This window comes from Lissotriton helveticus, chromosome 6, assembly GCF_964261635.1.
Source record: "Lissotriton helveticus chromosome 6, aLisHel1.1, whole genome shotgun sequence".
In the NCBI taxonomy this organism is placed as follows: domain Eukaryota; kingdom Metazoa; phylum Chordata; class Amphibia; order Caudata; family Salamandridae; genus Lissotriton; species Lissotriton helveticus.
In genome coordinates this window covers 1,783,814,717-1,783,958,895 of record NC_136067.1, presented here as the reverse complement: position 1 = coordinate 1,783,958,895, position 144,179 = coordinate 1,783,814,717, and positions in this window count along the sequence as shown.

The window sequence follows — 144,179 nt, the reverse complement described above, 5'->3', positions numbered from 1 at the left end:
GAAGCTCTTTTGGGAAAACTGTAATGCCAGCCATCCAACATGTATAAGTGTTTCCCAAGAATTTTTTAGCTTTGCAGAACCTCTCCCCCTTAAAAGCGTGGTTTATTTCTGCAACACCAAAAATCTAAGTCCCCGACACACAGGGAATTTTTTGTTTTCCTGTGTGCAGCCCTGTTCTGTCATGGAAATCGAGAACAGGAAAAAAGGGCATTGGTAGGACCTTCTTTGGCAGGGTGGGCATTCAGATGTTGTGTAACCAGTGGCCCTGTTATGAATGGGCTACCGCAAAGGCTTTCCTGTGATGGAGCTGACTGGAGCTCCACTATGGTAAACCCACTGGTTACCCAACAACTTAATGAGGTGGGATATGTGCACAATTTGATGGTGTGAGAACTGCCAATTTACGTTGTTTCTCCCATCCCACTAATCTCTAATGACCCCCTTTGTGTATGCTAATTTCATGGCTAATTTAATGTCAGCTACATGTGCATGTCACCCACTGTACTAAGTGGTATAACAAACTTTACAGCTAAATGTGGAGATTAAACTTTGACAAAAAGGTTTTTTTATATACAGGTTTTTCACCAGGATGATATTATTGATCTTGTTTTTTTATCACCATGCCATACTCCTGTGGCACACATGTCCCACTCTCCATCTCTGAAAATGAAACAATAGCTAGAAAATGCGGCAGCTCTAACTACAGCTCAGAGGTTGGCACATGCAATACTACAAATGCAGAATATAATATAAAATAAATCAAAAACAGCGTGTTGACAGCACAGTGTAACACCCGCCCCCCCCCTTTTTGAGGCTAAGTTTCTCTGATACTGAATCTTGCTCATTCTGAACCAAAAGAGCTGGTTTCAACTACATTTAGGATACATCTCTACTCTACAAGTTTTATGCATATATACTTTAATATATTTTCTATTTTCAGTAGATGATTTCTCCCTTGTTTCATGAGTGCATTGTTTTGACAACGCCGGTGTTATTTCAAGTGTTACAGATATGCTAGTTTACAGCAGTTAATACTTGTGATGTGTGTCATTCACAGCCTCATAATAAATCGAGGAGTGGTGCCACGGCGGAACAATGACTCTACTGGATAGATTTTGGAGTTTCAGGTAAAATATTTAAGCATACTTTGCAATACAATGTTCCCACGTATATTTCTCAGTTCATTTACAACCAGGCTTTTTTTCTGGTGGTTAATCCTGACATAATTATCCTTTCATGTCGCAGCATGACTGAGGCACAAAGAAGTGTAAATAGAAAAAATATACGGTAAGCCAAATTCCACACATTTCTACCATGCCCACATTCACGCCCATGCACATCCGCATGCAAATACCCACACTCAAACGAGGAGCGTAAAGAATAAGGCAAGATGCTCACGTTTTATAGTTCAACGGTCAAGTACCAACGCACAGCAAAGCATCCTTCATCACTCTTCGAGGCTGGCCCAGCCAACCACACCGGTAAATGCGATTTATTAGGGGCAAATCTCTTTTGGGACTTTGCTGGTGTCCAAGTGTGTGCATTTGACCTCTCTTTAAATGCTGAGATAGTTCTTGAATGATGCAGACCTTCAGTCATGATTTATATATCAATTGTTGACTGAGTCTTTCTCTCCCTTCCTTTGCAGAATGATATGATTCAATGTGTCTTGTGTGAAAAATACGTGGATGCTTCACTTCTCCTGTGGATGGCGGCTTGGATTGAAGACATGACCAGGAGGCTGCACGTTTGATTGATTCAACCGTGATTGGCACTGGACATACTGTTAGCCCTCACCCTTTTAAAGTGTTGGTCTGTCAGTGTGTCGAGAACGCATCCTCCTGAATCCTACTCTCACCTAAAATAAATGACACACGACAGGACAGATGCTCTGAAGCCTTCAAGCTGTCAGCAGGGAGACTATTAGCTTTTCTAAGGTCGAGTAAAACATATTAGACTTATTTAGCAATGGCTCTGCTTGAAAAATTTAGAAATGATAACTTATACCCACCAAAGCATAAATAGTGGACACCTTCACTATGGAAGCAGTGTGTGTCTTATACATGTCAATGTTCATTTACTCATTCATTCCACACCAGAAACATTTATCAGAATAAACTGGATCGACCAAATAGTGCATGGTGCTACAGCTGATCTTCCTATGCCTATGCATATGCATTTATTTTAATCCAAAAGTCTAATTATTTACTCATGTACATTAAGGGGCAGATTTACTAAGATTTTACGCCATGTTTGTATCACTGGAAATAAAGTAAAAGTAGCACAAAGCAGCGCATAGCGGTGCTTTGCATTACTTAGCACCAAGGGAATGTACCATGAGGGGTCCATGGGCGTTCCTCTGCAAAAAGCCAAGATTTCTGATGCTAAACCCAATTTCCCCCCCCAAAAAAACAGTAGACAAGTTTTAGCGTCAGAAAATAGCGCACACTTGAACAAAGGAGAAATTCCTTTGTTCTCCAATATTTTCTGACTGCATGTGTGCTGCACCGTACAACACACATAAAAAGTGGGAAAATATTTAAAATTAGTCTAAGCATAGAATTTTGTACTGGAAGGATATCCTTCCAGTACAAAACCTGTGCTTGACTCTCGGAGACAACCTTGCACTATGGCGCAAAGGTGTCTCTGCGGCGCATGGCAGCTCATTTAAGCGCCAGCGCCAGGAAAAGGGGAGGACAGTGCCATATTGCTGTAAGCATGGCTCTCTCCTGCTCTCTCCTCCTCATGCAACACACACCAGCATTTGCGGCTGCTGCGCTGCACTGCTCTGCGCGAGATACTGGTAAATCTGGCCCTAAAATTGTCTTTAAAAATGATCAGCTGTTGAGCCTCTTTGTAGCTCCTCATATTAACCTGCAGAAAGAGCAGATCTATTTGTCCATGATTTTGTAATTACACTATTATTACAAGTGAGGTAATAGAGGAGGTGGACAAACCTCTATGACGTCAAGCCACAAACAAATATGATATCAAGCCACAAACAAACATGTGCGGCTGGTGCACCAAGCGTAGAAAAGTAGTGGCAGTGTAGTAAATTGCACTCAATCAAAAACAATAGTGGCAATCAGAAGAAAACCCTCACGTTAAAGCGGTGAGAATAAGGGTTTCTGAAAATTTAGATTAACCTCCTTAATAAGTTAGGAAGAACTTGCATCATGAAAATTACATTTAAGAATACTCCACTCGAACAGTGTATACTGCAAAGGCATGTGAGATAAAGTGTCATGACAAAGTGAAAGAGTGAACATGAGAGTATAGCTTTTCAAAATAATTAATTAATCAATTAACAATTAACCAATAATGTTTCCCCATTTCTGTTTTTTCTTTCAGATGGTTTATTAGTTCTTGGGTATTTCTTTCGTACTCGAGGGTATGGAAGACTTTGCTTCTGTCAATAGGACGACCACCTCACTACACTGTGTCCAGTCCTGAACAGATCATCTATAAATCATTGATTTTAGGTGTGTTAGTTTAATTAGTTCAATGGAAGCAAAACATGGTACAACACCCAGAAAGCATTAGGCTATCACACAAAAATCCAGGGCTGGAAACAAAGTCCGTAATGACCTGGAGAGAAATGGTCACCCTAGATGTGAAGCAGAGTTTCATTAAGGCATGTACATCCACAATGGCTTTCAGGATGTTGTTAAGTAAGTCTAGAAACACTTTGATTTTAGCTTCAGTTTGAGTGATGGTTCAAAGAATGACGAGTTTTTTCTATAAAACTGTTGATAGGGTGCTATTTCTCCAGTTGTAGGTAAACTATGATATGGGTGTGATGTGTGATGTAAGACAATAGAGTAGCAAGTTGTCTGTAAACTCCTGGTGTCTCAAGAAATTACAGTGACATTTAAAACATATTTGTCAAGATTAAATTGAGGGTGTCACATTTGGTTAGGATTTGTTTGAATTGTCTGATGTTCAGAGTGTTTGACATGTCAAAGAGTTTTTTTTAAATTTTCTTTGTAGATGTTTCTCCAGAGATGTTGAAACGTCGTTATAAAAAAGTCTGAAGAAGCTTAAGTTACTGTGCAAATTACAGACCCTAAAATATCCAAGACAAAGGTGTGTTCTAAATTCATCTAAAAACTCTAGTCAATACAATCCAACCTCACTTGAGCATGCAAGAAATTATAAATGCAGCATGATACTCCCATTTTTCTCTCATGGAAACTACATTTCCGTGCCTAATGCATTGTTTGTACTGCTTCCAGCCATTTACTAACAAATGTGCAATGCACATAGCACCAATTAATCCTCAAATGCACCAGGTAAGCTCATGACTTCCTTAACATGTCAACCCCACAACTCTATTGTCCTTTAATGGAGCCCCAATCCATCTTTGACTAAATTGAACACTGGAGTTTCTTTTGAAGATATGTGTTCAAAGGTATTCACAAACCCTAAGCTTCCTGTTGTGGTTGTTATGTCATTTTGGAATGTGGAATGGATTCCTGTGCAAAGATTGTAATTCTATTCCAGACAGTTGCTAGGAGAACACAGGCAGAAAAGGAGAGGCTGCTTTATGCTCCACAGGTTAAATAAATACTCACTAATCTTACGTTGCAAGTGAGTATTTTCCACATAAGTGGCAATGAGGATACCTTTGGAACAGGAACCCTTGCGTGTGACTGAAGACTGTACTAATTTGTGCAGAGTCTAGAAGTTTACAACTATTCTGTGGATCTTCATATCTGTTAAGATTGCCTTGCTCATGTGTGGCTGCCTTTGCTTGGGAGATCCCCTACCACGCTGGACGTGTGGATCTTCTCCAGGTGAGTGTACTGCTGAATTTAGGAAATGATAAGCTCTCTCAACCACTTAAATACAGCTCATGTGTGAAGCGTATTGCCTTTTGAAGGGCCGTGTTCTGTTTTCTCCTCTTCATAGCCTGTAGGACACACGAGCCCAGTTTTACTTACTGTTGGACATGCAATCTCCTTTCCTCTGCGTCACAGCTTATGCACGCCACTGTTGTCATTGCGCAGTGTCAAGCAACATGACCTTGCATGTCGGCAATCCCTAGGAGGATTGATTTAGAGCATTGGCTGTGGCATAGTCAAATTGGAGTAGCAGTTATTCCTGTCAGAGCAGGCAGAGAAGTGTGAGGAGTTCATTTTATTTACCCAGAAATGATGATTCCTCACCAGCAACAGCATTTCTGAGCTTATTTTATTTACCTTGAAACAGTGATTTTTACCAGGGACTGCATTTGGATAGTGTACTTTTTCAGTGCACTGGTTAGGGTGAGATTTTTAATGGAGCTGCACAAGTTGATTTCTTCACAATTTATTGAATGGATTGAGGCTTCAAATTGGATTTCGCCTCTCGTTGTGGTGAGACAAAGTAACAGTAAGATCAGGTGGTGCGTTGATTTACGCCATTCAAGCCGCAACATGGTTATCAACAGGTTTCCTTTGCCTAGGATAAATGAAATGGTCACTTGTTTTAAGAATGCACTGTGGTTTTCAACCATCAATGTTTTTGATCCATTCCATCAGATTTCATTATCGCATGAATCAATGGGACTGACAACCTTTATCATTCCCTTTTGGCTGTTTTCAATTCAAGCACATGCCATTTGGATTGGTATTGGCTGCAGCTGCCTTTCATTGTCCTATATTTAACTTATTCAGCAAGAAGCCAGGCAGTTTTTCAGAACGGTATTCTAGTCTTTGGAACAGACAAAAAATAGCAATTTCTAGATTTTTGAAAGTCTTGTGAATTTTGGACCAGAAAGAACTTACAATTGAGTATTCTAAAAGTACGTTTCCATAGAATAATGTTACTTTGTTTGGGTGACCTAATTGATGAACATAGTGTTAGACATAAACCTGTGTTAGTGAGTGTTATTGAAACTGCAACTACTCCAACAAATAAGGATGATATTTGGTCATTTTCAGACATGGCAGAGGTTTGCAAAAAGAATTTGCTAATTTTGCGGAAATAAACAAATATTCAACAGTTACTTAAAAAAAAAAACATGTTCGATTGGATCCTAAATGTGAATATGATTTCTGTGTCATTATATCTGCAATTGCTAGTGCTACTTCTTTTACATTTTTGAATCCTAGTGCTGATGTATCATCACTATGGATGCGGGTAACAAAGAACTTGAAGTTATTTTAACTTAGTGGCAAATAAAAGGAGAGAGCATAATATCGTTTACATTTCAAGATCCTTCTGTCCTAGTGAGGAGAAGTACCCAATTATTGAGACAGGGACTTTATTTTGTGCATGGGCTTTAGAACATTTTAGATCCTTTGTCTGGGGAAAACCTTCTACAATGCATTGTAATCATAAACCTTTGGTCAAAATCTTACTGACAGGAGGTTCTATTAATGCACCTTCTAGACTTGCAAGGATTTCTATGCACATGCAAGAGTTTGTTTACAAAATGGTTTATACACCAAGAAAGAATAATGTAATTGCTGTGTTCCTCTCAAGAATTCCTGTTACATTAGAAGAATGTGAGGATGAGGTGTGGAATGTATGTCAAGTAGGTTTGGTACATAGTAATGATTCTTCGATGATCAACAACAAAAATTGGGAACTGGAATACAAGAGTGACATGGTATTGGAAGAGGTTAAGTTGTACATTATGGATGGCTGGCCTAAAAAAGTGATTTTAAGTAGCCATGTTAGACCTATTTGGAAAGTGAGGTCTGGGTTAACTATGGATAATGTAACTCTTCTAAGTGGCGTCATAATTATTACTCTAAATGCATTAAGTAACATGGTTGTGGATTTATGTCGTGAGGGTCATTTTGGAAAAAACAAAACTAAACATTTATTGAAAAAGTTATTTTGCTGGCCTGGAGTTGATTTAGCTGTGCGGAGATTTGTAAAAGATTGTTTGGCCTGTTCCCCGGCAGGTAAATCAACACACACTTCCTGACCTCATTTGAGTGGGATTTTATTCCAAATAATCAGTGGGAGTGTATTGCTATAGACATAATGGCTTCAAAGGATTATCCACTAAAGTATATAATTTTCTTAAATGATTTATTTTCAAGGTGGCCACTGGTCAGAAGTAGTTGACTTTTTACATCAAACTTTTATTTCTGAAGGTTGTCTGGCATCTAATGAGATTGGCATTGGTGTTCAATTTTTGTCTACTAAAGCTAAACGCCTATTCTCAGTAGGTGGAGAAAAGGCATAGAACTATGTCACTATATAATGCCAGTGAAAATGGCACTGTGGAAAGATTTAAGCATATTGTTAAGGGAGCAATTCAGTTGGCCATAAGGAATAATTAGGATTGGATCACTTATGTGACACCTAACAAGGCTACTTAAATGAGAGGTAGAAAGCCAAGATCCAAGTATAACCCTGGATAGTTATTTTGTACTAGTGTGAAACATTGGTCTTTGGAAGAGGTTCAGGGCAGGATGGTAGTCTGTTGTGACACGACTAAAGTCTACATTGATGAAAACCATGGGGCGAAACCTGTAAGGACGTAAACTGGTAACTGGGTTCATCTTAAGAAACCAGGATTGGTTTGCAAAGGGAAGAGTCAGTTCTTTAGTCCAGATGAGTTTGTGGAGGTTTTACATTATACAGTTAAATTGAGAAGTGGTAAGGTATGGAATTTAATCAGGGTTGCAGTATGGGTGAAGAATATGTGGAGGAAATACGTTGAGATGTGTGTGAAAGAGGATTGTGAATGGTTGCAGGATGAAGAGACTGTGGATGTCCCAGACACTTTGATGTGTGAAGACAATGGTTGCACAGCACTTGAAAATGCACCTGGTAGTATGATGTATGGAGATAAGGGTGGTGTAAAATGGTTATTAGTTATAATAATTATAATAATGAATAGCTTGTTGGTTCAGGAGTAGATTTATTTGCCTCATCCATGAACAGCCAAGATACCAACTGACTCCTAAGCACATTCTATATTCTACAAGCATGACAGAGTAGAATTCTACATTCCATGAGGAAACATGTGTTAACAAATAAAGCAGGACATTACACATCTCCCTCCTACATAATAATAATAACAAAAACTGTAATAAAAGGAATCAGGAGGCAAGATATAAACAAGTAAACTAATACTATTGACAGATAAAGCAAAAGAAAGATCAAATATAATCTTTCATATAAGCAGGAGCTCTGCGTAATCTCTGACTCCTCACATGAAGAGAGGAAGAATTGCTAGAACTGGATACAGGTAGTTGGAATGTTGGAGAAGATTCATAACCAGGATTTGATGCAAATTGAGTAACATTTCTTGATTTAATCACAACAACCCTACTTTTATTCCAAATTCTTCCATCTTGTGTCTTGATGGCATTCCTAAACACCTTGATAACGGGTCTGACATTTGTATATTTCGACCAGGAACTCCTCCCAACAGGTGCTTTTATTTTAACAAAATCACCTACTTTAATATCCTGAAAACGAACACATTTCTTATTATCAAAATAAGCTTTTCTACAAGCTTGTTTTTCTAACTCCCTTTCCCTCCAACCACCAATATGATTATCAACAAACCCTTTATTCAGATTCATCCAACCAGGACACAACATGGTTTTGGGTACCCTTCCTTTGAACAATTCGAAGAGGGATTTACCAGTGGTGGAGTGAGGAGAATATCTGTAAGCTTCAATTCTTTCTTTAAGCTCCACTTTCCAATTCAAACCATTAGCCCTGGCAAGTTGAATGCATTCTTTTAACGTTGTGTTAACTCTCTCAACTGCACCATTGGTTTCTGGATGGTACAGAGAGGACCGTTTGTGCAATATACCACTTTTAGTAAGAAAGTCACCAAACAGCGCTGAGCAGAATTGAGGGCCATTGTCTGATAAAATACTGTTTGGAAAATTTTCCCTCATAAAAATTTCAGATAGAAATTTAATGACGGACTCAGAAGTAATTTCACTAACAGCACTCACCTCAATCCAACGAGAATAAAGGTCTATTAAAACAATTAGATATGGAGTGTCAGAAACTCCAGTAAGGGGACCTAAAATGTCGATGGCTAATTCATCCCAAGGATGATTAGGCAAAGTTCGGCAAACCATGGGCATCTGTCTGGTTTTTAAGATTTTGTCACTCGCACAACACTCTACACAATCTCTGACCATTCGCTCTATCTCCAAATCCATTCCAGGCCACCAAAATTGAGTGCGTAACATTTCCTTAGTCTTTACTATACCCTGATGACCAGAATGTGCATGCAACAATAATCTCTTCCTTAAAATATAGGGAGGTATCAGTCTCACACCTCGCGTAAGCAATTCATCAGTTATCGACAATTCTTCTGAAACGAGTGACCAGGGTTTATCCAATCGTTTATTATCTCTTAGAGAGGACATGACCTTTCTTAGCTCCTCATCTTTTAACAGTTCCTCTTTCCACTCATCTTTCCCAACAACACCCTCGGTAACTTCACAAACATCAAGAAACTCATCTTCATCTTGCATTATTTCATCACTGTGAAGATCACACCTTTTAACCAGTCTAGAAAAGCAATCCGCTGCCTTATTTGAAACACCATGTAAATATTGCACCTCAAAGTCATATTCCTGTAACGCTATTATCCATCTCCGGATCCTTGAAGATATCGAATCTAACCCTTTCTTACTAAAAACTTCCTTCAAAGGTTTATGGTCAGACTTTACAACAAATCTAGTACCCCAGACTAAATTCTTACATTTTTTTTAAGGCCCAAAAAATTGCTAACGAAGACATCTTGAAGCACAGGCAATGAGAAAATCATTACCACCTTTATTTTGTACCAACACAGCACCTAGTCCTTTGTCACTAGCATCAGTATACACAAATGTTGGTAAGCCAGGAACAAATGCCTGAAGGCAGGGAGCTTCTTTCAACTCTCTCTTAATCCCTTCAAATTCTTTTTTACAGTCATTTGACCACACAAATGTCACATTCTTTGCAGTGAGTCTTCTCATATTTTTAGTTTTATCCGCAAAGTGTAAAATAAACTTCCCATAGAACTCAACCATTCCAAGGAATGACAATAATTCATCCCTGTTTACAGGTTCAACCATATTGTCAATCGAAGTGACCAACTCTAATTTGGGAAACACACCTTCACTCCTGATACAGTGACCAAGGTAATTTACTTCCTTCAACCCAAACTTACACTTTTCTTTCTTGAGAGATAGACCAGCTTCAGACAACCTCTTTAACACCTCACACACCCGATCATTGTGTTCTTGTACGTTAGCACCATAAATTAATAAATCATCCTGATAGCACTTTACCCCTAGAAGACCTTTCAATATATGAGTCATGATATGTTGAAACACTGAGGACGCTGAGATTAACCCAAAAGGCATCCTTTTAAATATAAAAGTACCCATAGGGGTAATAAAAGCAGTAAGATCTTGACAAGTGCTATCCAGTTCCACCTGATGGTAAGCAGAAGCTAGATCTAAAGTGATAAAATACTTTGCCCCTTCCAGAGTCCCCACAATCTCATCAATGTTTGGCAATGGAAATCTGTCCACAATTACTTCCTTATTAAGCGCCCTCAAATCAATACAAAGGCGAATCTCCCCCGTAGGCTTCTTAGCTATTACAATTGGGGCCAACCATTCGGTAGCTTCTACTGGTTCTATAATCTTATTATCAATCAATTTTTCAATTTCCTTTTGTACTTTACTTTGTTCTGCTAAAGGAATCCTTCTTACTTTCGCTATGACAGGTATGGCATTCTTTTTTAATTTTATGCAGTGCTTGTATCCCTTTAAACATCCTAACTGTTCTTTGAACACCCCTGGAAACTTTCCTGCAAACATTTCAGCTAAATTTTCCACCTCTTGTATTTGTACCTGAGGTGATGCATTTGGATCAAGTTTTACACCCAAGTCTCGCTGATCCCTCCAACTAATCAAAGCATCTCCAAAATTGGTTACATAAATTTTTCCAGGTATGATGCGACTTCCCAACTCAAGAGTAGTCATGAAATAACCTAATATTTTGATTGGTTTTTTTCCATAGCCTAAAGGTAATATGTCGCTTTTGAAGAGTTTAACCTTTTCTCCAAAAGTCTTGTGTAACAATTCCTCATCAATCATGGTGATTTGGGAACATGAATCAAATTTAAATTCTATCATGGCATCATCCACTTTTACCAAGTGCGAAGGATGTTCTAACAAACCACTATTGACTTTGAAAGTCACAGTCTTTACCTGAGGTTGATTCCATCTTTTATATACATTATCTCTCTTACTATTTCTAGTCCTGCAACACTTTGAGAAATGCCCTTTTCTACCACAGTTGTTACAAATCGATTTCATAGCAGGACAATTCGGTGAATTAGCTAAGTGCCCATTATTTCCGCATCTGAAACATGAAAATTTACTAGTAACATTAAAATTAGGATTGAAATTATTCACTCCATTTTCATTTTTATCAACAGATGACTTTTCTTCTTTCTTCACTTGACATACTACTTCTTCAACTTTAGGTTCATTTTTCTTTTCAGGTTCATTCATCTTCTCTTTTTCTACTTTTAACTCATCTACACATTTCGTCATGTGTTCAACTTGCTTTGCTATTCCCAGAACTTCATCCAATGGCGGTTCATCTTTTAGCCAGAGTTCCTTGCGAATACTGTCATGGGCACATCTCAATACAAATTGGTCCCTTATTCTCTCATCTAAAGTCTGTCCAAATTTGCACGATGAGGCTAACTTCCTTAGTGCAGAAACATATTCCTCAACTGACTCATCCTTCTTTTGTCCTCTTAAGCCAAAATTATACCTTTCCATTATTGTGCTCAATCTAGGAAGATAGTGTCGATCCAACTGCTCAATAGCTATTTCATATTCGTTCAAATTCCTTTGTTCCGAAGCAGTAAGTTCAGGTAAATGTTCTAGGACGTCTTGACCTTCTCCCCCTAGACAGTGTAGTAGTAATGAATGCTTTCTTTCTGCACTTAAATTCGTGCCACATACTCTTGCGTAATTTGCAAAAATCTTCTTCCATTTTTGCCATTTCACATTTGGTTCACCTGGACTTATTAAAAAAATGCAGGTTGTGTTACATTTTGCATGTTTAAAATCTTGTTGTACAAAAAAAAGTATAATTTTTAAAAAAAAATTTTTATGTTCCTTGTAATATTTAAATGCTCCTTGTAATATATAAATGCTCTTTGTAATATTTAAATGCTCCTTGTTATTTTGTATTAGAGCTATTAGAAACACAATAAAGAATTGTTGATGTCACAATCCATAAGATGTGCAAGATGCACTCTCCAAGTTCCTTGTTTAAGAGTTCTGCCCTTGCAAAAGTTCTATTATGCTTCACAATGCCTCTCTCAGCTCACTTAGAATCTGAGCGTGTCACAATGCCCTTTATTCCACTGACGCGTGCTCCCTTTCAAGCCGGTATTGCGCGTCAATTCCCTTTCTTCGAAAACGAGGCTGAGATTTTTTTTTTTTTTAAGCAAATGCATAAATAGTGTAAGTAGAAAAGTAGTAGAAATTTTCAATTGGAATGAAGATATCATTTTATCTGAAAATAAAGAAGAAAAATAGAAATTGATTTTTGTTGAAAAGTTAGAAGTTGAAGTTAAAAATCTAGATCAGTATATATAAATAAATATCTCCATATCAAAGTATTTAACATCTTTCTCCATATATACATCATTATTTTTATCACATATATCAAACCTAAAAAAATAGGAAAAACGCCCATTTTAGAGTATAAAGAGTATACAAATGTATAGCAACTGATAATAATGTCACACACAATAATAGGGATCCTAACTATTGAGTGTAAAGTTGCTGTCCATATATGGATGACATAAAAGAGAGCAGAATGTATAAAATATACAGTGAATTAAATATAGTGATGCATCTCTTCCGTGGTGTTTAGTCCATTGGGCCATCTACTATCGAATTCTAGAATCATTTTTGATTCCAACTGTCTGAGCATAAGATCTCGATCACCTCCTCTTCTCAGTAAAGGAATTGCACCCACCACAAAGTACTTAAGGCATGACACATCCTTATTATGGACAGTCTTGAAGTGGCGGGCAACCGGATAAGCCGGATCACTATGGATGATGGCTCTCAAATGCTGCAATATCCTGACGTGCACCTGCAGCCTAGTGCTACCAACGTAGTTTAAGCCGCAGGTGCAGGTCAGGACATATACAGCATGGTCAGTTTTGCAATTGTAACTGCCATTAATAGGCTTACCTTCAGGACAGAAAGGGGTCGAGTAGCGAGAGGCATTTATTCCAAATTTGCAGGCTCAACAGCTTGAGCATTTTCGAAAACCTTTGGCTGTCTGAAGCCATATTTTATTCTGCTTGAGTTCGGGTGCTGCCTTATCCAAGGCAGATCCCATATTTTGAGCCCTTCTGAAAGTGATTACAGGGGACTGCGAAAGCATAGGCCCTAGAATGTTGTCATTTAATATTATGGGCCAATTCTTTTTCATGATGGCTTTTAGTTGTCTATCCTCTTTGCTAAAGGTAGTTATCAAGCGTGGACAGTTGGAATTTGAATTATGTTTAACAGAGATAACTTGAATATCACTTTCCTGTTCATTTTGTTTGAATAAACTTTCTCTGGTTCTAAGTTTGGACTTATCAATGGCCAATTTAAGCATGTCATCAGTGTATCCTCGTGCTTTGAAACGGACAATCATATCACTAAGGCAAGATTCAAAATCAATATTGGTGCTACATATCCTTTTTAGTCTTAAGATTTCCCCATAAGCGAAACTGGAAATAGTGTGTCTTGGATGCATGCTGCTCGCGTGTCAAGTAGAATTACCGGCTGTAGATTTTCTGTGTAGTGTAGTATGGATAGATGAATTAGATACATACATCTCTACATCCAAGAATTGCATGTTTGGTAGCATGAATATGAGCTGTAAAGTTCAAATTTAAAGAGTTAGCATTTATCTCTTTAATGAAATCATGTGCTTGCTCACTACTTCCTTCCCAGAGAATAAAGATGTCGTCAATATATCTTAAGTAACATCTGATATGCTCCTGCATCCATTTATTGTGTTTTATTGCGAGGACCTGTTCCTCCCAACAGCCGACGTGTAAACACGCGTAGCTGGGGGAGAAACAGGCCCCCATAGCAACTCCCCGCAATTGTTTGAAAACATCTTTGCCAAAAAGAAAGAAATTGTTATATGGACACCATTCAATTAGTTTTAAAATGACTTTGTTGTGTTCATAATACACAATGGGGCGCTTGGCTAACAAATGACCAACAGCTGACAATCCTTGGGTATGGAGAGGTGTGGCTCACTGGTTAGAGGCGGCAGACCTGTAAGCAGAGAACGGCCCGGGACCCTGGTTCAATTCCCGACGCGGCAGGGTCTTGAACCAGGGTCAACGGACCTGATAATTCTCGCCTCAGTGCCTACTCTAACCAGGGAACACACTCGGTAACTCTGGGCATTAAGCTTGCCTCATCTCTACAACGGCCCCCCAGACGCCGGGGATGCCTGGTTTCACCCTGGAGATACCCAGAAAGGGACCATCTCACAGGGAAAACCAGGACGGGTTCCCCAGAGGTCTACAGCGCCAGGACAGTCGGGTAGAGTAACAGTGCGCTTTACAAGTATCCCACATTATGGTCAATGCTGGTGTAGAGCGACTCTACATCAAGAGTGATAAGCAGCATATTGGGATTACAATTTAAATTAGCAATTTTAGTTAAAAAATGACCGGTGTCCCTAACAAAGCTAGGTAGTTGTTTGACTGTGTTCTGCAAGAAAAAATCAACATATTCTCCAACTTTTTCGCCCATACTTTTAATCGCTGATATAATAGGGCGACCTGGAATTGGGCTTACTTTTTTGTGCACTTTGGGGATTAGATATAGAGATTCTCATATTTACTGCTGAAAGCTATTACACCTCTGATTACTTGAGTGCAGGGTTTAGTGGAGACATTCTTTTTCTTACGCATTGCTCAGGGAAGAGTAAATCTAACAAGTAGCCATGATATCACTGTGCCCTAAGGTACACATAAAAGGTGCCAAGTGTCTGTTTGACAGAGCCACAAATGGAGGGAAAGCTCTAAGGCAGACTAAAACTCATTGGGATTGAAAGTCTATCTTGATAAATGATGGAGCAAGGCAGCAACATGAACAGGCAAGTTGCCACCGCACCCTGAGTCAAGTTAGGAACCAGTCAAGTAGCAGAAAAAATCAGGAGAAATCCGCTCGAGACCATAGAAAACAAGAATTGGCAGGCTATAGAGGTTTGGCACAGGCCACCATTCTTTCGGCTTTGGCAACTTTAGTTTTGTTCTGTTGTATTTCTAGTAAAAACTTTTTGTTGGGGAAGTTGATGCAAACATAATTTTTGTTCCACAAAAAGCACACATTACCATAGTAGTCCCTGGCACCGAAGAGTACTACTTTGTGCGTGGATGTAGTCCTTGAGAAAGGGAAGCATGCTGTAACTCACAGTGAAGTCAGCCACTGATTGAAGGTCCTAGCTCATTGGCCCATGATGCATGGTGGAGTGGGTGCAAGTAAAATGTCAATGACACAACAACAGACTAATGGATGAAGTTTCGCTGAAAAACCCTATAACTAATTATGTTACACACATGATTTTAGTAAAATCAAAAGGCTTGGATAACATAAGACCTAAAAAAGCCAAATGATCTGCCCTTGGCCTATTTGCTAATGCTTTTTTGTAATTTGTTATCACAAATCAATAAGAAACGTTAAAAAGATAGGTAAAAAAGTAGGCTTGCAAAGACAGATAGAGAGAGCTGGTTTTATAAATAGGTGGGTAGGTAGGCAGATAGATAGATAGATAGATAGATAGATGGATAGATAGATAGATAGATAGATAGATAGATAGATAGATAGATAGATAGATAGATAGATAGATAGATAGATAGATAGATAGATAGATAGATAGATAGATAGATAGATAGATAGATAGATAGATAGATAGATAGATAGATAGATAGATAGATAGATAGATAGATAGATAGATAGATAGATAGATAGATAGATAGATAGATAGATAGATAGATAGATAGATAGACAGATAGATAAAGGCAGCTAGATTGGCATATAGTCAGCCATAGGTAGACAGACAAAGAGTTAGACAAGTAGATATAGATAGATAGATAGACAGACAGATATATAGATAGATAGATAGATAGATAGATAGATAGATAGATAGATAGATAGATAGATACATAGATAGATACATAGATACATAGATAGATAGATAGTGTTGCATGCACAGAGAGGATTGACAGATGGAGAGGCTTGCTTACACAGATAGATAGTTAAAGACGGACGGCCATGTAGATAGATAGCCAGATAGATAGGCAGGTTGGCAGGTATAGAGATAAACAGGTACAGACAAGCAGGTAGATAGCACACAGCAAGACAGAGAGATAGATAGATAGATAGATAGACATAAGATAGATATATAGATAGATATGATACCATACATAGACAATATAGACACAGAGACAGGTTTGCATAGAAAAGCACAGAAAATAAACTGGAAGGTCATACAAGATTGACATACAGTGTAAATTGGTTTAAAATTGTAACTCAAATAAAATACATGAAAGCATGGCATGCATGGGTGCAGTAAGAAATGCATGTTATTGTGTGCACATTAAAATAAAATTACAAACTCAAGAAGTACAGTTTTAAAGGAACATAGTTCTGGTATACTGTGAAATAGCAGCAGTCAGATATATAATAAAACAGTCACAACAAAACGAGTTTACACCACCATCAGCAGGGAACAGGAACTGATGAAGCTAGAATGTGCCCTCTGCTTAACGTGGAGAGCTCGTAGAAAGAGTCCTGCTAACTCAGATTCTAAACACAAAGGAGACACCAAATTAATAAAATTAAAATAAACCCTGGCACTCCAGGGAACTACATAGTGTGTGAATGGGCTTCTTATGAAAAAGTAAAATGCAGTCACTCAAAGTTAAGTTATCCACGGGCTGAAATGGGATGACCCCTCCTGCCCTATGATGTATGCCATAGTGGACGAAACCAAAATGTGAATGACAACCAACAGACCAATGGATGAAGACAGACCACTGAAAGTACCTTTAAATATGTATATTATGTATGTAATAAAAAAAATCTAAAGGTTTTGCCCAGGCATAAAAAGGAAAACAAATCAGAGACGAAAGACACTTAAGAAAGGGCGAGGAACCTGATGTAAAATCAAACTTTCAATGCGTTGCTATGAGAAAGTGGATTATTAGATAGGGTGAAACGTAGTCAACCACAAGGGATATTGCCACTATTCCTGTTAGGTCTAGTAAAGTTTTCAGAAATGTAAACCCTCTTCTTAACTCCTGATACCACTGGTGCAGAACAGATAGACTTAAGTTACGAAAATGAATAAAGCATTTAGGAGTACCAAAACAATAAACAATAAACATCCCACTCAAATCTTTAAAAATAGAGAATATTTTAATGAATGAAATTACACTAAAATTACACAAAACCAATTAAGGGAAAAACAGATATGCATTTTTAAACATTTGAATAAAAATAGCACCAAAAAGCAGAAAGCACTAACTATGGATATTTGGCAGTGCTAGACACGTTCAAAGTCAAAAGTTAAATTAAGGTCAATGGTTTGCGGCATGGTTACAGGGACCAGGTTTGCTACAATGGAAAATGTACCTTCTCACTTAGAGACTTTTTGGGAGAAAAAGTTGTCATCTGCAAATCGTCAGCAGGGCATGCTGCAAGCTGGATCTGAAGCTGGGCTTGTTGACGGTCGGTGGCTGAAGATTGGGGTTCTGGTGTGGTCTTCAACGCAGGCATGAACGCTCTGAGGGGGTAACTTCGAAAGCTCATGCTCAGGAAGGCCTCAACTTCGATCGGATGCTGTTCGGCATCAGTCTTATTGACATTTTCTACGTTCAGACTAAAAACGTTTTTGGAAGTAAGATATCCTTCAGTGGGGCAAGCTGGCAAGTTGAGGCTGACCAGAGATTCAATATTGATGGCTGCTGCTTCAACAGTCACTTTAGTCTCTATTAGTTCTCCATACAGAAAGTTGGCAAAAATATTTTACGCCCCACTTCTTGCAGTTTGGGGCATTCTAGCAGAAGCCAAGGGTCCATGGCCTGGGGGCACCATTCAACATACTCGAGGCAAGTACTCACTACAGCATGAACAACCAGCAAGGTCCAGGGCAGGTCCAGTTGAAAGTGGTCCCCTGGAGTCCATCAGGAAAGTGGGCTTCTTTTCAGCGTTTGTGTCCTGTAGCTTAACAGGAGTCAGCCAACTGGCCTTTGGAGTCCACCTCTTTGTCCTGGGTACAAGTGGAAGCAGGCCCAGCCCTTAAGGTTCTTCTAACTTGGTCTAACCGCAGAAGCAGTACTTATTTTGTCTTTCACAGGTCCAGTAGTGTTTTGTAGACGGTATCCAAGTGTGTCCCATTATGCCAGGCACTAGCCTGTGGGTGGGGGTGACTTCTGGCTCTTCCATAACCAATAAGGAAAATGTTTCCAGGGCTACCCTACCCACTTTTTCAGCAGTTATGTGTGCCCTACTGTAAACAATGCAAGAGTCCCCCTCTCCCCCTAAATCCAACAAGGCAGAAGCATTCGTTCCCAGTTTAGAGCCTCTGTGCACACCCTAGAGGCCAGGTAAAGAATACAAGAGCGGTCACTCAAAACCTGTTCTGGAGGGCAGCTCCTCTCCCACTCGGATTGGAGTCTGGATGGCTAGGAAAACAAAAGAGAGGCAGGCCCAGATGTGAGCTACATTCTCTCGTAACAGGGTAGACATCCTTGGAGATATGAAAATGGTTGGACACAGAACCCAGGCCAGTCTTTCAAGTGAAGGTCAACCTCTCCCCATGCCCAAGACTTTTGTTTAAGCTCTGAAAGCCAATTCACACCTCATCAAGGTGGTATTCAGCTCCTGAGTGAGAGTTGGAACCTCAGGCAAATGGGCTTCTAGACTCTTTAGGCAGGTGAAAGCTGACCTTTTCAAAGAACCTTTCGTAGAATGTTTAGCACAAATCCAACTTTAGAAATAAATTGGATTTATGATAAATATTTTAAAAAGTACAAGAATTAACTTTTTATCTAATTCCTAGGTGGAGCTAACGATAACATTCTTTAGTTCCAATAATGTATCCCAGTGGTTTCCTACAAAACTGCTAACCCTGGTACAGTGAAAATAACTGTTAGAACTGGGATTTCCGGTTGGCTAGGGTATGCACCTAAGCCAGGTAGAACCCACCACTCTAGTCAGGGCAAGGCAGTTACATTCCCAAGATAACCCCTGCTCACTCTCTTCATAGCTTTTTAGAGTAGTCAGGCTAATCACAGAGGCACTGTGTAAAGCATATGTGCAACACACACACACACACACACCAGTGACACACCAGGCTCACCACAAAAGAGACACCGCACAAAGTTAAATAAAAACATCCTTTTTATTGTTCATAAAACACTTTAGACCATAATCAAACAAATCACTGGGCCACTAGACAATTTTCATGAGGTCACATAGGTCATAAATCAGTTTGTCAACTATGCAATTCTCATGAAATCATAGGTAGTGCATTCCAGTAAATGCCTGTAGGGTGCACACATCACAAAACATCATGCCAACATTAAACATAACACCATCACTCTGCACATAATGAAATGTCTGAAATAATTTGTGCTATCCTGATAAATGCAAGGTATACATGACAGGAATTCTGACATCAGGGCATGGGCACCAAGTGGCTAGGGAATGCACCACACAGCAGAATTACTCCTGCATATCCACATTGCCAAACATTACAATAAACATTAAGAGCGACACCTACACTCCTAATATTTGGTACGTGGTGTCTCTGTGCCCTTACAGTAGGCTCCTGGGCCACCTGCCCACCTACAACAAGGAATGTGGTAGTTACTGGGTATTTCTTTCAATCCAGGAGTCAGAGGGCCGCCGTCGAGGTCTCCTTACGTATCTATGCCCCGCTCCATCATGTATACCCCGGGAAATGATCGAGGGCCAACCAACGCTCTCACGGGACACAATGTGGGACATAACATGCACCCCGTCTATGCCTGACACATCGCAGGCAACTGCCAGGTTGGTACAAATATCCTGCCACTTCCTCCCAGAAACACTACAGGCGTTGGAGCCCACCCGGAGCCCCTCCCCGGGCTGCACAGATGGCAGTAAGGAATGTGCACGAGGGCGGCTTCACCGTCAAAATCCTGGTGAAGTGCCACAAATGTGCAGCACACACGGCTGCACCACTCAGGCACTGGGAACACGAGTCTCTGTTGCAGGGAGGGCTGTCAGCACTCCAGGGCCTGCCCCAATCAGGAAATCCTCTCGGTTGATGCGCAGTCCTCACCCCTCCAACGCCGTGAAGAGGGAGGATGTCTTCGTGCAACGACAGCAGCCTCTGTGGCACTCTGCTGTTGGAGCATGTGGGCGGACCCTCAATCTCCACAGGAGCACCCTGCACCACCTCACACCAGAGGCCACTTTTCGGCGCGCTGGCTGATGAGTGGGTCCACTTGCAGAGGTTTCCCTTGGCTTATGTCTGGCCATGAATGAAGCGCTCACAACATGCACGGCTGCAGTGGAACCTCGGAAGCACTTCCAAATGCTGAGAGGTACTCCAGACACACACCTTAGTAGCAGGGCACAGAGCCAGTGGACTACAGTGCTCCTCATGCGCTGAGTAAATAAAACCATAAAGCGCTCACCCTGTGCTAAATACTTACAACTGAAAACGCTCCCTCTTGACCTATAAATACATTTGTCATTGGAATTATCTCTCAAACACAGGGCATATACCAACAATGTCTACACAAAATGTGAATTGTTTCTTATTTTATTTCATTTTTCAGTAAAAAAGTCCTTTTTTTTTCATTTTTATCATAATTCTCAAGTATAATACGTATAAAAATATATACATTCTACAAAGAGGCTTCCGAAAAAATTATTTTTCACCACAACGAAGCTATGCATATATGTCCATAGTTATTTAAATTCATGTAAACACCATTAAATATGCACAAAAAGGTAAAGAGCCACACACGCAAAACACATGCATACTTCCTAAACATCCATCCCATCACAAAAACAACAAAAAATGTATCCTATAGCGTTGAATCTGGTGTCCAATACATGACCAGAGTCATGAGGTTTTAAAAGGAGGGAGAAGGTCGACGCGTTGCGGTGGAAAAGACAGGAGTATGGACCACCTTCTTCAGGACCAAACAGATACAGTGCGATATAGGATCTCTAAACCTGGAATGCAAATCTGAAACAATATACACAAAAAATAGTAGTTTATAATTATGCCCTATAATACATAGTACATTCTTATTTACATTTGGGACAACAGAATGGACCAAAACCCACACTCAAAATTCTCACAACTTAACACCACCTGGTGAACCTTATAGCCCATAAGATAAAGTGTGATCCCCAGTTGCTGGAAGGAGAAAGAAGGGTCTTTTAAATTCCACAAATGGTACTGAGGTTGAATGGCAAGATCTAAAGGCCTGTTTGATAAATACCTTTCCAAAGAGACGAACGTATATGGTGAGGTGTTTCTAAAGGATGGCAACGCCCTGTCACGCGATCTGAATTAAGGAGGACGTAGATATTACTCATCCTTGCTATGTTTAGAATTACCCTAAACATTTACTAGTAATGCGATAAAAAATAGTCATCATTTATTACCTGGAGGTTTGCCGAAATCAGTGGGACCAGATTTACATTACTTTTTATCAGGGTAAATAGGACAGCTAGCTGCTGAAAGATATAACAACAACAAAATAATTTTTGCTGTAAGACCCTACTCAGACTATAGTACTATAAAAAGTATCGGCCTGCAAAAAATACTTTTTACCTGTAGGGTATACAAGATAGCAGAGCGAGACAGGGAGCGGCTATTTGTAGTCTATAAATTTGGCTTTTTTCTTCATTAAAGGTGTAGAGGGGACGCCACCTCTACAGATAAACAATTAGAGGTACATGTCATAGACATCCTTTCAGAATTGGATGTGAAAAACCATTATGTAAAACACACATATATGCCTACTTACTTTTCAGTGTTGTTCACTTGCAGTATGAATATCGCAATCGTCACCAAAGTACGATGTATGTTGATGCCTAAGAGAAGAGCATTCGTGCAATAGAAAGGAGAGAACCATCTCCTATGCGACTGCGACCCCACAGTCAAAGAAGATCTTGATGTCACGAGTGCGGCAGTTAACTACGGTTCAAGTACAGTTGTTCATGAAAACATATTACCCGCGTATTGCAAATATAGCGGAATGTAAGTGGACCCGCCAACGCATCCTCAAGTGTATACTTAGATGCAACTTAACCAGCAACCTCCTATCACTAACCTATAGCACCAGAACATGCCGAGAAGTCTCATAATTCTTCTCTTAGGCGTCAACATACATCGTACTTTTTTGCAGGCCGATACTTTTTATAGTACTATAGTCTGAGTAGGGTCTTACAGCAAAAATTCTTTTGTTGTTGTTATATTTTTCAGCAGCTAGCTGTCCTATTTACCCTGATAAAAAGTAATGTAAATCTGGTCCCACTGATTTCGGCAAACCTCCAGGTAATAAATGATGACTATTTTTTATCGCATTACTAGTAAATGTTTAGGGTAATTCTAAACATAGCAAGGATGAGTAATATCTACGTCCTCCTTAATTCAGATCGCGTGACAGGGCGTTGCCATCCTTTAGAAACACCTCACCATATACGTTCGTCTCTTGGGAAAGGTATTTATCAAACAGGCCTTTAGATCTTGCCATTGAACCTCAGTACCATTTGTGGCATTTAAAAGACCCTTCTTTCTCCTTCCAGCAACTGGGGATCACACTTTATCTTATGGGCTATAAGGTTCACCAGGTGGTGTTAAGTTGTGAGAATTTTCAGTGTGGGTTTTGGTCCATTCTGTTGTCCCAAATGTAAATAAGAATGTACTATGTATTATAGGGCATAATTATAAACTACTATTTTTTGTGTATATTGTTTCAGGTTTGCATTCCACGTTTAGAGATCCTATATCGCACTGTATCTGTTTGGTCCTGAAGAAGGTGGTCCATACTCCTGTCTTTTCCACCGAAACGTGTCGACCTTCTCCCTCCTTTTAAAACCTCATGACTCTGGTCATGTATTGGACACCAGATTCAACGCTATAGGATACATTTTTTGTTGTTTTTATGATGGGATGGATGTTTAGGAAGGATGCATGTGTTGTGCGTGTGTGGCTCTTTACCTGTTTTGTGCATATTTAATGGTGTTTACATGAATTTAAATAACTATAGACATATATGCATAGCTTCGTTGTGGTGAAAAATAATTTTTTCTGAAGCCTCTTTGTAGAATGTATATATTTTTATAAGTATTATACTTGAGAATTATTATAAAAATGAAAAAAAAAGGACTTTTTTACTGAAAAATGAAATAAAATAAGAAACAATTCACATTTTGTGTAGACATTGTTGGTATATGCCCTGTGTTTGAGAGATAATTCCAATGACAAATGTATTTATAGGTCAAGAGGGAGCGTTTTCAGCTGTCTTGATATTTCTTCTCCCCTCTACTCCCTGACCTGAAAGTAATTCCCAGAGGGGGTCCCCCTTCCTTCACTAATTTCTTACAACTACAGGGAAGGCCACCAGCCCTGGGAGATCACTGGGGTACCCAGCAAGGGTAGATACAGCAGGCCAGCACATGGTCCTTGCAAAGAAGCTGTCAGTCCTTCTTGCAGCCCAATAGGCCTCTGGTCAGCAAAACAGACAAGGGAGTGCAATGGCCGTTCCTCTTGGCAGCATAACATTTTTTCTGGCCGGGTGCAGTCTCTAGAGCCAGCAGTGGCTTGTTAGAAGTCCCACGCAGTGTCTAAAATCATGGTGCCACAGTCCCTGCACTTATATTGCAAAGTCTTTGTTCTGGGGGCACTTCAAACACTTTTTAGAAGTGCACAACACCTCTTTTCAAATCCCAACCCCTAGCCCCAGACACAATACAGGGGGGCGGAGACAGCATTGTGAAAGGCAGGCAAGTCCTATTTAGGTGCAGGTGCAACTCCTCCCAGCACTCTAAATGCAGACCATACCTGTTCAGGTGCAAGGGAAACTCCTCCCGGCACTCTAAATGCAGCCAAGGCCTATTCATCCGAGCGCTGAGTCATCCAGTCTCCTGTCAGTCTAAACCAGAAATTGAATACACATCCAGGCAGGGCATAAAGAGTCACAAGCACACAGTAATGCTTACTTCTATAAGTGACATTTCTAAAATACGAATAACAAATCAGCGTTCACCAATAAGCAGGATTTATTACTACTTTTCCAAACATTCCAAACATGGTCACGCTACCCCTTTCATATTTCTAAAATACTAATAACTAATCAGCGTTCACCAATAAGCAGGTTTTATTACTATTTTTCCAAACATACCAAACATGGTCATGCTACCCCTTTCATTTTAGAAATTACTACTGAAATGCAAATCAGGGAATTCCCAATGCAAACTTATGCGAGTGCAGCCTCACAACAGTGAGAAACCAAATAGGATGTTTCTCACTACAAGGACATGTCTCACAGTTGAGGCACATGTTGTACCTCTTACCTCCACCACACCCTGCTCATAAGGATACCTACTGCCAACCTTAGGGGTGACTTATATGTCGCAAAAGGGGAGTTTCAGACGTGCCAAAGACTTTACATGCCACATCATGGCAGCAGTAAACTCAGCATGAAAGTCCTGCAGTAGCAGAGGCCTGAGACAAGTTTGAAAGGCTACTTCAGTGGGTGGTGCAAGCAGCGCTGCAAGCCCACTAGTAGCATTTAATTTGCAGGCCCTGGGTATACGGGATACCACTGTTCAAGGGACTTACATGTAAATTAAATATGCCAAACATGTGTAGAACAAACTTAACAAGTTTACAGGAGAGAGTGGGGGTGTGGCTAAGCAAGCGGCTGTGTCCGGCTGAGGCTCCGCGATCGGGCCAGCCTGTTGCCTGTTTCCAGGGGTCATCAGAAGCCTGCAACGCAACACCCTGCATCGGAACTCGCCCTGAGCACGCGGCGATTCCCACAACCCTGAAAATCACCGCCCAGCCTGAATTTTTGGTGCATCTAGACTCCGGCGCCGCATGGCAAGATGGCGGCCGCATACCTTCATTAGTGCGATCCCGGAGCTGGCCGGCTCGCCTGTGACTGGCGCCCAACACCAGGTGCTGCCCACGACGAGAGGAGATATAGCAGGGCGCGATTACACTGTGGCCCACTTCTTGCTGCCGGAGGCGACGATTGATAAGCGAGGACCTGTCACCGTGCCTCACGAAGACCGTCATCGCTAAAGGGGCCGCCCCGCACCAGCTGTCTATAACGTGTGGTGCCCGGGCGGTGGCCCCACAATCCCGTCCACTGATACCTGGGGGCTGGAAAACCCCATAGATCTCCGGACCGGTCCCCCCTCCTGGGAGGAACCTCCCTGACCGGGCCGCCTGACTCCAAGATGGCGCCCGAAGATTGCCGAGCAAGACGGAGCTGACACAGACAACCTCCGGGGGGTGCCCACTGGCCCGACAATGAAGGTGGGCGGAGCTGCCCCGTCCCATCCGCGGAGAGCCCTCCTCCCCCGCTGTGCACCCTATTGGCCTGTAATCACCGTGTGGAGTGCTCGCCTGGCCTCAGCGAGGAGGCACAACCACCTCCCCTATCCCTGCACCGGGGTGCCTCAAGCCCCTTCATAGAGCTGCAAGACCTGGCCCCTGAACTATCCGCGGCCTCTATGCTTCTTGCCTCCTGGGACAGTGCGCAACGCCCTGGCTGAGCGACGCCCAACTCTGAACAGCTTAAATTCTTCAGAGCGGACCCTGTCCCCGCTCATGTAGGTGTGTGAGGGAGCCTGCTTCGACTTCGTCCCCCGGTGTGTCTGGGCCCATTCCACGGATCGCTTGTCTGGGGGGGGCTTCCCAGCGACGCAACCCTCGCTGCGCCCTGCACTTTGGGGCTGCTTCACACTCAACAACATGGGGAAACCGAGGGCAACGCAGCAAACGTCGGTGCCAGAGACAGCCCCAGAGAATATGCCGAATACCCGTGGATGGACACATGCTGCCACATCCCAGGCTGACCAATCAGTGTCTGACAAATTGGACCAGGTATTGGCAGACATCGAACTCTCCAGGCTATCTATTGGGGAGCGACTGGGCACTTTGGCTACCGACATCAGCCTAATCGGCGACGACCATCGCAAATTGGCCGATAAAGTGAAAAGACGGAGAGAAAACGCTAGCCGACCTACAACCCACAGTCAAGGAGCACCAAAAGACGCTCCAGGAGGTCCTCCACCGTCTAACCGTCACGGAAGAGCGCACAGTCGATTTGGAGGGGCGCTCCAGACGCTGTAACATCAGCGTGCTGGGTCTGCCAGAGGGCATCGAGGGATCAGACCCGCTAGACTACATGGAACAATGGGTGAAATCGTTTACCCGGTGACAGACAGAACTGCCTTCTGTTCCATTGAACATGCCCACAGGGTCCCGGCCCGCAAGCCACCACCAAGAGCCACCTCAAAACCGATGCTGGCAAAGTTTTTACACTTTCGTGACAGAGACGCTGTGTTGCGTACGGCCCGTCAGGCTAGCCCCTTGCAAGTGGAAAACAAACAAATAATGATCTTTCCTGACTATGCACGTGCAGTGCAACAACAAAGGTCCTCCTTTCTGGATGTGAAATGAGGGCTGCAGGCGAACAATGTCCAATATTCCTTGCTCTACCCAGCCAGCCTAAAGGTCCTGTATAAAGGCTCCACCGTCTTCTTTGCCACTGCCGAAGAAGCTCACGACTGGGCGGACCAACACTGTCCACTGCAAACTAGAACGGAGATTACGCATACTCCCAGCCCCAAACCGGTGAGATCCAGACGACGCGGGCCGAAAAATCCACGTAGGGAGGCGGCTCGGGGGACTGGATCAATCTCTCAAGATTCTCCGGACCTGGCGAAAATTGTGAAAGAATGACAGGCAGTGATCGACCTCCATGCATCCACCTTATCGCAGGACATTGATGGGCCCGCCCACGTATTTTCATCGGAAGGAGAGAACGACAGTGAGGGAACACTATCTGGCAGGGACTCTGTCACACCTCCCCGGGTCACCCCTCAGACGGCCGACGCAATCCTGGACGGGCAGATGAACACCCTTTTGACATGAGAAGATCTCACTGAAACCGCCCTGTGGACTGGCGTAATCTGGACTCACTTGCTACGCCAATGCAACACGGTCATACTATAAAAGCTCTTACATGACCCCCCCCAGATCCTACAAAGGCCCGATCAGCGCTATGCCTCGTGCGCACGCACTGCCACCCCCGCAGTAAAATTGTTACACTTTCCCCCTTTGTGGAGGAATCGGTTTGGACGATGGGTCCTTGGTATTGGGACTGTTTCCCGACCCCTGTTTCACAGATTACTACCCAGGTTCAGTTCTGTTCTGTCCCACTCCCCTCATGGTATGGTACATGGCAGGGAACTCGTTACACCACAGTGCACACAAGGATGGGTCACGTGAGCACCTCACCCAACTGGGGAAGCACAGGTTCAGCGGCTCCGACAGCTACACACCCCTCCCGAGTATATTGATCACTTTCAATGACAATGGCAGCGCAGCACACTGACATTTGTATTCTTACACTCAATTTCAGAGGCCTCCATACGCCGAGTAGACGCTATGCTGTATACTCATATACAAAACGACATAATGCCAAGATCGCATTTCTTCAGGAATCGCACCTCACCGCCACGGAGGTAGGCAAACTTCAAACTAAATGGCGCGGCACCATATGCACCACGACATACTCCGCATATGCACGCGGTGCCCGGATCTGGGTTCCGCCGGGGACTCAATTTCAGGAACTCAGGCGGGTGGTGGACAAAGAAGGCAGATACGCCCTACGAGAAGGGCTCCTAGACGGACAAGCAGTGCTCTTCGGCAGCATATATGCCCCGAATGTAGAGCAGGACAAATTCTGGGACAGTCTCACTGGGATCCTAGCACAATTCACTTCCATTCTGTCGTGTGGTGGCTTTCCGCTGTCCCGGGCGCCACAGGACGCATGCAGGCATCGGGATACTCACTTCCGACCGGAAGTGGTGTCCCGGTCTAGTCCTCCACCACAACGTCTTCACCAAGCACTTCCGGGGGAACACGCTTAAAATGCGTGAAGGCAGCCGGATCGGTGCTTCTGATACTTCCCAGCAGCCGCGCTTCAGCCCAGCAGACGTCGGAGGTCCGGTCTTCTGCTGCTCTACCGGAGGGGCGGCTACTTCGAGTCACGGTAAAGCTTCCTTTCCTCACGCGTTACGTGACTGCTTGCCGTGTTTTATTTTCGGGAGTCAGCTGCGCAGGAGCGCTGCTGATAGTACCTTTAGGAAGCAGCTGCCTTTGTTCTTTTGGTTGGCAATGGCGCTGGAGCGCTACTGCCTGTTTGCAGTAGGAAGCGCAGGTGCGCTTTACCTTTCAGCACTTTGGTTCCTCAGTTGTTTTGACCGTAGCGCAGGAGCGCTTTGACTTTGTACTTTGGTTATTCCTTTGTTTTGGCGGTTGCGCAGGAGCGCTACTGCTTGTTTTCTACACAGCGTGGGAGCATTGTACATTTGGGCCGCGCTATAGCGCTTACCCTGGAGTTCTTGTTTGTGACTTCCTTTCAGCGCAGAAGCACCTTCCTTTGGTTCTTTTGGTTTTTTGGTGGTCCTGGCGCGGGAGCGCCTCATTTTCGTTTTCCTTGCCAAGGACGTAAGGCTCCTGGACGACACTTCACAGACCTCTTCATTGAGTCAACCCGAACAACGAGTTGTGGTGAGTGTCAGAAACAGGGGCTCCTGTCTGCATGTGTTTTGTGGGGTGTTTTCAGCACGAGCGTAGTACCTAGTCCTAATCAGGCATTTCTTGTTCCCTCAGCCGTGCCAAGACCCTTCCCAACGTCCCTACCACCAAAAGCCACTTCCCTGGTTCCTTTGGCCCCCATCCCTGGATCCATCTCATCCTTGTCGGGTGTTACTCCCCGCGGGGGTTTGTTGGGACCAGGGGCGGTGGTTTGTGTCGTCTCTGCAGGATTGCTTCACTAGCCCAGGTGAGTCTTGTGGGGTACCTGACAGAATCAGAAGCCCACGTTCATACATTCTGCCCAGACGACATGGGAGAACCGGAGGTAACCCTGCAGGACATAGCAGCCTTGCTGGCTCCCATGCAGGCAGAGAACCTCAGCTTACGCCAAGATATGACGGCCCTACAGGGCCAAGTGGCGGCTGGCTTCACCAACCCTTGGGGAACCACTCCTAGTCCCAGAGCCCGACAAGAGGGGTTGCTTAGACCGCCTACGTTCTCCTTTGGAGGGTCCTCCTCTGCCACCGGTCAGGACACGGCTATCCAGGTCATCACGCCTCACCCGGTGCAACTGGCTCCACCCGAACGCTTCTATGGCGACAGCACCAAGTATGGTGTCTTTATCCACCAATGCCATCTGCATTTCATGGCCAGAACAGCTGCCTTCCCTGACGATGCATCAAAGGTGGCATTCATACTGCCCTACATGGGCGGGGACGCCGCGCAGTGGTCCATCTCGCTGGTAGAAAACGACGACCCCATGCTAAACCACTTGCCAACCTTCAAAGAGACCATGCGACGGATGTTCGCTCGCCATACGTTTGTACAAGCCGCAGACAACCAGCTGCTTGGGTTAAGGCAAGGAGGATGCTCCCTCGCCTAGCGACACCCAGGAACCAATGCAGATAGGCAGCACTAGAGGGGCCCTAACCAGCCAAGAGAGAGAAAGAAGGAGGAAACAGACCCAGTGCCTCTATTGCGGTAAGAGCGGTCACTTCGTCAGGGAGTGCCCGGTGAAACCCAGCCGCACACGGAACAAACAGCCTTTCGCCTTGCCCATCGACAAAGGAAACAAGGCGGGAAACGAGACAACCCAGTAGACATGGGGGTCCGTCCTCTGGGTTTTTCTTCCTGCACTACAGCGATCCCTGCAGTCATCGATGGCAACCATCACATAGGCATGGAAGTGACCTTGCGGAACCAAACAGGCGCCTCTTGGAATGTCATCGCGATGCTTGATTCCGGAGCCACCGGCAACTTTATCGACACCGTCTATTCACAAACCCTGGGAATGAGCACGGTGCCTAATAAACAACCAGAAACGGTTAAGGCCATCGATGGTACGGATCTGACCTCCGGTCTCATCAGGCATCAGACCGAAGCCATGACAATGTGCTTCACGAACAATCATGCCGAATCCATCAGCTTTGACGTCATAGACGCACCTCAGTTTAAGGTCATCCTGGGACTGCCATGGCTGGTAAACCACAATCCCCGAGTCGACTGGCTATCTCGGGTAATCAGTCTGGATTCTGAACACTGCTGTAGCACCTGCTACGAAGAGGACAACATGCATGGTATCCGTTCCATACAAGCTCGGTCGTTACCAGGACAAGGCATGGGAATGGTGTCTCAGGCCGAAGTACCAGATGACTATCAGGATCTGGCAGAAGTGTTCGATAAAAAGGGAGCCAACACCTTACCACCGCATCGTTCCTTCGATTGTCGGATAGATCTAATACCCGGCTCTACGTTGCCCTGTAGCAGGATCTATTCCCTTACTGAAAAGGAGAACGGCCATCTACGTTCCTATCTGGATGAGTACTTGGAAAACGGGTTCATCCGCCATTCCAAGTCTCTGGTGTCATCTCCCCTTTTCTTCGTGTCGAAGAAGGAAGGGGACCTGAGGACCTGCATCGACTTCAGGGCAATGAACACAATTACGGTCAAAAACCGATACCCGCTTCCGCTCATCTCCAACCTCCTGGTCCAAGTCAAGAACGCCTCAGTTTATACCAAACTGGATCTGCGGGGTGCCTACCATCTGGTCAGGGTCCGGAAGGGTGACGAATGGAAGACCGCCTTCCGGACCAAATTCGGCCTGTTTGAGTACCAGGTCATGCCATTCAGACTCTGCAACGCCCCCGCAGCGTTCCAGTACTTCATAGATGGAGTATTGAGGGAGTTCCTCGACATCTTCTGTATCGTGTACATAGACGATATCTTGATCTTCTCACAGACCATCACCGAACACGTACAGCACGTACGTTCGGTTCTACGACAACTAGGGAAACACCTACTATACGTGAAACTGGAGAAAAGCGTATTCCACGTTACCTCCGTGGAGTTCCTGGGACATGTCATCACCCCAGCTGGCATATAGATGGATAACAAGAAAGTAGAGGCCATCCTTCTTTGGCCCACGCCGGACTCCGTGAAAGGGGTGCAGCAGTTCTTGGGGTTTGCCAACTACTACCGCCGTTTTATCACTGGGTTCTCCGGTATGGTGGCGCCTATCTCGCGCTTATTGCACAAAGGACAGCGCTTTTGTTGGGACCAGAAAGCAGACTACGTGTTCCAGGAACTAAAGAGGCGGTTCACTACAGCCCCAGTGCTGATACATCCAGACGCCGAACAGCCTTTCGTGGTAGAGGCAGACGCCTTGAAGGACGCCTTGGGAGGGGTGTTGTCACAGAGGGATGCCAACACCGGACAGCTACATCCGGTGGCCTTTTATTCCAAGAAACTACAACCGGCAGAAAAGAACTACACGGTGTCAGACAGGGAGCTCCTGGCAATCAAGACGGCGTTCGAGGAATGGCGTCATTACCTGAAGGACGCAAAACACACGGTCACCATCTACACGGACCACAGGAACTTGCAGTTCTTACGCTCAGCACGCGCCCTTACCGCCCGACAGTTACGATGGACCCTGTTCTTTAATGAATACAACTTCACCATCACCTACCGACCCGGTAAGGACAACGCCAAGGCGGATGCTCTCTCAAGATTGGACGGAAAAAAAAAAAAAGAAAGGAAAAGATAGGGGGAAAAAAAAAAAGAAAAAAAAAGAATATATAAATGTGAATATTCTCACTTAATAATTAAACACTATTGCACCAGGTAATTCATGCTTGTTATTGGTATAACAACGCGAGCTACCACACCATAACAAATAGAGAGACACGAGGTGGGATCGGGGGAGAGCTAGGAGCACTTACTTCCGGAATCTTCCGGGTAGTGAGTTCTGGGGGTTCCCATGGGAGGGGGGGTCACGGGGGGGAAGGGGGTCGTAGTATAAAAAAAAGAAAAATATCCATTATCGATAATGCTCCAGTCGACACACTTTGTAGTTATTTTCTTCCAATTGTTCATTTTTACCATAGGCAGATTTGTTTGCTAAGCTTGATAATCAATTCTCACTTTAAGAAACATGAGCAGGCCTAGGATTCTGTCCTGGAATGTTAATGGTCTCCGCACCAAACCTCGTGCTAACAAAATCATACAGTACCTGCGGGATGCGGATGCTGAGATCATTATACTCCAGGAGACACATTTAACCGAAAGTGAGATATCTGAGTTAGTGAAGAAAAATAGGTGGATAAATTCCTCTATCTCAACGTCTCAATCACTAAACACGCGGGGGGTTTCTATCTTTTAAAAAAAATCTTCCACCTTAAATTTAAAAATCCTTCAACAAAAAGTGGATAAGGGAGGGAGATGGGTCATTACAGCTGTAGAGATAGGAGGGGCGGCTATAACATTGGCTGGTTATTACGGGCCCAATTGCGATGATCCTTCTGCGCTAGAATCCTTATTCCAACACCTCTTGAACTTCCCAGAGCCGGTGATCATAACTGGTGACTTTAATATTACTATCAACCCTTTATTGGATAAGTCTACAAATAGCAGACAACAAGTTCCCTCCAAATCAAGAAATCGTTTATTGGGTTTAATAAAACAATATGGTTATGTTGATATTTGGAGGCTGAGAGAGGGCCAAAAACAGTGTTTTTCTTTTAAAAATCTAAAATACAGACACAGCTCAAGAATAGACTTTATCCTAACAAGTAGATCTTTGGTTGACTCCATCATTTCAGTAGATTACATTCCATCTCATCTATCGGACCACTCAGCGATGAAGCTGGAAATGGAGTGGGGAACTAAGTCTTCTTCCCCGAAACTTTGGTCATTTGACAGGTCATTTCTTACATCAGTAGAAGATATTGAATTCCTCCAATCCGAGACTCACGAATTCTTCACTTTCAACACGGGTTCAGCCTCAGTAGGCATAGTATGGGACGCCTTTAAATGTTCACTAAGAGGAACAGTCAAGAACAGGGTAGCTCATAGAAGAAGGCAGTATAGGGAAGACATTTCCTCTATTGAGAATAGTATGTCAGCTATCCAGTCTTGTATAGATATTGACAGATCTATAGACAATCATAATCTGTCCCTGAAACTAGCAGAGCTAAACAAGCTTAAAAACAACTTGTCCTCGATAATGGAGAAGCGAGTATTGCAGAAATGGGAGGCAAGCAAACTCTCTCATTTCCAGTATGGGGAGGGTGCGGGAAGGCTGTTGGCCTGGAAAACTAAATCAGACCGGGTCCGTAATAACATCGCCTCAATTACATCAGATAAGGGTACTTCTACCAGTGACGCTGAAATTAGAGAGACCTTTAAAACATTCTTCCAGCTAATATATCAGGATGATCTCAATATCAGTACTAACGATATTGGCAACTGGTTAGAGGGCATTCCCCTTCCCTCTTTGTCATCAGAACAGAGCAAACTTTTGGAAGAGGAAATAAGTGTTGCTGAGGTAGAGCAGGCTATAAGAGGTTCGAAAGGGGGTAAGGCGGCAGGAACCGACGGTTTACCGAGCGAGGTATACAAACATTTGATCTCTGAGATATCCCCAATCTTAACAGTCTTGTTTAACCAAATATTGAGGGAAGGGGTAGCACCGCCTTCCTCTTGGGATAAAGCCTCTATAACGCTTATCTTAAAGCCAGGGAAGCCCCCTTCCGACTGTGGCTCATATCGGCCTATTTCAATCTTAAATGCCGACTATAAAATCTTTGCCACAATATTAGCTAAACGGCTTGGTCAGGTCGCTCCTGATATACTTCATTCGAATCAAAAAGGGTTCATAAGAGGGAGGCAACTAAATGAGCTAACTTACGAGCTAATAGGATCCATTGATGTGGCCATAAAGGAGATTCTCCCTTTGTCTGTTCTGACGTTGGACGCTACCAAGGCCTTCGACAGGGTTAATTGGTTGTACCTGTCGGAGGCCTTGAGGAAGTTTAACGTTGGAGATAGATTTCGTAGGGCAATAGATCTCTTATATCGAAGTCCTTCTGCTTCAATTTTGATTAATGGGGGTCTTACAGCTTCATTTAATGTAACCAGAGGAACCCGGCAGGGTTGTCCCCTATCTCCTCTCCTCTTCGATTTGTATATAGAACCTTTTGCACAAACATTAAGAGATAGCGCACTTATTAAACCTTTTATTTTTGGTGATTGGGAAAAAAAGGTGGCACTTTATGCCGACGATATAATGATCTTCACGTCAGACATAAATACAGCTTATCCAGAAGCGATAGATCTTGCTCTTAAATTTGGGAAAGTTTCTGGATACGAAGTAAATGCTTCCAAAACAGAGTCATTGACCTGGAACACAGTCTTAACTACTTTTAACAAGTCATCTAGACCTCAATTACGTTACTTGGGGGTAAATATAGTTAAAGACATTGATCGGATCGCCTCCTTAAACTTTTCTTCAATAGCAGCACAGTGTCGTAAAAATATGAGGGATTGGTCACATCTTCCACTCACTATCCTAGGTAAGGTTAATTTAGTAAAAATGTGTATTCTGCCTAAGGTTTCCTTCTTATTTAATTCAATCCCACTCTTTTTTGATCCCAAACCAATTTCTAAACTTCAAAGCGCGATTTCAACCTTCATTTGGAACAGTAAAAATCCAAGAATTTCTTGGAAGAAAATACGACGCCGCAGAGAGAAGGGAGGGTTAGCGGGGCCGGATCTTCAGATTTATGCATGGGCTTTTCAGCTCTCACACACCCGAATGTTGCTAAAAGTACCAGCGGCAACAGGGGTAGGCCAAATGTTCTCTATGTTATTGAACTGCGAGGGAATTGGACAGAGCAGTTTTTTGTTCAAATTCGGAGACCCAAAATTTAAAAAATAAATAAAACTAAAGACCTTAAAGGGGATAGCTTCCACATGGTATAGAATGAGGCAGGCAATTAAATTAGGTTACTATCCAGAGAGAGCTCCAATATGGGACTTGCCATCTCCCCCAGCTTGGGCAGAAGATACATTAACCCAACCATTAAGAGCGGCCGGCATTAACACTTGGGGTGATCTGTTTATGGACGGTTCACTACTTCCTTGGGACTACTTAAAAAACAAGGTGGGGCCAAGTTTGTCTAGATTCAAATTTATACAAATTTCAAGCTGGTCCCACGCATACAACACACAGACATCCCGAAGCAGTAGTCTACCTATAGGAGCCAGTAGCGATTTAGTAACGTGTCTGCTAGATAGTCCCCTTGCAAAAAAAGAAATATCTTTGTGGTATAAGAAGATTATAGAGGAATTAGATGGTCAATTTTGCCTCCCAGCTACATTATGGGCTGACGCATTGCCAGATATAGATTTGGAGGAGCTTTGGTTAGCTTCGTGTGAGGTTCTGTGGGATCTGGTGAAGCCAGTTTGGCTGCGTCGGAACCATATCTTCACAATTCACAGGGCCTATTATTCCCCGTTGAGACTGTCAAAATTTTCATCGACAGGCCCGGTCTCGTGCCCGAGATGCCAAATGGTTGCCGCATCTGATATCCATATGTTCTATGAATGCCCAGAAATAACAACATATTGGAAGTTAATAGGAAGTGATTTATCTTTGGCATTGGGCTCTCACCTTTCTATAGATCTTGCTCTTGTCATTTTTGGCCTGAAGAATAAAGTACGTAATGCAGCTTCCAACCTCATATTCTACTCCATTTTGGCAGCTCGCAGAGAGATCTGTAGACATTGGAAGGATGCTCAGCCTCCCACAATTCATGAATGGCGAACCTCGGTACTCCAAATCTCCAAACTCGATCTAGCTAGAGGTGGAAATCCAAGTAGAAGAGCTTTTTGGACACAGTTGGCACGGTCATATTGAGCCTGGGTTTTTTTTTTTTTTTTTTTTTCTAGGAGTCCTATGATTAATGCGATCATTGCCAACCATTGTTTTTTAACAAGGAACAAATGGGGCTACGGTTTCACGGGCACTATCTTCCAACGAACAGCCCTAAATGGGAATCTCCAGGTCTGTGCGAATGTACTGATGGGATTTTGCTTCCACTCTCTCCAACTAAGATCTCCCTCCCAGCTAACGCTGAGTTGGTACTGAAACACAGCCGGTTTTTCTTATCTCTGTGGCATATTCCGGATTGGATAGATTGGAGCTATGCATGTGGTGGAGCTTCCACTGACCAAAACCGGCCATACCACAGTGCTAACCGTGGTGGACCACCTCACCAAGATGGCTCATTTCGTACCTCTGCCCAAAGTCCCCACCGCGGCAGAACTGGCATTGGTGTTCGTGAACAACGTGGTTCGCCTCCATGGCGTTCCTGAGGTGGTGATAACGGACCGGGGTCGCAATTCGTGTCCCGTTTCTGGAGGGCAGTGTGCAGACCCATGGAGATGGACGTTCGTCTCTCTTCTGTCTACCATCCCCAGACAGACGGGCAAGCGGAAAGAACCAACCACACCATGGAGCAATACCTGCGCTGTTTGTTGCTCACGGTCGAGAAGGAATGGTCCGATGTGCTATGGATGGCAGAGTACGCTTACAACAACAGCAAACACTCCGCCATTGGGATGTCCCCCTTTTTCTGCCTACAAAGGAAACACCCCCGCACCTCGGCGTGGGACGTTCCAGCGGAGAGTCCTTTGCCCACGGTTCGGGCTTATCACAAGTCACTGTGTCAGCTCTGGCAACAAGCCAGGTTCGAGCTAGCCAAAGCAAAGGACACCTACAATGCACACGCAGACGCTCACAGGCAGAAAGAACCCGAGTACCGCACCGGCGACAAGGTGTGGCTCTCCATTCGACATCTCAACGTGCATGGTCCCAAGAAGTTGCTGCCGCGGTTCGTAGGTCCTTTTGTCGTTGAGAAGGTGATCAACCCCGTGGCCATGAGACTGTCGCTCCCAGCTCACATGAAGATGCACCCGGTCTTCCATGTCTCTCTTTTGCGTGCGGTCCATCCTGACTGCACCATCTCCTCTCCTCCTTCTCCGGTGGTAGTGGAGGACCATGTGGAGTATGAGGTCAGGGCCATTCTGGGTTCCCGTCGTACCAGGGGGCGGTTGTTCTACCTTATAGACTGGAAGGGTTACGGTCCTGAGGAACGGTCCTGGGAACCTCGGTCCCATGTTCGTCATGCCCCTGTTCTGGTCCGAGCCTTCCATCTGAGCCACCCTCTGAGCCCACGCCCTGCTTCCTTTCTCTGACTCCCGGGTGGGGGGTTCTGTTTTGAGGGGGGGGTACTGTCGTGTGGCGGCTTTCCGCTGTCCCGGGCGCCACAGGACGCATGCAGGCATCGGGATACTCACTTCCGGCCGGAAGTGGTGTCCCGGTCTAGTCCTCCACCACAACGTCTTCACCAAGCACTTCCGGGGGAACACGCTTAAAATGCGTGAAGCCCGCCGGATCGGTGCTTCTGATACTTCCCAGCAGCCGCGCTTCAGCCCAGCAGATGTCGGAGGTCCGGTCTTCTGCTGCTCTACTGGAGGGGCGGCTACTTCGAGTCACGGTAAAGCTTCCTTTCCTCACGCGTTACGTGACTGCTTGCCGTGTTTTATTTTCGGGAGTCAGCCGCGCAGGAGCGCTGCTGATAGTACCTTTAGGAAGCAGCTGCGAAGGCTCTCTGCTACATTCCTGCCTTTGTTCTTTTGGTTGGCAGTGGCGCTGGAGCGCTACTGCCTGTTTGCAGTAGGAAGCGCAGGTGCGCTTTACCTTTCAACACTTTGGTTCCTCAGTTGTTTTGACCGTAGCGCAGGAGCGCTTTGACTTTGTACTTTGGTTATTCCTTTGTTTTGGCGGTTGCGCAGGAGCGCTACTGCTTGTTTCCTACACAGCGTGGGAGCATTGTACATTTGGGCTGCGCTATAGTGCTTACCCTGGAGTTCTTGTTTGTGACTTCCTTTCAGCGCAGAAGCGCCTTCCTTTGGTTCTTTTGGTTCTTTGGTGGTCCTGGCGCGGGAGCGCCTCATTTTCGTTTTCCTTGCCAAGGACGTAAGGCTCCTGGACGACACTTCACAGACCTCTTCATTGAGTCAACCCGAACAACGAGTTGTGGTGAGTGTCAGAAACAGGGGCTCCTGTCTGCATGTGTTTTGTGGGGTGTTTTCAGCACGAGCGTAGTACCTAGTCCTAATCAGGCATTTCTTGTTCCCTCAGCCGTGCCAAGACCCTTCCCAACATCCCTACCACCAAAAGCCACTTCCCTGGTTCCTTTGGCCCCCATCACTGGATCCATCTCATCCTTGTCGGGTGTTACTCCCCGCGGGGGTTTGTTGGGACCAGGGGCGGTGGTTTGTGTCGTCTCTGCAGGATTGCTTCACAAGCCCAGGTGAGTCTTGTGGGGTACCTGAAGCATTCCATGGATCCTAGGGGGTGATTACAATTGCACACTAGACCTCACCTTAGTTCGCTCTCACCCCCCACCCAAACACTCCCCTGCCCACAAGCAAACGGAGAGGTTCCGGGCCTGGATTACCCAATGGGCACTCACGAATGCATGGCAACTGAACCATCCACACACTCGACTGTACTCATTCCACTCCATCCCACATAACCTGCGGGTGCGATTAGACAGATTCTTATGCTCTGCGACAGTGCATCCAACCATTTTACACACAGATTACATGGGTAGGATTGTATCGGACCATAATGCCCACATATTGCGATTAAGATGGAGGCCCCTGCATCCCCCAGTCCCTACCTGGCGTCTACCCCGAGATTGTCTGATGGATCAGGTCTTTAAACACGATCAGGGGCAAAGCATCCAAGACTAGTTCACTCACAATGCTGGCACAGCATTGTCAGCATTGGTGGAATGGGACACATTTAAAGTAGTGACCCGGGGGGGGGGAATGTATTAAACAAATAATAGGGGTCAAGCGGACATTAGAACGGGCGATCGCAAAAGCCGAGCAGCACCTCGCCACGGTCACTAAACAATACGATCTGTCTGAAGAGAGGGTAGCTCTCACGACCATTGCCAAAACAGAATACCAAGCAGCTGGTGCCGATCTCCGTAGGTATAATTTCAGATCTTATGCCACCCGGATGCATAAAGAGAGGGACAAAACGGGCACACTGCTCTTGTGGCTGGCTAAACAGGACGCAGACACAAAACCTATAACAGAGGTTATCGATCATCGGGGTGCTTTGGTACGGTCCCAGGATGAGATCCTCCTAGTGTTCCGATATTACTAAGCGGAAGTATATAGTCACCCAACCGGACAGGCCATAATAGATTATTTTCTAGATACCCTAACAGTCCCCAAGATTACACAGACAGATAAGACGACAGTGGACGCGGAAATAACATCCACCGACATTACCCAAGCATTACATGCCATGGCTCGCAACAAGGCACCGGGACTAGATGGGCTCCCACTGGAGTATTACAAGACTCTCTCCCCCTTGTTAGTCCCTCGGTTGGTAACGATGTTCGTGACTGCGCTTGAACAAGGGGAGTTGCCGAAATCCCTGAGGGAATCGGTAATTGTTACCTTCCTAAAACTGCATCATGACCCGCAACTCATGGCATCTTACCGTCCCATCACGCTCCTCTCCACCACCTGTAAAATCCCCGGGAAGATACTGGCAGACAGATACGCACAAATTATACGACCCCTGATCCATCCGGATCAGAATGGGTTCGTCCCAGGCAGGAACACATCTAAAAATATACGCCGGATTTTTCATGTCCAGGATCAAGTGAGAGGCACATATCCCCGATCAGCCTGCCTCATTCTGGACCTTGAAAAGGCCTTTGATACCCTCACTTGGCAATATTTATTTTCAGTCCTGCAACGAACCAATATTGGCCCCATCCTTCTAGCGTATACACGACTGCTCTACACTAAACTCACCACGCGTGTCCGCAAAGGGAGACGTATTTCGGCGGTATTCGAGGTACAAAAGGGCACGGGGCAAGGCTTTCCCCTTTCGTGTCTCCTCTTTGCCCTCGCGGTCGAACCACTAGCCATACGACTGCGGCAAGAGGGCGCACACTGGGGCATTCCCATAGCCGACACCGTGCACAGCGTCTCCATGTATGCTGACGACCTCTTACTTTACATACGGGACATTACGGACGATCTGACACCTATTTGGGCAACACTTATGGAATTTGCGGACGCCTCTGGACTGAAGGTAAAGTGGAACAAATCTACAGTGTACCCCCTTCATCCGAATCTTCCCCCCGAGACATATGGATGGGCAACCATAGGGTGGCCTGGAGGGCGGAGGCCCCCCGTTATCTTGGGATACATCTTTACCAGTCTGCGACCGATATCTTTGAGGGCAATCACCGGAGGTCACTGGCTAGCATCCGATCAACAACCGGATTCTGGAGTAGCCTCCCTTTGGCCCCAATTGGCCGAGTGGCTCTCGCAAAAATGATAATAGTCCCCAGGTTGTTATACCACTTCACTAATCTACCAGTGATCCCGCCCAGAACCTTCTTCCGGGTCCTAAACTCGATGCTAACACATTAATCTGGGAACCTAGTAGACATAGAATAGCGTTGAGGACACTACAATTACCTACTACACAGGGTGGACTGGGGGCCCCATCATTCGAGTCCTATTTTCTGGCGGCACTACTTCAATGGTTATCTTATTGGACGGCAGGCAGACACACGGACGAGACGCATACCATGACTGGTCGAATATCTATCCCAGAAATTACCCGCCTTCTGCTACCCGGTACCAAGCCAAGGCGAATATACCCCCTACAAGTCACAGTAGCCCGCCAGTGCATGCTAAGGGTGCTTCGCCTAGCACCGGGGATACCCCCTTACTCCCCTATGTTCCCACTTGTCGGATGGCCCAAAGGCGAAGGCCATTACACAGCTAACATGCTCACCGCATGGACAGACTCTGGGATCACCGACATGGAATCCTTATTTGAGGATGGACAGTTCAAATCATTTCAACGGCTCATTGACGAGTATGGTCTCCCCCTGGGTCAGTTCCTGCTATATCGACAACTCCTCGAGAGCTCCCGTCCATTTCACAACCTTGTGGCCAGGGAGCCAACCACACATCCGGTCATACACACGGTCTTGCACATGGGAGTGGGGCGGCACCTAGTCACGTGGCTTTATGAAGCCTTCTGGGAACTTACCCACACACCCTTAATGACTTTACGCACCACTTGGGAGGATGAAATTGGACGTCCACTGCATGAGAAAGAGTGGGACAGGGCCCTTGAATACCCTAAAAAGGTTTCCAGAAACGCACGCTTCAAAAACATGCAATTTTATATACTCCACAGAGCGTATCTGACACCTGCACGCCTGCAAAAATTCTACCCAGACACGCAGTTCCTCTGCCCCAGATGCCAATCGCGGGATGCAGCCTTTCATCACATGCTTTGGAGTTGCTCCACTATCCGATCCTTCTGGCAAACTGTTTATGACACCCTGGGAGACCTCACAGGACTCACATACCTTAACACGTGGGAAGCTAGCGCACTAGGCATATTTCGCACACAGAAACATCACAAAGTGCACCTCTGCTTCACTTTGTTGGCCGTTATTCTAGCTAAGAGGAGCATAACCATGCGATCCCCCACAGGCCCCAGATTGCGGCATGGGTGGGAGCAATACATAAATGGGCGGCCGCAGAGGAGGAGACATTATATGAGGAAGAAGTAAAGGGGATACGTAAACACCTCATCTCCATGGAGTGGGCTCTCCTGTTACACCGCTTCAAGCAATCCTCACCCAATGACGATCTGGGCGCAGGCGCGCTCATCCCTGCAGATCCCCAACCACCTGAGTAAACCACAATCACAAACATTGGACCTTTCCCGACGGCACATTCGTGATGATGCCAATCGCACTATGCGCTACATCACAATGGGCGATAGGACCCCGCACCTGGCTTGCATGCTATCCTCCCCATAATTATATAGTGTATTACTGCAAAAATTGGTGAGACTCACAATACCCAGACACCGCATCTGCCCCCTATACCCAGTACCTCCCTGAACCTCTCCCCGGTTATTATGTCCCCGGGTTCTTTTTTTATTGTTCATGGCATTCACACAGCTCCAACTGCCACTATTGTCACATTGCATCCGTGTAGCTTCACCTTACACTACCGAGCTCACCAGCTATGACTGGTGCTATATATTACTTGTCTGAATGTGTTTGAATTGCAAAATATCCTGATAACCTTTTAAATGCCAATAAAAATATGTTTGAAAAAAAAAAGTTTACAGGAGAGAGCACATGCACTTTAGCGCTGATCAGCAGTGGGTAATATGCCCAGAGTCATAAAACCAACAAAATCATGTCAGACAAAATACAGGAGGAAGGTAAAAAGTTAGGGGATGGTCCTGCAAAAAAGGCCAGTTCCAACAATAGCTTTTAGGGTGTTGTCACTGTAAGGACCTGTTTAACAATAAGCATGTAAATGTTTTACTTATAAATATCATGCACCCTGACTTACGGACAGTTAATGCCTACTTAGAGTTCTTTATTAATATTCAGGATCACATCTTTTTATTGGCAATCAGATAAAAAATCAGGTACACAGCCTTCAGCCCAAAACGGGCAGGCTGCAAAGTTTAATTGTTTACCAGTGTGCAGGTCCATGCATGTCAAGCTTGCAACCACAAGGTGTCGTGGTAATACACAGCATGTCACCTACAACCCAGACTGCGCTGGCGCGTGTGGTAGACAAAGTCGATCCCACTCAACCTTATTAAAAAAGGCATCATTATCAACTTTGCATGGCAATATCTTTAGAACAGTATCGCTGAGTGCAATAGAATACTTTGCATGCAAAGAAAAACGAAAACAACAAAGATAGAAAAAAAACTCAGAATTAAACAAACCCTAACCCACCCCCACCCTCACATCTTCCAACATGACTAAACAGGCTTTGTGAGGAATCACATTTGGTCTGCCCTAGTTCAGAGTACATGGGGTCCTGCCCTCCCCCTGAACCTGCGGCAGAAGCCAAGGATGCGCAAGTATGACAGACATGTCAGTTCCCTGAATTCTTTGGCCAATATAGTGATTAATGTGGACCATATTTTCGCATATATTGTAGGGTCAGAACTGGCAGCTATCGACAACCTTTCCTTGCCCAACAAGGACCAAAGCTGGTGGAGCCATTGTCTGTGGTCTGGAATTTTGTCTGAACCCCAGTTTTCCAAGAGCAACCTGTGTGCTGTGTTAAGGGCCAGGGCAATCTGTTGGCCTCTAAATGACAAGAGCGGGTAAGTGAGGGCATTAGGGAGCCCGAGGAGAATGTATGCAGGGAATCAGGGAAGTTCAGTTTTGAAGGCATTATCAATGTTAGCAAATCTCGTGAGCTTGGGACAGTTTCACAAAAGGTGTATCAAAGTCCAGGGGTTGCCGCAGCCCCACCAGCACAGACCATCACATAGCGCGTTTCATTTCTGAATGTGTGCAGGGGTATAGTACCAATAAGAGCTAGTTTTGTATGCTGTTTTGGTGTGACCTACATTATGTGTTATGTGGTGTGTCCTATAAAATATGTCTTCCCATTCTTTGTCAGTAAGACTTCGCCCAAGTACCGTCCCCCAGCGGGTCTGACCTGGAGTGTTGTGGTTGTGTGTTATTTTGATCATGTGGCGATATATTTCCGATACAAGTTACTGTCATCTTTTTAGAGAAACAAGGAACTGCATTTCTCGAAGGGCGTCATGGGTGAAATGGAATGAGACCCTCATGATCAAAGAGGCAGCCAATTTGTTTGCAGCCTTCTGCCAATCAATGCTTAGCAATGCCCAGGGGCTTACTGTGGGGAGGAAACTCTGGGTTCATGAACAAAAGAGTCATGGGAGAAGGAAAGGATTAAAGCCGGGCCATCTCCACCACCCTATCACACATTATCAGTCTGGGGATGGTGACTGGTGAAGAGTAGAGACCCCAGGACCTGTGGGCTGGTGGAAGCCAGACCTCTCTCCAAATATGTGAACCTGTTACCGTTTGGTCCATAAAGACCCAGTGCTTTGCCATCATTGGACCGTTGCACTCTATCAGATATCTCAGTTGCGCTGCTTGGTAATATCACAGAACATTAGGCACCGCTAAGCCCCACTCTTGCTTAGTTAGTTGCAGCAGTTGTTTATGTAATCCAGGCTTTGTCTTAACTCAGATAAAGCAATTCATCTCTCTTTGGAGATTGCGTAGCTCTCCAGGAGGGGAAGAGAGGAGAAGTGTCTGGAAGATACAGAAGCCCGGGGTAGGATGTACATCTTCACTGCAGCTATTCTGGCGAGCCTCGAGAGAGACAAATGTTGCCATAGTTCTAAGTCCTTACGAATTGTGACCAAGAGTCTCGTGTAGTTAGCCTGCGCGGTTTTAGTGAGTCTCCGAGCCAATACTCATCTCAAGTAAGGGAGAGGAGCCTTCAGCCATTGGAAATCATACTGGGAGCGCAGCGTTTGCTCTGTGCATGAATTGACGGTGAAGTTTAGTATTTGTGATTTTATTGAGTTTACTTTGAAGCCCGAAACGACATTGAATATATTCAGCTCAGATATTATATAATGGCAGGCAGCGAGGACAGGGGGCGAATAGTGGAGACTATGACATTGTCCCCATGAAGGCTAATCAGGTGATTATCAGCACCAAGTGCAAAGCCCGACGCCCTGGGGTCGTTTCGCTGCCTCTTTACAAAGGGCTCCATATAAAGCGAAGAGAAGTGGGGAGAGCGGGCAACCCTGCCTTGTACCTCTCGCAATAGTGAATTTTCTAGAACTCACCCCATTGACTCGCACCAGCGCACTAGGAGTACTGTAACGCTTTTAATCCACCGCTCAAATCGCTTTCCCACCCCAAAGCGCCTGAAAGTTGCAAACAAGTAGGGCCAGTGCACTCACTCAAATGCCTTCTCTGCATCAATAGCCAATAAAAGAGCTTCTTCCTGTGAGCGATGTACCTTATTAGTAAGGTGACACACGCGTTTGGTATTATCCCCACATTGACATAAGGGAATAAAGCATGCCTGGTCCCGGTCTACGAGAACAGGCATCAGGGGGTTAAGCCGATGAGCCAGGATGCTAGCAAATAGCTTTGCATTAACATTATGCAAAGAAATTGGGCAGTATGATCTGCATAGCTTAGGATCTTTCTCGGGCTTCGGGATCATGAAATAGAAGCTTGTAGCATAGTATTCGTAAGCGTGCCTGTGTCAGTAAAAGAAATTGAAAAGGCGGGTCAAGAGAGGAGCTAATTCCCTACAAAATGTCTTTAAACAATGGTGCTAAACCCTTCCGGGCCTGGTGATTTCATTGGCTTCAGCCTCACAATCGCCGAGATCACTTGGTCAGTTCTAATAGGTTGGTTGAGGAGCTCTGATTCTGCAGGTGGAAGAGGTGTGACCGCTGGTGACTGTACGTAAACCTGGGGGTCCGAAACTATCGTGGAGACCCCAGTGTAAAAATTGGTATTGAACGCTCGAAATTCAGCTGAAATGGCCGAGGCTTCAGACACTGCTGAGCCAATGCACATTTGTAAAGATTTGACTGTGTTCGCGTGTTGCTTACTGCGTAGACAGTGTGCCAATATCCGCCCCCTATATTGGTCCCTGTATCACATTTTTATTTAAGGAGGCGCATTGTGTATTCCGCTCTATCTAAGTAAAGGCGCTTAAGTTGCAATCTCTGCTGTTCTAATTTACACCATATTCTGGGAGCCCCGGTGCACTCATGTATGGAATCTAGTTCCAATACTGACTCCTCCAACTTCTCTCTCTAATCCCTCCAAGCCTTATTGTTGTGTGCTGCTTTTGCTCTGAAAACTCCTTGGGTCACCAATTTGAGAGCTTCCCAGACCGAGGAGAGGGGGACCTCACCCGTGTTGTTATGAGCCAGGTAATCCGTGATCGTTTTCCTGATTGATGAGACTACTTCAGGGGAGGGCAACAGCGTATCACGTAGGTGCCATGGCGCAGGCTGGGTGCATGTGCTGTTTAGGAGAGTGTGATAGCAGCGTGATAGCAGCATGTTCCGACAGTGAGCGGGGCTCAAAGGAAGAAGTCGTTATCCAATTTGAGGCTGCAGGGGAGGCTAGGAAGTGGTCTAGTCGAGCATAGGTTTTATGCGCTGCTGAATAAAAGGTGAGGTCTCAACCCACCAAAATTGTCTGGTCAGGGAACCGAAGGACCTCAGCCAGTGCATCAGTTATAAAGTACTTCTTATGTTCATTAGGAGCATAGAGTGAGGCTTTTGTGAAATGAAATGTGCCTATTTGCACCTAGATGGCCAGGAGCCGTCCTTTGATCTCATAGCAAATGCTTAAAATCGCCCCAGTGAAGCGTTTGGAGAAAAGGCCAGCCACCCCCCTCTTCTTCCCTCTTCCTGATGATCAAAATTGCTGAGGGAATCTCTTGGTATGCATTGTTTGTGTGTCTCGGGTGAGCAAGTGCGTTTATTGGAGCAAGCATATGTCCCCTTGTGAGTGTTCTAAAAAGGAAAGGATCGCTGACCTCTTAGTAGGGTTGTTAAGGCCTTTCACATTAAGACTAAGTATGTATATGCATATAATGCATGAGGAGGGCCGTGAGGTGCACGAGTGTCGAGCACTTGGGAGAGATCATAGTAATCCAGAGATGGGTCAGCCTGTGTAACAGCAGACGGTTGGAAGGGGAACCCACAAAATAAACCCCTAGAACCAAACCGAAAGTAGAAAACTAGAATAAACAAGAAGTCCAACGAGTTCCTCATGACTTGGAAGTCCAGATCCATGGGGTCGGCCAGGGCATGGCAAGCAAGTAGGAAACATTAGGATAGGGCACCCCGTCCCCACCCTTATGTGAACCTCCCCATTCAGACATACAGTACCTATTATGGGGGGATCGGCATCAGGTTTGCTTTTGCCGGAGAGGGAACGTAGTATCTCTGACTGTTCTTTAGCCCTGGTGGCCGCATCCGGGCGGTGAAGTTCCAGAAGCAAGCCACTTCTGGTACCACAAGTGATCCTGCCTTGGTTTTACTCATCAGACAGTGGACAAAGGAAATCCTAATCGGAAAGTTCTAAACTAAGAATCTTACAGGCCTCCGTCAGGGAGTGTAGTTGGTAAGTTTTTCCAGTCATTTGGAAAATAAGGCGAAATGGGTGGCCCCAGCAGGCAGCTAGGTCCTTGAATAATTGAAAGGTGTGGCCTTTTAATTGTATTTGCTGATCAGATCTGGCAGCCCTGAGGATCGCCTCTTTTTATTTAAAGTTGTGAACACAGACCAGTACATCAAGAGGTGGTGGAGGAGGTGCACAGGGGGACTGATTCTATGGCAATGATCTAGTTTGGTGCTGCTTGGCGCATTGTCCCTGAGGATGCCGCTGAATAGGGGCTGGACATAGCCCTCAAGGCCGGTGCCCTCTGAGCCTGAGGGGAACCCACAAATTTGAATGTTATTCCTTCTCGATCTGTTTTCCATATCTTTGGTGTGGGCCTGGAGGTCCAGTTGCAGGTCCTGCAATCGAATGATCTCCTTTTGAAGGGTTTCAATTTTTGTGTCTACGGTCAGAGAACCTTCCTTGAGGGGCACGACTCTCTGACCCACCTCATCGATGTCTCGATGCACCTCCCTGAGCTCCATTGTGACGTCTTTTTAACCATCTGCAGGTATTCCCTTAGGGATGTGAACAGCGCCTCTAAGAATTTGCAGGTCACTGTGCACTCCACACCAGCTCCACCTCCTATGGGCCTATGGTCCTCCATTGATAGCTTCTCCTTCTTGGTGTCTACCTTGCCTTTAAGCACCATGTCCTTGACAGATCTGTCTTTTTTCCCTTTTGCTGTGGCCATAGCTCCCATAATCCAAGCACCCGGGCCAAGGTATATAAGATACTGGGCTGTACACACAGAGTCACAGCCCAAGCACGTCCAGGTGCAGCACCAGGGTGCAGACAGCGCGGGTTCATACAGGCATGATTGCAGTCACAATAACGCTATGTTGTTCCTCAGTGACCAGGGCCCCCCAGCAGTATGCTTGGCCTTGTGATTACCTCCTCAATGGCCCCTAGCCCAGGATTACCTCGGCCACAAGGAATGAAAGGCCGCAGGGAAAGGAGGGCAGGGAGGCACTCAGACACCCCCCGTGGAGGCCTCCAGACACCGGACATATTTCAGGTGGGGAACAAGGGAGCCCAGAGCCAAGGGCACCTGGGTAAGTCTTTGCCATCTCCCAGGTGTGGATGTCGGCATCCACGGGATGTCTTCAGTAGTCGGCCCGCTTATGGCTGCTAGAAGGTGGGGAGTTACAGGGCGCCGCCTGTATCTTAGCCTGCCAAAAAAGGCTGGTCTCCCTCAGATCTCGCGACCGGTGCCTCGACTGCGCCTCCGTCATCCTCCAGGTGCATTGCAGGGCACCCACAGTGTATACCACTGATCTCTTTGGGTCGCTGGAGGCCTCCTCCACTGCTAATCAGGCCTTCCCCTGAATGCGGACCCCTGCATGCCCGACCGCACCACAAGACACCTCCAGCGGTCCGGGTCACAACCACAGGAGCACACGCGAATGCCAATGCGAGCCGCCGCTTGATTCCCCCCCTCTTGGGAGTCTGCCAGCCAGCACAGTGGCTCCGCTTCTTCGAGCGTCCAGGTGCATAGCAGTGTGTGCTCGATGCAGCCGCAGATTTCTACGGCCCACGTTCCCACCGCGTTTTTCTAACCTGGCTCGGTCCAGCCTCCAAGCAGCCACCACTTACCCCTGTCTGTCCACATTCCCTCTCAGCAGTGTCATCAGCAGGGAGTAGTGCCTTAGAAGGTGCTTTGACTCATCAGGGACGGAGGGTCAGAAAGCACGTCCGCTTACTCCGCCATCTTGGCCACGTATCCTTAAATAATATTTAAAAGGTCTAGCAACAGGGCACTATCACTTTATTTAGTGGTGGCACAATATGTACTGCATTCCACTAGTGATATATCGCTAAATACCCTGAGTACATTTTGTACACAATGATAGGGATTTGTAGACAAGTTAAATGTGGAAATTAGGATTAAAGCGAATGTTAGCATGCTTTAGGGAGTAGGAGCATATGTTATGTTATGTTATGCAGGGGTTTTGTATAGCGTACGGCTACTCGGAAGAGTGTCCCGACGCTTTGGATTGCACACTAATCTCATAACACAACAGGGAAAATAAAAAACAGAGATAGAAGAAACCTAATAGAGACCGAAACTAAGAGGAGAAGAGCCAAGTTTTAAGCCCCTTCCGAAAGGCCAACAAATTAGGAATGCTGCGCAGGAACACAGGCAGTTTATTCCATAACTGAGGCGCTAGTAGTTTAAAAGAGCGGCCTCCGATGCGGGCTCTCTTCACACGAGGAACCGCCACAAGAAACAAGGCTTCAGACCTGAGCGACCTGGCAGGCAAATAAAAGGCCAGCCTCTTCTGCAGGTATTTTGCTCCGGAGGCGTGCAAGGCTTTGTGCGCCAGAGTAAGAGTTTTAAAAATTATCCGCTTCCGGACAGGGAGCCAGTGCAGAGCCTCCAGAAGACCCGAGGCTCTGGCACGGCGAGATAGTCCAAAGATGGCCCGTGCTGCCGAATTCTGGACAACCTGTAACCGTTGGAGCAGATACTCTGGCAAGCCGAGATAGAGGACGTTGGAGTAGTCAATTCTCGAGCCTATAATCGCCTGCACCGTGATCTTCCTATGTTCCTCCGATAACAGGGGAAGGAACTTACGTAGCATCCGGAGTAGGCCAAAGCAGGTCCCAGTGAGCCCGATTACCTGAGAACGTAGTGTGAGGCCATTATCGATCTTAATCCCGAGGTTTTTAGCCACCTGGGACGAACTTGCTGGTGGGAACATGTTCTCAGGCCACCACACTTTCCAGTCCGGATCCGAACTGCACCCAAAGAAGAGGACCTCAGATTTATCCGAGTTGCACTTGAGGCTGTTATGATGGAACCATTGAAACACAGCCTCAAGGCAACCCTGGATCCTACCTCCATCGAAGTCCGCACCCTTCTCACAGGTGAAGAGGAGCTGGGTGTCATCAGCATAAGAAACGATCTGGGCCCCGAAAGACTCCGCCAATGCCGCCAGAGGGGTCATAAAGATGTTGAATAGAGTTGGACTCAGGACAGAGCCCTGAGGAACTCCGACCCCCAATGGCGACATCTCGGCGGAGCAAGCAGAAGCCCAGACCGTTTGTCGACGGCCTGCCAGGAAAGATCGAAACCACTGGAGCACCGTCCCTCGGAGACCAACCTCTGAGAGTCTTGCAAGAAGACCCTCATGAGGGACGGTGTCGAAGGCCGCCGACAGATCTAGCATCACCAGCATCGCTCTCCCGCCCGAATCCAGGACCTCCTTAATCGCCTCCGAGACTTCCAGGAGGGCTGTTTCGGTGCTAAGATTGGCGCGGAAACCCGACTGGGTAGGGTGCAGTAGGTCGTGGGACTCCAGGTAATCGGCAAGCACCTTATGGACGTGCTTTTCAATGACCTTCGCAAAAGCCGGCAGGAGCGAAATAGGTCTATAATTCGCCAACACCTCCGCATCCAGGCCAGGCTTTTTAAGCAGGGGAATGATCATGGCCTGCTTCCAGGCCTGGGGAACCACACCCTGTGCAAGAGAACAATTCAACAGGGGGTTCACGAGGGGATTAACGACAGCTGCCATTTTAGCCAAAAATTTTGCCGGACAGGCATCCCGAGGGGAACCTGATTTAAGCCCAGCCATCAGGTCAAATGAGGCGGTCAGCGAGAGAGGAGGGAAGGCTGCCAAGGCCACACCTGCGTTAAGTCGAGAAGCAGCGGTATTCTCCACCCGACCCGGTATCTCAGGCTCCAGCACATGGAAGGAGTCCTGGATCCGCTGGATCTTAGAGGTGAAAAAGTCCGCAATCGCCCTGACCCAAGGCGCAGGAGGGGGAGTCTGGGTTGGAACTGCGCGCGACGTAGTAAACTCCCGCACAACGGCGAAAAGCTCCCTACAGGAATTAGAGGCAGCTTCAATTTTTCTCGCGAAATAAGCCTTCTTCTCCGCGAGGATGTTCCGATGGTAAGCTTTCGCCACAGACCTGTAGGCGAGTTTCGCCGTCGCATCGTAGTTTGCGCGCCATGCTCTTTCCGCTACCTTGCATTGGCGCCGAGAGGCCGCCAATGCTTCCGTAAACCAAGGGGCAGAAGCACCTTTTTCAGGTTTGCGGAGGGGTCTCAGAGGAGCCAGATCATTAAGTCTCTCTGAGAACCAGGCCTGCAGTCGCTCCACATCCTCCTCTAAGTTCCCTGCTGACACGAAGGGGTGGTCCGCACAAGCCTGTGCCAGCAGTTCCGGAGTAATCCGGTGAAGTGCCCTGAATCCCACGGAAGACTGCCGGGGGGCACCGGAAGGCTTCCTAACTTCCGAGAGGTAAAATTTCACCAGCCTATGGTCGGACCAGAGAACCTGGCTAGGAGCCAGCATCTCTATAGGGGTCGTAGAGAAGGTCAGATCTAAAGTATGCCCCTTCTCATGGGTCGGTCCGATATGATATGGAACCAGGCCCAGAGGGGCTGTGACCTCCAACATTTTTATCGCATCCGCGTCCGTTTCCACGTCCATGTGGACGTTAAAGTCCCCGGCCACAATGCAATGCTCTGCCGTAAGTAACAGAGAAGAAGTCACCGACTGGAACTCTTCAAAAAAAGAGCCCATGGGCCCTGGCGGCCGATAAACTAGGAGACCCTTCATCGATTGGTGCGGTGAAAGACAAATAGCAAAGGCAAGGGATTCGCAATCCTTGATCGCGTCCGAGGGGATGATAGTACAGGTGGCTATTTTATTTACTATTAGTGCAACCCCCCCTCCACGCCCCTTCGACCTATCCTGCCTGAAGATGTTATACTCGGGCGGGAGAGCAGTAGCAATGTCTGGGTTGGACGCCTCCCCGAGCCATGTCTCGGTGAGCATCAGAAACAAGGGTTTCTCTGAGTCCAACAAATCAAATATGTCCAGAGCATGCCGGCCCAGAGACCTAGTATTGAGCAATAAGCCCAGATGTTTAGCGCTAACCGCCACCTTCTGCGGCGCCCCGCCAAGATGTTTCTGCGGGCGCCAGCCACACTCAGGGCAACAACACTTGCCCTTGTGGCGAGCAGGAAACACCGTACGGCAGGAGCCATTGATGTGTTGCAAAGACCGAAGTTCCGAGCCCGAGTAGTGAGGCATAATGCTCACATGCACAGGCTACATGCGAAATACAGTTGCCCAGGACTGTCCGTCGCCTCGTACGCCTCCGGGACGCTGACGGGCGCAGACGGGCAGGACTCTGGCACGACTCCGGCTAAGAGACGGCGTCCCACTGCGCGATCCCGCTGCGCGGGAGAGGACGACTTTAAATAGGCGTCTCCCACATCCCCTCGAGCGTCGAGACACTCCAAGATGGCGCCCGCGCACACACACACTCAGCCCAACCAAAGATGGCGCCCACAAATGAAAACAGCCCCGGAACCCGGACCCGCCAAATGGCGGTGTATTTTCCACAAATTAAGTGCAGGTAAGGGGACAGAAGCCCCGTGGAGCGGCAATAAAATCAGGGGTTAAAAGAACCTAGGTGAACAAAGATAGGCAAAGGGAGTTTTAAAATCACCAGTTGTCCGAGCTAGGTGTCAGCGCGACCTGCGCTCGTGTAGCAATCAATCAGAATGCCTGAAAGTTGAGTCCGCCTTAAATAGGCGTCTCCCACATCCCCTCGAGCGTCGAGACACTCCAAGATGGCGCCCGCGCACACACACACTCAGCCCAACCAAAGATGGCGCCCACAAATGAAAACAGCCCCGGAACCCGGACCCGCCAAATGGCGGTGTATTTTCCACAAATTAAGTGCAGGTAAGGGGACAGAAGCCCAGTGGAGCGGCAATAAAATCAGGGGTTAAAAGAACCTAGGTGAACAAAGATAGGCAAAGGGAGTTTTAAAATCACCAGTTGTCCGAGCTAGGTGTCAGCGCGACCTGCGCTCGTGTAGCAATCAATCAGAATGCCTGAAAGTTGAGTCCGCCTTAAATAGGCGTCTCCCACATCCCCTCGAGCGTCGAGACACTCCAAGATGGCGCCCGCGCACACACACACTCAGCCCAACCAAAGATGGCGCCCACAAATGAAAACAGCCCCGGAACCCGGACCCGCCAAATGGCGGTGTATTTTCCACAAATTAAGTGCAGGTAAGGGGACAGAAGCCCAGTGGAGCGGCAATAAAATCAGGGGTTAAAAGAACCTAGGTGAACAAAGATAGGCAAAGGGAGTTTTAAAATCACCAGTTGTCCGAGCTAGGTGTCAGCGCGACCTGCGCTCGTGTAGCAATCAATCAGAATGCCTGAAAGTTGAGTCCGCCTTAAATAGGCGTCTCCCACATCCCCTCGAGCGTCGAGACACTCCAAGATGGCGCCCGCGCACACACACACTCAGCCCAACCAAAGATGGCGCCCACAAATGAAAACAGCCCCGGAACCCGGACCCGCCAAATGGCGGTGTATTTTCCACAAATTAAGTGCAGGTAAGGGGACAGAAGCCCAGTGGAGCGGCAATAAAATCAGGGGTTAAAAGAACCTAGGTGAACAAAGATAGGCAAAGGGAGTTTTAAAATCACCAGTTGTCCGAGCTAGGTGTCAGCGCGACCTGCGCTCGTGTAGCAATCAATCACTGGGGCCTGGGTAGCAGAGTCACAGTTCTCAGAGTTATATAGCTTGAAATATGGTAAGTATTATGGTAATTTCAGCAGTCATAATATAAAGTTAAATGAGCATTAGGAACCCCTTCCCAAGCATATTTCTCCACATTTACCTACACACCTTGTTCATCTATTCCCTACCTAATAACTACTTATATGCTCTCAGACTCATGATTGTTATAGTAGCTAAATGATCAATAGAACGTTCAAATTATTTTGATACCAATACATATAAGTATCCCCATATGCCGTAAAAGCAATCAGGATTTCCATAGAATATTACCAATTTGCATTTCCCCCTTAGAAGTCAGTCCTCATAGGTAGTCATCCCAAATGCTCACATTGTTTTATTATTTTCATGTCTGCGAATTTTCGCCCTTTCATGTATATGTCTCCTCTCTGTAGTTACTCTTGGTTGTTTACATGTACCCTCTTGCCTCATATATTGTAAAGCACTCTGATACCCCCGGTGGTCATGTTTCCGCTATATAAAACTTAATTAATAAATATATTTCTCCTTCAATTATTCTCTATAGGGAGGGGACACATTTCAGCAGTTATTTGTATGATTGCTTCTGAACACAAGCAATGTCTCTGTTAAACAAGCACACGGAAGGTAGGCAAATGTAACCGTTTCAATTTCTTTCCAAGTCTGATTTATACAAAGCAGAATGGACTTGTAACTCTACTCACTACAAGTATCCCTGCAGCTTTCAGACAGCAGAAAGCCTTCAGTTCTCTGTTATGTTAGCATGATTAATGTTAACTTACAGCTCCTGAAAATAATGTGGAATTGATGTCAACTTACAGCTCTTGAAAATAACGTCTGAAAATAATATCGGGACCTTGCATATGCTGCTAGCACCATTCAGAATATTATGTTTCTAGGCCCTAAGCCTGGCACGCAGACATTCTAAAGTGTTAGGGCTCTCGTGTTGGCATACAATCAAGCCTGAATTGTATGGCATACCCATGAATTTTGGAAATAATATTGCACTCAAGACAAACTAAAGTTGGAGAGCAGAGCAGGGAACCAGAGCGAGTATGCATCATAGTCCTACTGCCACCTCAGCACTATGAATTTGTTTTTTTCTCAATGTGTGAGTGCTTGCCTTGGTTGTTTATGTGTAAAAAGAACAACGCTGGATTTGCCGCCTGTCAATCCACCTACAGGGGTTGAACAACAATATCCCATGGCACAGTCTGAATTCTTGAGCCCAAATATACTAATGACTGACGTTCTCACCAGGTCGTGCTGAACACAGCTTACCTGGACCGTACGATGCCTGTTACCCACGCGTTGCTCTAATCCCATTTGACAAATCCTAATACACTCTGAAGTGCCTAGCATAGTCTCAGTAAAAAGTGACACAACTTTCGTTTTAACAAATACCCATTCTCGGTGCGATTTGGGCATCTATATCATTTACCCGGCACCCAATATACAGGTGCACGTAGCCCATCTCTCGCTCCCCAATTAAATTATCATAATCTGTAGCAATAATTTCTACCTTTTACTTTCATAACCCAATCTTTATTGTTACTCAACTGAAGAAAATAGTACTACACAAAGTGAGGCTATTTTCTCTATGTCTACCTACACAGTGAGGGCCTAGTCTTTCCTCTATGTCTATGTACTACATATAGTGAGGTATTTCCTCTATGTCTACCTACACAGTGAGGGTCTAGTCTTTCCTCTATGTCTACCTCTCTCCTCCCACTGCAGACGCTACTCACACAATTGAGGAAGTGGTTCCAACTGGCACATAGCGGGGAGTATTTAAGCCTGAGCACACAGAGGGTGAACATCCACGGAGATCTGATGCATACCAAGTAGTTGCTGAATTGGGGACCGAGCTTCACCCAAGTAAGTAGGGACTCTCAGGACTTGCTGACTCTCAAGGCCACGGGAGATCCTCTATTTGATCTCTAGGCGACTTCAGTCACTTTTTTGTATGTCTCCTCTATAACTTAATAGAAGGTGTTTCTAAGCCGACCCCAATGCCGGATACTCATGAAGCTTTGCTCTGATAATTTCAAGAGTAAGCATTCATAATCTTTTAACTGGCCACCACCAATTCAGCGGCATGGCGTGATTCCTCTATTGATTATATGCACATTCCTCGCCAGGAATGCGCATATGGGCGGGCGGGAAGTGGGAGGCCGGCGAGCGGGCGCTGCAAAACAGAAATATTGCGGAGAGGCACGGAGATTTGTTCAATCTCCGTGCCTCTTCGCGATAGTCCATTCCACAAATTCCGTCCACCTCTACAGAAAAGGGTAGGAGGGGTGCAAAAGAGGCAAGAGAGGTACAGAAAGAGACTGGAGGGGTGCAAAAAGAAGGAAGAGAAGTGCAGAAAGAGGCAATAAAATTGCTGAAAGAAGCAACAGAGGTGTAGAAAGAAGCAAAAGAAGTGCAGAAAGAGGCAAGAGAATTGCTGAAAGAAGCAACAGAGGTGTAAAAAGAAGCAAGAGAATTGCAGAAAGAGACAAGTGAGGTGCAGAAAGAAGCAAGAGCAGTGCAGAAATAACCAACAGAGGTGCTGAAAGAGGCGCAAAGGGTACAGAAAGAGCATGAGAAGTGCAGAAAAAGGCAATAAAGGTGCAGAAACAGGGGACAGGGGTGCAGAAAAAGGCAAGAGAGGTGCAGAAAGAAAAAAGAGGAGTGCAGAAAGAGGCAAGAGATCTGCAGAAAAAAGCAACAGACCTGCTCACCAATTGCTAGGTTGTCTGGATTAAAAATACTTTCAAAATGTGTAATCCTGGCATCTGGCAAAACAGACAAATCCATAGTTGGAGTGGTGTTCCCTTTAAGACAGGGGGAATTTACAGTTTTCCAAAAGAAAATATTATTTCCAGTTTCAGCCTGTTCTAAATCTGCCGAGGCTCTGTCTGCTCCTATAGTTCCATCTTTCTTTGGTCTAGTGAGGTCCTGTAATTCATCATTAATTCCTTTTTCTACCCATCTCTAATTAAATATTGTAAAGCCGTTTGAAGGGCCTGGTTTGCTTGAGTGAAGTGAGAATCAAACAACCCTTGAACAGGTCTTCTCTCTCTGCCATTTTTAACTGGCCTATGTTGGTTTGATGCAATTGCTAGTGTTATTTGATGTAAAACATCAACCAACCTATCGTGGTCTGCCCCCCGTTCTGTATAGATAACAAAGGAGTTCCATTGCTCATGTAATGTTAGCCTCAGGTTTTTTGGGCAGGTTGACCTCTGCCTATTTGATGGTGACTAATTTCTCCCGGATGTATTAATTAGTGGCACAGCGTCCATTTTCTATCTGTTTTTGTAAGAAACAATGTTTAAGGAAAGAGTTAATATAGCATGGTCACTTAACACGGTGCTTATCACTTTAAAAGAATTAACAAAGTGAAAGCCCTTAACTGACACCAGAATATGATCTATAGTAGACAAGCGGAAATTACCGAGGAAGGTCAGTGGGCTGGGCCGTTTCCATTGCACTCCACTCCTGTTTTATCATTTCAAGAGGTATTGTTAAAAAGTTCACTTAAGGAATCCCTATAGTAATCATGTGTAAAATGGAGTTGTTCAGCCCTGAAGCAGTCCAAAAGACCACATAAAGTACTACTTTTATTTTGTCATTTACTCATGTTGAAATCCCTTACATAAGGAAAATATGATTGGGTCACCTTAGCTGCAAAGGTCACCAAGTCATTTCCCAAATCAGTAATAATCTGCTACAATTATAAAAAAATTCTTAATAAAAATATATTAGAATAACCTTGTACCTTTTTTTAGTAGATAGACCACCTGGTAATAAGGGGAAGTGGTGACAGTTTTCTTCAGGGTGATAGAAAATTAATTAGACATAAGTATTTCTAAACCTCCTTTAGGTCACCCATTTGCCGAAGGAGTTGCAGGTGTTAGTATAGAATAAAAAACATCTATGTAAATATTATCCTTTCTCCAGGTCTCCTGTAGACATATTATCTGGGCAGATGTGATGTGTTTTAACCAATCTGGATTTTGTAATTTCGATTTTACTCCCACGTCATCACAACAATTAATGATTAGATGTTGGTTTGGGATTCCTGAATATGCAACCCCCAGCCCCGCACCCCAGATAGCTCTTATTTAGACAGTACGCTTCCAAAGACCTCAGGCCTTCGATCCCCTTATCTAATTGCAGGCCCTGTTTCTGTCAATCCTGATCATCTAGCTGCTATAGTGGGATTTATCTGTTACACATGGTAAGTGTAGCGGCAGGCTTACATACTGATACCAGCTGGCCACTCTATTAGTTTCACATGTAGTGGTGGTACTACTGACAGAAGGGACTGAAGCCAAGGTTTTCATTCTACTATGTCCAAAAGGTCTATAGAAGTAACCTAAAGGGTATTCAAATGCAATTCCCCAAAAATGCAGTTAAATGCTTTTAATGCATTCCACACAAATCACCACTATTTACTGCAATTTCCCTTCTTTGATCCTCAACCCAGCGTTTATGGTTCTGATCAATGCATTATTTTTTTTTGGCACAAATAAAAAATAATATACATGTGATTTATCCAGGATCACACATTTGGTTGTGTGGAGGCTCTGGGATTAGAGATCTGAATATCTGCTATGACAGTTAACAATATAACCACAGCGTCTGGTCTGATCCAAACCAAAGCGAATAAGTGGTTTTCCATCTATATACACATTGATTAGGCAGCTGCTTCAGCGCGCTGTGTGAAAACCACCCATCCTAAATATCACTAGAAAGGCCTTTTGTGTCCTGATAAGGACTGATCCAGTGCAGCGGGAAACATACATGAATTACGGCGCTTGGAAGCAAGCTTGTAGGTACTTTGTGGAAGGCATCACAGAGTAAGCGGTCATTTTTAATGAGGCTGCCTTGAAAGTATTTCAGATTGGAGAGGAGGAATTATTCTTGTAATATTGTTGAGTGTTGTATTACAGTTTTTACAGAAACACACTTGGGGTACCATCAACGTGCTAATCTTGGCGTGAAGGCGGAACAAGCAGAGCTTTAAAGCTGGCACTGTCACGGGTACGAGCCACAGAGTTTTGCGAGCTTTCGAGGCCAGTGTCCACTTCTAAGAAACCGCAGGAACATGCTGGGAAGTCCCATGTGAACAAAGAGTCACCAAACTGAGGTTCTCTGCCCGAGCGCTTAGTTCGCATTGGCAATATCAGGCAGAAACAAGATGTATGCAGCAAGTGCAACATCGGCAGACAGTGAGTTTTGGTGTTAGTTTTGGGCGCTTGCACCTAAAGCTGCTGTACTGCTCCAGCCCGGCAACACGCAGAGGACAGGCAGAAGGAGTAAGAGGCATAGGAGAGTTACCTGCCTCGAGCATTGATGGGGCCAAGCTGGTCCCAGAGCTCTGCACTGCTGCTGTTTATGTGCATTGCTCACCTCAAACTAATAAGGTTTATAAAACAAAGCCCAGGGGAGGTGGCGGCACAGGGGCTGCGGGGGGGCCGCGTGCCCCGCCGCAAATAATTAAAGAAAGCCCCGGGAAGGTGGCGGTCCCTGTGGCTGCAGGAGCCCTGTGGGCGCCCACAAATTAATTTGGCATTGCTCCTGTGACCTGGCCCACCCGGGGGCTCATTAAAATGATACACGGGAGCCCGCGCTTCATTTTCTTTTTTTTCTCTCTGTAGGATTTGCACGCCCAGCGGAAATTCTGCCAATTTTCTTTTTGTTTTAAATATGTTGTTTTGGGCCCTTCGGGTCCCCGTGGGACCCCCTGAGCAGGCCTAGGGGGTCAGGGTGTTTCTACCCTGCCCCTTTTCTTGTTTTCCATCTTTTTCTCACCCTTTTTCTTGTGACTCGGTTACCGAGTCACAAGATGGCTGCCAACACTTCCTGGTTTGGAGTGCTGGCAGCCAATGAGAGTGAAGCTCATGCCCGGGTGGGTTCATGAAACCTCCTCTGTGCTCAGATATCTATAATTTTTCTTTTTTTAATTTCTTAGGAACTACTGAATGGATTTACACCATTTAAAAAAAAGGTCTCCTTCTCAACCAAGAGCTACCTTTTTGCCAAATTTGGTGTAATTCCTTTCAGCAGTTTGGGCTGTAACCTGTTTCAAAATTTCTACGGAAATTAACATGGGGGAAAACATGTTTAGGGACCCCTCTTTTTTCTCGGCCCCCGAATAATAATATATATTAAGGCTGGGCCCAGGGGATGGGGTTCCTCAAGCCCCATCCCCCATTCAGCGAAGGTCAGGCCTCAGGGGATGGGGTCACAGCGGCCAAATTCGACCTAGGGAGAGGGGCTGCATGGCATCCCTCCATCCCTCCTCTATTGAATCATGCCGGGCCATGGGGATGGGGACCCCAGTGCTGAAATTGGCCCAGGGAGAAGGCCATGCAACCTCCCTCCCCCATTGAATTATGCCAGGTCCTGGGGGTTGGGGGTTGGGATCCCTGAGGCTAAAGTCGGCCCATGGAGGGGGCTGCACAGACTCCTCCACCATTCAAATATGGCCTGGGGATGGGGTCCCCAGGGCCAAAATTGGCCTGGGGACAGATGCCGTGCAGTAACCCCACCCCCATTTTAATATGGCCTGGCCACTCACAAAACCCCACACAGACCCACTTACCCACCCACAGACTCACTCACAGATTCACACAGACAATCACACATCCTTTCACAGACCCACTCAAACACCCACTCAGACACTTACTCATCCACTCACAAACCCACTCAGAGACGCATGCACCCACTCACAGACCCACTCAAACAATTACACATCCACTCACACACCCACTGAGACAATCTTGCAGCCTCTCACCAGCACACTCAGATCCTCACAAACCCATTGATGGTTCACCTTGTTTCTGGATAACTGCCAACAAATGGTCTGGTCTCCTCCTTTCGCTGTGCCAATTCCCTATATATACCTTTATATGACCCCCTTGGCACATCTGCCGAAGCCCATGGAGCCAAAATTGTATTGTATGCGGACGATACACAATTGCTATTCATTTGTGATAAAAAGTCAGATTTCAGAGGAGAAACAATAAACGCCTGCCTCGCTGAGGTGTTTTCATGGTTCCAATCACACCAACTCAAATGTAATTCCGATAAATCGGAGATTACCCTCTTTGGTCTTCCTCTTAACAATGTGTGGCGAAACTGGTGGCCACAGGAAATGTCTCCCCCCTTTGCCTTGGTCATGACTGTCAAAAAATTGGGAGTCAGGATGGAGGATAACTTTTCCATGAACTCTCAAGTACAAGCTGTAGTGGGCTCCTGTTTTGGAGTGCTTAAAATGCTTAAGCAATTTTTTCCCTTTTGTCGATAGCACACAGAAAAACTGTTGTCCAGGTGCTGGTTTTATCCAGGCTGGACTATGTAAACAGTCTTTACTTGGGAATCCCTGAATACCTGCTGTCACGCCTACAGGTGGTTCAGAATGCTGCGGCAAGGGCAAAACTGATGCTCGGTCCCAGAACACGAATGTCTACCAACCTGAAAGCCATGCACTGGCTACCAATCCATAGAGGATAATATTTAAGGCCTTGGTCCTGACCTTTAAATCTCTCCATGGGACGGGGGCCTGTACCTTAGAAAGAGAGTGCACTTCTATTACCCGCACCGTGCCCTGAGGTCTGGTGCACTTCAGTTAGCCTGCAACCCCAAATGTTCCTATGCTAGAATTGGTGGTCGCTCATTCCAGGTACAAGCAGCGCAACTTTGGAACAAGCTTCCAATGACACTTAGATCGATGCAGGATCTTCTCCCTTTCAGGAAGCTACTGAAAACCTGGTCATTCCAGCTATAGTGTAAATTAGTCAGCAACAGCTCACTGTTAGCCCCACTCAGAAGGTTTAGCGTTGGGACACTCTATTGAGTAAATACTTAAACAAGAAGAATCTACACAAGGATGTTATTGGGTGGTCCCCAAAATGGTGAGGAGCACACAGTGTTCTTCAAATACCCCTCACACACCAAAAGGGCCCTTGATGTCATGCTTCATCATTGGGGTCTTCACACCCCTCTACGGAATGCGGCAAGCTGCTAACCAACGATTACTTGGGAGCACTGAATTTCTGGCTATGTGTGGCGTGTAGAGGTATTGGATGTTAAGTGAGTGGTGGGGTCGAAAGTGCATATTAAAAAATACCTGGCGCGTGAGGTCTAATAAATTTAATGGGCATCCGTCGTGGTATTGTTAAAAAGGGGTGTGGTGGAGGTATTTTGTATGTTAATGTACAATACCTCACACGTGCGTCGACATGTTTCGAAGCAAGGCTTCTTCTTCCGGACAGGGTGCACAGATCCCCACCTTACTCACGCCAGGTTGTAACTATTAAACAAAATTCTGTTTAATCTAGCTTGAAGCGCTAATATGTACCTACCTGTACTCACCTGTAGAGGTGAATGAGACCCCCTTTAGGAAGAAATTGAAAACTTGCCTCTTTAATCAGTGATAGGTTCTCCTTCTCCTCAAAACTCACTCTCTCCACAGCGCGGGGACACGCCGGGAGGCGTCACCAGGCGCTTTACAAGCTCCTTTAAACTAAACTAAACTAAACTACTTATTTTATCCTATTCACAAGTATCTGCAATGAGTACCTGAAAAAAATGGGGAACAGAAGAAAAAAAGCATATGGTATTTAGTAGATAATATTCAACATGCTGGTTCAGTGACCTATAAACAAGGGAGGATGGCACTATCTAGACAAACTATGTCATTCTATTTCTGTGAGGTGCCCTTAAAAGAAAAAGGACAAGCACAAGACACACACACATATAACATAAAACACACGCTTTACTTGGATATCCATTAGATGATTTTGTGGTCTGGGATTTAAATGTATCAAGGAGGTAAAAAGTCAAACAATGCATACTTGCTGCCAAACAAATGGTTAGCATCATGAACCTTCAGAACGGTGTGGTTGTAGTGCTTAATAGCATCCTAAGAAAAATGTGGGGTTGATCAAAACAAAACAAAAATCATGGTCCATCCTGCCCTTGCATTACTTACTTGGCGAAGGTTCACTGTGACTCTGTGATCTGTCTCAGCTGTGCAGTACTTACAAAAGCAGGAGATTCCCAGTGCTTGATTGACCCCAGCCGCAGCTCCGTGGATAGTGTGTGGAGCTTGGTTGTACATCCTTAAATACACCCATCTATTGATGTTAATTGATAAAACTGGTAAAAAAAACATGCCTTACAAGGTATTTCGGGATCTGGATTGCCAACGTGATTGCTCCGTATAATAGTATTTTCAGCGGACACCTGCGCAATGAAACTGCAGAGTACAAAACACACTGCGACTGCGCGTAGAGAAAATGCCAAAGTGATTGTTGTCACGTATGCGCAAAATGAGCAGTGGCTCGCACATGCGCGTAGTTGAGTGTCTTGTAAAAAGTGCCCATAGTTTTTGTTAAAAAATGATTCACTCATCCGCCTTTCTCAATGATAGGTATTATTTGGGCAGAAAACGAGGGCGGGAAATGCATGGCATGCAATACTGTCCATAGAGATCCAGCTGATTAGTTTGGGACGCGCATGTACAAAAAGAGCAGTGGCTTGCGCATGCGTGATGTTTCCAGTGGCGCGCTGAGTAGGGTCTCTTTTTAATTTTTGTCAATCATTCTGTGAAAAAAGGATATTATGGCCACGAGGACATTCTGTCCGGGTGTTAAAGAAAAACATTATGAACCACTATAAATGTGGCGTTTGGTACCCAGATGATAGCTTTACAAAAGCAAGGAGGTTATATAACCACTAGGTTCCCCTCTTGCTGGTTGATACTTGGTTTTGGAGGGCGCCCGTCATGCTCCTTGTCACCACTCATTGGTCCTTGTGGTCCTCTGTCTGCCAGTTTACGTTGTTGCCCCTCCTGTTTCTGCCTCGTTGGGGCCCTGGGTGTGACCCTAAAAACGGCGGTGGGCCATAGAAGCTCCCATCATACTCCGATGCCCATTGATGGAAAGGGGCTCCTGTTGGATGTGGTCCATATTGGTATTGTTAGAAAGTCGGAGGGCCTTGGTATTGTTGGTACATTGGTGGACCTTGGTAGCCTCTCCATCCCCTTTGTCTAGGGTAGAATGGTCTCTGTTGTTTTTGGCCCACCCTCTGGTATCTGTAGGACTGGTGCCCGCTTGAATTTGACCCATTGGAACTCGACATTCTGGTCCATACCCAACCACGCACCAACCAACAAGAACAACCTGAGGTCCAATGGGTACAAGGCCTTCACCCTTGTGGGAACTGCAGCAGCATCCACCTAACAAAAAAAAGTAGGCATCTATCTTTCAGGAATGGTAGCAATGGGGAAAAAAGAAAGTTTACAAATTGCAATAGTAGAAATGTCATGTATATGATCACTTGCCCATGTGGGCTTGAATACATCGGTATGATGACGAGACCAGCATAGACCAGAATTGGCGAACACAAGAGCAATGTGAGGTGCAAAAAAAGTACGACCAAAATGGCTTCCTATTTTTTGAGTGAGACTCACTCTGTGAATGACCTCATTTGGACCATAATAGAACAGCTGCCCTCAGAAAAAGGCCTTTTTTAGAAAGAACAACGCTGGGTATTCCATTTAGGGACCCATATTGATGGGCTTAACGATGACATCCCATGGGGTCAGCTAAACTAGTCCCTTAGAAGGCCTTTTTCTGGACATGTCTCGCTATGTAGTGCCACTCTTCTTATCCTGGGTCTCTGCCCCGCAATATGATATACTTACATATGGGAAATGCACCCATCATATGGGCAGATGGGGTACATCCCTCACTTTTGGAATTTTACTAAACCCCTTTATCGACCACACATTTGTGTGCTCATATGAAGGTTATATAACCTCTTTGCTTTTGTAAAACTATCACCTGGGTGCCAAATGCCACATTTATAGTGGTTCATAATGTTTTTCTTTAAAATGCCCGGACATGATGTCCTTGTGACCATAATATCTTTTTTCTACAGAACGATTGACAAAAATTAAAAAGTGACCCAGTGCAGCTTGCCACTGGAAACTTCACGCATGCGCAAGCCACTCCTCTTTTTGCACATGCGCGTCCCAAACGAATCAGCGGGATCTCTACGGGCAGTATTGTATGCCATGCCTTTCCCGCCCTTGTTTTCTGCCCAAATAATATCTATCATTGAGAAAGGCGGATGAGTAAATAATTTTTTAACAAAAACCATGGGCACTTTTTGCAAGACACTCAACTACGTGCATGCTCAAGTCACTGCTCATTTTGCGCATGCGCGACAACAATCACTTTGGCATTTTCTCAATGCACAGTGTGTTCTGTACTCCGCAGTTTCATTGCACAGGTCTCCGCTGACAATACTATTATACGGAGCAATCACCTTGGCGATCCAAACCCGGAAATACCTTGTAAGGCATGTTTTTTTTCCCGGTTTTACAAATTAACATCAATAGATGGGTGTATTTAAGGATGTACAGCCAAGCTCCACACACTATCCACGGAGCCGCGGTTAGGGTCAGTCAAGCACTGGTAATCTCCTGCTTTTGTAAGTACGGCACAGCCGAGACAGATCACAGAGTCACAGTGAACCTTCGCCAAGTAACTAATGCAAGGGCAGGCTGGACCATGATTTTTGTTTTGTTTTGATCAACCCCACATTTTCCTTAGGATGCTATTAAGCACTACAACCCCACCGTTCTGAAGGCTCATGGTGCTGACCATTAGTTTGGCAGCAAGTATGCATTGTTTAAATTTTTACCTCCTTGATACATTTAAATCTCAGACTACAACATCATCTAATGGATATCCAAGTAGAGCGTGTGTTTTATGTTACATGTTATATGTGTGTTTGTCTTGTACTTGTCCTTTTTCCTTTACAGGGCACCTCACAGAAATAGAATGACATATTTTGTCTAGATAGTGCCAAACCCACTTGTTTCTAGGTCACTGAACCAGCATGTTGGGTATTATCTACTAAATACCATATGCTTTTTTTCTTGTGTTCTCCTGTTCCCCATTTTTTTCAGGTACTCATTGCAGATACTTGTGAATAGGATAAAATAAGTAGGTACATATTAGCCCTTCTAGCTAGATTAAACAGAATTTTGTTTAATAGTTACAACCTGACGTGAGTAAGGTGGGGATCTGTGCACCCCGTCCTGAAGAAGAAGCCTTGCTTCGAAACATGTCGATTCACTCGTGATGTGTTGTACATTAACATACAAAATACACCACACCCCTTTTAACAACACCAGCACGGAGGCCCATTACATTTATTAGACCTCACATGCAAGGTATTTTTTAATATTCACTTTTTTCACTTTCGACCCCACCACTCACTTAACATCCAATAACTCCACACACCACACATACCCAGAAATTCAGTGCTCCCACGTAATCGTCGGTTAGCAGCACACCACTTTCTGTAGCGGGGTGCGAAGACCCCAATGATGAAGCATGACACCAAGGGCCCTTTTGGTGTGTGAGGGGTATTTAAAGAACACTGTGTGCTCCCCACCATTATAGGGACCACCCCATAACATCCTTGTGTGGATTCTTCTTGTTTAAGTAATTGTGTCCGGGGAGACCAAATCCACTTCTTCTCTCCTCTCCCCCTTTTGTTGTATTTATCACTCTACTGAGTAGCCACGTGCTTTATCCATCCCTAATAACATAACATAACATTGAGGCACTCACACACTCACTCACACACACCCACTGAAACATTCATGCACTCACTCACACACTCACTCTGAAAGGTTACAGGTTACAGTTAGGAATTAAAATTAACAAACATAGAAGTTCATTGAAGAAAACAAAGGATATGGGGCCATTATAGTTAGGAAACAGAATTTAAGAAACCTTAGAAATTCACTGAAAAAAACAATGGTTACTGGGGCGTTATAGTTAGGCTTAGATTTCACTCATACAAAATCTGTGAAATTCAGCAGTTATATTTTATCTGAGATAACTATAACTTACGTCCCAGGAATGCACTGCTTGTAACCTCACATATTAAATCACTCATGACATGCTCAGTAACATCACTGATGACATCTCAAATTACATCACTGATGACATCTCAAATTATACCACTGATGACATCATCCATTAAGTGTGAGTGTTTTCTAAACATTTATGAGTATACAATATATATTGTAAGATAGTACATTACTTAAATTAGTATACTTTGTGAACTAGTAGTGATCAATACTATTTCTAACACATAATATGTTAGTGGCTGTGTGACTGTGAGTATCCATATCAGAGTGGTTGTCTGATTCACTGTTTGGGTGTGTGAGTGGCTGTATGGGTGAGTGAGTGAATTTATGAGTAGATTTATAGGTGAGTAGGTGGCTGTATATTTGAATGAGTATATGTGTGAGAGGTTGTGTGGGTGAGTGAGTTGGTGGGTGTGTGTGTGGCTGTATGGAAGTTGTATGGGTATGTGAGTGGCTGTATTGTCTGCATGGATGTGTGAGAAGGTGTAGGGTGTTGAGTGGTTTTGTAAGGTGCATCTGAGTGAATGAGTGGGTATGTGAGAGGCATGTAAAGATAAGTGATGATGTGTGTGAGTAGCTGTATGGGTGAGTGAGCCGGTGCATAAGTGGTGTATGGGTGAGTAGATGGGTGTGTCAGAGACTATATGGGTGAGTGACTGAATGTGAGAGTGGCTGATTGGGTAAGTGTGTTCTTCTATCAGTAACAGTATAGTTGAGTATGTACATGTGTTAGTATCTCTATGAGTAAGTGAGTGGGTATGTGAGTAACTGTATGGGTGAGTTAGTGGCTGTGTATGACTGTATGGGTGAGTAGGTGTGTGAGTATCTGCATGGGTGACTGACTTAGTGTGTGAGTGGCTGAAAGGATGAGTGAGTAGGTGTGTGGGTGACTGTATGAGTGACTGATTCAGTGTATGTGTGGCTGTATGAGTATATTAGTGTGTGTGTTCGTGTCTGTGTGTGTGAGTGGCTGTATTGGTGAGTGAGTGAATGCTAGAGTGGCTGTAAGCGTGAGTTAATGGTTGTGTGCGTAGCTGTAGTAGTGAGTGGATGTGTGAGTTGCCCTATGAATAAGTGGGTGGGTGTGTGAATAGGTTTGTGAGTGTTTGTGTGGGAGTGGGTGTTTGTGAGGTTGTATTGGAGTGCGAGAGTGTATATGAGTAGCTCTGTGGATGATGTTATCAGTGTTGTCATTTAAGATGTCATCGGGGATGTCATCAGTGATGTCACTGACCATGTAATGAGTGATTTAATATGTGAGTTCATAAACAGTGCTTTCCGGGGGAATAAGTTACAGTTAGCTCAGGTAACTATAAAGCTGAATGTCACTGGTTTTGTTTGATTGAAATCTGAGCATAACTATAAAGCCTCTGTAACCTTTGTTTTTTCAGTGAATTTCTAAATATTTTTAAATTCTATTTCCTAACTTTAACATCCCTGTTACCTTTGTGTTTTTCAGTGAATGTCCATGGGTATTTTGATTCTATTTCCTACTATAACATTCCTGTAATCTTTGTCTTTTTAACTGAATTTCTACGGTTTTTAAATTGTATTTCATAAGTGTATTCTGTAACCTTTGAAAGCGAGTCTGTGAGGGGGTATATGAGGGCCTAAGTGAGTGTTTGAGTGAGTGAGTGAGTGTCTCAATGGGCCTGTCAGTGGGAGTGTGGGTATCTGAGTTGATCTGGGAGTGGCTGCATAAGTGTCTCACTGGGTGTATCAGCAGCTGCGTGGGTCTCTGAGTGGGTGCTTGAGTCTGAGTGGGTCTGTGAGTGGGTGGGTGCGTAAGTGTGTGAGTCAATCTTCCACTGCGCCTGTGTTGGTGAGGACACTATCAGCAGAGGGACTGCAAGTCCCAGGGAGCCAGTGTATCGCCCGCACCTGTGCCTGCTTTACCCCACACCGGAGCCTTAAAACTCTTGCCGCTCCCGCTTTGCGGGAGCCACTGCGCCTGTGTTGGTGAGGATGCTATCAGCAGAGGGACTGCAAGTCCCAGGGAGCCAGTGTATCGCCCACACCTGTGCCTGCTTTACCCTGCAATGGAGCCTTAAAACTTCTTGCCGCTCCCGCTTCACGAGAGCCGCTGCACCTGTGTTGGTGAGGACGTTATCAGTAGAGGGACTGCAAGTTCCAAGGAGCCAGTGTACCACCAGCACCTGTGCCTGCTTTACCCCACTGAGGACGCCTATTTAGTACATTGCCACACCCGCTTCGCGGAACGCGGGCACGCGCCGGATGAAGCTCGCGCCAAGGGCGGACCCGTTTGAGCCCATTGGAGACTGGAGGAGGCCGGGCGGGGCCCCCCCTTACCGCTGCGGCTTCCCAGGTTAGTTGCTGTACCTTGTACGATTTTATTTGTTTAAGTTTGGTTACTATCTTTTGCGGGACCTCTGAACTGCCAATTTTCCTTCATTTGCAAAAATTACCTCTCGGGATAGCAAAAGTAGAGCGGCTGGGGAAGTGTCGGTGGGACATTGGATCAATTTTTAATAAGAGTCAGCTCAGTTTTAGCGCATGAGATTGCTCTGACAGAGCGCCGTTACTCCCTAGATCTCCTACAAACTAAACGATTGTCATTGGGTGGGCTGACATCTGCACATTCCCCGGACCGCTCCCCGGCCATTGTGTCTGCATCCCCTGATCCTCTAACAGGTGATACTCAATCCCTACTGGTGCCATAAGAGGTAATATCATTATTTGAGGATCCAACTAGCCGTGTATCTGAGGAGGTGCCACAAGAGGATATGTCCCATGGTACTCTTCCTCGCATTGCCACTAGGACAGCGCTTAAATCACCAACTCATACCACGGTCTTAACCCCGGAGCCGGCTTTAAAGAGGAAGAGGGGAGGTGAGCCTCAAAGACAGAAAAAACCCAAAATGCAAAAGCTTAATAAGAACGGTGGTTAGCTGCCCCCTCTCCCTCAGCCCCTCCGTTTGTTTCTCTCACTCCTGCCGTCCTAAATATTGATTCACTGGGTGCCCTCCTTTTCGATGCGCGCAAGGCAATGTTGCTTAGAGTAGAGGAACTCGTATCATCATCAATATCCCCGATTTTTAATAGACTGACTGCTATTGAGGCAAGACTATCAAATTTTGAAAGGTGTGTTGCTTCCAATTTTGCTACAATCAAGGACTTGTTGGGGAAAACTTGCCGCCCTTCCGAAATTGTAACTAATGTCTTGAGTGTCCCTGTTAATCACACATCCCCCTGTCCTGCCCTCCCCATCCAATTTTCCCCTCCTCCCTGCTTTGCCTCCTCTATCTATTCCTCCACCTCCTCTGAATTGTAGGCATAGTGGGAGGGTAGTGCCCCTGAGGCTGATTTCATTCCATTGTGTGGTTATGAAGGTGAGATTTGGAATTTGTCAGGTGAATTTGCGCAGCTTATCCGGAGTACTCCAAGGAGGGAGGGTAGTAGTCCAGGGGGCAGGTTTTTAAGTAATCCCAATCAAGATCATCATAATGGTAGGACTGGAATTCAGTCTAACGCCCCCTATGGGCACTCCAATCGAGACCTCCTACCAGCTCACACCTCTAAAGGTCGCAATGAGGGCTTTACGATTTTACATCTTTCACCGGACGCTGCTCCTCTGGTGGTGGTCTTAAAGAATGTTCCGCTGCTACTGGAGGGGCAAACGGAATCTACTAAGCAGTTAATGTCTAAAACCATGCATTGGCTTAGCGCTCAACTGAAGGACGTGGGGGCACCGAGGTGGGATATCTGTAACCAAATGATTATGGCTAGACGTGTGTCGTAAGTTGGTCACTCCACTAAGGATGGAAGGGGTGACTGTGTAGTTGCCAATTTTAATAATCCCCATTTTGTCCGATTTTTATTGGGTTATTTGGAGAGCAGGAACCTATGGCGCCCACCTGGGATAATTTTTTTACTGCCTCTGGGTTCTTTTTATAGATCGAGTCATCTTTCTTTGCAAGGGGGCACTGGTGGACTTGCACCACAAAGACCCATGGGTCGTCCCTTTCATCTCAACCTTGCTAACAGATTTGCTCCCTTGTCTGGCATAGATTTATGCGATTGACTGTCTCCCGCAGTCCTACCTGTGATAAAGGCCCAATTTACCCATCCTGTACCCTCCCCTATGACTGCCTTAAGCGCTCATCAGGATATCCCAGGGGGGTCTGTGTATGCCGAGGCCCAGTTATTATCAGATCTGGGTAATGGTAATGTCATGAGTATACTTAGTTTGCTTTCATGGAATATTGCAGGCCTCCTAAGAAAGACCAGCTCCTCTGATTGGTCTATTTTCATTGAGATTTATGATATTATCGCCTTCCAGGGGACCTGGTCCCTGAGTACTGTTTTTCGACCAAGTTACCTGGCCTTCGGTAAACCTGCTAATCCAAACCCCAAGGGGCGTCCATCTGGAGGATTGTTAGTTTGGGTAAGACAGCAAGTGGGTCTCCAGGTTCAAGAACTTGGTATTGATAACGCAGATATCCAGGTCTTAAAAATAAGTTTTAAACATAGTCCTGGTTTTATACTTGTCAATGTCTATGCCAGAGGCATGTCAGGAGGGAACGCATCTCCGACCATCTCTAGCCTAGATTGTTTTAACCTGTCAATGGAAGGGACAAGTAATTGGGTTATCGCGGGGGATTTTAATTGTACGTTTGAGCCTTTGGGTCTAGAAGATGCTAGCCTCACTAGTGATGAGGATATGAGTTGGGGCGTTCCTACCTTAATGCTCCCCCCAATCAACAAATGGACCGAGGCAGTATTACAACTTAAGAGCCTTTACAATGGAGGTTGGGCTTCGGGCAGTCAACTGGCAAACTAAATCGGACGGTAAAGGTAATTCCACCTTCAATGACGGAAGAAGAAGTAGTAGGATTGACTATGTTCTTATCAACCTAGATTTGTGGTCCAGACTAAAGGATATGGAGGTTGTAAACAGACCAGAGAGTGACCACAACCCATTGTCTTTGACTTTAGAGGTTAAGGGTCGACTACTGGGGAGGGACGGCATGGAGTTTGTCACGGCAGATGTTGTAATGTCGCTTAACAGCCGTAGACTAAAATGGGCACGGATATCTGAGAATGAAGGCACCATGACACAGATAAGGTTTACTCTTGAAGAGTCTCTTGTAGACTTAGCTCAGCTAGACTTTGATGAGGCTAGTCTGACAACCCTTACCGAAGTACATGAGTCCCTGTTTATTAAGCTAAAAAGCTATTTCATTAATAAAGTAAAAAGATCAATTGTGCCCCTCTCCCAAAAAGCCGGTAACTGGTTTGATGGGTCGTGTAGGCTCGCTTTTAGACAATTATCACAAGCAATAAAGGCTGGATCTATTATGGGGATAAGGGAACTTAGGGCAGTATACAACGCCACCCAACTGAGGGCAAAAAAAGCCGTTTGACGAAAATAGATAGAGGGACCTCCTTGAGGCAACTAATGGAAAAAACTGGTGCCAGTTTTGGCATTTAATTAAACGGGGCAATAGTAGTGCTGGCCCAGCCCCTACTAATAACATTCCCCCAGAAGTGTGGGTCGCACCCTATCAGGCCCAATTTTCAGTGGCCGGATTATAGTCCAGACCATCAGCCTTGAGTCGGACTTAGCCCTATTTTTCTCCCGAGGCGAAATTGAGAGAGCTCTTGATGGAGTGGTTGCAGGCAGAGCTCCAGGACCGGATTGTATTCCGGCGGACATATATAAATCTGATCGGTAGAACTGGCTAAAATATATCCAAATCCTTGCAAATTGCTCTGCCAAAGGCACCCCCATTCCAGAATCCTGGCATGGGGCAGAAATTATCCCCATCTATAAAAAGGGGGGTCGGGCCTATCCATCTAACTACAGGCCCATAAGCCTGATAGATACTTTTCAGAAAATTGTGGCGAGACTAGTGCTAGGCAGGGTAAACAGGTGGATTGATGAGAACAATATACTTCGTTCCAATGTTAGTACTATCGATCAAGTTTTTAGATTCATTATGATTTACTGGAATACTGTGGTCTTAGCAGGGGGGACACTTTATGCAGCATTTGTAGATCTTAAATCTGCTTTTGATCTAGTCCCCTGAACTAAGATGTGGGAAACCCTGAGGGAAGCAGGGATACCTACTGAGATACTATCCATTATAGTAAAACTACATGAATGAACATATGCCCAAGTACGCTGGGGTCAGCAAGGTGAGCAAACAGACCGCTTCCCTGTGAACAGGGGTGTAAGGCAGGTGTGTGTGCTGGCCCCGACCCTTTTCTCTTTGGTCATAAATAATGTTATTGCATATTACACTGATTATTCCATGGACGCACCCACTCTTGCTGGATCCAGGATTCCACTATTAATGTTTGCAGACAACACTTTAATTTTGTCTAAGACTCAATCTGGTCTGCAACGTGCGCTGGATCGGTTCACTTTGCTCTGCAATGAGCATGAATTAGTAGTTAACGTCGATAAGACGAAGTTCAATGTCTTGCACAGACATAAAGTTGTGAAAGCTAGACTGGAAATGAATAATGTCCCTCTGGAACACACTGACTCTTTTGCTTATCCGGGCGTTACTCTGGGAAAACGTTTGAACTGGAAGCCACAGTTAGATCTATTAGTACTAAGGCATAACCAGTTAGCAGGTGCCCTTTTAAAAGAATTCCAGTTGTCTCAAATTAAACCAGTGGGACCAGCGCTATCCTTTTATCAAGGGAAGGTTAGAGCTTCTATAATTTATGGGGCGGAACTCTGGGGGTTTGAAAACTTAGCTCCTTTGGTCATAGCCCAGAATACGTTTTTGAGGGCAATGACCGGCCTCCCCCAATCTTCGCCTCTTAGACACCTATTTTTAGACCTAGGATGTACACCCTTTGTGGAGGCCGCGGGTTTCAGACCACTTGCCTAATGGCGAAGACTTTGGACTATCCCGGAGCTTGCACCTTATGCAAGAGCCGTCAAGTCTATTAGAGAAGCTGATAAGTCAAAAAAAGTCTCCTGCTATGAAAGATTAAGGCACTGCTACTAGAGCTGGGCCTTATTCACCTGTGGGTGGACCCAGAAGGTAATTCTTTCCCATCGAAAAAAGACTTGAAATCCATTTACAGGGACAAGGTTTTTGTAAAGTCCCTGTCATCTGTTGTTAGTGGTTCCCTGCCATCCCTCTTTTTAGATTTTAAGTGTGAGTACAAGTATGAGGCTTACTGGGATATTATCACATGTCCTGGAGATAGGAAACATTTCCACCAATTTAGAGTGGGTACACTCCCCTTAAAATTCTTTATCACCAAGTGGGGGGAAGACCGGGACACAAAATGTAATATTTGTCCTTTAGAGGATGAGACCGTAACACATGTCTTGTTCGTGTGGCGTGCTTATAGGGGCCCTCGTCAGAAATGGCTCAAGCCGGTCTGTAGATTGCTGGGTAGAAGCCTACCAAACGTCTTTGCGCATTCTTAAAACCGGATCCTCTGAAGTCATTGTTATTGCCACGGCTAAGTTCTGGAGCTGGGCCTGGGTCCTTAGAAGAAAGAACCAGCGAGGCTTCACGTAACCAGTTTGGTCTTATTGTGTAACTCTGCCCGAATATCCCTTAATTATGTACTCTCCTTCTTATATTAACTCTGTTTTTTAAATTGTTCTGTGGTTTTAAATGACATGTCTTTTTTTAACAACATTTTTGTATGTGATTTTATGTTTTTATAATAGATTGTACTGTTTTTATGAGTCTTTTATGATTGATTATGATCAAAAAAAGACAAATCGAATTGAGTCAATCTGTGAGTGAGAGCTTGAGAGTCTGAGTGGGCCTGTAAGTGGGTATGGGAGTTTCTAAGGGAATCAGTGAGTCGGTGTGTGAGTGGGTCTATGAGTGAGTACATTAGTCTTTGAGTGGGTCAGCGAGTGAGAGTATGAGTCTCTGAGTGGGTCTGTGAGTGAGTGCTTGAGTCTCTGAGTGGATCTATGAGTGGGTACATGAGTCTCTGAGTTGGTCTGTGAGTGGATGTGTTAGTTAGAGTGGGTCTTTGAGGGTGTGCATGAATCTCTGAGTGGGTCTGTGAGTGGATGTGTGACTCTCACTGGGTATGTGAGTAGATGCATAAGTCTGGTGAGTGGGTTTGTGAGAGGGTGTGTGAGTCTCTGACTTGGCCTGTGAGTGGGTGCATCAGGGTCTGAGTGGGTCTGTGATTGGGTGCGTGAGTGTCTGATTGTGTCTGTGACTGGGTGCATGAGATTATGAGTAGGCCTGTGAGCAGGTGCACGGGTCTCTGAGTGGGTCTGCAAGTTGGTGCATGAGTGCCTGAGTGGTTTGCCAACTGAGCTGTGAAGTGAGTGCTTTCTAAAAGGAAGTAGCGTAGGCCCCTGTGTTGAAGGGGCTGCAGGGGCCTTTGTTATGCTCTTTCCTAATCACCACTGCTACAACCAGGATTCAATTCCATGGCTCTCTGGTTACAGACACAGACCTCTGCATGCATTAACTAATAGAAGTTTCATAAAAAACAATAGTGCATTTCCCACAGATTAACTCCACCCCCCGCCCCCCCACCAGGTTAAGCATCCATTGAATAGGGGAGGGGGCTGCCCGACCACCCTCAAAGGGCCAATTTAGAGAAAAGAGACCTCATCCCCTGTGGCCTGGCTTTTTTCTAATGGGGGCTAAGGCCACGTGGCCCCCTTCCCCGGGCTGATTTCAGCTCCAGACACCCCAGCTCCCTGGACCCTGACATTTCTCCTGGGTGTCCCCAGGTCACCCAGTGTGCCATGTGACCGCAGGGAGCCTTAAGACCCCCACATCCCTGCCAGGTCCCCAACTCCTGAATGCAGGAGCAATCCTTTCATCTGTTTCTCTGCCTGCTTGACAGTGGGCAGGGAAACGGATGAAACCTCGGCTTCCAGCAAGCGAGAGCATCTTGTTAACTCTTGCTTGCTAGAAGCAGCCTTTTTGCTCTGACTTTGTGGGAGCTGTCAAAGCTACGGCCAAGTCACAGCAAACAGTTATGTCCCAGGGGTGGGCACCCCAAGACCTAGAAGGATCTGGCCCTGGGGTGTGGTGGTCCCCAGGGCAATGCAATGGCTCCAAGAGGGGGGCTGTGTGGCTCCCCTCTTTCTGTGAGTACGTTCCGGCTGCTGGGAAGTTGTGATCCCCTGGGGTGAATATGGCCCAGGAAGGGGTCCATGTGGCTTTTCCCAGTTTTAAAATGGTAATTTGGGCCCAGGTAGGTGGTGGTCCCGAGGGCCGGCGGGGTCCGTGAGACCCCCCTATATGAACATTTTAGCCTTGGGGAGGTTAACCATGGAAAGACACAAAGCCACTCCACAGCAGTTTGCGCTTAAGTTTTTTTTATATAAAAGACTTAAGCAGCAGCTAACGTGTAGTATCTCTTGCCTTTCTGTGGTTCCAGGAGGGAGGAAGGAAAGCAGTTTGAAATATATTTGTGGAATACCCAGATGTCCACACAGAAGCCCTGGCCCTTTACCAGGTAGTCCTGAGTTTCAGTTTGTTTCCATGGATTTATGTACACATATGATCACATAAAATATTTTGGAAATTGAAATCTAGATGTTCCACTAAAGAAGCAGTGTGATTCACATTTCAGGTGAAATACTTACACCGCCTATTGTGAGCCTTTCTGTGCATGTCTGTTAGTTAAAGCAGAATGAAACACTGGAACACCCCCTGCATTCTAAATGCAGTTCAGTAAATGCATGACGGATTCACTATTTTAGCTGCAGTTGATAATACCAAAGGCAGGAGGATTAAGGGTGTGGTTGATTGTAATAGGACCATGAATACAGAATAAAACAGGACCACACAGAAGTCAAAAAGGTTATATCAATGTCAAAGAGAAACAAAGACAGAAATACGACACACACCAAACAAGTGACAAATAAATGTGCGTGAGTTTGACCTGAAACCGAGAAACAGGGCGCCGACAATATAACCAGACAGCACACAAAATTGGCAATGAGAATGTACCGGCACCCAGCCAAGAGTAGCTTAGCATGTTCACTCAATTTGATATGCTTGAAATATGAGTGGAGGTGAGTTTATTCTTCCTGTATGGCTAACGTTGAGCCACAGCTTCGTGCAAATTATGAATGCAAATGAAAAATGAGTCCCATTTTCCTCTTCACGTCTTCAGAGTTATTGCAATAAAATACTATTGTATGTGAACCACTCACACTAACACTAAAATAGGGACTATATTTGCCTCTTGCAGAAGAGGCATTTGAAATGTTGTTTCTGCAAAACGTGATTTTCCAAACGTGGCACAGGAATCTGGAAAATTTCCTTGGTTCATGGAGCCATTGCCATGAACCTCGATTCACCAAAACGCCAGAGGTAGTCGAAGTGACCTCACACCTCAATGAGATCCCAGGAAGTGACATCATATGACCTTTGATCCTGAGCCCTAGGACTTTATGCCCAGAGATCTTAATCTAGATGACACCATAAGAATTATTATCTCTGAAGACGTGTGTATAACTCATAGAGGGAAATCATTACTAAATCACAAGGAGTACAAAAAAATTGATATTAAAAAAAAAGGTAGGAGGCATATTTGTACTACTTCGTAGGGAATATAAAGTGTACATGAAATATGTTGTTGGTTTGATTTACTCTTTTTCACTGATAAGATACTGATTTTGATTTATCACTTACAAGGGACTATCACAAATGCGGACTTCAGAGGTGATAGTTCTGTTCAAAAACATATGTTTTCAAGTACAGAAAATAATGGACTATAGCGGCAATTCCCAAAAAATCCGTTTTTTTATTGTTTTTATTAATTTTATTTTGCATTATAACGAGTGTACATTCCACTGCTGACTTTATTCATTTCTAACGGAATAGTCTCCCAGTGGGATCTGCTGCTGGTAAACATCAGCACAGAACGCTTTACGTTCTGTGCTTGGTACTGCTTTTGAAACCTCTGGGGCCAGGGGTTGCAAATGCAGTGCTTAGTGTCACAAGAGGAAAGTTAGTAGTTGCAGCTGTAATTCCTGTGAACCCCTAAATGACATTGATGGGCGAGTAAATGTGGAGGTAAACAAGGCACTCTTTTGTTCTTTACCAATTGAAAAATTGGAAGAAGCAGTACAAAATTTCAGAGGGAAATTTTTCCATTGAGGAATAGTGTCCAGTCCACTACGAAAGAGCTTGTTCTTCGGTAAAACAAACAAGACTTAAATTCAAAGGGATGCAAGGACATTAAGGCTGAACTTGAAATATAGAAAGCACTGATAGTTTGGATGGGGCGAATTCAACATGCTTTTTGTACAGGAAGGAAGAGGCCAAGAACGGGCTCAGTGAGACTACAGGCAATCAGTGGTGACTTGTTAATTATTAGGTGGCCAATCTGTTTGCAGTGCTTCATGCCTTCCGTAGAGATGGTCCGCCTGGCTTCAGGGAGGAACTAGAGGGCATATTATCAAGGAACGGAGTTAAAATGATCGGCGCTTTAGCGGCAGGAAACTACCGCTAAAACGGCGATAATGGGCTTGATAATATGCCGTAGAGAATTCCAATAGAAGCCCATGTCAACACCAGAACATGAGCTTCTATTAGAATTCTCAAGGGCATATTATCAAGCCCATTATGGCCGCTTTAGAGACAGTTTCCTGCCTCTAAAGTGGCGATAGTTTTAACACCATTTCTTGATAATATGCCCTTAGTATGGGACTTGATATTGTCCTAATGAGCATTTACATTAATGCCAATATTCTGGTGGTACAAAGGAGAAGATTGTTTAGGAAAGTAAACCTTGAAGATGGACTTACTGTTGTACGAAGTTCAAGGCTCCATGTTTAGCTTAAAATGCACTTGTTTTTTTCCATATACAGAAGTCCTCCTACAATATTCTTGAAAGATTTGTGGACAGGAAATCGTGAGGAAAGCCAGATACTAAGAGTCCTAATCCTAACTGCATTTTGTAGTATGTTTTGTAGTGCTACAGTAGTACTACTAACATATTACAAACTGCTATTCACACACTAATGCGCGTAGGTCTACTCCTACACCTCTCCTATTTTTGTATGTGCCCAGATCTCTTCCCCAACTGTGGAGATTTCTGCACATGTAAGCATACTTTTTAGTAGTAAATGTGGAAGGGACAGAAGGGAGTGGCTGTAAAATGGGCAATGCTTATAACTAAATGAGAGTGATTAAGGGACAAGTAGGGAGGGTTGGTTCGAGGGTTAGGAAGGGGTTTAGGGAGGGACAAACGCAGACTATCAGAAGATTAAGCTCATTGCTATTTAAAAACTGTCCTACAGCCAAAAATGACACAAATATTTGTAACTCCACTCCAGGGCAGAGCTGGAGTAAGTCCAACATCACATATGGAACTGCAACACCATTCCATAGAAAATAAGGGAGGTAAGTTCTTAAAATAACCCATAGAAAATAATATTGAAATAAATTATTTAGAATATTTCAAAATTGTCTACAAATAACGTAATTATTATAACATGTAATTTAAATAGTTTATTACCATTTTGTAAATTTTAAAATTAATATAACATTCATATTTATTAAAAAGAATTAAATTGCTTGTAAATAATTCTATATATCATTTGTAATCATTTTCATAATTAACAAAAGTTACATTTGTTTTAAAAAAGATTTTTCTTTATCTAATATATCAAAATAATGATACTTTTATTTAAAATTGAATTATTAATGCAGTACTTTTTTATTTTGTTCTGCATATATGTATTTACAAAGTGCACGTTCACCTGAGGCTTCTTGGCACTGAATAACAGATGTTTATCGTTACCCAACTGGATGGTACTCATTTTATCGACCTCAGGTGGATGAAAGGCTGAGTGGACCAGCTGGGATTTGAAGCTGTGACCAGGAGGTTGATCACATGCCCTTGCAGTGGACGCATTAGCCCACTGAGCCAACAGGCCCGGCTAACATTTGTTACTCCTTTTTCTCCAAGCCTTTTGTTGCCTATTTTACCCTTTTTACCCCAGGGCACCACCCTCACCAGCTCCATTAAGCCACCCAGAACCCAGACTCGTCCCCGTGAACCCAAAGCGCCCCTCTAATCAATTTCACCATCATCTTTACCCTATATTTCTTCTTTCTTTCCTTCAATTTAAAAAAATCTTCCACTAGAGTATTTTCCTATTTTATATTTTCAGCATAACTCCAGTATTGCAGCCAACCTCCACATATCTACTACCCTTCCACTCACGTCCCTCTTTAACTATTTCTTCTCACACTTTTTCTCTTTTGGTGCCCCTCTTGTTTTCTCTGATCATCTGTATCACCTTCAACTCTTCAGCCGCAATAAATAAACACACTACCAAAACTCACTTTTTATTTTGTAATTATTTTTATTTTAGATTTTGTCCTGATATTTTTTTTGACAATCGTCCAATTTCTTCCAATTCTGAAATTGGTAAACCTTTTAGTTAATTTGTAAGCACCTTTATTTCTAGGTCAGGTAGATCCGAGATATTATACGCAGTGTGCTGTGTTTTCACTCTCATACTTAAGCAGGGTTCTGGTGTGAAGCTCAGTACATTACATTTTCCCTTAATAAACCTGCATATACCTGCCATACGTTACCTTGTCGATGCCCCTGGCAACATTCTGGAGTATCCCACAGACAACAATTATGATTGGCAATGCTGATGTGGAAAGATTTGCCATTAAATACTATGAGAATATGAGATTGAATATAGTAAATAACTATGGAAATACAAAAAAAATAAAAATAAACAGACGTCGGCACATCAACTAGTGTTAACCGAACAAATTCTGAGACCATGCCTAAAACTTTTACATTATGCACACAGAAACGTGAATGGTTAGATAATTACTTTAAAAATATCAAGGGGATTTTCAGTTTTTCAAATCTTGGTAGCTGAGCAACATTTTTGACAGCTTGATTGCATGTTATTCCCAAAAGTTACAAAACGTGAGGACATTTTAAAACAGTATTAGGCACTACAGTAGCATAACAGCAGCATAAGTGCTCGATTTAGTTTTGCAAAAACAAAACTGATAAGCTACCACGTTCTGCCAGCATTTTTAAATGCGTAGGTTTACTCGCCAGGGCAGCTTATTTTCTACATAACTAATGCTGGTGTAAACCTAATGCTGTCACTAGGGAGGCAGGCAAGAGGGCAGGGTAGTGCCCGCCTCCCTGTCTTTTTAAGGAATCATAGCTAGTCTCCAGTATGTGAGCAGAGAGGTACTAGGGGACGGCTAGAGGATGGTGGGACCCCTAACACTTTGGCCATGCTATAATTCCTCATTTCAGAATACTCCCAAGTCTCTTTTATTTTGTTTTTGCTCACACATGAGTCAGCTAACTTCCAAATCATTGCCTATTTCCTTCTTCCCATTTTCAAAGGGTAGAAAGAAACGTACATGTTTTGTCTAACATTTCCAAGTGTAATCTGATGACTTTTGAGTCTGCACGTCTCAAAATGAAAATTCAATTTCTTTTTTCTCTTTCTTGAACGTCTACATGTCTGTCTGGTGTGTCTAGGTCTTCCTTGGGAATCTGGTCTGCTCTCCTGACACCATGGACCCAATTAATCCCATCCCTACGAGTCACACATTATTGTGATTTCTCTCATCAAGAAAACCATTAATGCTATAGAAAGATATCTGTAGTGACAGCCAATCACATCCTCAACTCCTCCAAGGATCCACAATTGCTGCAATGGACGACACAAAACATCCTCCACATGCAATCAAGTTTCATTATGTGTTGCAAAACATGTATCCTTGAATTATCATAGCATCATAATATAGGGTTCATTTTAGAATACGCTGTCAACATAATTGTGTTGTAAACTCGTTGGAAGCTCACCTGACACCCACAGCTCAAAAACAACCGAATGATTTTACACCATAAGGGGCCTAAATTAAAAGTAGTACCTCAGGTTACGTTGGATGTACTTCTGTCCATTTTGTTCAGAAGTTTTTGCTGTAGCAGAGAGCAAAAATTCCTTTGGGACCTAAATTGGGAAATTATACATTATTCCTCACCCCAGGCAGATCTGCTCAAACTTTGACGCTCAAAACTATGCAGAACATTTTAATTGTGTGCTGGCTTTTCCTGCAGACTCGAGAAGTATTTTGAATAGAAAGTTTAACTCACCTGTAACTGCAGAGTGGCCGTCACTGAGTACGTATTTGACTGAGTCAGCAACAGCCACACTATAGTTATGGTTACGTTGCTCATTCTGCAAATTGTAATTGTTGAATTTTCTATAACGTTTGCTCTTTTTTAACGAAAGTGTACAAAATGTTCCAAAGGTTTTACTTAACCCCATTCTCCTGATCTTGGACAGGTTGATCAACATTCCTCAAAGGTTCAATGGTTATAGAGATTTTTTTACCATCTTACTTTCCATAGATAGAAAAATTGGTGCACATAGACCAAGAACCAATGGGAACTTTAATGAGTTGAGCAATCCTTTTTTGAATTAGTTGATATTTATCAAGACATTGTGGGGCATATTCACAAAAAGCTATAGCTGAATGAACCAGTTTACCTGCGATAGCATCCGCAAAAAACAAATCGCCACAGAGGACCCCCACTTCTATTGCTAATGAGATGCATAGTAGGCGTTCCTGTGCAAAAAGCTGTGACAACACCACACCTCAACATTTACAACGACCATTTAGAACAGCGATAAGAACACAAAACACGCGGTAAGGCGAGCTAGCAGCAGAAACTTTACACCTGCTCCGACCTGGTGTAAAGTCGGATGGGAGCCTGCACCACAATAGGGAACACTGCCCAGGGCGTCACCGGAAGGGCAACAGATGCCATGGAGCCACTCATCATGCAGCACGGACACCCAAGAGGGCCACAACACCCACCCGGCACCCCCACGGACCACCACAGAGGCAGCGCAGACAAAGACCGCGGCCCAACCAGGAAACGCACCTGTCTCACAGGCCCAACATCTGACAACATCACTGTCCACTACAGGCTGAAAGGGACAACCATCCTACGCATCCTGGACGTCATCGCCCAACAGGCCAACTGCACCAACACAGCGGATAACCAACATCCCACTCCACACCAAGCTGCTAGCTGTGCACCACCTATTGGCCCCTGGCATACCCCAAAAAACACCCGCCAGAGTCGGCGGAGACTCACAGACAGCCACATACAAGACCCCCACACCTGTCCTGGACATCACCATCATCCTGGCGCCCCAGTCCCCATACGGCCAACATATTGCACAGGAACTGCTGGAGACCAAGCAAGGACCCTACGCCATAGCCTGATGCACACACGTGTAGGGGCAATCCACTGCACACATGTGCCACATGTCCCCCCAGGTGACACAGCACACAATCAGCACAACAGGAAGCACATGTCACACATCAATGTGCAGGCAACATCCGAACACCATGGGACATTCACCAATGTCGCCTCCAAATACACAGCCAGTGTGGATAATCCCTCCAACCTCTGACCGTCCAACAGCAACCAGCCATCCCAGGATGGCACCAAGGGAAATGCACGCCCATGGCAACTTCCCAATTAACACCCCACACACCTCAACTCCACAACCATGCAATCCACAACTCTGGCAATGCACACATCACAAGTCCACAACCAAGTTGCACAACAACATGCCCACCAACCAGACACGAAAGAACAACTCACAATGGTATCCTGGGCAAGCCATGAACATGACCAATCTACGGCATGCCACACAATAGACGAATGTTGGGAGAGGAGGCAACCAGGCATATGTGGAGGATGCAGTAGAACCATGATTGGGAAAGAACACAATGCCAAGAGTGGTGACGAAGTGCTGAACAAACCACAGTATGCACAGTATGCAGAACACACCCATATCCACAGCAAAATACACCTCTGGTGAATGGAGTATAGTGGACAGTGGACGCAACCATGCCATCCCCCAGGGGTGCTAGGTGGCGCCAAACCAAGATGGCCGCACTATCGTGAGGCTCTCGCCCAATTGAGCACTTTTTCCATCCTACAGACCATCCTGACCGGCGAATAATGCCCGAAAGCTGCACCATATGGATCGCGATACTCCCCTGCACACGACGATGACTGCGGTGTCGCGCTAGCCCTGCCAACAGCCGAGATATCCGCTGAAACCCTAGAGCGGACTAACTGACAGGCGCGCGATCCGCTGCCCGGCTGGGTTGCCCTCCCAGGAAAATCCGCGGCTTTGGGCCTGGGCGTAGCTGCTCCTCCTGCCACTGGAGTGGAGAGCTGTGCACCCACAATTGCTAGCTCTGCCGCCTTGCTGAAGACAACCCCCGCTGCCCGGTTCTACATGCTGTGAGGAGGTGAGAGGCGTCACGCTCGAATAGCACTACCGGCTGGGGGAGGGGTGCGAACACGGAGCAGAGTCGGGAAGACGCGGCCCTCCATATTGCCAGATTGGGAGATCGACATTGAGGTGGACGCCCGCCTCCTGCCGCGTCTCTACTGGTGGAGAGGCTCGGCGGCACTGCTGACCCGGCGCAGGCTTGGAGTCAGCCCCTCCGCCGGCGGCCGGTGCCCGGCTCCCCCACCCCCCCGCTCCTGGACTTGCGGGCCCGCTGTTCCCCGCGTCTCCACGGCCCCTGCTCTAACTGCCCGGCGGCACCCCACGGACAATTGCTACCCCCCTAACTACCGAGCCGGGGCGGACCCTGCTACACGGCCGAGACTACCCTGCGGGACATTCAGGTGCATGGAGGCCTACGTGTAACTGCTCTTCCCGCCGAGGGAGCGCGAGGTGAGGCGGGATATTGCTGTGCGGGCGGAGGGGCCTTTGATCGGACCCTGTTGGACGCTGTCCCTGCATAAACTGTGAGGCTGTTTGCCCGAGCACACCCGCTCCCGGCTAACACTTTGCGGGTGGGGAGGCCAGAGGAACGGCTAATACTACTGCTACATGCGAACATACCCCGACTCCTGCTGGTGGCCTTTGCCCCCCCCCACCCCGAGACGCGGGAACCTGCGATATCCCACTCTTGCTGGGCGCCAAATCACAACTCGGTCTGCGGGGACCTGATCTGAACGCTCCCCTCCTGCGGCACACAGCCTGTTGTGCGGCCCAGTCCCCCTGGTTGCGCGAACTTTTCGCGCAGACATCCCCTTGCCCGCCTGCCTAAAATCTGCTCTCCCCCCCTGCCCTAACGGGTGCTGTCTCTACTGGGGGCGGACATCTGGTGCCACTACCACCTGGGACGTTGGGAATCAGGAAACCTCCCGAGACTCTCTGGCCTCCGGGCGGTACTGCCCCGCGCTCTGATTAGTTCCTCCCCTCTAGCGCTGTTGCCACCGAGAGGAGATATGGGACGCACCGACGCCAGGCAGTCGAAGATCCCCTTCGAGGCCAAGAAAACGCCCAGATCAACGGCGGTTGCAGAGAGGAGTCCCCCATCACCGGAACCTCAGGAGGAGGACTGGAAAACCATCCTATTAGGCATGAAACAAAGCCTCACGTCCATCGACTCTAAAATGGACGCAATTAACTCCCGCATTGACAGCGTAGTCACTAAACTAGAGCGCCACGACACACGTATCCAGGAGGCTGAGGAAAGAATCTCTACCTTGGAGGACGGGGCCACATCCAGCTCCAGGCAGGTGACCCAAATGGACAGACTCCTCAAAATAATCGCTGACAAAAATGAAGATTTGGAGGCGCGGTCCCGCCGCAACAACGTCCGCGTCATAGGCCTTGCGGAGTCCACCAACACCGGGAAGATGGAGGTCTTCATGGAAAACCTAGTTGTCGAGCTGTTCGGTAGGGATACCTTTTCCCCACATCTCATCGTCGAGCGAGCGCACAGGTCCCTCACCGCGCGGCCCCCTCCGGGAGCCCAGCCAAGACCGATTATTGCAAGATTCCTTCATTACAGGGACCGTGACGCTGTGCTACGGTGTGCCAGGGAGCAGGGCCCAGTAAAATATGGCAATACTACTCTGTCCTTCTTCCCCGACTTCACCCCAGCGGTCGAGGACGCCAGACGTAAATTTGCTGGAGTTAAAAAGAAGCTTCAAACTCTGGAGATCCCCTATGCCATGCTTTATCCTGCCAAATTAAAAGTGGCCCTTCATGGAAAACACCACTTCTTTCAAAACCCTCAGCAAGTGGAAGACTTTCTGAAACAACAGAGGAAGGAACAATCCCGAGAGGACACGGAGCGACAACGCTCTAGGTCGCATTCTCCACTGTCCCAACAAGACTAACTCTGTCCATGGATATGTACCCACGGTTCCCGCCTTCACTTGCTTCTACACTACTTTGCAGCCAGCAGCCACGAGGGGTCGAAGGCTGACTCCGAGTTCCTGGACTACCTCCTGTATTGCATCTTGGACTGCCATCCCCTAGAGCGGCGAAAGATGTGCCATAGGAGACCCAACTGACTCTTAAGCCGGTGAGGTGCCAGCTCTAATGCTCATACAGTCTGGTCTGATATATAACTGTGTGCTCGATTACCCACCTCCGTCCCGCTCCTCTGGGCGGGTGAAAGTAGGGAGGTGGGAGGCTGGTCTGGAGCCCCTAGTCAGAACCCCCAATGGGTGATCCCCTGCTATCCTTCCCCCTTCTGAGGGTGGGAGGTGGTACTTTATTGTACTTTGTTCTGCCTTTCTTGGGATGTTGTAGGTGGGGGTGGGTGGCTCTTTCTCGGCAAGTTTGGGTTGCCGTAGTGGGTGGGGGAGGGGGGGATTGTCACGCCAAGTTATCCGAAGCTCCTGCCACCTGCATTGTCTCTGACCTTCTGTACTTGACAGGCTGCACTGGTTCTCTGCGTGACGGGGTTTGTTTTTGTTTGGGATTGGTTATGACTTACCCATACACTGCTACTACAGATATGATGATGCCCCGGGATGGGGGTAGGGCGGAGGGGTCGAACTTCCACACTGCTCTGGTCTGTGAAATTACTTCTGAATGTCTGCTCCTGTTTGTTACACACACTTGCCATGTTTTATTATTATGGGTTAGATGGCAGACATGAATGCTAGGCTCCCTGCACTTAACTTTCAGATGGTATCGTGGAATGTTAGGGGGCTGAACGACCCGAGAAAGAAAAGGCAGATACTTGGCTACCTAGACAGACACGGAATCTCAATCGTCATGTTACAGGAAACACACACCCTCCCCGGTAGTCTCCCCCTCTTTGCTTCGAGATGGGCGTCCTGCAGGGTGTTTGCGTCCTATTCTACCTATTCCAGAGGAGTAGCTATACTTGTCAAGAAAGGATTGGGTTTTACTCCAGAAGGCACAGAGGTGGACTAAGGTGGGAGGTACTGCATGGTCTGGGGTACACTACACACCCATCGTATACTCATCGCCTGTTACTATGGCCCCAACATTGACGACCCAGAGACACTCCTCACTATGTGGGGCAAAATCCAGTCGCTAGACAGTACCCGCGTTGTGTTGGGGGGAGACTTTAACACTGCTCTACAGCCGGGGTTGGATAGGTCACATCCCCAACCAATGCACTACACCCATACCCAACGTACCCTACAAGGCATAGTAGACGACCATCAATTAATAGACTCATGGCGTCACCTAAATCCCTCCCTGAAGCAAGGCACACACTTCTCAGCAGTGCACTCCACGTGGGCCAGGTTGGACTACATTTTCCTTACTCCTGGCATAGCTCCCTGGATTGTGAAATCCCTGCACCTCGCGCGCACTCTGTCTGATCATTCTCCGGTCCTCCTTTCCCTGCGTATCCCCCTAGACATCTCTCCATACTTATCCTGACGACTGAACCCCGCACACCTCACTGACACCGCTTTCAAAGCGGACTTTGAACAGGACATCACAGACTTCTTTGCTCGCAACATTAATTCCGTTTCTAGCATGGTCACGGTCTGGGAGGCATTCAAAGTCACTGTCCGGGGGTGGTGTATATCAAAGGGTGGGGGTGTACTCAAAGCCCTTAGAGGCACACTGCGACAGCTGGAAATTGAGATCAGGGCACTGGAACGGGAGGTTGACCGAAGCAGACACGATCGGGAGGCTAGGGTGCGACTTAGACACAAAATTGATGAATATACTGTCGAGGCGGAGAGGGAAAGCACATTTCTGGGGAAACCATACATTGCACGCATATACGGGGAGGGCGACAGGCCGGGTAGGGCGCTCGCTTCAGCTGTACGGCCACCAAGACACCATAATTATATTACCACCCTGATTGACGAGGAGGGCGTCCTACATAAGGACCTTCCCAGCCAACTTGAGGTCCTCACCGCCCACTATAAGACACTATACTCCTCCCACCGACGAGAGGAACTTGATCTAAGTTCCTACTTAGCAGACACAGCCATAGCCTGGCTGGGCCCCACCCAACAAAAATTCCTCCACCATGTGCTAGAATTGGATGAAATTAAAGATGCCATAATGAGTATGAAATCAGGCAAGGCCCCTGGCTCGGACGGCCTACCTATAGATTTTTACAAGACCTATATCCACATTTTGGCTCCCATATTACAACACGTATACTTCACCGCCCTCGAGGAGGGCACATTGCCGGTTAGCATGAGAGAAGCCCTCATCACCTCCCTAATGAAACCGGGCAAACCCCCAGAGCGATGCGACTCGTACAGACCCCTCTCCTTATTAAATACAGACGTTAAAATACTAGCTAAGGTCTTGGCTACCCGCCTCAATCTCCTCATGGAACGACTGGTCCTCCCGGACCAGGCAGGCTTTGTCCCGAATCGCGCCACCTCACATAACTTACGCACTCTACAGACAATCTTGCAGGACATCACTCCCAAATGTGAAGCCGCGGTAGTTTTCCTAGATGCTACCAAAGCTTTTGACTCCCTGGAATGGGATTACCTATTTGCTCTACTGGAACGCATGGGTACGCCATACAGTTTTATAAACTGGATTAAACTTCTTTATAATAAGCCGCACGTGGTGGTCCTGGTGAATGGAGCTAGGTCTGATAATTTTGAGATCCAAAGAGGCACCCGGCAAGGCTGCCCCTTATCCCCGGTCCTTTTTGCGATTGCTATTGAACCCCTCGCCGCCAAACTCCGACAGCACCACAACCACCGCTCTTTGAATTACCCTGAAAGGCAAATACTTGTCTCGCTATATGCGGACGAGATGACCCTCTACGTCCATAAGCCGAATGAAAACCTGAACCCCCTCCTACGAGAGGTCACTAAATACGGAGCCATCGCTGGGGTTCAAATCAATTGGTCTAAGTCAGCCCTATTTCCCCTTACGGATAAAACCACACAGTTCCCTCTCGACTACCCTCTGGAGTGGGAAGGGGATGAGATTAAATACCTAGGCATAATCATCACCAGAAGCCGCGAAACCCTTATCAGGGCGAATTATGGCACCGTCCTGGACAAATTAACAGATACTGTCACTAAGTGGATTCACCTCCCACTTTCCATGGCGGGTCGCATCTCCCTGATCAAAATGGTTATACTCCCTAAACTGCTATACCTATTCACGATCATCCCCTACAGTCCAGGATCACATTTCTTCCGCTCCCTGGATTCCCAGCTGTCCAGGTTGATTTGGGGAGGTAAACAGGCCAGACTGGGATTATCGACGCTAATGCTGCCCTACCACCTAGGCGGGTTCGAAGTCCCTAACTTTAGACTCTATTTTGATTGTGCGCAGGCTCACTTCGCGGCATACTGGCTCCGACCTCCGCCCTTCATGGCGCATCTCGCCGTAGAGGATGGGTATATGCGGCCTGTTAAGCCATCGGGATATCTCTACACGGAATCCCGAGTGTCAGACCGGGATCCCTCTACCGTCGATTGCACGGTGCAAGCCTGGCACAGGATTGCGGACCGTGCGAACATTGCCTTTCTTTACTCCCCACTCATGGCCATTGCACATGACCCCAGACTGAGCGTCTCCTGCGAGGAACTGGGCCGCAAAATGCTTACTAAATTAGCACTCCACACATGGGGCGATCTATACGTGCAAGGGAAATTTCGCTCCTCTTCCCACATGTTTGGGGATCAGGTTCCCTCGACCATGGACACGTTCCTCTACGCACGACTGCGGCACAGCGTCAAGGCAATCACTCCCGATTTCCCGAACGAACCGGAAATCATGGTACCCTTACATACGCTACTCCAAACTACTGCCCCGAAACATGTCGTCTCCATGTTATATAAGTATGCATATTCGGCTGCAACACCCCCTACCCTTCGAGCGCGCGCAGAATGGGATAGAGATCTAGATGCCCCGCTTACTGATGACTAGTGGGAACTGAGCTGCTCCCATACCAACTTAGTGACAGGTAATGCCCGCCTCAGACTACTACATTTTTAATTTCTGCACCGCCTTTATCACACTCCCGCTAAGCTACACCGTTTTGGTTTGAGGGAGGATGACAGATGCCTCCGCTGTAACCGCCCAGGGGCCCACTTCATGCATCTAGCGTGGACTTGCTGTGCAGTCGCTTCTTACTGGGTGGAGGTGTTTGCAGCTATGTCGGACATAATGGAGATCACAGTCTCACCATGCCCGAAAATCGCCCTGCTGGGACTCTCCCCCCCCGAGCTCAGGCACAACCGGAAGTTGTTTGCACTGGGGTTCCTCTTAGCGAAACGACAACTTGCCTGCCGATGGGGTCGAGGCCGTGCTCCCAAGTTCAAGGCCTGGTTGACCTCTATGTCCACATGGCAGGACCAATTACATAATTATGCAGAACTCTTACCACAAAAGTCACGTCCTAAAGATCTGTGGGGCCCGTTTGCAGCATACTTACTCAGACAACAGCCCATAGACGATCCAGAAATAGCCCCAAGCGTTATACCCGAATACGTAACAGCCACTGTCGCACCACAAGAATTGCCTGGTACTAAGTCGTGAAACATCGTACGCCCTGACCCCCCCCCCTCCCATCTCCGGACACTCGCTCTCTCTTTCAAAACACAGTACATAGCCTGTACCTTTGCGCCGACGGTTAGCCCTCATATGACTACCTTACACATCTTAGGATAGCCGCACTCTGACCACTAGCTCCGACCCTACTAGTCGTGGCCCTCCGATTCCTGTATACCACCCCCCCTCTCTTCAGCCACTGCCCAATAGCCGTCTGACTGATATGCGACACCCCACACCTGCTATTTTCACTTACCGGAGCCCAGACCATACCCGAATCTCCACCCTCCGGCATCTTCAGTCCCTCATCCAGCGGCATTAGGCACTCACCTACATTATAGTGAACTCATCCAAGGAATGCACCACAAAGGCACTACTCCCTACCCAATATTCCTTACCACACATAACACTTGGTGAGACTACTGGAGGTTGGGAGGCTTACACCGATCCCCAAGTTGTTGTTCAAGTTTACGATTTACTATAAAATGAGACCTCAAAGGTTCACTGTTTATTTTCACTGTATTACTGGACTAGCTGATACCGAACGTCCTACCAGCTTATGATATGTTTCCACGCGGCCGGCCCAGATGGGTTGTAGGCGGCATGCTGTGTTATCTAAGATCTCCTTTGATAGAACACTACTACTCAGATACGATACACTTTGCAAGCGCTGCCGGCCTGAGATAGATCCGGGTTGTAGGCATACAAGCTGTGTAACTCTCCTTTTCTTGTTTCATAATAAAGGTCTTACAAAAAAAAAAAAAAACATGCCATCCCAGCCAGTGGGGTCCTTGCGGATATGTTGCCTGTTACGACCCACCCGTAAGCGTGAGCAGAGTGGGATGGGCCAACGTTCGCCAGGCCAGCGTAGAGGTGTGAAAAAAAAGCACATAGCCCTGGGCGTTGTCCTCTTCCAGAAAGCCCAATGTCTCTGCATGGGCGGCACCTCCCACCCCACCCCGCCATGAGGCCGTCGCCGTCCTTGTTAGCGGAGTTGCCTGAGATCCTGTGCGTCTGCCATACCCCAGCCTGCTGAACCACAAACCCGTCAGGCCCGACTTTACGCATCCAGGCCACACTAAGCAGCATCTGACACCGGCGTGTGTCATGGAGGGCCCACCACATGCCAGTGTAAGCTCCAAGCCCAAGGCCTGTGACCTGGCCAGCCTTTCAGACCATCGCTGTCCCCCCGAAGTTGGCCCACATTACTCCTTTCTCGTTTACATATTCTACCAGTGATCTCTGCAGCTCACTAGGTCCCATATGTGAGACTGTGTCCTGGCTCCTGAATGGCACTGACCCCAAATCCGGAACAGTGGCCACAGCACCAGACCCCCTTCGATCCATGAGGCAGAGGGCCATATGCGCATCTTGCGATATATGCTGCCACAAAACCTGTCCAACGCCATCCGGTGAGCCGTGCTGCCACAAACCCTGTCCAATGCCATCCAGAGAGCCATGCTACCACAAACCTTGTCCAACGCCATTCGGTGAGCCGTGGATGAGGGACCAGGACAACCCTGCAGACCAGGAGGTCTCACATCCAGCACCTAGTCCCGAATCACAAATGGTTGAGTCCACACCAGTGGTCGCACGGAGGGGAGTAAGAGGAAAATGTGGCTCAGTCCGGACAAAAGCCGGGTCAAAGTCACGGAGGTGACCGAACACATGGTGCCACTGAACCTGAACTATGCAGGCCGGTGGGACCACCAACCTATGCCGGTGATACTCGGTGAATGGCCCATGCTGACCTCTGCCTCCGGCTTACTCTGCTGTCAGCCTAGGCTGTGCACGAGTAGGCCACAGATTTGGAACTGAACATTGAGTATGCATAGGCAGATTACACATCATTGCACGCAAGGAGATGCCTAAGAGGATGTCTTCATGCATCTTGGTGGAGAGAAAAGGATCATCGTTACTATTGACTACTGCCCTGGTGTCACTAGCGCTGTGCATCGCGAGCCATAGACAAGTGGCTCTGGGCCACTGCTGACCTCTGCCTACTGCCTACACTGCGGTCCAGTAGGTCACAGAGTCATGATTCAGCAATGGTTGAGTCCATATCAGTGTACCGGCATCATCGCAGTCTGCATCCCCACTCTGCCCCGATGCCACCAAGTCTGTTCCCCGACATTCATGGACACTCTTTGGTTGAACAGTGGTGGCGTTTGAGCCCATGGACTAGGGGGTAGTTTTCACCCCTATGTAGGTGATACGGAATTGGTGGTGGCAACGGGCTGTCGCATTCCACTCCTCCATTTTACGTTTTTGACCCCTACTTGAAAACTGAAGAATTTCTACAATACAAACAAGAATGTCCTCTGCCCGCTGAGATTCTGCTTCTGGAACAGTACAAATGTATAATTTATACAGACGGGTCAGCTCAACCCACAATTGGGGGTAAACAAGCTTATGTTGCTGCGTGCGTGATTGTTGAAGGTTGCTGGCCCAATGGTAAAGTCTGACCTATGGTCACAAAAACACAATCTCTCGGAGACTGTACAGCTCAGCGAGCTGAACTACAGGATTTCAAGATGGTGCTTGAAAATACAGATCGGGAATTCCCCACACTCATAGTGTGCGATTCGTATTACTGCGTTCAATCTTACAATGAATTCTTGCAGAACTGGGTTCAAAACGGTTTCAAAGATGCAAAAGGTGGCACAATCAAGCATAAGTTGCTTTAGGAATAAGTAGTTCAATTACAGAAAGAACTACAAAAGACTCATGTGATCCATACACTGAGTCATCAGCGTGATGGCGTTCACGTTGAAGGGAATTCATTGACTGATTAATCCACGAAGGTAGCTGTGCAAATGGCTTCCGTAGCTGCAATCACACGTTCAAAAACAAAAATAGACGGCAAACCAATGCTAGCTGTCAATACCACAAGCAAAGGCAGCAGTGCAGCGTTACCTCTAAAATATCCACTCGAATATTCATAGATAATTGATGCCAACTCCGTCCCTTTTGCTCGAATCCCTGGAGTGGGGGATAGAGTAATTCCAAACAGGAGACGTAGAGGAGCTTTGATAGAAGAAGCACATGTGGGAGAGGGTCTAATAGATCAAGGGATCTCTAAATCCATTCTAGAATTAAAAGAGACATACTGGTGGCCAGGGATGAAAGCCCACATTCATGAATTTGCAAATAATTGCCATGACTGCAACAGAGATCGCAGCAGAGAACCCCGCCAGATACAGGGTAGCCAGCCCAGTACAGACACCTTTGTTAGACAGCATTAGACTATCTACACGCAGACGTCCCCATGGATAAATGTGGTTCCATAACTATTAGGACAGATTCATTTGGATGTGGCCTCAGCGCTCGGCTGACGCCCGAACTGTTATAAAAGATTTGCTAGTCTTTATCCGCACATATGCAGTCGGCACGCTACAGTCTGACCAGGGTCCTGCGTTTAGCTCCAAAGCTTACAAGGAGGCCATGGCCAATCTGGGCGTTGCATTGCGGTATTCAAGTCCATTCCATCCTGAGGGAAGTTCTGTAGTGGAAAGAAAAAAACGGACATAAAGCACTCTATAACAGCTCGGGTATTAGGCGCGGGTGACGGGTGGGTCAATGTTGAAGCCCTCACTCACCTGAGAATCCAGGTGGTTCACCTTGAAGGACGTGGTGATAATTCTCATCTGCCCCTTAGAAATTGATCCAGAATTACTGATTACTAATTACAGTCACACCCGATCAAAATCCCAAGGGACGGGGGAAGTGGATAAAACAACAAACTGAAAAAGATACTCCTATAATCTGCTTCGCTCTCCAGGAAGATCTTGACATGTAAGGTCTGTGTCTCTATTATGTAAGACAATGAAAAGAACACAATAAAGGGGACATTAGAAACACAACATCTCAATGTGCAAAATTAAATAGTTTTATAATAAAGTAAATGTACCTTTCATGTCTGGTTAAAACTTCACCAGACTTCAGTTTCAGTAACTAAATCTCCTTAGCTTTTGATTTGGTAAAAAGCATATGTCTCGGTAACAATATATGAATCACAAGGTATTTACATTAGTACATTATCAAACCCAAAAAACATAGCTATAGAAAGCCTAATGAATACTGTTTCCTCTAAAACTTACTTCAAGCTCAGTGATTCTCCACTAAGATTTTTCAAATTCTAACAAGCTGTAAGCTGTCTTTTCAGTATAACTTGAATTAGTTTTTCATTTTTCATTTGTGCCATTACATTCTCAAGCAGTATGTAAATCAATTTCTTTACATTGCTTAAGCAGTCTTCTTCATGCTTAACAAAACAAAGAATAGTCTTTCTCTTTTGTATGATTAGTTTTCTTTACACAAAATATATGCGCGATATTTTTAAAAAGGTTAAATCCACTGAAAATGTTAATTGCACTTACTGCGGTCGTTCGTGCTCTCGAGGGCGTTTTTCCTTTAAGTATTTCAATCTTACTTGCTCCTTTTGTTTCTGGTAGGAGCTCGTTGTCGAGGGAACTCCGGAAGACCAAGATTCCCTTTCCGGTCTTCAGCTGGGAAGAGAAATGCTGCCAGATCTGAAAGGATCAGGGCGTTGCCTGTCCCTTCTTTGCCATGGCAACCGCTGCAAGGAATGCGTCCGTCAAGAAACAGGCTTCGAGGAAGAATTCGGGGAAGAATCCTGAACTGCAGGTGAGGAGGGCGGGAAACGAACACAAGCGTCTCTAACTTCTGAAGGGTGGGGTTTTCTTTCACAAGGCGGAGGATTTCAGTTTGCACGTGTCTGACTCTGCTTAGCTGTCTTTTGTGTCAACGTGCAGAGTTAACCAAATGCTACCTAACACATGCATTGATGTGTGAAGCTTTGATACACCCAAATGAGAAACAAGCATTAGCAATTTCAAGAAACAAACATTGGCAATCCCAAGAAAGCTTTCTCATAACAAACCTTGGCAAATACAATTTGCAAATACAGAATACAGAATTACTTTCTACCCTTGCATAATGACTCAGAGTGAGGTGGAGCATGATGTTGTAGAAACTACCCTAACAGTCGCTCCCCTCAAAGGCCGTCCTACAGGTCGTGATTTTCTTGGATATTGTAGATGGAATTGTTTTACTAATCTAGGTGCATGGACAAACGAGGCTGGTTCCCAAGAATTTTCCGTAGTATCATAACCCTTCCAGGCTATTAAATAAAAGAGCTTTCCTTGAATTCTCTTAGCATCCAAGATCTTCTGGACTTCATATTCCAAATGACCGTCAATGGGTAAGGGAGGAGGCGGGGGTTCTGGTCTTGTGCTTGGGTTACAAGGTTTTAATAGGGACATATGGAAGGTAGAATGCACAGTATATTCAGGAGGCAAATCTAATTTTATAGTTACTGGAATTACAATTTGAGTAATAAGGAAAGGTCCAATGTATTTTGGTTGTAACTTCTTAGATCCTAACATTTTTAAGTTTCTTGTTGAGATCCAAACCTTGTCCCCAATTTGATAATTTGGAGCGTCTGTTCTGTGCTTATCAGCCTGCTTTTTCATCTCTTTTTTATACTTATATAAATGTTTCTTCGCTTTCTCTTGAATATGCAATAACTGATTAAGTCGTTAAGTAGCCTCTGGCGTTAAAGAAGAGGTTATTGTTATGTGTAATGATCGTGGATGAAAAACATTCAAGAAATAAAAGGGTGAACATTGAGTGGCTGTTATCGCATTCACTGGTCAAGTCGGCCATCAAGCAACGTAAAGTTTGCAGCAAGGTCTGATTAGCTCGTTCTGTTTGGCCATCGGTTTCAGGATGGAAAGCAGTAGATAGAGCTACTTCCATACGTAAAGTTTTACATAGATTTTTCCAGAATTTTTAAGTGAATTGACTTCCCCTATCTGTCACAATTTTAGTTGGCAAACCATGTAGTCATACTATTTCCTTAATAAAGATACTCGTAAATCGATGCAGAGGGAAGTTTTAGTAATGGTATAAAATGAGCCATTTTAGATAGATATTCTATTACAACTAGAATAGTAGTGTACTTATTAGCTGTGGGCAAATTGGTGATAAAATCCACACTAATAGTATGCCAAGGAGCTGGCTGAGTAGATAAGGGCTGAAGAAGACCAGATGGTGCTTTATGTAAGGACTTATTGCTAGCACATATTGGGCAAGCATTAACATACTCTTTAATATCAGTACTCAGAGATGACCACCAAAAGTGTCGTTTGCAAGATTCTAATGTCTTCAGATAACCTGGATGACCTGCCAGAGTAGAGTTGTGATTCCATGACGTAACTTTTTCCTGCAAAGGGATTGTTGGTACATACAAGAGGGATGTATGAAAAAATAAGCCATCTTGAATGGTATTTTTAGAATCTTTTAGCCATTCTTGTGCATTTAGTTTCAAGAGTTCTGACTTTATTGACATCATAAAATCATCTTGGTTGACAGGTGCCAATAATTTTTGAGGAAGAATAATAGGTGGCCCTGTCATGTCCTTTTTAATTTCCTGTGTATACCCATACCTAGATAGTATATCAGATTGTAGTTGTTGTGTACCTGGCCTATAGGTTATTACAAAATCGAATACGCTGAAAAAATTCAACCACCGCATTTGATGAGGAGTGAGCACCTTTATTGAGCTAAAGAATTGCAGATTCTTATGGTCACTAAATATAGTTACTGGATGTTATGTCCCCATTAAGTGATGTCTCCATTCGGTAAAAGCTAATTTTATGGCTAAAAGCTCCCTTTCAGCTACAGTATAGTTTTGCTCCGCAGGCAGTAACTTTTTAGAATAGAAGGCTACAGGATGCAATTGTACATCCTGTGTTTCTCTTTGAGAGAGAACACCACCAACTGCCACCTGTGAAGCATCAGCCTCTACAAAAAAGGAAGATCTGGGTCTGGATGTTTCAAAAGAGGGCCTGACTCAAATTTCAGTTTCAAAAAGTTGAAAGCCTGAGCTGTTTGTTCTGACCCTACAAAAAGTTGCCCTTTTTGTAATAATTTAGTAAGTGGCACTACAGTTTCTGCAAAATGAGGAATAAAACATCTGTAAAAGTTTGCGAAGCACAAGATGTTTTGTATATCTTTTACAGATTTGGGATCAGGCCATTGTTCGATTGCGCTAACCTTTTTTGGATCCATCATGATGCCATCAGGAGACAGACAATATCCAAGAAAATCCACAGTGTTTGTATTAAATATACATTTTTCCAGTTTTGCAAATAAATGATTTTCTTGCAATTTGGCTAATACTGATTTCACATGAAGTGTATGCTCTTCTTTGGTCTTAGAATAAATAGGTATATCATCAATATACACAATTACACACACATCAAGACTCTCATGCAAGACTTCATTAATAAAAAACTGAAAAGCTGCAGGGACGTTACATAAGCCAAAAGGCATAACAGTGTACTCAAACAAGCCAAACTTGGTTTTGAAAGCGGTCTTCCATTCATCATTTTCTTTTACTCTAACCAAATGGTACGCCCCTCTCAAGTCTAACTTGGTATAAATGGTGGAGTGACGCAGCTGATGAAGAAGAACTGGTATTAAGGGCAAAGGATACTTATTTTTAATGGTAGCCTTATTTAATCCACGATAGTGGATGCAAGCGCACAGAGATCCACCGGGTTTAGGAATTAAAAATAGTGGCGAGGAGACGGGGGATGTTGAATGTCTTATAAAACCAGATGCTAACAAGTCATCTAAGTAGGTTCTTAAATACTTAGTTTCTTCCTCTGAAAGAGCATACACCCTACTACTTGGCAAAGGGGCTCCAGGTATAAGATCAATACGACAACCGTAAGACCTATGTGGTGGTAATGAGGAGGCCTTCACAGGATCAAACACATCCTTAAAATCCTGATATTCTAATGGGATGGCAACGGAGGGTGTCGTAATACCAGCGCAATCTAATACTGTTATAGAATCATTAGGAGCTTCTTGATTACACAATGCTCTACAATAAGTAGAATCTAACGTCACTGTTCTATAGGTCCAATTTATTTTCGTGTTATGTGTAGTGAGCCAAGGCACTCCCAGAATGTGACCAACATTAGGAGTATCAATCAGGTAAAAACTAATTCTGTCTGTATGTCCATTTAGACAAACCATGATTATGAGGACTGTTCTTCTGGTTATCATTCCAGATGATAACGCAGAACCATCGACTGCACAAACTGCCTCAGGTTGAGCCTTACACTCTGTGGGGACATGTAGTTCTTGGGCTAACTTGATGTCCATGAAATTCCCAGTGGCTCCTGAATCCAATAAAACTGGCATTGATTGACGTAACTGAGTACTAATTATCAGAATGACCTGAATAACGAAATGTTTGGGAATTAGTGGGACTGTATTTGCTAAATAATGGGAGATCCTATTCTTTTTCTTTCTCGTTCAAGCGATCTCTTTTCTTGATGATTTTTTTAGTTTTCCTGGTCACTACTGGTGTTGACTAGGGCATTAATCTTTTTAGGTACTTTCGGTTTTACTGGACATTCCCTTGCAAAATGTCCAGAGCGAGCACAATACAGACATAAGTTTAATTTTCTCCTTCTATCTTTCTCTTCAACAGACAAAGGTCCTTTTATTGTCCCTATCTGCATTGGTTCTGGCATTTTATTTTCCAAGTCCTTTTTCTCATGTTTCACTAACGAGAACCTAGGTTCCATTCGTGTTCTGTCACCTTGTCTTTCCCCTAGACGATGATCTAGTTTTCCAACTAAATTTACAAACTCGGAATAGTCATCTGGTAAATCCACGATGTGAGCTAAGGCATCCTTTAAATCATCACGCAAACCTCTATAAAATAGGGAACTGCGCTTTTCCTCTGGCCACCTAGTTTCTGTTAGCAATCTATTAAAGGAAGTAACATAAGTCAGAAGATCTTTACCTCCTTGCTTTAGGTTGAGTAACTCATTATCGCTAGCTTGAATGTAAGTATGTTTAGCAAATAACTTAATCATGGTTCTTTTAAACATGGGCCAGTCATGCAAAATTGGATCATCTCTGTCAATATAAAGTATAGACCAGTTTGCTGCAGTACCTCCCAGGTAAGAGAGTACAAAAGCTACCTTGGTTGCATCTGTAGGAAACAATTGAGGTTTACATATGAAATGTAGCTGACATTGATTAATAAAAACATTAAACTTGTTACTATCCCCCCAAAAACGTTCGGGAGCTGCAAGTGGTACAACATTAGGTACAGCTACTGTAACCTGCAGAGGAGAGAAACTTGAATCTGACATTGCAAAAGCATTAGGCATTTTAAACGTGGCCCCTTTTTCAGCAGTATTAGAAAAGGTAGAGGAAAAAGGGTTGTCCCATAAAGACTCCCTAGGTTTATAACGCACAACCTCTTGATGTAAATGCTGATTTTCCTGTTTCAAAATCTCAAATTCTAGGCGCATCTGTTGCAAAAGTCCTGTTAGAGCATCATTTCTTTCAACATCATCAGAGAGCGCCTGAGCCATTGCCTGACCATCAATCTTACCATCTTCGTCAACCATGTCTTTCAAGATGAACCTTTTATTAGTAAAGGCTTGTGTTTCTGTTGAAGCCCTCACTCACCTGAGAATCCAGGTGGTTCACCTTGAAAGACGTAATGAATAGTCTCATCTGCCACTAAGAAATTGATCCGGAATTACTGATTACTAATTACAGTTACACCAGATCAAAATCCCAAGGGAAGGGGGAAGTGGATAAAACAACAAACTGAAAAAGACACTCCTATAATCTGCTTCGCTCTCTAGGAAGATCTTGACATGTAATGTCTGCGTCTCTATTATGCAAGACAAAGAAAATAACACAATAAAGGGGAAAATAGAAACACAACATCTCAATGTGCAAAATTAAGTAGTTCTATAATAAAGTAAATGTACCTTTCGTGTCTGGTTAAATCTTCACCAGACTTCAGTTTCAGTAACTAAACCTCCTTAGCTTTTGATTTGGTAAAAAACATATGTCTCTGTAACAATATATGAATCACAAGGCATTTACATTAGTACATTATCAACTCTAAAAACATAGCTATAGAAAACCTAATGAATACTGTTTCCTCTAAAACTTACTTCAAGCTCAGTGATTCTCCATTAAGATTTTTCAAATTCTAACAAGCTGTAAGCTGTCTTTTCAGTATAACTTGAATTAGTTTTTCATTTTCCATTTGTGCCATTATTTTTTCAAGCAGTATGTAAATGAATTTCTTTACATTGCTTAAGCAGTCTTCTTCATGCTTGACCAAACAAAGAATAGTCTTTCTCTTTTGCGTGTTTACTTCCAATGATTAGTTTTCTTTACACAAAATATATGCACAATATTTTTAAAAAGGTTAAATCCACTGAAAATGTTAATTGCACTTACTGCGGTCGTTCATGCTCTCGAGAGCGTTTTTCCTTTAAGTATTTCAATCTTACTTTCTCCTTTTGTTTCTGGTAGGAGCTCGTTGTCAAGGGAACTCCGGAAGACCAAGATTCCATTTCCGGTCTTCAGCTGGGAAGAGAAATGCTGCCGGACCTGAAAGGATCAGCGCGTTGCCTGTCCCTTCTTTGCCATGGCAACCGCTGCGAGGAATGTGTCCGTCAAGAAACAGGCTTCGAGGAAGAATTCGGGGAAGAATCCTGAACTGCAGGTGAGGAGGGCGGGAAACGAACACAAGCGTCTGTAACTTTGCATGCAGGGGGTTTATAGGAGTCTGAAGGGTGGGGTTTTCTTTCACGAGGTGGAGGATTTCAGTTTGCGCGTGTCTGACTCTGCTTAACTGTCTTTTGTGTCAATGTGCCGAGTTAACCAAATGCTGCCTAACACATGCATTGATGTGTGAAGCTTTGATACTCCCAAATGAGAAACAAGCATTGGCAATTTCAAGAAACAAACATTGGCAATCCCAAGAAAGCTTTCTCATAGCAAATCTTGGCAAATACAATTTGCAAATTAACATCCTTTAACAAGGCAAATACAGAGTCCAGAATTACTTTCTATACTTGCATAATGACTCAGAGTGAGGTTGAGCATGATGTTGTAGAAACTACCCTAACAGTCAAACATCTAATAAGTGTCCAACGTAGTTTAAATAATCTGCCAAGAAATTCTCTGAGTGGAATCACTCCATATGAAATCCTTTTTGGTACTAGAATGCTTGTCCAGGACCTCAATCGTCACACTTCAGTGGTGGAATAAAAACCCTTTTATATCAAAGACCGTTTGGCAGTTTGACAGGACTTAAATGAGAAAAGGAGAAGTCAAAGCAACACAATTCAGAAGCCAACGACCACTGAAGGAGAACAACCCGTCCCAGCAAGGCCCTGTCTGGATTCCAAAGATTGGGGATCTAGTCAGAGAAAAGATCGCAGATAAGAAGGAATTTGGGCCTTCTTACAGAAAACCAGTACTTGTGCTAGCAATCCACGGATCAAGAACAGTGTTCCTGCCGCCCCTTGCTGGAAGAAAGGAGAACAAGTTCGTATCCATCGACGTGGTCAAACCACATCATGTGGCCGATAATAAGTAGTAGGCCCAGTGGTCTCCAAAGATGTAGCAGAAGACCAAATCTTGCTACAATCCAAGAGGTTCAGACTGAGAGACTGATAACATTTGAAGATGCAGCAGCACAGAACAAAGGACTAAGCAATAAAGCTATGGAACTTGTGCCTCTTGAGACCCAAATAACAGTTCGTCAAGACACTCCCGTCTACAATGATGTAGCATCTAACTACACTGATATGACAAAGGATCCGGTAACCCCTGTGATTTCGAGTAATCCTGATGCAATACATAATTGACAGAACCGCCTCTGGCTATTTCATTAACTTTGATATGTTTTCTGAGGATCCCAGTGAGTCTGAAACGATGGCAACAAATAAAACTTTTAAAGATCAAGTAACAGAACTCTTTCAGCAACTTGAAAAAACTTATCTGGTTTCACCATGGGTTGAACTTTGGATTGTGCTAGGCGTACTTTATTCTCCTGGTTTGGCTAATTCTTGTATTAACTTTGGGAATGCTGATAAATGGAAGATATAGTAAAATTGACACAGCAAGTAAGAACATGAACTTGCTCCAGAAGCCGCACAAATCATCTCATTGTGAACAAAGAGACTTGACATCAGTGAACATCACAGCCATTCCTATACCTGGGGGTATAGCATGGGATAGCAGCCACGGATCGTGCCGGGCGTTACACCGGGCGGTGACGTTAGGCAGAGGAGGGGCAGGGTGGGGGTTTGTAAAATGCGGGATATGGACAATGTCAGGTAAGTACTGAAAAAAAAAAAGAATTTCGTTACCCGCGCTGCATCACATTTAGCGATGCAGAGCGGGTAACGAAATTCGTTTTATTTATTTTTTTCCGGTACTTACCTGACATCGTCCATATCCCGCATTTTACAAAAACATCCAGGGATAGTAACAACATACAGTGTAGGAAAACTGGGCCATGAGTGGCTACAAAAATCTACACTTATCTTTACTTAAAGATGGCGTTGATTTAAGGGACTTCTTACAAGGTCCAGCAAAACGACATCATAAACGTTTCATATATGCAGGTATATATGCCATTTATAATGAAGCTTGGAAAGTGACACAGGCAGAGACTGCAGAAAGAATACAAGTAATTGATTGTATTAATTTAGAGAAAGCACTCTCTGTAGGTGACAATGGGTTAACGACCCTGTCATCCAGAATTTATTCTTTGGACAGCATAGTATCCTCTGCCATAGACATAATGGAACAGGACTTGCTCATGCTACAGCATGGACAGTCACAATTACGTTCTATAACGCTTTTAGGCTGGACGTTGCAAAATCTTCATTCTGGATATGTGCCATGGTGTCTAATCAACACCACGTCATTGTTTTCTGTATTTAACCTTACAGATAAACAAATCACTCTGGCACAAAGAGGAGCAGACTATACGGTGCTGAGCATTGAAAAACTGGAAAGATTACCATTAACTGTTTCAGAAAAACCTGCAACAGAATGGCTAATGCACAGGATAATCACTCTGCCTGTCACAATTTTCAATACTGTTTGAAACATAAACCAGTTGCCGTGTATGAAAGGTTGGGTAAGGAATACATAAAGTCAACCTGGGAATTACCATACACACACAGATGTTGGAGTGGGGGAAGAGAAGTATTTCTTAGTGGTACACAATGTAAAAGCGCACTAAGCGGTACACTTTTATGTCAGGGTATTAATTTTCATGGAGCCTTCGATAGTTCTTCGAATGACTTATCCTGCCACCTGCAAGGTTCTCCAGCAGCAGTGATAGATCCAATTTTTAGGCAGCTTTCAAATGGGAGCTATATAATGTTGAATGATCACAGCTGTTGTGGAATGATGCCAGGAATAGCCTATCTCGTAACTGTGTCAGCCAGGGTCACTTGTTGTATGCAAGTATTGTTTCCTAAAGCTAAGACATACAGTATGGCCTTCACTGAACATCTCTTCTATTTGAATTGATACTTTAAGCAGAATGAAAGCCATTCTTTTACAAAAACCTGTGCCACTGACCTCGTCCATAGAGACGTATGAACTACAAGTTGCAAGGTCCTCTGCAGAGATACATGCCCTTTTATCCACAAACTGCCCCGTACATTTTGTAGAAATGTTAGGTCGTATCTTAAACATGTCTGATACCAGTGGTATTGTACATGTATTTAAGACAGTATTTTCGGGACTGTTAGCACCATTTGAAGCAGTCCTCTGCATTTTTCCAAAATTCGTGCACTCTGTGTTCCGCGGCCTGCCTCTCATTTTGGGACTCGTAGCAGGAAAACTATTCTTGTTCCTTCTGCTCCGATATGGCAAGTCTGGTCAGCAGCGACACCCAGATTACCATAGAGAACACTCTCCTGGTAATGAAGTGTCGTGAGCGCATGATACAGATCCTTGGCCTGGCTCGGTTAAGAGACCTGAATACCACATGGTTCCTATCATTCCGACCAATCTGGCAAGATTGCATCTTACCTGTTCTACAATGCCTGCTATGTGGAGAAGAATGCGTGTTGGACACTATCAGCACTTCCAATGGATGTTGATACCTTGCTTGGTTCGGTAATGGCCCATGCATCGTGTTGCCCCAAGCAGCTACCAATCCTGATGACGGCATTCATTGAGATCTCACAGACGCAATCTCTAATGCGGCTAACGCTGACAGCGATGCTTCCCATTTTTGTGCAATCGGTTTACTTAATGAAGTGGTCCAACTTTCACCTTCTGTGGTAGATGATTTCTTTGCCAGCTTAGAAGATTTGATGTTTTCTCCTAACATCGAGAATGACTTTTGAAGTTAGCACACAGCGTTCTACTGGACTCTGTATTCGACCTTCACTTTTCATACCAAACTTCCAACTTTAGAACTCTATATTTTTGCGTTTTGAGTTTTCCAAAATTGAACCTTTTTTTGGCAAAAAGTAATCTGCTTAAAGTAGAAATATTCTTAGAGAACAAGAATTCTTTGAAACACTTCCAAGAGACAATATTTGATCTTGTCCACAACCTAAACAGTTCACACATTCTGTCATGGAATGGTCTCGACCCTTCTTCTGTATTTAAGAGCCATTTCATAAATGTTATTTCATGACTCATTCTGATAAGCATTTTTCCAATTTTGCACTACATGCTTTGAATGAAGATATTTCTATTTTTAAAATGCATACAGCACAAATGCTCATCTTTCGTGTGCACCCATTTCAAATGCATTTAATGTATTTTGGGAGGGATTTCTTACACATCATGCTTTAGATATGTTTAAAAATGCTTAGAATTTAGTAATATTGAACATAATAAAGTGGAGTGGGTGTTGTGTAGCATTTTAGAATCCAAGCATAATTTACAGATTCATGCCCTGATATAGGTATGAATCACATTGCCCTTATATAGGCATAGAAATCATGCCCATGTTTAGACATAACCCATCCAGTCCGAATACAGGCATGGCTACTTCCACTAGTTCCAAAAAGCCACAACGATTTCTTGGAAAACTCAGCTTCAGCAGTCAGGGACATCCCCTTGCTTGAATATTGATTTGTCCTAGAAATCATGGAGTTTTCAAAGAACTACAATTCCCTTGGCGTTCTTATGTCTGACTTTACGTCAAACTAGGCACCTTTAAGGTATAAATGTGCCTACACTTGCCCTAGCAAACACACAGTGGTTTGGAGCAGCTCAACTATCTACTTGCCCGACGCAGTTCGCTACAGCAAGTGCCAAAGGAATCCAACCCTCCAGCTGATGCACTGACAGTGAGGCTGCCTTTCTCTTGCTGAGAATCCAGCTCAAGTGTGCCCAAGCTCCCCTCGCGCGTTGTTGGGAAATCGAGTCCCAAGAGAGAGATACCAGACCTCCTTCATTCTAAAACCAAGGTACGGAGCAGATTAGACCCTAAGAGAATTCTTGGTTAGATTCTTGGCAAAGAAAAACTAAACCTATGCTACACCTCACTTACTTCTTCCCTTGTACTAGACTTGGGTTAGGTACATTGGGGTAGGCGTATTTTAGAAGCACCAGTTGAGTACTTTTTAGCCTTTGTTATTTATGTATGTATTCATCTATGGTCTAGGAACCATACAATGCTTTTACAGTATTATTTTATAATACTCTTCTTACTGTACGCATTATACTTTGCAACCAGTATTACGACTGTAGCAGTTCACGTTACTTGCTTGAGAAAGAAGACTGTTCAATAAACCCTTTTATTGAAAACACCCGTCCCTCTATTTCTCTGCACCTCTGATGAAACGAAGCATGCATGATTGACTGAGTAAAATTTCTATCTATTGTTTCCACGACCCTGAAGATCAGTTTTATTCTTGGGGAAACAAAGTTGTCATGTTTATGCGGTTGTCAGAAACCTATCCCTTCTTGTTTATTCGAGAAGGTTTCTAGTGACCTCTGAACTAGCTGGCACTCACAATTAAGTCTAATATATTCGATAGAGACCTAGTCGACCTAAGTCCTACGTCAAATCTATAGGAAATATTATTCCAATGTACAGAGCCTATTGGGAATATAGGAACTACACTACACTCTCTGGCATCACAGATGTGTTGTATTATGTGCTCTGCTGCAGGTGTTGTGTGCCCCTCTGCGATGCGAAGGGGAGGTGTGTGTTGCCTTTGTGTTAACATATATGTTGGTGCATTATGCTAGTTTGCATGCAGACTGTATGGCAGTGTACATTGGGACTGTTTGGGGGGTGCTGGATTTGTCTGCGGGTAAGTGTACATTTGGACTACACGACGAATGTGAGGTCATCTGCGTACCTTTTCACTGTTACCACCTCTATCAGCTATAGTGGGCATGTTTCTGTGCATGTGCGGAGCCAATTGTGTCCTCTGTTCTACAGTGTCGGCTATATGCGTAGGTCCATGTTGTCGTCAATGTGGGTGTGCTGTTCATGCTATGTGTGTGTGCTGCAGTGTGCCAAGGGGATCTGGGACATGATCCTGGGTGGTTGTTGGTGTGCAGTGTGCTACACCTCGTTGTGCATGTGTGCCATTGCGCCCATCTCCCCCCGCCCCCCAGGTCCTGTTCATTGCACTCCCAGTTGGTGTTCTGTCTGGCCCTATCGAGCTGTGTCCTACTCCCTACTCCTTGCACCGTATCCACACTGATAACTGTGGGCTGGGTTTCCACTAGCTCCTCCGGTCGCGCTGGCCTGCCGCCTCCTGTCGCCGTTGCTGCCTTCCTCTTGGCAGTGGGTTGGTGCCTGGTTTAGGTTGTCATGTCATGCCGTCACCTATTGGCCTCCTGGATTGGCCTCCTCGGCCCACCGACTGAATTGCAGGTGGTCTGCTTGTGGGTCAGTTGCTGGTAGTGTTCTGTCACCTCCGTGACACTGATCTTTTTTTTCTGTGGTCTGCACCCCGTCTTCCTCTCCCTCTTCTCCTTGGACTACCCCGACTCCGTTGTTCCTTGCTGGTGGTGTGTGGTGGCTGTGGGGTTCGAGTTGGCCTCTGTGCTGGGTCAGGGTGCATCCATGTTGCTACGTGCTTTGGCTTGTTTCTGGTGTATTTTTCACTGGGTTTTTATGGTGCATTGTCCCGCCAGATGTGTGGGATTTGCAGGCCTGTGGCTGGTTTTCGCTACTTTTTGTCCCGCGGTTTGTCCTTATCGCATGTTTTTTGGCGTTCACGTATCGATTTTTTGCGGCGTGGCATTGATTTCCATGCGGACATTTGCTGCGTTATCTGGTGTCTATCGCGCGCTACTGCCTTGTTGTGAATTCCACATTGACACAGGGTTATTTTCCCGCGATAGGCTGCGATGTTGAAAGTTGTGTTACGCTACTCTTGCGTAGTTATCACAACTTCTTGTGAATATACCCCAGTAATTTTAAATACTTGCAATGATTTTGAAATCAGTACTTCTATCAATAATATTACCATGGCTGAGTGTTGGAGGAATAAGAGTAAGCCCCAGAATGATGGGAAAAGTTCAGTTAAGCAGAAAATAAAAAGCTAAAAATTTAGAAAATATTGATTTTCAAATGAAATCGCAAAATTAAGGTTATGTGAAAATAAAATATGATGCAGTTGGTTTGATGGCTACTGGGCCTTGCCAGGGTGTGTCTGATGGCTACATCTTCCTTCAAGACTCCATAATGCATGACAATAGTCTGTTCACAGCGGGTTTTATGGACAAGGGACTTGGCGGAGGATGTGGGCAAGGCCAAGCCCTGCCTCCAGAACCTATTGCGCGTAGATGAAGATAGTGCACAGCTGGATTGGGTGATAGAGTGGTAGGCTTTCATCCTAGAGCATGCCCGTCCACCAGTCCCCGCTGTGCACAGCTGAAGGCCGAGGATAGGACACTCTTTCTGCATGGGGAGCTGAAGGGCAGGCTTTGCACCATGAGCCTGCTGTGCATGACTGAAAGTAATGCACAGCTAGTTTGGTGGCTAGAGGTATGAGAAAAAGGTATGGCCATGGTGCATTGACAAAAGCTGTGAACAACAGCTGAAGGCTATGCATATCAGATCAGAGTTATGCATTACCTAAGGCTAAGTGCAGTAGACTAAGCAGGCATAGGGGGTCAAAAACCATGTTCCCTGATGCCACTGTGCAAGGCTGCTGGCAGTGGGTTGTAAGAATCCACCTTCTTTCATTGTTTCCATAATGTTTTTCTATAGCTTGAGGCATATAATTGCATATCATTTGGAATATATGCCTTTTAGGTAACTTCAACTTAGAATGGCAAACTATCTGCTCGTTGCATAAATGTCAAATGGCCTAAGTGGGATCTGGACTGGCCTTACACACCCAAATGTGGGATTTTAAAAGCGGGGCAAGCAGTCCTGCAGCAACTGTTAATTGTTTTACACTTTAAGCCTCTAAATTTAAAGATGCTATCTGCAAAGTGTGATTTGAAGCTCACAAGGCCCATGTACATGATGCTCAGTATTAAACATGCACATTGTTCTAATCTTGCATGGGGCTGATTCACAGAACTAACTTAAGACAAAATCCTAAACGAACAACCATTTTGGTATTCACAGAAGGCACTTATTGATGAGTAAGTACCTTCTGTGAATACCAAAATGAGTAACTTGCTCTTTTTGAGTAACTTACTCATTTTGAGTAACTTACTCATTTTGATATTCACAGAAGGCACTTACTCATTGATGCGTAAGTGCCTTCTGTGAATACCAAAATGAGCAACTTACTCATTTTAAGTAACTATTTCATTTTGGTATTCACAGAAGGCCCTTACTCATTGATGAGTAAGGGCCTTCTGTGAATACCAAAATGAGTAACATACTCATTTTGAGTAAGTAAGTGCCTTCTGTGAATACCAAAATGAGTAAATGCCTTCTGTGAATACCAAAATGAGTAAGTGCCTTCTGTGAATGCCAAAATGGTAGTAAGTTTAGGATGTTGTCTTAAGTTAGTTCTGTGAATCGGGCTCGCATGAGTACCACTAACTTCATCAGAGATGCCTTACAGCATAGGCTGATCACAGCTTTTACAGACAAGGGCATCTCCATGTTTCAAACCCACAATCAGGGTAGAAAGTTCATCCATGTGAGATTTTACTAATGATGCAAAATATCGGGTTTCAAATATAAATGTTAGATAGATGACTTTCAGAAACATTAATTTCCACTTCCTGAATTTGACATTTCTAGATCAGTTCAGGCAGCCAGGAAAATCCAGCATTCACTGTCATCAGATTTATCCTGTACCCACGGCTCTAGCCCTAAAGGTTTGAGATATGGTTGTAAAATGGCCCTGCTAAAAATGTAATTGTCCTGTTAATAATCACAGTCCTTGCTGTGGTCCACCTATCAGTGAGAGAGGGGGAACGTTGATTACAGTAGTCCATATGGTCAGGTACTGGAGCTTGTTGTGTCATTGTACTTCAGAACAGGAGGCCAGGATACTAACCCTTGGAGTCCCTCAATATAGCCTGGGATAAAGTGATCAAGTCCACTCTTCCTGCTCAGACATCCAAGCAGGACTCAGGCAGCAGGCAACCCTCTGACAGGAGGTCTGTCCCCCTTTTGTAATATCACATGTCCAGGAGGGCACTGAAAAGTAGGTCTGAGAGTCCTAGCTTTATACCTGGTTCCCACTTTGAAGTGGGAGAAACATCTGGAGCTACATCCCCTACAGAATTGTCTGAATTTTCCTGCATCCCTGCCCAGGTCCCTGGTTTTCCGGGGGCACAATGGGTTAGTCTGAAGTTCTTTTTATGTGAGCTGAGGCATTGTCTTTGATGTATAAGTGTGATTGGTGACTGCTACGCCCCCTCATCCAGTCAGGATGGCCCACCTCGCCAACAATCAGATCCACTATTGTGTGGTTGTCTGTAAGGAATACACAAAAACAAACTGCCAGCTATGCCCACTCATGTGACCCTGGAACAGGCTACAGCAAGAAATGGTTTGGGCAAGATAAGGTCAACTTTCGAAAAGTTACAAAGGAAATGTGTTCCTGGAGGATTTATCAGTAATACATCCTATTCGTTTTACATAGAAAAAACCCATTTTGATTTATTCTGTTGTGGCACTGGGTCCTGGAGATGTTCTCGCAGAAATGTAATGCCATATGAGACCGAAATGTGACATTTTGTCTTCTCAAACAAGATTACATCACACCGGATGGTGTTGGGGGTCCTTCTTGAATGAATATATTATGGCAGAGTAGACTGTATGGACTTTTTATGTTCTCTACTTATTTAGTTGGGAGGGTTTTTTACGCTCCTTTGAATCCCAGAAATTGGGTGAACGTGGAGCAAAGGATCTTAATGGGGTGTCAGTGTGTTTATCTTCTATACTGCTGATTTAAATACTATGCCTGTACTGGATTTTGTCTATGTAAAATGAATATGATGTATTACTGATTGAGTTTTCAATAAAAAATACATCTTTGTGAAAACAGCTTTACATAAATTTTACATGAAGGTTGAGTTGATGGTGTTGGATAATTTGACCAATAGAAAAAATATTGTCTAGCTGAAATAAATCCTCCTGGAACGCATTTGCTTTGTAAGTTACAGTACCCAATTCCGTGGGGGTATACTGGGTTGCCCTGTTTGGTTAAACTTTCTAAAAGTGGCATTTTCAGAATTGTGACTTAAAATCTGACTTTACCATTACAGAGGGGTTCAATTTAAATGCATCAGACTCTAAACATGCCATTTCTACTTGCTCCCAATCAATTGTTATCACTTAATAAATGTAATACAGCAACCCAATGCTATCCCATTGGAGTGGTAGGTATTAAAATAGAAAACAAAATGTAAGTGTTTTCACTACCAAGACACGTAAAACTTAATATCACATGTCTAACTTTTGAAATACAATGTACCCTGCTCTAAAGGTTGTTTAGGGCCTACTATAGGAGTAGTTAATATGTATTAAAAACAAATGTTTAGGCCTGGCAAAAGGATTATTTTGGCAAGTCAAAATGGCAGATTACAACTGCATACACAGGGTGCAATAGCAGTCTTGTGACATGTTTAAAAAGGCAACCTAAGTGGGTGACACAATAGGCACAATAAGTCCTGCAGGCCTACTTGTAGCATTTAATTTACAGGCCCTGTGTACATATAGTACCTCTTTCCTCGTGACTTACACACCAAATGAAATGTGCCAATTCGGTGTACGCCAATTTTACGATGTTTAAAGAAGGGAGCAGAAGGAGTTTAGCACTAGTTAGCTGTGGTAAAGTATAGAGAGTCTTAAAGCTAGCAAAAATGAATTCAGCAAAACACAAGAGGTGAAAGCAAAACATTTGGGGATGACCGTGTAGAGATGACCAGCTACAACAGTGACAAATGTTGTTAAAGAATGATTTACAGCAGACTTTTCTATAGATGTAAATGTGGCAGATGCATACTTGAAAACACAAATCCCTGAATGGCCACACCTCAGTAACAGTTCACAAAGAAAGAGAAGCAGGAAAGGAAGAGGAGAAATAGGAGTAGAACTGTATACACTATCAACAAGTAAAATTCCCTATCCTAAACCTATACACATACACTCATGCACACAAATACCCTGAGAAGAAACTTAGCCAAGTGCCCTCCTGGTTGGCAAAAAGTAATATTTTCTTTCTCCTATTGGATTGTACTATACTTTTGATGAAGTTGGCTGTCTCCACTTCATCTAAACTGTCTGTACATCTTCAGTGGTATGAGATATAATGTGAGGGTCACATGTTTTACAAAGAATTATCGAGAGGCTGTAGAATAGAACCTGGAGAATTCAAAGATGATGGAATTGTCACATAAAACATGTTATGTTATGTTATGCTATGATATGTTATGTTATATTATGTTATACCTTGTTAGGTTGTCTTATTGTATGTTATGTTCTGGTGTGCGTTGTGTAAAGGTGAGCGAAAAATTCTTCTCTGCCGGCTGGGTTGACAGGGTTGTGGCCACTCCACGTTACATATGTAATGCAGACCTTCGTCCAAATTCTACCAACCGCCGCCTGGTGGAGGTTTTTTTTGTGCATGGCTTGTCAGCAGTAAGCTGGTAAGCAAGAATTGGCATCCCCTAGAACAATGTTTGGGTTCTAGGAGGGAATCTGTTGAGATTTTTTCCAATGTGGGCAGTCCAGAGCATTCGCAGTGAGTAAGCTGCAGCTCAAATAGAAAATCTGCTCCAGCTTCAACAAAACCAACTCAAGAAGCAGCACACTGTGGCGCACCATGTAGTGCAAATCGCATTGCTTTTTCAGGCGTGAAACAAGCTCACAGTGCTAAACATTAGCATGAGCAGCGTTACGTACCGATTTCCGCCCGTTCGCAGAACTCCATGGAATCTTTCAAAGTTTTCATGTAAATCTGCAGAGTTCTGCCCATCCCTAGTGTTGTGTTGTGTTATGTTATTGTTGAACCTGACATCCTTGGCATAGTTTCCCCCAACTTTTTGCCTTTAATCCTCCTGCTTTCCTGACTTCATTTTTGTTGGCCTTAGGACTCTGCACACATTACCACTGCTAACTAGGGCTAAAGTGCTTGTGTTCTCTCCATAAACATTTTTCAAATTGGCTTACACCGAATTAGCACATTTGAGGCCCGATGTAGTTAAATCTCATTTACCAACTCTAGAATACCGAATGTTACCGATTCGGTATTCTGATTTGATTTGATTTGATTTGATTCGGGATTTCTAAAGCGCATAGCTACCCTCGGGCGTCCCAGCGCTAAGTAAAGTTTGACAGTACTCGTAGAGGTGGATTATTCTAGATTCTAGATTCGGTAAATGAGATTTAGGTAAAAATTCGGTAATTTTTACCGAATCGGTATGGTTCGGTAATTACCGAATCGGTACTTGAGGCCCATAGAAATCAATGTCAATTACCGAATCGGTAAATACCGATTCGGTAAAATTACCGAATTGTCAAGGGGGACAGGGTGTCACTTTGACACCCTGTTGCACCCCTGATTCTGGCTTGTGTGTCATGTGGCACACATACATGCCCTTAGGGCACAGGTGTACATGCACAGATGTGCATGTATACAGGAATTCGTTATTTACCATGAAATAGTATTTCATGGTAAATAACGAATTCTTAAGGGCCTGTGGCACTGTTTTCAGTGCCACCTACTTCTAGATTTACCGATTCGGTAAATTTACCGATTCGGTATTTTACCGAATCGGTAAATTTACCGAAACGGTAAATTAAAGGCCCCCTACATTTCAAAAGCCAAATACCGGTCGGTAACAGCTGAAAATCGACCGTTACCGACCGGTATTTGGTGTCCTACATCGGGCCCCTCGTTTACTTGAAAGTCCCTATTAAATTGATACTACATGTACCCATGGCCTATACAATAAATGGTATAAGTGGCCCTGTAGCACTCATTGTGCCACCCATTGAAGTAGCCTTTTAAACATGTCATCCCTGCCATTGCAGCTCTCTGCCAGGCCTAAGCCTTCCTTTTAATTAATACATATAAAGGGGTTGGGGAGGCCCCAAACAGTCCACAGGGCAGGGTGCAGAGTATTTAAAAAGTGGGACAAATACTTTTAATTTTACATGTACTCTTACATTCATTTTTCACTATAGCAAGGTCTGCCTTTCCCATTGGATAACACTGGGTTCACTTATTACAATAAATAACTGATAATGTGCAATTGAGAGCAAGTGGGAATGTTGAGTTTGGTGGCTAAAAGCAAAAGAATTGCAATCTAAAACTCTCTTTAATGGTAAAGTCAAATTTTAAGCCACAAGTCTGAAAATACTACTTTCAGAAGGATGTCATTTTCTTGTCCCAACCATTTGGTACTTGCAGCCTGAATCCTAGGTCACATGACTAGGTGTAGCTGGCAGTTTTCTTTTGTGTATTGCTCCCAGACAGTGAGACAACGGGGGACTAGGCGTTGACAGGTCGGGCCATCTGTGCCTTGATAGGTGTAAGAGCTGTTGGCTACCACATTTGCACATCAGAACAACCCTGCCTCAGCATGCTCACAAAAAGTTTCCCACTAGTCTTTTGTGCCGCCAGACAAGGTGACCCGGGCAGGGAGGAAGGACATTCTAAACATCACTGTGGGGGCAAATCTCTGGAATATTTTCCAACTTCAAAGCTGGCACCATGAATAAATGTTGAATCCTCAGACCCAACTTCTCAGTACACATCTGGAGCTGTGGAAGACTCAACAGAATGCCTGTTGTGCTGCTATGTTGCGAGAAGGATTGCTTCTCTGCTGCCTGCTGCCCCACTGGCTTAGTGAGCAGGACTGGACCTGCATCTTGAATCCAGCGCTACCAAAGGAACCCCAAGGGCTGGATGGCTGACCTTCTTTTCAGAGCCTCAGTGATAGAAAAGACGTCAACCACTTCGAACCCTGCACCTGGACTTTGCCTGCTGTGAGTCTTGTCACCCAAGTGCTGCTACCCAAAGAGGTGGGCCTTAAGGTGCTCTGCCAGTTTAGCTGTGGTCCTTTGGGCAGAACCAAAGCCGCGCAAAGCATCTTTTTGCAGCTCCCCATCAGAACCTCCACTGCAGCGCAGGATTTACGTATAAGCTACACAAGCTATAGCTTGGGGCCCCCACTTTCTTGGGGGCCCCCCAAAAATATTATTAGTCCCAATGCTGCACGTCCGAGCTGTCCCATACTCTTCACCCAATTTTTTTAGCACATCTTTTCGCAGAACAAAGCGCTATTTGCCTAGGGCAGGGCAGGGTCTCCAACTCCAACCGGTCGATCGCGAGCTACCGGTAGTAGCTCGCCGATCCTCTGAGAGTAGCTCGCGCTGCTATCTAATTATTGAGACGTCATATAAGGCTTTATAAGCATTGTATTTTGTAAGCCTTCATTGTCTTTCACAGCCCTTGCCCGCCCTCACACAAACCAGCTGCTCCGATTGGCTGAAGTGAGCTTAGCTGGGGCGGGGCGGGCTGAAGAACATGATGTTCTTCCTCTTAGTCATGCGCCATCTGTCATTTCCGGGCTGGCACCGCGATTTGCAGCCTGAAACAGTACATCGCAGCCTGGAACCGCACTTCACATTTGTTTTCGATCTGGGCCTCCCGGAGCAGCTGTGAGTTAAGTGGGCCCCTAATCGAGCAGTTGCAGAGTCTGTAAAATCGGGCAGTTATGAGGTAAGTGGGCCTCTAACTCAGCCATAGCAGCGTTGATAAAATCGAAGGAATGCCTGAAAGGCCCCTTGATTTTAAGGTTGGCTGCCTCTGCGCTTTAGATCTGCCTTCAGTAATAGAGCGCAGGGGCAGGCAACGTTAAATTTAAAAGTCCTTTTAGGTACTGGGCATCCGATGTTAAATGCAAATTTCTTGCCTGCACTAATCCGCTTTCACTGACTTAACCACGCTTTCATTTGCCTTTGTGTAGTAGTCGGTGAAAACGGCTCAGTGCATGCAAGTACCTTGGATTTTAACATCGGCTGCCATGCGTTAAGGAATAAAGCATGGTGGAAGCAGAGGTTAACATCAAAGGTCCTTACAGCCAGGCACTTTCCGTTAACACGGTGGCCGCCAATGTTAAATCCAAAGTGCTTGCCTGCTCTTATATAGCATGTATATTTGTAACGTTTTTTTGTCAGTATAATAACAAATTGTAACTTTATTATATAAACTTACAATTTGTTATTATTAAATATATATTTGAAAGAACTGCACATTAAAAATACATATTATTAATATTTTTATTGTATTAAATTAAGTATTAATGTATATGTTAATTGTTTTTTTCTTTGTTAATTTAATTAATTAAACTAATATTAAAACTTGAGAGGACATTGTTAATTTTCTCTTTGCATGTTTATTAGAGTCAAGTCTGGTACAGAGGGCCTCAGTATACAATGATGCTGCAAAAAAGTTTTCATTCTTAACAAAACTAGAAGCTACAGAAGAAGAGATTCATGAAGGAGTTAGTGCTTTATGCCAAACATATCCTGAAGATGTGGACATGAATCTTGTAGGAGAAGTCAAGCATTTTCATCAATATGTTAGACATAGTCAAGCCCATGGTTCAGCGGAACAAGATAGTCTGACACATCAGGATTTGTATAGGGTAATATTTAACGATCGTGTCCAATCAGCATTCCCTAATGTAGAAGCAATTTTGAGATTGTTTCTTAGTATGATGGTTGCAAATTGCTCTGGAGAAAGATCTTTTTCTCAGCTGAAGAGGATAAAAAATGAATTTAGAACAACAATGACTCAAGATAAATTATGTTCCCTCAGTCTCATGTGCATAGATAGCGACAAACTACGCAGTTTATCATTTGATGATGTCATCAGTGACTTTGCTCTGGCAAAGGCAAGAAAGAAAATATTTTTGTTTAATATATTTCCTTAATCCTTATAACATGTTTCAAGAGATTAGATAATAAGCCTTTGTAAATTGTGCCTTTTAAGTAAGTAAGTTTTAAAAGAGCTTTTGTTTCTTTTTACCAGACTTTGCATTTTTAAGTTTGTTATGAATAAAAATGATTTTAAGTTAAAGATTTATTATTTCACTATCAATATACTTCTTAATTGTATTTCAGTTTAACCCTCTAGGTATCTGAAAATCATATTTGTCACTGACATAGTCACATAGAATATCTAAAGAGCCCCATATTTCAAATAGCTTAGGGCCTTATCAAGTCTAAATCCGGTGCTGCTCGACTGTGTGACGCATTGCAGACTCTGGACCCCGCAGCTATCCGGAACCGCTGCTGCCCGATGCCTCCTCAACATATGAGCATGCATTGCAGCCTCAGACCTACTTGGAACTGCTGCTTTTGGACACATTCTCAGCTCAGCTCAGGTCCCTGCATTGCAGCCCCGCAGTTCCCCGAAATCGCAGCTGCACAATGCATTCTCACTTCGGGACCTTGCATTGCAGCCCACAATTAGAGAATTCCAACGTGCATACAGCCTAAAAAAATTCTAAAACGGGCAATCTAGGTACAGTCCTTCAAATTTTTTGATATGCCCAGCACCACAGAGGAGAAGATGTAGCGTACCTTTTTCCACCTTAGAATCAGGCACTCATTCAGGGTAGCTTATTTTTGTGTGTACTCATCTTATTTCGAGGTCAGCTCATCCTGAATGGGGTATTCAGCCTCTTGTTCCTTCCCCTAGCAATTACTTTTCTTTTAGGGGCACGTGACTTCATTTTATTAATTTTCACCTACAGTGGAAAAATAGAACCTTTTACAAGTGCCGTTTCATGTAAGTGCAAGTCGCTATATTTATATATATATATATTTATATTTCTTGCCTGTCGTTTTAGTGCACCAAGAGACCTAATACCACATTCAATCCATTAAAAGCAGGAAAAAGGCCACATGAGTTAGTGGCGTTGTAGCCATTTCAGCCCCCTTTTTTGTTTGAACAATAAATGTATGCTCATTTTGAATCCAAAATATTACCTGCAAGAGATGTAAAATTACCACAAGAGATGTAAAATTAAGTTTGATCGCGGAAACGTTCAGATGCTTGTAATGGCAGCACCTTGGGAACACCTGCCTATCGTCCTTAACAGAACTGTGAATGACCTGAAAACAATCTTTGTTCATTTAAAGATGAAATTGCAGACTTAAAATGTTACTATCAAATGAGCAATTTCGGACTTGACGAATGCAAAGTTCCCTGAATTTGTAACAACTCTGTACATCTGGGAAAGGGAGAGAGGGATGAGCTCTACAGCATTTCCACAAGAACAGCACTAATCCCCTAGCAATTACTAGGGTTTAGTGTGTGTATATGTCTTTCTAGGACAGACATCTTGGCTAAGCCAATCAATTCGATATATAAAAAGGCATGTTGCAAGGGTTACAAGTAGCAATATTGTAAACAATAATAATGGCTTCACAATATTGAAAAGCAACATATAGTTAAGAAAACCGTATATAGGGAAGTATAGACTTACTATTCCTTACGCCACATTTCCTTAACTTGATGATATTGTGGAGTCAAAACATGCTGTAGGTTGAAATTAAACTTCAGTATTGTGGTCGAACACTATGTTGGTCTATCAAAAAATCAGAAATGGCGGCCTGAGAAGTCAAAGAGTTTTTTACATAGTTCAAGTCAATGCCTTTCTTATGTCGTATCATTCTCTGATGGACAACTGTGCTTAACATCCACGGAATCACATTATTTGTCACCACTCCCTCCGTGTGAGAATTAGGCTCCGTGCATTATTGTTTGAAATATTAGAATTTGCTCTTTTATTAAGTGCCCAACTTTTGTTTTTCTTCTTTGAGAGTGGTGAGATCTCACAACGTATGTTGTCATAGTCATCATCATAAACTGTTGCGGTACTGCAGCACTTCATGAGATTTGAAGTGTGGGCAGTTGTTAAGAGAAAGATAAATACATACATTCTAACACTATAGATATTTTAATGGTCTGCCTCAACAGCGCAGCAATTATGCGAGCAGGGAGAGAGCCTTTGGCTCTGCACACATTTTGGCAGCCAGGAGTAAATGTTCTGATTGGGCAGAAGTCCTGTGCTTCCTCAAAAAACGTGCTTGCCTTCCACACAGCTGTGGTCATTTTATGTATCCAGGTGCCTGAGCTTGACCTTTCAGGGGTACACACAAGGCATTGCAATGCTATCAAAGTGTCTTGGATAACTAGATAATGTATGCTGATTTTTCTCTGGAAGCAGGTGGGCGAGTGTGGTCTTTGACCTAAATGGATTTTTAGGTCTGCCTTGACATTGCAACCCTCTCCAACCTTTGATCTTCCCCAAAAATACATACTCATTCCCTTGCTATGTACTTGTAGTGCTTAACATTACCATACAACATTATTTTCAAGTCATACCTATTGGAAATTCCAATGCATGTTTTGTGTTTGATGAAGATGTTCAGTTTTTCCTTTTCTGTGCAAGCTCCTGGCCTCCTTTTAAAAAAATTCTTGAGGGCTAGATTATCGATCTCCTCCAGATACAAAGAGCAGTTGTTAGCTTGTCTTTGGTAGGAATACTGCCACAAGTGTTCTACATCAAAAGTAGATGATTTGAAGAGTAGAGGCAAGATGGCTGCCGTGGGGAAGGCTGTGTAAGCAGCTAGCTCCCTTGCTCCCGGCGTTTTTCTGAGAAGGAGAGAAGAAATTCAGCTAGTTTCTGTGCTCAAGAGTCGACTGTATGACTATATGACTCTCCGCTAGTTTTGTTGATTATCTCTATCAGCGGTGTCATCCTACCTGTTAGCGGAGCACGTTGGTCGATTCCGGCTGGTCGGCCGGTGCCACTACCACTGCTTGCAGAGGCCGCCCCGGGCCGGGCTGCTCAGAGACGGAGACAGAGCTGTGCGGAGCCTGAGAGGCGTTCACTATTTCCGCTCACTATTCTTGGAACCGGACTCGGAGCTCCGCAGCTGCGGAGAGGCGTCGACTGTTTCCCGGAGGGCTTTAGCATTTGCAAAACTGTTTTTGGCGGCTGACGCGGCTGACGCTGATTCTCTAGCGTTCGATCAGTGCCGGACAGACAGAGCCCTGGAGGCTGAGTGCTCTAGCCCGGTGGAAAGACAAGCGTATTACGCCATACCAGCATATAGTATCAATACACTGGCATAAACTACTCCCGCGACAAACTATCCCTGCGACAGGCGGAGTTCACGAATGTTACTCAATTTCTCCGAGTTCCGTCGGCGGTCCCCGCTGTGGCGTGCTACACTCTGCCTCTTTTGGGTACAGAGTAGCGTTTTTCCTGGCAGAGGGGGTTCACGAAAGAAAAAAAGGACGCCTCTTCCATCCTCCATTGCTACACGTAGCAACAAGAAAAACGACCCCGGGTCCAACCTGAAGGACGTGGGACAAGAGAACGAGGAGATTGTGATGGCAGAGGCAACACCACTGATCCCTGGTAAAACCACTACAAAACAGGGTAAGAATTCTAACAAGGGGGCTGCTGTTAAACCAAATGAGATACCTGGTATGAAAAGCTCTGCGTTACAAACATTACCAGACCTGTTTGAAAAGCATGCTGCTAAAAAGAAAATTTTTGATAACGGTATGGATAATCAAAGTACTGATCTGACCATTGTACAATCCACCAATCAACCATCTACAAGTGGTGATAATCAGAATAAGGCTAATAATTCCTCAATTTTGACAACAGCTTTGATACCGACTGATTCTCTGAGGAAGGGTATTATGGGAATTGTAGTCTCAGGCGGAGCTATTACCAATCGAGCATGTTCTCTTCCATCATTATTATTACCATCAAATGATTTATTCAGTGACCCACGAAATGAAAAAGAAACCACTGCGCAGCAAAATCAGGAGCTCCCTGAAAACTTTTACTCTTTGTCAGATCTCTCATCCGATGAACAGACAGGTTTAAATAAAGACTGGGCAGATCTTAGTTGTGAGAGTTTATCCTCTGTCGGTGAGATTAGCTCAAGCCCTGATAATACCAATGCGGCCACTATCATCAAAAAGAAGCTGAAGAAGAAAAGATCTTTTCGCGCAGCGAGTAAAGAGACTACTCCTAAATCACCAAATGACGCGAACTCCCCATCTCCCAATTTAATATCTACTGCTTCTGCTGCTAATGATATCAATGATACTTTAGGGTCTAGTCATAGTGTTATACCTGACCTAACTCTGCCACAAGATAATAACGAAGAGATCACATTAAAAACAATATTTGATACTATGATGATCCATAGGGCAGAAAGTAAGGCTGAGAATCAACGCACGCAAATGACATGTGCCAAAGTTAAAAATGCAGTACGTCGTGCAATCAAATTATGTTCAGAGACTGCTGATAGGGTCACCGAAGCAGAGGTCAGGATATCTGTGCTGGAAGAGGAATGTATGACCCAAAGACAAGAAGTGGGAGACTTCAAAGCACAAAGGGATGACTTATCTGATAAGTTAGCCAGTCTGGAAAATCAGGCGCGCAGAAGTAACTTGCGTTTTTTGGGGATCCCGGAAAACAAAGAAGGAGGGGACCCGAGGAGGTTCATTATCAATTTATTAAATGATGCTTTTCCAGAAATCACTGATTGGGACTGGGCTCGGGAAATACAACGAGCACATAGATTCCCTTTTATTGCAAGGAAACCTCGACAAGGTCAAGAAAACTATCCCAGGGCCATTCTGGTGTCATTCAACAACTTTCTTGCCCGTGAATCTATCTACGCAAACGCAAGGCCAGATAAGAAAGCGGATGGTTTAGGCTGTCAGTTCTTCGTGCGACCAGACTATTGCCAAGCTACTGTGGCTCAACGTTGGCATCTGAAGCAACTAATTCCTGATTTTCAGAAGAAGGAAGTAGCAGTATTTCTTCAAGGTCCTGCAAAACTTAAAACTATATTTAAAGGTCAAACAAAATATTTCATTTCTACAATTAAAGCCAAGGAGTACTTGGACTCTCTCTGAATGATCATGATGAACTTAGATGTATAGAATGATAATTTTCAGAATTTGCATCTAGTAACTATATTGATTAATAATCATTTAAATACAGGACTATTATGCTTTTTCTTTTCTAAACTTCTCTTATTTTTTCTTTTGAACTTTCTTCTTCTCTTACTTTTCTTCTTTTTCTTTTTTTTTTCTTTAGTAAAGACGCTAGGGGTGAGGGACACGGCATCCATATGTTTCAGGAACTGAAAGTTCCTGTGCCTCCTATAGTGGGGAGGGTGGGGGGAGGGGCCTTGGGGATAAGGGTGGGGGTGGGTATGGGCAGCGGGCGGTGGTGGGGGTGTAAGGCAGAGGTGTTCAATGCAGGGATGGATGTAAGGTATTCAAAAGATAATACAGTAGAGCAAATGTTTGTGATGATGGTCAACAATCGTTTTTTTACACTGTTTTTGAAATGTATAAAAGGTTGAAAATATGTACTATTAATATTAATGGTCTCAATGATTTAAAGAAGATTGCCATGTTTCGTACAATGCTTCAAACTCTGAATATTGACTTGTTATGTATTCAGGAAACTCACATCTCATGGGATAAACGCTGTCTCTTGAATAATTTGGGATTAGAAGTTTTGATTACATCTAAACAAATGGGTATCAAGAGAGGCGTTGCAATTTGTATGCGAAAGGGAGTAGGGAAGTGTGTTAAAACATCTTCTGATAAATGGGGGAGATGGGGGCTTGCTGAACTTAAAATTGGCAGCTGTAGATTTACTCTATGTTGTATCTATGGCCCCAATTTGGATGACGCTGAATTATTTAATTCTATGAATACAGAGTTATCCACTTGGACACAACCGATAATAGTGTGCGGGGACCTTAATATTCATATGCCAGCCGATTGGAACATCAAATCAGGAAAGAGATATATGGGTCGTAAGATTCAAGTTTATAAAGCACTTAGAGATTTGGTATTAAGTAACGGGCTAACAGATGTCTGGAATAAATTTCATTATAATGACCCTGGATATACCTTCTTCTCTATTCCCCATCGAAAATTTGTCCGTTTAGATTATTTTTTTGTATCTTCAGTTTTTCTGGAGAAAACCTGTATCGAAATATTACCACAGGTCATTTCAGATCATAATCCTATAATTGCAGAGATTCAATTCCCTACTGATTGTCAAAACCTAAATAGATTTTGGTCATTCCAGAGAAGCTTATTATTAGACGAAGAGTACCTCCAGTTTATGGTTACAATTATTAAAGATTATTTTCTTATAAACAATGATTCTGCCTCCCTACAGGTAGTTTGGGATTCTTTCAAATCTGTTGTACGGGGGGAGACAATTAGCTTTGCAAATTACAGGAGGCAAAAAAATCAAACAGACTTCAAGGATAGGCTAAACAAGGTCAGGATGGCTGAGCTCGATTTATCTACCGCTTGTAAAAACAACGTTAGTATAGAGGATGCACAAACTCGACTAACTATTGAACGTTCAGGACTTCGTATACATATCGCCGAAGAAGTAGCTGTAAAATTTAAACAATATAAAACTGAACGTTACGAACTCAGCGAACGTACGGGGAAAATTTTAGCACAGCGTCTACGTCAAAAATCTTCTTTTAATGAAATACAATGTGTCAAAGACATTAATGGGGTCTTTCAAGAAAATAAGGAAGATATATTAGACGCATTTCATGGCTTTTACAAGATGCTGTATAACGACCATAACAATGAAGTTGACAAGACTCTTCATCCCATAAATTATCTTCAAAATTCTAATCAACTTTCATTGTGTACAGATGATATCGATCTCTTCGCTAGGCCAATAAGCTGGGAAGAGATTGAAAAGGCTATTTTGAGTCTTGCTGCTGGCAAAGCCATGGGGTCCGACCAGATCCCCCTTGAATTTTATCGGACATTTAGACATCTGATGAAGACAGAATTATTAAAAATCTTCAATGTAGCATTTCAAGATAAACCTCCTGATTCTTGGTCTACTGCCATTATAGTTGTTTTTGTAAAAAAGAACAAGGATCCAAAGGAACTTGGCTCGTATCGTCCTATTTCCCTTATTACGGCAGACAGCAAGATATATTCCAAAATTCTCGCAAATAGATTAAATGATGTCATGGCGGGCTTAGTTTCTCACATTCAACACAGGTTCATTAAACATAGGGATACTACAGATCACGTCAAACGTGTCATTGCACTGTTGGATTGGGCTCAAGCAAAGGAATCCCCAGTCGGAGTGATCTTACTCGATGCTGAAAAAGCGTTTGATAGAGTAGACTGGGGGTTCCTTTGGTCGGTGTTAGAATGGAAGGGTTTCCCATCACAATTTATCAAAGCTGTACAGTCACTTTATTTTAACGCAAAAGGAGTAATAAGACTAGGCACGGACATTTCCAGACCATTTTCAATCACTAGGGGGACCAGACAAGGCTGCCCCTGCTCTCCACTTTTATTTGCACTTTATTTAGATCCTTATTTGAACAGACTAATCACAGAACCTGGCATTCTACCAGTCCGACTTCATGAAGTAGATCACAAAGTTTTAGCATATGCAGATGATGTGGCCATTGTAACCTCCGACTCTTCCACTGCTTTACCTAAAATATTTGAAATTGCTAGCGAATTTGGTAAATTTTCTGGCTACAAATTGAATGTTTCAAAAACCCAAATCATACATTCTAAAACTGGTATACCTACTGATCTTCCAATAAATTCCACTGCTACATACCTCGGTGTAACTTTATCTTCCAAAATAGACGACATTGTTGGATTAAATTTGGACCCTTTACTTTTATCCACTAATAGGACTTTAGAAAGGATAAATAATCTACATTTATCTTTATTCGGACGGACCAATGTTATTAAAATGTTAATTTTTCCAAAATTTCTTTATTTTTTTCGTACTATTCCCCTATTTTTTTCTATGTCTCTCTTTAATAAAATAGATAGGATGTTGTCTAGATTTCTATGGGGGTACCGTCGGTCAAGAAGATCTCTTAAGTGGTGTACTCTTCCGCAAGGGCGTGCTGGGTTGGGATTTCCGAATTTTAGGATATACTACTGGGCTATTACTCTTAAAACAATCAAGGTTTTACTATTCCATGATCATGCTAATGAAACCTTTAAGGCTCCATCTATTTTCGAAATGCTTATGGGTGACCATGTGCGCCAATCGCTACTGATATTTATGGAGCCGAGCTATTACAAAAAAACGAAATTTAAGGTCTTTCTTTCTGCTTTCTTGGTTTGGAGACAAATGAATAAAGCTTTACGGATTATTCCCAAGTATAATTTCTACACACCTATCTGTTGCAATATTTCACTATCAGGGATTTCTCAAAGTATCCCTACCCATCGACCTCGTCTGGGACCGATCCACTCAATTGGGCAACTGTACCTAGACGGGACTTTAATGTCCTTCTCCGAACTCCAAGACACATTCGGTCTTTCTAGAAACGATTTCTTTAAATATCTACAAATCCGTAGCTTTTTGGAAAAAAAAAACCTTTTATATAGTGATATAATGGAGACTAATGATGTCTTGGAGAGTGGCAGGAAGGATGGCCGTATTGGCACAGTTTATCAGTTAATGATTAATAGGCTGCATGATGACCTCGATCAACAAGCCCAGAAATGGGAGAGGAAACTGTGTATAGTAGGGATAGACCTGGCAAGGGCATTCGAGATCAGTAACACAATACTAATTAACAGCTCTCTTAAAAGCCAACACTATATGGCTTCTTTAGATCTCTACTATACACCTGCTAAACTGGTTAAATGGAAAGCTACGAAAGGCATTAATTGTAGCCGCTGTGGAATTTTAGCAGCAGACTCATGTCATATGTTTTTCAGTTGCCCCAAACTTACTGTATATAAAAATAAGATAGAAAAATTTCTGACCAATTTGCTTAAGGTTAATATCAAATTATGCCCTTCTGTCACTATTTTTGGTGTATATTTTCCATCCGAGAGTTTATCTGTTGATCAAGAACATTTTCTTTTTATTGGAATGTCTATTTACCGCTTTTGTATTACTTCAAGATGGCTAGATGTTGATCCACCATCATTTGAACAATGGTTAGGAAAGCTGTTAAATATTTATAGAATGGACAATGCAGTTTACAAATTGAAAGGACGGAGAAAGAAGACATTTGCCAGGAAGTTATGGTCTCCTATTGATAATTGGATTTAATCTAATAACGACCACATCTGGAAAGAGAGAGCTCTTGAGTTATATGTCTCAATTTTTATCACTGATTGTCATTGCCTTATTGTATTTTGTTTTATCCTTGTATTTGTTCTGCCTCTGCCATTGAAAAAAAAAAAAGTAGATGATTTGGCAGGACAAAACTTGAGAGGTTTTTCTCCAGAAAAGGCTGCATGGCAGATGTTTCTGGAATTATCACATACATACTTCAGGTTCAACGAAGAGTGAATATGTGCAAATATGTCTCTTTACTTCCAACAACCATAGATGTAAGGATGGAACTGAAACTTTGCATAATGACTAACTACTAAGGTACTGTAAATAGGAGAAGGTCCATCTGCAAACTTGGTCCTAAAAACATTTCGGAAGCGGATTTAAAATAATACTGGAGAATGCTGACGTGGAGTCTCTAGTATTTCGCCATCACCTTCATAGCAAGGAGAGCACTTAAGAATAAAAACGTTTTTCAGTCGCACCTATGAAGTTAAAAGTGGATACTGTAGGGGTCAATTGCTGTTTTAACTCTGATAAAGTACAACCATGGGCAACTGGCCTGAACACAAAGCAAATGCGAGCTCTTCTTGTTTCGAAGATTATTCCAAGACTCCACCTGGGCATTAATTTGCAAACAGAGACAATAAACAAAAGTCTTTCACAAATAAATGTATAATTTATTTTATTTATTTATTTTGTCTTTTCATGAAACAGAAAATGCTCTTCAATATATCAGAGAAGATGTGCACAACGAAAATCCACATAGAATAACATGGCAGCTTGAGAAATCAACAAGTAGAATAAATATGTCTAAAGGTCTTACAAAGAAAACTCAGAGACGAGTTAAAACACAGACAAAAAGGAATTAATAATGAGGGATAAGTAGTATATTTTAATGAAACAGCTTCTAAAATATTTTCTTTTCGTAAGAAGTGCCAGACAGAATCCTCATCTGAGTTCATCTTTATATAGTTGAAAGGTTCACACTCCAATGTCACACTTCATTCACCTACTAAATCCGATCTCATGCTCTTGATTGTTGATTTTTGCTCTGGGCTATTGTTTTTTTGACTGCCCCTGCTCGTGTAAAGCGCTCTAATACCTCTGGGTCTACCCAGCGCTATATTAAACCTTACAAATGAACAAATAAAATAAGTAAATAAATCTTACCTTTGAAAACTCTCTGGTGTTCCTGGTACTGCACACATTAGAAGAACGTTTCATTCATCACAGAATAGTCACAGTAAATACATCTGCCATCCACCTGCTAAAAACCTACATTCACTACTTGCACAATCCTTTAAGGCAGACACATTGCTGTCTCTTTTTACAATTAGAAAACAATGTGTGAAGGTTGAGTCCCCTTTCACTTAATTGTGCGCTCAGCTTGACGTGAAACCGAATAGTTTCTTCTCATGTTTCACAACATATTTTTGATAATATAAAACCAAGACGATGTATCATGAGATTATTTCCATTTTATTCGCTGGTCATTTTTCACCTTATTATATATCATAAGGATGTTCCAACATATTCATTAGCGAACCGATTTTACACGTTGTTATCTCGCCCAATGCATTTCGGGTCGGAATGAGAGACCCTTCATCAGGGGCCTGTAAATGAATTAATACAGGACCTTAGCAAACATTTCAATTAAAAAAATATATAACTTGATTATCATACGTGACACATGATAGAGATGCATATACATGACTGTGAACTAAATACTGATGACCATAAGTGAAACAATAGTGCGTGCTATTGTAACTCGGAAGTGTAAGCAAATACATGCAAGCAATACGTAAATTAAAAATCGGGGGAAGTGTCTTCCGCGTAGTAAGGCAGCAGTGAACTGAATGTATGTATAGGGGGACATATCGTAATGTGTCGCAAATAACACAAATGGGGTGCAATGTGCTAATATCGTTTAGATAATTAAACTAAAAAGCGGTGTCTATATGGCCAAAAATGAAGGAAAACTTACTGGAGACTAACGCAACGGTTACATCCAAGGCGCCAATGATTGTCAAAAGTTCGCGGATACGGGATAGTACAAACCAACGGTTATAGCGATCACGTGATGTGAGTGTTTCGGCTTCAATGAAAGTCGAAAACAGACTATTGGAATATGTAGATTCGAAAGAATACTTGATGGATAAGGGATTAAATGCGGAGAACTTGAGATTGTGTGTGAAAGCTCGCTAAATTACAAAAATGACTAGTGAGTAGGTGGCCCTTAATAAATACTAGATCGAAATAGTGAGAATAGAACTAAACTATATGTTCGTATGATCAAGGTAAAAAACTACAGTAGAAATGGAAGAGTCTAAGTTGAGTTCCACGTGATCGGAACAAGTGAGGGTAGTCTGTACATCATGATGTTCAATTTTGTGTATCATATATACATAACATACAGTATAATGAGAAAAAATAAATATTATAGCACATGCAATGCATTGTAAATTACGGAAATATAAATTTGAAAAATTAACAAATAAACATCTCATCCAAAAAGGTAATCGATCAAATAGATCCGGGGGGCAAAGTAGTCCTTGTTAGATGCTATCTATAGAAAGCACGAGTATTCAATACGATTGTTCATTCCGATGGGTTGTAACGAATTCAATTTTTTTATCCAGAAGAATTCTGCTTTTAGTCTCTGTTTTGTGGGGTCCATGTCATTGCGCTGCGGAATTGCCTCCAGAATTGTGAATTTCAATTGAGATATTTGATGTTTTGCCTCAAACCAATGGGTGGCAACAGTGGATTTGGTGTTATGTAGACGGATGTTACTTTTGTGCTCTGTTATGCGCACCTTGATTTAAATGTGTCACGTATGATAATCAAGTTATATATTTTTTGAATTGGAATGTTTGCTAAGGTCCTGTATTAATTCATTTACAGGCCCCTGATGAAGGGTCTCTCATTCCGACCCGAAGTGCATTGGGCGAGATAACAACGTGTAAAATTGGTTCGCTAATGAATATGTTGGAACATCCTTATGATATATAATAAGGTGAAAATTGACCAGCGAATAAAATGGAAATAATCTCATGATACATCGTCTTGGTTTTATATTATCAAAAATATGTTGTAAAACAGGAGAAGAAACTATTCGGTTTCACGTCAAGCTGAGCGCACAATTAAGTGAAAGGGGACTCAACCTTCACACATTGTTTTCTATTTACTAAAGGCACGACCAGGCATCATGTAACAACTGTCAGCGCTATTTAAAAGGAACTAAGAGAGTTTACATTTAATGAAAAGGAGTGCATAGGGATCAAAACTTTTTCTTTTTACAATTACAAATAACCATTAGGAAAAGAAATACCTTATGGAAATTTCGAAAAATGCATAAACTTATTTTTATGTATCTGCCAGTTAGTAGCATATTACAGAGCTTGGAAATGAAAGGAAATAATTAACCCTGTTTATAGTGATTTTATCCATTTAATAACATTATTTTTTCAAAGGGTCGTCTGCCCACTTCCTTTGTAATCGAGATACTAGTCCAGTGTTAATATACCGTATCATTTAATATTTCATTTATTTATTTATTTCAAATGTGAATCACTAAACATAAGACGTATTGCGCTATGAATAAAGGTGTTTTTAATCCCCATCAACATTTCAAATAATCTATTTCTAATTTACATTTCAGAATGCCACTCTCCCGTATTCTGACACTGTTTTCCAAAAGAAAAGTTACCAGCTATTCATATTACTCTGCTGAAGTATTATTCATATTTGGTTTTTGAATTTCAGTCTACCTATAATGGCGCAGAAAAAGGAAACTACTCGACTTTCTTTGTGAGGGTTTCATGAGCGAAAAAAACTCTATTTGTATTCAGTCAATAGGCATGAACTTGAGTGGGAGCCAAATTAAAGGATGAAAGATATTGTCATGCGATAATTTATCATCCTATCTATATTACTGTATATTAGTAAGAAGCAGAATATTTTGTAAAAAGAAATTCATTTTAAAACTAAACGCGTTCACTCCTTTTCATACTGAGGCAAGTAGCAAGAATAGTGCAATATTAGTTTACTCGGATTTTTCACCTACGGTTATTCGTCAACCACAAGTCTCTAAGGGCCCTATTCACTAAGCCTTAGCAACTGTTAGGCCTGTCGGCCTTAGGGTGGTTTCCCAAACTTCAAACACTGGAGCAGCAGAGAATGGCTAGGAGAGATGATGTGGAGGAGTAAGTGGAAGGCCTGAGGTCTTGAAGTTCAGCACACAGAGGAGGGGGATAACTTGTCTCCTGAATTGGAAACTTCCTCCCAGAGCAGAAAGCATTGTGTCCTCCCAAGGCTTGTACCCAGATGAGATGGTGGACAGGGAGGCTGAAAGAGAGTTTAGGCTGCAGATGGCCAAACTCAAGATGGAGGAAGAGAAAGCTAAGACAGAGACAACCTTGTCTGAATGGAAACTGACCATCGAAAAAAAGAGAATTTTCCATCAGGTAAGTCTCATGAGGTGGATTTTAGACCAAGACAGGCAAAGTCCAGCAATAATGGTGGCAGCATTTACCACAGTGCCTGAGGAAGACAGGAAAGTCCACATAGCTAAAGATTTGGCACCTAACTATGTGGGAGGGAATGATATAGGCAAGTGGTTTTCTCCCTATGAGGTGGTCCTCAAGATGCATGGGGTCCCAGAAGAATATTCCGGTGCATAATTTTGGAAACACATGCCTACAGTGGTTAGGGATACCTTACTCATACTGGAGGTTGGGGATCAGATGAAGTACACACTCATGAAAATTATACTTGTTTCCAGGTTTGGGCTCACCCCAGTGAAGTGCCACATTTGGTTCAGGGATTGCCAAAGGTTTCAGAGCCAGTCTTGGGTGGATTTCCTTGTTTATGCCAGCATGGCACTGAATGGCTGTGTGCAGGCCGCCATAAGAAGGGGAGGTGGGAGGGAGGAGCAGCTGGGTGGGGGGAGTGGACCAATGGGGGCGGGGGGTGGGGGCCACAGGTGACGCAGCGGCGTGGAGTGGGGTCGGCGACGGAACGGGCACAGGGGAGGAAACAAGCACAGGCAAAGGGAACAAGAGGCACAAGGCAAATACAGTCACAAAGCAAAAAGCAATACCAAAACAGCGGTCACAGGAAAGAAGCGAGCGGGCACAGAGCAATGGGTGTGGGGGGCCTGGGCCGCAGGGGCCGGAGCGGCGGGATCGGTGAGGGAACGGGCACAGAGGGAGGAAACAAGCACAGGCAAAGGCAGGGAGCAAGTGGCACAAGGCAAATACAGTCACAAAGCAAAAAAGCAATACAAGAACAGCGGACACAGGAAAAAAACGAGTGGGTACAGAGCAAACCTAAGACCTACCACTGGCCACCAGGGATGAGGCGCAGGTGGTAGTCCGCAGGTGGTGGCGGGCTTTGAACACCCTCAGAAGCAGCGGCTGGTCACAGGAGCACGGGCACAGTCAGGTGTAGCTGAGTGGCGTGGGGAACGACCTGCCTGGAAACAGGTCAAGGGTCGGTCTGGTTCCCTTTGAGTTGGGGAGGGGGTCTCAGGTTCTGTCAAAGTTGCTGTGAGCCATGCCTTGAGATCAGTGTTTCCCAAACTGTGGGCCACGACTCACTGGTGGGTCACAAGCGGATTTTTGGTGGGCCATGAAAGTCAGAACAATAAATAAAAATGCCTTTAAATTTTGTGTTTAACTTGTCACGTGTGCTGGTGAATCAAAGAGAGAGGTCAAATGGCAGGCTGCATTATTCTTTTAACATGCGTATTGGAGTTTACTTTGCTCTCTATGACTGCAAAGTGAAAGGAGTTTTCAAAGTGAATTCTGTAACAATGTAGGATGTTATTTTTTCAATACACAACAAAATCGAAATACTTGTAAATGAACTGTATGCTTCAGCAGCTAGGAAAGAAAAAACATCAGGGCATATTTACAAGGACGGCGATAAATAAACGCAAAGCGCGTTTAGCGCCTTCCTTTTTATCGCCGTCTATCACGGGATTATTTTGCCCTGTTAGCGCGTTATTTACAACACGTTTCCCTAGGGCAATATAATTACCAGCGATAGCGAGGAAATCATTGTTTTGCAGGGAACATCGCTGGGAAACAAGCGATGTTCCCTGCAAAATGGTGATAACCTTGCTGATACGACCCACAGGGTCATATCAGCACAATCCACCCTCATATTAGGTATGCCTAAGTGTGCATTGTAGCAGACGTTAGTGAAGTACTGAAAAATAAGTAAGACCATATAGATCTATACTTACTAATAGCCTCCAATACCAATTACCAATAACCAGTCAGTTGGCAGTGTAGAAAGTTCAATCGTTTATTAAACAAACAACTCTGCCTCTCGCGACCTAACCCCTCGAGGTCCGCTGAGGTGACTGCTGGCACATTATTAAGAGATCATATATATACTGTTACATTTCGAAACCGTTACCTAAGAAGGAAAAATACAAGTTGGTACAGGTTGGTGCAAAGGAAAGACCATATATGGGACACAAAGCATCCTTAGTTTAGCTCAGCTCGTTATAGCAAGGTCGGTGAGGGTGACTCCATTCTGCCAGCTCTAGGAGAGTCAGCACAGCGCCTCCTGGAATGTGCTTATCTGGCCTACACCCACCTACAACCTTGACAGGCCTAACATGCAGAAGCAACAGTTTCTTACATGTGTCCGACTCATTGAGAGAGAGAGTGGCTCTCGCCAACTATAATGGTAGGTTTAAACTAATGCTACAAGCAGGCTAGGCCACAAAATGGCGCTGGTCTAGTTAACTCATATGTCTGAGGACAAACGAAAACTAAAATAAAGCGTGCATAGATCACTGAATAAGTACGTGTGTAAGTTTACTAACCCTAAGAACACTTTCACAGGACTAATAGGTACATCACGCTAATTTCTATCTTACTATTATGTGTCATTAGTCTACTTGCAGGGCCTAATTCAGATTTTAGTTCCTCAAACCCTCCTTTTAGCGTGATGTAGCTAACTAATCAAGGACTAATCCTCGAAAACATCCTCATGAATGGCCATTAATTCACGAATCTCCTGTTGGAGCATCTGAGACTTAGAAGGGGTAGGAGAAGGAACGATCATAGCCGTTATTTTGGTAGCACAATAAGAGCAACAGGCTGGACCACATTGCATACAAAGGCAACAGGTGAAGAGGATGCCTGCAGCTCCAGCTACTATCATCAATAGTTTCCATCCCCAGGTAGATACGAGTCCCCAAAACCAGCTAGAGAGTGACCAAGACCCATTGTCAATATGCATTTCCGCAGCAATGCGATGCAGCTCCTGAATAGCTAAATGAACTGTGGGGGCGGAGTGTGGAATGTAAACACAACAGGAGCTGCCGATCACCCGGCATGCTCTTCCTCGATCAGCTAAGATAACGTCTAAAACCATTCGGTTCTGAAGACAAACAAGTTTCGTAGCCTGAAGCTCTTCTGTTATGTTTGTCATAATATCAGTAGTGATATTAATGACATTTTCCACCACCCTGGACAATCGTCTAACTTCTCAACTTGTGAATATTGGGCCCCAGAATGGGACCAACCTTTTGGCAAAATCAGTAAACTGCTGTAAGGAACTATCCATCTGATTAACTTCCGTCATTCCGAGCTGTCTCCGTTGCCTATGTGGATCCATGTTCGCACCATATAACTGATGTGTTTTGTGATAATCTGAAGGAGCTATATATACAGGGGGATACAAGAACGACAAATAACATTGGCCTGCCCATCCCCGTGGTAACCAGGTATAAGCGTTTTACCCACAGACAAAATACACATTAGGAGGAGTTATTAGTGGGGGGCTGCTAAAGATTTTCATTCTATAGGTATAATTACAAATACTATTCCCAACCTGCACATGCCCTATTCCTTGCACACAGAAAGCAGAGGAGGTATTCAGTATAGGGATGGGCATAATGCGTTCACTGGTGACGTTCCTAGTGATAAACTGCTGGAAATACTGTGAATGATTGAAGTTAGCAAAATCATAAAGTTCATTAATCAACCAGGAATTATTTTCATCACTAGTGTATAAATTCATACAGGCGTTTGGGTCCAATGATCCTTCTCCTCCATTCCCTGCTGGATCAAAACCCTGCTGTGTCTCAATATAAGCTAAGATCATGTTATAATCCTTCTCCGAATATTGCTTGGGATTTTCCACATAAAGATTATACATAGCTGATAACATTTGAAACCATGCTTCACAACTTCCTAAATATGATAAAGGTAGAGAGAGGAATAAATCATGTTTATGCATGACTGATGGCAGAAGCCCACAAACCCAACAATCTGTCATATTAGTAGTACTATGCGATTGGTGAAGCATTTCTACAATACATTTTTAGCATATGTCTGGCGATGTCGTTCCTTATGGGGGGCTAAGGTAAACATCAAATGCTCTGAAGGAGCAACAGTAGATGGCAGCAGAGCTTGCATGGGATGTTTATATTCCAAATATATGAATATACTCATAACAATTGCTAATATAACTGTTATTACTAACACAAAAGCTATTTTTACACGCATGGTCCAAGTAGAAAACATTGGCTCATAAAAGGGTAAATATCGTGGAGCAAAAGGGCGTTCTTCTTCAGGTACAATACGACCAAAAGGGTACATTCCTTGCTAAAAGTCCAAAAAACTACGCTGGGCCAAAGCAGACCTTCCTGCCAGAGGGTTCTTCTTTCCTGTGTCCGTCTAGAGCCTCACAGGCAGACTCCTATCGTTCATCTCAAGAAAACAAGATCATCGAGTGATGTTCCACGTTGCGGTGCTTCAAGGTGTTTCAGCGTACAACCTAGCCTTAGTATACAAAAGCCTTTCTTTCTCAACAGAGCACAATATCAAAGTTCCAGCTCTCAATGGGTTCAGTCCAGTGTCTCGCTCAGTACCTCAGACAAGAATCTAACAAACCCTATTTACTCAAGTCTTTCCTTATCTCCTAACTGTGTCGTCTGAGGTACCATGCTGTTTTCTTGGCCGCAGGTTGTAACGAACATGACCCGGAACTTCCTGATCAGAAAATAACACAGGAGAAGGTGCGTTTCCTTCATCAGAGCCACTGCTAATAGGAGTAACAAGGACAGGATCCGGGGCAATTGTAGATTCCTCGGTTGCTGCCTCGCCCGATCCCGTCACTCCTTCTTCTTGCCTTGGTTCAATTTCACAGGCATCGGAAAAAGGAACAAATCTGGTGGCTCTCTCACTTTCCTGTGTCAAGATTCCATCCGGATACTGCTGATCATAAGGAAGCGTAAGAGGCAGCTTCTTCAGGTGAGACACATGGATCCAGTGCTTCTTCCCGTCCACCTTCACTGCCGTTTGTGTATCCAGGAGGATTTGATATGGCTTAGACCATCTCGGGGCCAGGCTGGTGTCTCGCTCGTATTTCTTCACCAATACCCATTGGCCAGGTTCCAATCGATGTCCGGGGCCCTCTGGCAGGGGCTGCAATACAGATGCTACCTGCTGATGAATAGAACGGAGATCTTTAGTCAAAGTATACAGATAATCTGTTAACATAGGATATTCAACATCGGTAAATGATCTCGATCTAGGTACTCCCCATACATTTGCGGGCCGCCCAAAAATTACTTCATAGGGTGAAAGGCCAGAGCGTGAATGAGGGTTGACCCGTAAAGACATGAGTGCTAGTGGTAGGGTGTCAGGCCTTTTCAAACCAGTACTCCCTTGGATTTTTGCCATTTTTAATTTCAATATTCCATTATATTTCTCAACTAATCCTGCTGATTGGGGATGTCGAGCTGCATGAAATTTTTGTCATATTTGGAGCCCGTTACAGATATATTTGACAAGGGCCCCATGGAAATGCCCCCCGTTGTCTGACCAAATCAAACGGGGCAATCCATATCTAGGGATAAACTCCTTAATAAGAGCTTTTGCTGTAGCCAGGGCAGTGTTTTCCTTAGTGGGGTAAGCCTCAATCCATTTGCTAAAAGCACAAACTACCACCAAAACATATTTCAAATTGTTGACGCGCTCCATATGGATATAATCCATCTGGGACACCTCAAACGGTAAGGTCGGGGGTGCGAAATTCCTACTCGAGACAGCTTCCCCTTTCCCTGGATTATGTTGTAAACAGTTTTTTGAAAAAAGGGGGGGGAATTAGCACTGGGTTTTGTGCATGTTTTAGCACATCCTATCGACACCTGTATGCATATAAGGTAATTCAACTGACACTATATTTTCTGCTTGAATTTTATTTTATTTAAAAATATTTTTTGCTTTTTATCTTTTTTTCTTTTCTTTCTTATATATGGTTATTTTGTTTGTACATATTATCAAATCTTAAATACATTTCAAAATCCACAATTCATTCAATACAATATTTTTGTTCCCAATTATGTACAGAAAAATTTCCTTCATTTCAGATTGCACAATTCTTTAGATCCAATATTTTTGTTCACAATTATATACAGAAAAATTTCCTTCAACACGTTTCGGCAAAGCCTTCCTCAGGAATTCTGTATATATTTTCTGTATCAATGATAACTACAAAACAAAAATAGTGCCAATTAATTGTCACTTCCATACTTTATCCGCGTCAAATGGATTGTTATCTTTTTTCACTGTGCACAATTTATATCATTATTATACTTGACAGTTAACAAACCTAACAGGTGAGGTCTGGCCTTTTACTTCAAACGATGTCAGTTTTATTATTTCCAACTTAACTGTATTTTATATTTTCTACTAATACACCTCTATTACATATTATATACATATTACATTAACTATTTGCAATACCCATTTAGAAACCCACCACATACATTGCTGTACAACTTGTATCAAACTTATTCACACTATATACATACATCTTGCACCATAAATATATATTTAAAACATAGGACACTTAATGCTGTACATAAAACCTTATGTAAATACTAAGGCTTTTGAGGAAAGTTTCATCTCTATCTCATGCTGAATATACAATTCCGATTTTAGACCAACAGTGTTTCAAAAGTCCAAGGCCAAAGTTTCTGACTGCGCAGGACAGAGATTATGACGGCATAGCGTCTTACTAAAAATTACCAATATATATCTGCTCAAAGGTTACAAGTCTCATAAATTTAGTCTAAGTCCTATATGCAGGACCTGAAGATTTTATGTTGTAAACAGACCATACAGTATTGGACTAAATGGACAGCTGTCTTCTGAATATTGGGATTATTCCACACTGGGTCCAATAAAGCGCAAATGCCTTTAGCCCCAATATGAGCCGGGCCATGGGCCATAGTTACAACTAAGTATGGGCGAAATTTGTGAATTCGCGTTCCGCGTATTCGCGCGAAATCGAATTCGCAATCTGCGAATTCGTGCAAATTTGTGGATTTTTGTTTTTTTGCGTGTTCGCAGGGTTTTTTGCGTGTTCGCGGGTTTTTTGCGTGTTCGTGGGGCTTTTTGCATGTTCGCGGGCCGCTTGCATGGCGAAGTTACACATGTGGTCGTGTATGGGCACAGCACCCTCTGGTTCACCACTGCCACCCTCTGGTTCATCACTGCCACCCTCTGGTTCTCCACTGCCATCCTCTTGTTCACCCCTGCCACCCTCTGGTTCACCACTGCCACCCTCTGGTTCAGCACTGCCACTCTCTGGTTCACCCCTGCCACCCTCTGGTTCAGCACTGTCACCCTCTGGTTCACCACTGCCACCCTCTGGTTCATGACTGCCACCCTCTGGTTCATCACAGCACCTCTGGTTCACCACTGCCACCCTCTGGTTAACCACTGTCACCCTCTGGTTCAGCACTGCCACCCTCTGGTCATCACAGCACCCTCTGGTTCACCCCTGCCATCCTCTGGTTCAGCACTGTCACCCTCTGGTTCACCACTGCCACCCTCTGGTTCATGACTGCCACCCTCTGGTTCATCACAGCACCTCTGGTTCACCACTGCCATCCTCTGCTTAACCACTGTCACCCTCTCGTTCAGCACTGCCACCCTCTGGTTCACCACTGCCACTCTCTGGTTCACCACTGCCACCCTCTGGTTCACCCATGCCACCCTCTGGTTCACCACTGCCACCCTCTGGTTCACCCCTGCCACCATCTGGTTCATCACTGTCACCCTCTGGTTCACCCCTGCCACCCTCTGGTTCACACCTGCCACCCTCTGGTTCAGCACTGCCACCCTCTGGTTCAGCACTGTCACCCTCTGGTTCACCCGTGCCACCCCCTGGTTCATCACTGTCACCCTCTGGTTCATCACTGCCACCCTCTGGTTCACCACTGCCACCCTCTACCGAGACCTTTTGTGACGCAGCGGCAGCACAAAAGATGCACCATGGTGCTGGGTATTAACAACGTGACGCATCTGAGAGATGCGTCACGTTGTAAAGCCCTGCGCCATCAGCAGGCATTCCGGCGCAGGAGAGGGCGTTCCTGCGCAGGAACGCCTCCTAAAAGTGGCTGAGTGAAATCTACAAGATTTCACTCAGTCACTTTTAGGCCAATGCTGCGTCAAAACCCTGCGCCTGCTTGAAACAGGCGCAAGGCTTGATGCAGCATTGGGGATATAGGGCCCCCCAGAGCATTGCTGGAGCTGCGTCGCAAGCGCGACGCAGCTCCGGCAATGCGCTGCTTTTACGGCACAGATGCGTGAGGCATCTGTGCCATTTTTGCCACATGGTGCGTCGCATTGTAAATGCGGCGCACAATAACTGGCGCATCCCTGGGAATGCGCCAGTTATTGTAAATCTGCCCCTATACATTTAGCCATTGAGGGAGCACTTACTGATTAGACAGTAGAAAGTACTCCAGTTGAGTAGAGGTATTACACAAAAAGGTGGCATCTTCGTGGACAAACACGCAGGGCGGGATTCATTCTGCCCCCTGTTAGACTCGTTTTTTGTGCCCTTCTGCCCTCTGTTAGACTCATTTTTCCTTTGTTTTTGTGCCCTTCTGCCCTCTGTTAGACTCGTTTTTCCCTTGTTTTTCTGCCCTTCTGCCCCCTGTTAGACTCGTTTTTTGTGCCCTTGTGCCCTCTGTTAGACTCATTTTTCCCTTGTTTTTCTGCCCTTCTGCCCTCTGTTATTCCCTTGTTTTTGTGCCCTTCTGCCCTCCGTTAGACTCGTTTTTGTGCCTTTCTGCCCCGTTAGACTCGTTTTTTGTGCCCTACTGCCCTCTGTTAGACTCGTTTTTCCCTTGTTTTCCTGCCCTTCTGTCCTCTGTTAGACTGGTTTTTTGTGCCCTTCTGCCCTCTGTTAGACTCGTTTTCCCTTGTTTTTCTGCCCTTCTGCCTTTTGTTAGACTGCTTTTTGTGCCTTTCTGCCATCTGCACCACCACATTATCACTCAGCACCACCACAGCATCACTCAGCACCACCACAGCATCACTCAGCACCACCACAGCATCACTCAGCACCACCACAGCACTACTCAGCACCACCACAGCACCACTCAGTGCCACCACAGCATCACTCAGCACCACCACAGCATCACTCAGCATGACCACATTATCACTCAGCACCACCACAGCACCACTCAGCACCACCACAGCATGACTCAGCACCTCGACAGCATCACTCAGCACCACCACAGCACCACTCAGCACCACCACAGCATCACTCAGCACTACCACAGCACCACTCAGCACACCACAGCACAATTCAGTGCCACCACAGCATCACTCAGCGCCACCACAGCATCACTCAGTGCCACCACATTATCACTCAGCACCACCACAGCACCACTCAGCACCACCACAGAATCACTGAGCACCACCACAGCATCACTCAGCACCACCACAGCACCAATCTTAGCACCACCACAGCACCACTCAGCGCCACCACAGCATCACTCAGCACCACCACAGCATCACTCAGCACCACCACATTATCACTCAGCACCACCACAGCACCACTCAGCACCACCACAGCATCACCCAGCTCCAACACAGCACCACTCAGCACCACACCAGCATCACTCAGCACCATCCCAGTAACACTCAGCACCACCACAGCACCACTCAGCATCACCACAGCACCACTCAGCATCACCACAGCACCACTCAGCACCACCCCAGCATCAATCTGCGCAACCATTCTACAAAAACTGTTTCAAATATGTTATCTCAATGTTTCAAACTTTATTACAAATGTCACAAAAAGATGTTAATATTTCACTTCTGTTCTTGGATTTTCGTCACAATAAAATACACTGAACATAATCTTCACAAAAGTTATTTACAAAAGTTTAAGCTATTTCCATTATAAATTAAAATCACTTTTATTTAAGTATTAATTATTTTAAAAAAAGTAAAAGCCATTGTAATTTGTAATATCAATACAGCTAAGTCACGTAAATACAAAACATGTTGCATTACAAATGCTATAGGTGTCACATTTGCGAAAGTTATAACTATTGGCATTGTAAATGACAAAGCTATTAGTTTAGCTATTTTCAAAACCAACACATAAATAAAAAAAATTGTCATTTACAAGACCAATAGCTCAAACTTTCCTAATGCGAGACCTATTGCATTGCAAATGCTTGTTTTTTATATCTGTCAGTGCTTCCTGTTGAGGTTTAATTTTCGTGACAGGCGCCTCATTGCCTACTTGTAACTATTCTCTGACCCTGCTTCAAGGGTCAGAGCAGGGTCAGAGAATAGTTGCAAGTAGGCAACGAGGTGCCAGGAAGCACTTACAGGCTTACAGCAGCAGGTGCCCAAGTTGAAGTTAATTTCTTTGTAACCCTTTTGTAAAAGGTTACAAAAAAATTAGCTTCAACTTTTGCACCTGCTGCTGTAACCCTGTAAGTGCTTGGCTGAAAATTCGTCCCCGCTGATTCGTGGATTATACCGCGATTTCGCGAGATTCACGGATTGCGAAATCGTGGAAAATCCGCAAATTCCGCAAGCGGAACGAATTTCTAGCCCATGCTTAGTTACAACGGCCTGTACCAATGCATTGGGCAACAGCCATCGTTGTTTTTCACTCAAATCCACCTAACAGTTATTTTCATCCAACCTTCCCACCTCCTGTTCCCATCGAGCCAACTCGACTGGGGTAGCCTCTTTCTGTATCTCCTGCACACTTTCTATGGTGTTATTAAATAAATCAGATTCCTCCACCCATCTTGCAGAAGAGGTTACAAACATAGTGGAAATTGTGGACTGAGCTGTCTGTTTAGCGACTTGGTCCGCAAAGGCATTACCCTCACCCACTTCATCCACTACTGCCTTATGCGCACTGCATTTTATGATCGCTACTTTCTTGGGCAATGTTAGGGCGGTAAGCAGTCGCAAAACCAAGGGACCATTCTGTATCTTTTGTCCACAGCATGCGGCACCATCACGGTTAGACTAGAATTTAGAACAAGCCCCTCCGACTGCCGGATGGCCACAGCCGCAGTGGCCCTCAGACAGCTGGGAAGTGCTCTGGCCGCATTATCCAATGTGGCCGAGAAGTAAGCACAATGTCTTTGCTTACCACCAAATCCTTGTGTTAACACTGAAAGCGAGCAACCGTCGACCTCATGCACATATAGTACAAAAGGTTTACGGTAATCAGGAGTACCCAAGACGGGTGCAGAACAAAGAGCAGATTTCAAAGAGTCAAAAGAAGACTGACATTCATCAGTCCAAGGGAGAGGTTCATGCACATCTTTAGTGGTTAAATGTAACAAAGGTTTAGCAAGAAGAGAAAAATTAGGAATCCATTGGCGACAGTAGGAGGTAATGCCAAGAAAAGCACGAACTTCACGCTGGGTGCAAGGCACATACATGTTAGAAATGGTAGTAATACGTTCTGCAGTCAGGCTTCTTCCCTCCTTCGACAGCAGATGACCTAAGTAGGTCACTTCCTGTCGACAATATTGGAACTTGGACAGGGACACTTTATTACCCTTAGCAGCCAAATGGTGTAATAACTTGACAGTGGCGTCTCGACATCCGTCCTCGGTGTCCGACGCAACCAACAAGTCATCTACGTATTGCAAAAGCACATTTCCATCGCGCAAAACCAAGTCATCCAGAACTGCCTTAAGGGCTAGACTATAGATGCTCGGACTCTCAGTATAGCCTTGAGGTGCACGACAGAATCTAAAGCTTCGGCCAGATAACGAGAATCCGAAAATCTGACGGCTATCAGGATGGATCGGGATACTAAAGAAAGCATTTTTCAGATCAATGACCAAAAAATACTTAGCAGTTGGTGGGATCATCGTAAGGATAGTAGTGATATCAGACACCACAGGGTACTGAGGCACTACAATCTTATTAACCTCCCGCAGGTCAATCACAAAACGATATGTATCAACATTTCCAGAAGTCCCAGAATCAGAAGTCTTTTTCAAAATCGGAAGAATAGGGCTGTTACAAACATTCGCAGCTGTTTCCTCAACCACAACTTTATCAATTAAATCCTGTATAATAGACAATAAGGCTTGCTCGCCAGCCGGCGATATTTTATACTGGGGTATTCGTGGTAATTTTACACCAGGTTTCAACGTAATATGGATGTCTAACTTACCGACATCCGCATCGCCTGTTGCCCACAACGTATTAGGGATGGTATCAAACTCAGGTGGAAGACGTTCATTTTTAGTAAAACATTGTTTCATTTTCTCATAAGGGGGTTGTATCGTTAAATAAACACCATCGGGAGAACAGTACATTTTAGCATGCAACTTTTCAACATATCTAAGCCTAGTAGATTCTCACCACAATGTGAGGTCAACAAGAAAGGTGAATCAACGGTAGCTGGACCAATAGTGAACGGGAGTGGTTTAGAGATGGGGCTTACCACCGGAACTCCCGAAAATCCCACTGAAACATTACTTTGCCTGGACAGAGCCGCCCCTGGGACCAATGATCGAGCAACAGAACTATTCATTGCTCCGGTGTCAATTAGAAAATTCTCTGAAGTCCCCATCAATTCCCCTTTCACATAGGGTCCTTGTTGATTGACTGGTATCGACACTTGGCCCCTACTCTGTCCTTGGCTGTCCTATGCATAACCATACCCATCCTGATCTCCGAATGCATAGTCCTCATTAAAGTATTGCCTACCTTGAGGGTTATCGAAATGATTCTGTTCGAACTTGCCCTGTGCTGCCTCCTCTCTTCGCATGTCACTGCGGTCTGGGCCACCTCGGCCACGTCCCCGTCCTCGGGCAGCCCCGTTCTGTGCTAGCAATAACGGACACTGAGTCCTTCAATGTCCTTCCTGTTTACAATAAGCACACTGATTTATCCCCAATGATGGGGCCAGGCCTCCACCTCTTCCTGTCCCTACCCCTCTGGATACTGGTCCTCGCGTTCCTCTCCCTCCTTCTCGTCCTCGAACGACTTGCTGTAGTAACACCCGAGTTTTAAGATCCTTAGCCTTCTTTTCTATTTTATCCTTACTCTCATTCTCCCTATGCTCATAATACTGGGCCATACTCAATATCACAGAAGGACTGGAGGTAGTCCAGGTCCTCTCGGCGGCTTGTAGTCGGCTAGAGACCTCTGGTAACAAATTGGTTACAAAACGATTTACAAATAACCGGATCCTGCCCTCTGTTGCAAGGTCCTGTCCACTAAAATCAATGAATGTATCTTCGAACCGAGTAAAGAAATCGGAAACACTCTTGTCTTTCTTCTGTTTGCAGGCAGTCAATTTATCCCAATCAACTTTTCGTGGAGGAATCAGGGTGTGCATGTAAGCAATGATTTTCGCCGGGAGAGCAGTAATTTCGTCTCTTGGCTTGTCCCCAGGTTTACGATCCTGATCCCAGTCTTTCAGCTGGTTCCAGGTCCCCCCAACTCTGCTGCATGATCAGTGTCATGAACCTGTCGCCATTTATCTACAGGGACTAGCAACCCGAAAAACAACTCAACATCAGCAAAAGTCATTACAGCTGAGGCTGCAGCTTCAGTCAATTCTTTATAGTAAGCTGTGGGATTCTTTCGTGGATCAGGAAGTTTTGATTTCAAAGCTAGGACTTCACTCCTTTTCCATGGAGTGTATACCCATTGCTCCTGAAACCGCGCCTCTACTCGATTCCTTGTAACTACATTTTGGTTATCACAGACTTCGGGTATTTCAGGATGGAAAAGCTTTCTGGGTTACTGTCTGCCCTTAACTTCTCTGCTCTAATTCGTCTCCGCT